The sequence below is a fragment of the Eretmochelys imbricata genome, chromosome 2 (genome assembly GCF_965152235.1).
Source record: "Eretmochelys imbricata isolate rEreImb1 chromosome 2, rEreImb1.hap1, whole genome shotgun sequence".
Classification (NCBI taxonomy): domain Eukaryota; kingdom Metazoa; phylum Chordata; order Testudines; family Cheloniidae; genus Eretmochelys; species Eretmochelys imbricata.
Genome location: NC_135573.1, coordinates 216,425,379 through 216,569,557, shown reverse-complemented (window position 1 = coordinate 216,569,557; position 144,179 = coordinate 216,425,379). Strand labels below are relative to the sequence as shown.

At 41.7% G+C, this 144,179-nt stretch overlaps 1 protein-coding gene across 1 annotated transcript; it reads right to left on the bottom strand.

Moving 5' to 3' along the window:
* Positions 1–37,897: 37,897 nt before the first annotated feature.
* On the bottom strand, positions 37,898–106,760 carry VWDE (von Willebrand factor D and EGF domains). The gene is made up of 31 exons (XM_077809384.1): positions 106,679–106,760; positions 96,883–97,067; positions 89,626–89,857; positions 82,084–82,140; positions 80,442–80,701; positions 79,291–79,380; positions 77,229–77,373; positions 76,257–76,471; positions 75,804–75,877; positions 73,387–73,660; positions 71,369–71,577; positions 65,231–66,219; positions 64,073–64,209; positions 58,685–58,840; positions 58,425–58,529; positions 56,715–56,829; positions 53,899–54,149; positions 53,562–53,781; positions 51,938–52,075; positions 51,126–51,302; positions 48,068–48,742; positions 47,633–47,728; positions 47,454–47,549; positions 46,076–46,171; positions 44,646–44,741; positions 44,179–44,274; positions 42,961–43,056; positions 42,766–42,861; positions 39,372–39,467; positions 38,666–38,769; positions 37,898–37,918 (listed from the first exon to the last, which is right to left on the bottom strand). The coding sequence occupies exons 1-31, from the start codon at positions 106,758–106,760 to the stop codon at positions 37,898–37,900; spliced, it is 5,679 nt and encodes a 1,892-aa protein (XP_077665510.1).
* Between the last annotated feature and the right edge of the window lie 37,419 nt (positions 106,761–144,179).

The window sequence follows — 144,179 nt, the reverse complement described above, 5'->3', positions numbered from 1 at the left end:
CCTGCTAATTTTTGCTCACATTTACAGTCCCATTACCTTCACTGTGATTACCCATATAAACCTAGTAATTAAAGTAAATTACACGCTAGTCCCAATGAAGGTAATGAGATTACTGTTAATATTTGGATTTAATGGGACTAGTTTCCATGGGTATGATGAGCAGGATTTAACTCCTTGTAAATATGGTTCTCAGAAGAAGCTTGTGTCCTTCAAAACAGCAGCAATAGTAACAGACATAATAGGAAGTGACTTTCAGTCTGCAACTGTCATTAGAAATCACACTTGGAACATTCAAAATCCAACTCTCAGAAGCTGGTTAAAGAGGGAAGCAATGGCTGGGATTTTTTTGTGATCCTCCAAATTATCCCATCTTCCCCTTGTAATGCCACCAAAGAGGGCACCGCAAGAAAGAGAGAGCGCAATGGAAAGATGTTTGATTTATAGGACAAAGGAGGAATGTTAAGCCACTTTCTTCCTTGGAATGATATATTGATTGCCATATGCACTAAAGTCATTTTTTAAAGTAAGAGGGTATGTTAAGATGCCATGTCTATTATTGCAGGGCCACAGCTTAGAGTTTTTAGTGGGGAAAAGGAGTAGGATTTTTCTCCCCTACTTTCTGAGCCCCAGTTTCTTTTTAGCTCATAAGTTCATAATAGTATAAACATGATCAGGTTGGCCATAAAAAGCAAAAATTCAGCCACCTCCCTACAAAGAGAAAATCTTAAAATAGCACCCTGACGTCTTTGTTGTCTGAATAGGCCAGTTCTATAATATATTTGTCAAACTTATTTCCCATCTTGTAGCAAAGTATGTATATAAACCTATAGCTGTTTAATACAGACTTTTTGAAAGCATAGCATAAGCTTCCAAGATGTTTAAATAAATATAACAGACAAGTATGGCAAAAATTGTTTTTAGATATATGGCCTTTCAAAGTTTTTGGTGGTAAATATTCTGGATGGTATGTCTGTTGTTAGTTATCACTCCAATGGAATATAATTATTGACTGAAGCTGATATTTATAAATTGACTCTGTTGCCAGTTGGAATAATTCAAAAGAAAGGAAAAAAACCAGGTACTATAATCTGACAGCATTAAATAAATCACATTTGTGTTGTTTCTTTCAATCACTGCTTAGAAAAATTGCTAAGCGTTCTAAAGAAAGTTTGGTGAAAAACTACATTAAAAAACAGAGCGCTTGATTTGGCATTCCTTGCACACTGAACTCCCAGTAAAGTGACATGGGGATTTGGTACTACAGGACTGGGTCCTAAGTTTATGACTCAAATCAGTAAAAACGAAACAATTCAACATACAGCTAATTAGCTAGTACAAACAAGGACGTAGTTTTCTGTCAATAAATATGTGTTAGGTCATCTAACTTTACAATATGCAGGATAGGATTAATATTGTGATAGAGCATCTCCAGCTGCCAAAATTCTCCTACCCAGAGCTGGAATTTCTCTGTGAGTGATTGTATATGATGGTCCCCCATTGCCACTGGACTTGACAAACTTCAGGGGAGGAGAGCAGACAGTCTTTCTGTGGGGAAGTTCTGCCTACTGTGCTTGTGCTAAAATCCAGACTTGACTCATTTTCTCAAAAACCCCATTCTTGCTTGGTAGATAATTTGAAGGAAGGACTTAAAACGGTTCAGGCATATTTTGACCTTTGATGCAGCTGAACAAAAGTACAAAGTCATTCGTTGTTCTGTGTCATGCCCATTCTTCAAGCTGCATTGGCTGCAGAATCAGGATCAGAGAAAAATTGCAGAGGAACATCTTTTACAAGATCTAGTTTGATATGACCCTGCCACAGCCTAGAGATCAAGATTCAACTTCCAAAGCTGGCACTAATTTCTATGGCTTTGATGTTTGGGGATAGCTGCATCTGACACTGAGTTAGGAATTGTTGGGAATTCTTCAATGATTCATCTAATGAACTGCATCAACTGAAAAATTTCAGAGTAGCAGCCGTGTTCATCTGTATTCACAAAAAGAAAAGGAGTACTTGTGGCACCTTAGAGACTAACAAATTTATTTGAGCATAAGCTTTCATGAGCTACAGCTCACTTCACTGGATGCATTCAGTGGAAAATACAGTGGGGAGATTTATATACATAGAGAACATGAAACAATGGGTGTTACCATACACACTGTAACCAGAGTGATCACTTAAGGTGAGCTAATACCAGCAGGAGGGTGGGGAGGGGACCTTTTGTAGTGATAATGAAGGTGGGCCATTTTCAGCAATTGACAAGAACGTCTGAAGAACAGTGGGTGGGGGGGGAATAAACATGGGGAAATAGTTTTACTTTGTGTAATGACTCATCCACTCCCAGTCTCTGTTCAAGCCTAAGTTAATTGTATCCAGTTTGCAAATTAATTCCAATTCAGCAGTCTCTTGTTGGAGTCTGTTTTTGAAGTTTTTTTTGTTGAAGAATTGCAACTTTTAGGTCTGTAATCAAGTGACCAGAGAGATTGAAGTGTTCTCCAACTGGTTTTTTAATGTTATAATTCTTGACATCTGATTTGTGTCCATTTATTTTACGTAGCGACTGTCCAGTTTGACCAATGTACATGGCAGAGGGGCACTGCTGGCACATGATGGCATATATCACATTAGTAGATGTGCAGGTGAACGAGCCTCTGATAGTGTGGCAGATGTGATTAGGTCCTATGATGGTGTCCCCTGAATAGATATGTGGACACAGTTGGCAACGGGCTTTGTTGCAAGGATAGGTTCCTGGGTTAGTGGTTCTGGTGTGTGGTTGCTGGTGAGTATTTGCTTCAGGTTGCGGGGCTGTCTGTAAGCAAGGACTGGCCTGTCTCCCAAGATCTGTGAGAGTGATGGGTCGTCCTTCAGGATAGGTTGTAGATCCTTGATGATGCGTTGGAGAGGTTTTAGTTGGGGGCTGAAGGTGATGGCTAGTGGTGTTCTGTTATTTTCTTGTTGGGCCTGTCCTGTAGTAGGTGACTTCTGGGTACTCTTCTGGCTCTGTCAATCTATTTCTTCACTTCAGCAGGTGGTTATTGTAGTTGTAAGAATGCTTGATAGAGATCTTGTAGGTGTTTGCCTCTGTCTGAGGGGTTGGAGCAAATGCGGTTGTATCGTAGAGCTTGGCTGTAGACAATGGATCGTGTGGTGTGGTCTGGATGAAAGCTGGAGGCATGTAGGTAGGACTAGCTGTCAGTATGTTTCCAGTATAGGGTGGTGTTTATGTGACCATCGCTTATTAGCACCGTAGTGTCCAGGAAGTGGATCTCTTGTGTGGACTGGTCCAGGCTGAGGTTGATGGTGGGATGGAAATTGTTGAAATCATGGTGGAATTCCTCAAGGGCTTCTTTTCCATGGGTCCAGATGATGAAGATGTCATCAGTGTAGAGCAAGTAGAGTAGGGGCATTAGGGGACGAGAGCTGAGGAAGCGTTGTTCTAAGTCAGCCATAAAAATGTTGGCATACTGTGGGGCCATGAGGGTACGCATAGCAGTGCCGCTGATTTGAAGGTATACATTGTCCCCAAATGTGAAATAATTATGGGTGAGGACAAAGTTCAGCTACCAGGTTTGCCGTGACATTATCGGGAATACTGTTCCTGACAGCTTGTAGTCCATCTTTGTGTGGAATGTTGGTGTAGAGGTCTTCAACATCCAAACTGGCCAGGATGGTGTTTTCAGGAAGATCACCGATGGATCTTTTCAACTTAAAGCAGATTTGGAAAGACTATTCAGTAGTGCTGGGCAAATCCTTTAGCCAAGAAGGAACTGGCTTCAGGATTGAGATGTTTGAGATTATGTTTTTGAAGAAAAATTCCCGTTTCATGGAATGATATGTGGATTGCACATAATATCATTATGCACACACCCCCCCATATATATAAAAAAATGGAAAGGAAATTTTACAAATGTATTTACATGAGATTTTTTCATTGTTATTCCATGATTATTTATGTATATGACTAACATTTCATTGTTGCTCTTTTTCTTTCTCTTCCACTATGTGCTTACATCATTTATGTAGTAGTCCATTTATTGACCAGACAATTGCAGTAAATACAGGCATACCTGTGCTTATACTTACACTTTTATTTATTGTGACATTGTGTTCAGGACACCTAGAACTGGGAGCCACTGTGTTACAGCTCTGCTTTAGCAAGAGTGAGCTTTGGTGCTGCCAAGCTACATGAGAGCTCCCTGGTACGCCAGCCTGTCTGCCTTGCTTACAAACTCTTCAACACTCTGTCAGTCTAAATCTTGCTTTGCAGGTAACAATCAGTGAACCCCAGTTTCCAAGTTTCCCAGAAATATCTCCCTACAATATCTAATTCCTCTCATTAGAAACACAAAAATTATGAAGTTCTCTGCCTTCAAGGAGACAGCAGCTAAAGACTCACACTTCACTTTAACACACACAGCAATGTGATGATTATGTAATAAAACAAGAACATGTTCATTAACAAAGAACAGAGATACTAAGCAAGAGAAAAAGAGAGAAGTATGGTTACACAGAGAACAATATAAACATGCTTTCTAGTGACTAAAACTTAATCTTAGAAAGTGCAATCTTTCCCTAGAAGCAGTTTTCTTACTTACTTACTTACTTCACACTAGGAGGTCCAACTTTCACAGGCTCAGAGAATGCTGTACCCTGTTTCCCCTCAGTGACGGACAATGAAGAGTTCTTTTTGCTCCACTTATATTAGCCAAAGTCCATTATCTGCCTCAAGAGCCAGGAAGCCTTCCTGGGGTGCAGATTCTCTGCCCCGGCGTGATTGTTGAACAGTCATCTCCCCTGCTTGTTTAGCTTAATGGCTTTGTTTACCGTAAATGTACTTTCATTGTCCTTTACTGGTAACCAAGCTGGTCAGACAGGTAAATAGACATTCCTTTGTCTAGGGGCAGGCTGTGTTTATGCTGTGCCTCCCAATAATATTTTAAGAACATATTTCCCATACTCGTTTGTAGCTTGTTATGCACAACCTGTACATACATCACACCACTTTTTCAGGACTAGTGTGTCACCAGTTTACATATGATACTTTACCTGACACCTTTGTGATACATATTATTACAACAGTGTATTGGGGCAATGAAGTTATTAGGTCTGATGTGAGTTACAGTATGAGGGGCCCTCTGCCAGGTGACACTCAGGGAAGGTCAGGGTCACACCTATAAATACTTAAATTTTATTTCCACAGCATACTTATACTTTGGTACTTCTGTAATGGTGTAGTTGGCACTTATACTTATAAGCGTTTTGTCAGCACTTACGGTAACACTGGTTAGGTGATGTCTTATAATGTACTTTCATGGTATAAAGGTTGGTTTTCAAATCTTAATATCTTAGCGTTTTTAATTATTCTTTCCTTAATATGAGGAATGGGGCCTATGGTCTAGTCTACGTTATAAATCACCAGCCTGCAACATTTTGTTTAAAAACAAGAAGCCAGATTGAAAGTCATCAGAGGCAAAATGAGTGTCTGATGCTGTTAAGCATCTGGACTTTTCATTACACTTGGTTTTATCATGTGTGTCCAGTCAAGTTTATACAGTCAACATTTTGTTTTGAATTGTCTGAAACGTTTGTTTCTGAGTGGAAATCTTTTATGTCACGTTTCAAGCCAAAATTATTTTTGTACAGCAAAGTCAAGAAGCTCTATAAAACAGGATTTGCTGTACTGTGTAAGGAACATAACCATATTGCAACAATCTAATTAGCCTCAGAGTATACAACATGCATCAAACAAAAGGTCATCTATTCACTTGCATACATCTTGATAAGTTATAACTCAGTTATGAGGTTACTTTGTGTTTATATGGCACCTTTCACTCAAGAAGCTCTGAGCTTTACATATATTAATTAAGCCTCACAATGGCCCTGAGCTGGAGACTTGTTATACACAAAATAAGTAATTCTTGTCTACACTAAACTGGAAATAGCTGTGGTGAGAATACTAGTGTAGATCAGATTCAGATAACTGCTAGTGTTGTTACCACCATGTTGTTTAAAACTGTTCAGAGTAATTTTTAAGTACCACAATGGTAAACAATACCAGTGCCCTGTCTACACTAGTGTCCCCACTGTTGCTTCCACTGGTTGTAGTGTAACCGCATGAGATTTCTCAGGAAAATCCATAGCAGACACAATGAAAGAATCAGCCTGCATTGGGAAGGGTCCATGGTGGTGTTAATTGTAATGTTACAAGCCACATCCACTCAGGTTTTTGCCTGCAGGTTTGACATCTGAACTGGGAAATAGAGTTTCTATTGTGGTGTGGGGAGGATTTTTTTAGGTTTTTTTAGTGGTGTCAGATATATTTAGATTGCTTTAACCCTTATTTTTTAAATTCATGTACATGTGCTGAGAGGTCATAATAAACATTCTTTAGAAAATGTAAAACAAATTAAATACAGTATTGCCAATTTAAATGTTTGAAAAATCGTGAGTCAGGCTCTAAAAAGCAAGATTGGCTTAAAAATAATGATTTTATTTGCCTTCTGTGTTTTGAACTTTTAAGGGTTACATTTATAAGCTTTTTTTCATGGTCACAAGGGTTACATTCATTTTTTTTTTTAAATGTAAACTGAGATTTTAATGTAATTGCAGGACTCCAGGAGCTGGGGCTTTATCAAAAACATCAAATATGATGAGGCTTGAGAAAAAAACACAAGAGTTGGCAACACTGTATATAGTAATTTCACAAATGGCGGTAAGAATCCAAGGTAATGGTTTTTAGAGACTTAGATGATCAGCATCTTGGATGAGTCAGCCAAACAGAAACACACCCTCAAGGGTCCCTGGGGTCAATCTTTAATCTAAAATTCAGACTATAAAAAACAGATTGAGAACAGAAATGGTCCACTAGAGATGGGATATTTAAACAGAAACAAATGACTATGCCACAGATACTGCCTTTTCTGCAATTCTTAACATTTTCCTTATTCTTGGAGTTATTCTATTCCTTAACCTGTTATCCATGTAATTGGTGATTCAGAGGCCTGTTGATCAAACTGGTGGCTAACTAGCAAATCATGTTTTTAGCAGGCCTGTGTATTTGTGGTTCTGGAACTTGTAAAGGCACTAATCTTATATTTTATTGGAGAAGGGTCACTTGAATTCCATTATTGGCAGGCTATGGTATTAATGGCCTCCATTTGATCATGCACAGAAAATATATTTGTGTTAATTTATTTTCATGGTACTAAAGTCAACATTCAGAGGTTGTTTTGTATTTTTGTTGGCAACATGAGTTTTACCTTAAGATTGACCTTCATTACAATAAAAGATATAAAAATTATCATTTTTATCTTTAACTTCCTTGAACCAGCATTCTAGCTTTCTATAGATCCTGCATGTATGTTATTTCAATACGAGTGTGCATATATGTTTGACATTGCACTCCATATGTTTTATGGAAATATGCTAATGAGGGTGAATATAATGCAACTGGAATATGCTTTATGCAAAAGGTCTCTCGTAACATAACATTACAAAGCTTATAATCTACTGGGTGTGTTCATCCTATTTGTATGAATGCATCATTCTTGTATCTGAAATTAGGAATATGAAATATAACTCTGAGGTCCTACTGTAGTTATGCAAAGTGTGGGCCATTAATGGCGGTTTAGAATCTTGGTGGTTCCCATTGACTGGGACAATTGATTGTAAATGGCTATCTTTACTTGTAAGCCTTCCTGTACACATGTGTGCCAGCCAGTGGGTAATGAAGTCTCACAGGACATGTCGCATGATACTGGAATCCATCTTAAATCTGGTGCTTTTCCATTTAGAAGGAAGGGTGGGAACCCAGAGAGAGAGACTATAAAATGGGGTTGAGCAGGACAAAGGGGCAGCCAGTCATGAGAAATCCCCTACTTACTACCTGAGCTAGAGCTAACAAGGACTGTACCAGGAGAAAGAATTGGGCCCAGACTAGGAAGGAGTCTAGTCTGTGAAAAAAGCTTATTAGAACATCTCTGAGGGTGAGATTTACCTGTATTCAGTTTCTTAATGTATTAGGCTTAGACTAGCATGTTTTTCCTTTATTTTGCTTGGTAACGTACTTTGTTCTGTCTGTTATTACTTGAAACCACTTAAATCCTACTTTTTATACTTAATAAAATCACTTTTGTTTATTGATTAACCCAGAGTAAGTGATTAATACCTGGGGGAGCAAACAACTCTGCATATCTCTCTATCAGTGTTATAGAGGGCGGACAATTTATGAGTTTACCCTGTATAAGCTTTATACAAAGTAAAACGGATTTATTTGGGGTTTGGATTCCATTGGGAGCTGGATGTCTGGGTGTTGGAGACAGGAGTACTTGCTGAGCTGTTTTCAGTTAAGTCTTCAGCTTTGGGGCCATGGACCAGATCTGGGTCTGTGTTGCAGCAGGGTAGCTTGTCTGGCTCAACAAGGCAGGGTTCTGGAGTCCCAAGACGGCAGGAAAAATAGGCTCAGAGGTAATTTCAGCATGTCAGGTGACAGTCCCAAGGAGGTCTCTGTGACCAAACCCATCACAATGTTTACATGCAGTTCTGCAGGGCAATGTCTAAGCAGTCAACAATAGAATGAATTTTTCCACAATGATTTATTCACAATTAACTCAAAATAATTTTGTTGTGTACAAGTGTAATAGGATCTGACTCTCTGAGTGTGCTATTTTCAGATCCACTTACTGACCCATTGGCATTAATAGAAATACTCTCACTGACTTCAGTGTGAGTCAGATGAGACATGTTCTAATGATTTGAGTCTGGGATGGGTAATCAGAAAGAGCCAATTTCTAGATCAGGCTCTCATATGGATTCCAAATGTGACCTTAGGCAACTAACTTCTCTCCACCTCATTTCTTCCATCTGTAAAATGGAGATAAAACTTACCCATCTCTCAAGATTGTTGTAAGGATTAATTAGACAATGTAAAGAATTTTGAACTTGAAAAGTGCCACATAAATTCTATGTGTGTTAGTTATTATTTATTTGATTTATTATTTGTGCTAAAGAATGGATGCCTATTTTTCTGTTATGTCAGGTAGGGTTTCAAAAATTAAACCTGATTTAGTAAACAGCAAAAAATAATGGAATATAAAAATCAATTTTTCAAATGAAAATCCTTTGCTATTTGCAAACAGTAAAGAACTGAGGCGAGTACTTTTAGTGCTATGGTCCTGATCAAAATCCAGCATGAATAATTACATTCTACCCTATCTAAATTTCACTTATGTAACCCTTCTGCAAGATGGAGCCAGCAGCAATCAGGGCCGGGTTCAATATCTAAGGGTTCTTTTTCAACAATACAACTCAGAACCGGCTTGAGCCCCCACCCAATAACCTGGGAAAATTACACACCACCCTGGGGCAGCTCTGAGAGGCAATACTTCCCCACTCGCAAGCACAAAGTCTGAGTGTAGAAAAGAAACTTTTAATGGAAGAAGGGAAGTCAGCCAACAACATTTAGGGAAAATGCTACAAGAGGATCATTAATAATAAAACTGTGAGCAGGATGCCCATCCCAGAGTGCGTGGGGCAATGTCTTCTGCCTCATGTTCTTGAGTTCTACAACCAAAAGTTCTTTTGCTGTGCTCCTTGCTGCTCCCTCACCATACCCCACTCACAGTGATTGTCCTTGGTCAGTGAGGACCCAGGGTTCAGAGGCACATCTGTGTGAGTTCACCTCCCATCCAGGGAAGAAGGCACCTGGCTTGCTCTGCCATCCGAGCACTTGCTCTGGCTGTTCACTCTGCCAGCTGCATTTTCTCTCTGGTCGCTGTCCCGCCAGCCATGGTTCCTCTCCATGGCCACCCTGCCAGCCGCTGTTCCTCTCCATGGTCACCCTGGCAGCCGCCATTCCTCTCCACTCGCTGGCCACCATTCCACTTGCTGGTCACCTGCCACCCTGCAGGTCAGTCTCTGGAGGTTTCACCCGGCTCTCAGTGATTTTCCGCTCTTAGACTAGGCAGAAATGCTGTGCCATCACAAGTGATTGTCAACTCTTTTGAGCACTTAAAATAACAAAAGGCTCCTAATAGAACCTATTTAGCTCTATCTTTGAACAGTGGGGAGGAACAGGTTAAACAAGACCAGGGACCCTTAGGGAGAGTCCACTCCTCCTGGCTGGGATACCTGTCCCCACCCCTCTTACTTTTACAGGGCTCTGGCATTCGAGCACCTGGATTAACGAGGTCCTTTCAGCTGAGGGTGACCTCCTCATTTGGGACAGGTTAAGCACAGTTCTGCTCCCTTTTATTCATATAATAAAGACAACAAGATTGATAACAACATTTCACTACCCATGTAACCCAACACCAGCCAAAGTTGATCATGTAAATACAGTTTGCTCCTGAAGTCTCTCCCCTTCCCAGTTAGCTGTCAGGGGAAAACTCATTCAGATCCTGTTTACAATTAGACCTGGTATTCTTCTTCATTTCCTGCCCTAAACTACTGTGCATGTTAAACAGTTGCCATGTTCATCCTAAAGTTGGCAACAGTTCTGTGGCAGACAAAGTGATTCCTATCTGTACAAAGGACAATTCTACGCATACTCAACCATGCCAGCTGTACAGTGGAGTAATTCTAATGAAGACAGTGGAGTTGCTCCTGATTTACATCAGTGTAAGTGAATGGAAAATCTGGCCCAGATTTTTAGATCAAATGTTATTATTAATGTGTGATCTTTACTATATGGTGTGTGTAGATTTAACAAAACAATAGGTATTTACTATCTAATCCTGAAAAACCTTACTCTCACAGGTAGTCTTTACTCTTTTGAGTAATCCCCTTGAATTAAGTGGGATTAATTTTGTGACTAAATACTTTTCACTTGAGTGAATTTATACAGGATTAGGCCCTAGTATTTATCCTGCATTGAACACTGTGGTGTTTGAGTGCTCTACAAAAATCACATCAAGCCCTATTTAATTATTCTTATCATTGTTTATTGTGCCAAACTTCTTTGAGGGGAAAAAGATAAGATTCACCGACCAGAATAAATGATTTATTTGTTAGGGATACAATGGAGAGCCTCCAAGTAGTGAGGAGATTAAAGTATTTTCAGCTGCTTGGCGTGCTCACTTCAGCCGCTTGGCAGGGTGTAGTACAAAGAGAAAAGAAGGAAGAACGATGGGGGGGGTGGGGGGAGGAACCATTTCTCAATTGGGTCCTTATGATTCTATGAGGAGATGAACACTCTGAACTCCCATTCAGATACATGAAAGCTGGAAGTCCTCAGCAGATCATGCCCTGGAGTAGAAGGGATTTAGAGCCTGATGTGTCACCATTTAAGTCAATTCTTGTTATTTAGGGATTAATAACAAGAATTTTAGTTATAAGCTGGGGACGCATCAATTAGAAGTAACGGAGGAGGAGAAGGACCTTGGAGTATTGGTTAATCATAGGATGACTATGAGCCACCAATGTGATACGGCCATGAAAAAAGCTCATGAAATCTTGGGATGCATCAGGAGAGGTGTTTCCAGTAGGGATAAGGAGGTTTTAGTACCGTTATACAAGGCACTGGTGAGACCTCACCTGGAATACTGTGTGCAGTTCTGGTCTCCCTTGTTTAAGAAGGATGAATTCAAACTGGAACAGGTACAGAGAAGGGCTACTAGGATGATACGAGGAATGGAAAACTTGTCTTATGAAAGGAGACTCAAGGAGCTTGGCTTGTTTAGCCTAACTAAAAGAAGGTTGAGGAGAGGTATGATTGCTCTCTATAAATACATGAGAGGGATAAATACTGGAGAGGGAGAGGAATTATTTAAGCTCAGTACCAATGTGGACACAAGAACAAATGGATATAAACTGGTCATTGGGAAGTTTAGACTTGAAATTAGATGAAGGTTTCGAACCATCAGAGGAGTGAAGTTTTGGAATAGCCTTCCAAGGGAAGCAGTGGGGGCAAAAGACCTATCTGGCTTTACGATTAAACTCGATAAGTTTATGGAGGAGATGGTATGATGGGATAACATGGTTTTGGTAATTAAATATTCATGGTAAATAGGCCCAATGGCCTGTGATGGGATATTAGATGGGATGGGATCTGAGTTACCCAGCAAAGAATTTTCTGTCGTATCTGGCTGATGAATCTTGCCCATATGCTCACGGTTTAGCTGATCGCCATATTTGGGGTCGGGAAGGAATTTTCCTCCAGGGCAGATTGGAAGAGGCTCTGGAGGTTTTTCGCCTTCCTCTGTACATGGGTCATGGGTCACTTGCTGGAGGATTCTCTGCTCCTTGAAGTCTTTAAACCACGATTTGAGGACTTCAATAGCTCAGACATAGGTGAGAGGTTTTTCGCAGGAGTGGTGGGTGAAATTCTGTGGCCTGCGTTGTGCAGGAGGTCAGACTAGATGATCATAATGGTCCCTTCTGACCTAAATATCTATGAATCTATCTATGAACAGGAGTTAGTGCTTAGTCCTTGAGAGTTTTGCTTGAATAAGGACTGTGGAATTGGATTCCATTGAAATTACGGGCCCCTAGAGTACTCAGCTGCTCTCAGAAGATTCTCAGGAAATTAAAGGACTCTTTCAGAGCACCAGCACTCCCCCGACACACACTTTCTTTTTTTTCTACAAAGTGTTCCTTAAAATCCTTAAATCTTTCTCAGCTTTCAGGGATGACCTTGCATGCTGAGAATACCAAACGGTGTTGGAAGGCAACCTGCGCATCCAACAACAGGTTTTCAAATGTGCAGTGCTCGGACTGAGGAACCTGACTGAAGTGGCCAGGTTTTCCAACAGTCTCAGCATCCTGCAGAGCAAAGAGAGCTGCTGAGCCCTTCCAAAAATCTGCCAGTTTGTGTATGTGCCAAATGGCAACTGAGTGCTTTTGAATGTCTGACCCTTGGGGCCTGAGTCAAAGCCCAGCACAGCCCTGAGCCCCGCTCATTGGCTTTAATAAGCTTCAGGCCAAGATCTTAGGGAGCATTATATGATCCGACATCTCTTTGGGGGTCAGTGCTACTCCCAATGGCCAGACACAGTGATTTCAGTAGTGTCAGGATCAAGATTTTCTTTTGTATTGCCCCAATATGATGCAATATTATTTTACAACTTTAAAACCAGGTGAAAAGCCATTGTCTTAGTCCCCTCTTGTTCACTGCAGGAGTCTTAGCTTGGTTGTCACCAAATGTTTCTGAAAGATAAGATTAGAGCCTAAAAGAGATTACAGTGTGATGGCTGGATTACTAGCTGTTTGGAGTCACTAGAAAATAACACACATTTCAATCACTGTGTTCACTTATCTCTGAATAATTAAAAACAAACCTTCTGACCTTTGCTGTAATTTATTTCCAGAATTCAAAAGAACTCTTGCAGAGGTTGTGATCAGCTGGACTTAGGCATGCAAAAGCAGAAACAGCCTCACAAGGTGCTGAACTGTTTCCAGGAAGATTTGCTATTGTTATTAGTTTGTATCATTTGCACTGAAGTAGTACTTACAGGACCCAAGCAGAGAATGAGGTCCCATTGGTCTAAGTGTTATACACACACATAATTATGTGAAAGATGTGTAACTAATTGCAGCAATTAATTTTTGCCTTGGAGGTTTAAGTGAATATTTCCTTTTAAAACATTTCTTTATTCTGGAATACACAGCTAACTTACCTTGGAATGTGGCAGGTTTCTAGGCATACACCCAAGTGCTCCTCCACCTGAATTCAGAGGGTTGGAATAGCTGTAGAAATCTACCTCTGCCTGGTTTCTGCAGCTCTGATGGTGTCAGGAAAGCTGGGAGCAGGATGTGCCAACAGTCACAATTCTACCTGTAGTAGGTCTTGATCTCACTGGACCTACTTAGCCAACCTGACAAGAATGTACCAGACTGATTCCATCTAGTAGCTAAAGTAAGTCCTGTCAAACACCATGTGCTTAGGTAGCATATTGGTCCTGCTAGCCAAACACCCAGGACCTGCCTGGAAAGTGACAGTGAGTTATGTTCTGGAATGATATTTCTAGGAGTTACAAAACATGCTATGTATGGTCTCTAGCTGTAATTTATGTGTTAGATAGAGGAATTAATGATAGAGTGTGCAAAAACTAAGTCTGGCCTTGTACACATGTATTACTATGAAGACACAAATGTCTTTGCTCTGCACCTGCACATTGGGGATTAGTATGCACTTACCTTTGCACACAAATATCTGATATGTGTGTGCGCAAATTGTAATTGCAAACGGGCTTGTGAACAATCCCTGATTTCTGCTTACCTAAATCAGCCATACACCTGCTAGAAAATATTTTTCCTTTTTTGTAGCAGAATAACAATGACATTGTTCAGTATATTTCAAATGTCACTCTAGTTCAGTTGGTTTGAAACGTATTCAGACAACAAGCAAAGAAATGATGCTGGCCATAAGTCGTTATTATCTGAAAGCTGTGACATGGTCTTCATCTGGAAAACTGTCATGATCAATTGTGCAAAACTGCACGATTTCCCACTGATTGATGTGCTAAATTGTAGATAGAATAAAGATTAAAGCCTGCTACAAATCATTTGAACATCTACCTACTAGTGTGACTGTGGGTTGATAGAATGAGTAGGTGCTTTAATTCTATTGTAGATTTTATGCATAATCATTTTGTGACTTCCCCATATGGCCCCCCTTTCACATTTTCTGTGAGAGTTTAGCATTTTCTTGTAAACCAGCATTTTGACTGATAGGTAGGAACCACGAGCATGTTTTGTGGCCCCGAGAGCAGATAGAGATTGTGTAGCATTGGCAAAGCCAGATTTTGATACACTTACTGCAGTTGCAGAGTACATAATTTCATAAGAAAACAAGTTGAAGTTAATGATTAAGGTGAGTCGGGATAGCTGAATCTTGCCCTCAATAAATAATGGGGAATGATTATCATTGTTTCAAACCAGGTTCTTCAGGCCCCCTCCATAAAACATCTGCAGTCAAATGTTGGAAGGAGCTTGTCCTCATTTTGCCTGATGAACAGCGCTTTATATGTAAAGCCATTTCTACATCATACAGCTAGAACTGCTCAGGATTTTTTGGACGGAACATTTATTTGTTGCAAAATGATGATTAGTTGAAACCAAGCCAGTCATTGGGAAAGGTTTCTCAGGTCTAGGAAGGAGTTGAGAGAGAGACTCCCAGACCAGCCTCTCACTAGGAACGTAGGAGACCCAAGTTCAAGTCCCTCCTTCCAAAGGTCATGGTCTCATCTCTGCGTGAGTGGGATTTTTTGAAATATCAAATTATCACAGGATGAGCAAACTATTTCCCCCCAGGGCAACATACCACTAATCACTGAGGGCTAAATTATGGCTTCACCACAAACACTGAGCACAGGCAAATTCCAATTCCTTGTCCACCCTCGCTTGGGTAATCTGTGCTAGCCATATACTTAATGTAGATTTCTGCCATCAGCATGTCAGCACAGCTGTGTTGGTCAGGGTGTTGGGAGGGGAGGGAGCTGTAGCTCTGTCCACCCTCCTTCCCTGACCACCCACTTCGCACCTACCTACATAGAAGGGGGAATAGCGGTCTTGTAGAGGCTGCATAATGCTGTTACCCATGATGCTGGTGGCCAGCCCAAATGGAGTAAAAAAGCGTGGCTTGCACTGTGTTACTCCCGTGCGTGGGAGCATTCGATGGGCCAGACTCAGGTCCTGATAAATCCTGTCACAAAAAACTGGTAGTGAAAATATAAGAAACAACAGTACTGTACAATATGCAGCTTTATTTTTATTTTACAATTTGCAAATAAGTATCAAATGTAATTCCTCAGTGCCTGTGTTTTCTTGTCTCCATTCGCCGAGCTGTTCACACAACCCAGTTCAACAGCGCCCGTTAGACATCCTTTTGTGTTTGGTTTTCATTTTTAAGACAAAAAGGTTTTATGGTTCCTTGTTTAAATTAGACCTCTGTGGAGTCTGACACAAGCCCTTTAACATGCAGAAATGCACACGGCAAACTTGGTAAACCCTTAGATTAATTTAGATGCACAAAGATAGTGACTCAGCCTAATCCTTAATACCACAGATAATGGTAAAACAAATTTATTTAATTCAATGAGACACCCAGGCAAGTTTATTTAATACACTCTATGCATCTAATTAGCTCCATAGGCAGGACAGTTGCCATATTTTACTTTAAGGATATTTTCTTTCATGTTAATTCTTTTAAGACCCTCAAAGGAAGCTCAGAGGGAACTGGGAAAAGCCTCTTAATAACCCAGACCATCAGCAATCCTCTTTGGGGGGAGAGGTAGAGATGGGACAGATGATAGCAAATAGATAACAATTTAGAAATGAGGCTCTGCACCTGAATAATAAATAATGTAGGACCAGCCATTAAAACTGAAAAAGAATCACACACGACCGAATTGTTGCAAGGTATGACAGTGTCATAAAGATTGGTGGTGACATGTAAAAAACATAAGGGTATGTTCTGGTGAGCGTATTAAACAGAAGAATGAAAAATAAATTTTATGATGGAGTATAACTAAGATTTTTGGCAAAAGCTTTATTAAGGGCTAGATTATAAAATTATAATCTGCCCTGAGAAAGAGGCAGGAGCAGACCGGAGACAAATGGTGACTCAGAGTTCCATTTCTTCCCCTGTTCTGGGGGGAGGATTAAGTTACTTCACTCCATTTGATGAAGGAAAGTACCCCCACATCTTACTGGCTTAGTCAGCATCTCTGGCCAGTGAATAGGAGATGGAGCCAGACATCCTCTCATTTCCCAGCCTTGTTGCCCACTTACTGACAGGAGGTAATATTACATGTGTAGCCCCTACTCTGCCCACCACAGTTGGAATCTCACCATGAGCAGCCAAGTAAAGGGGGTCTAACTGTGTGGCCAAATAAAGGCTGTGACCGTCTAACTCCCAGGAGTTTGATCATCCCCTTTCTGTGGCATTAATACTACAAAAATGCAGAGGTCTGTACAGCTAGGGATTCACATAGCCACATGCACATTGGAATCCCATAACGATCTATACTGAAGTGGGGTTGCCTGGGTTCAAGTGAGTGGAGAATTTTGCCCATCGTATGCAAAGATATTCGCTTCGCACCTGTAGATTCACCTTGCTCATTCATATGATGTAATATAACACCTGGTTAAAACATTACTTTCCTTATCAACAGGCTAAATCCAATTTTGTTAAGATCGTGTCATACATGCATGTGTATTACTCCGTACACCCAAAAACCCCATTTGGTCAGAATGGAGTTTGCTTGTATCAATTTTTCCACAGGAAATTGGTGCTTTCGTTACTGCAATCAACAGATTGGTTACCTGTTTTAATCTCTTCAAGAAGAAGGGAAAGAACCAATAGCCAGATTTAAAAAGATATTTAGGTGCCTAATGATGCAGCTAGGAAGCTAGTAGGATTTTCAAAAGTGCCCATTCCCATAAGAACCCCAAATGTCCCAGGCTTCCTATGTATAAAGGGGATCAAAGCAGGTTACTAAATCAGAATGTGTTTTCAAAGGAAAAAATATTCTTGTCTTTTTTCCTTAAAGCAATTAAGCCAATTTTTATTTCCAATGAAAATTAATTAAGTTTTCAGATCACGATGCCACTTACTTAAGACAACTGATTAACCTCCATTTCATGACACTCTTTCAGAAGAAAGAGTACCAGAAATAGGATTGCTACAATAAGGGCTCTGTTTAATTTAAATGAGAATTAAACTACAGTAGTGTATAAATTATGCTATCCATCAGAGTACTGTAGAGTACAATTACGAGGTTTTTTCACTCATCTCTAGACAGTTTGTATCAGTGCTTCTACAAGTATTTATCATTTTAGGTGTTTAAAACTTACCTTATAAATTCCTTCTGGGGGTGAATCTTGGCAAAGAACATGTGAATCTGCTCTGGGTAATATTTAAATGATAGAAAATCTTATAGCCCATAAAAGCTATGGAAGTCATAAAAAGAAAGGGACACATTTTCTGATCATCTTTGCTTTCCTGTAACTGAAAAATTGTTCACATCTGAAGTGAAGTTTGTTGACAATTTGCTTGTAATATGGCTCATTAGAAGCAGCACACTCTAATGGCTTGGGGGACAATGTGATTTTTGGCACGTCACTTCCCCTCTTTTGCTTTAGTTTCCATTTGTATAATGGTGATAATTACCTCTGCAAGGCACTTTGGAATTATTATATATGTGGTAAATGTAGTTATTATTAACACCTTTGGATACTTAGGTGCGTGGTGTGCAGAGAAATGAACATAGGAAGTGTTTAGCAAGCTGTCTTCTAGCCTGCTGTCCTAGCCACTGTTTAACAATGACTAACTATCCTGCCCACCTGCTAAAATGATTCAGCTGTGTAAGGCACCCATATGAATGCTAGAAGACAATTGCAGAATGGATCATACAGATCCCCTCCATGTTAAAATATCCTAAATTTTCCTGGTCTAGGAGACAAGTGTCCCCAGGTCACTCCTGAATGGTGAGTATCGTAGTGTTAATAAATACAAATCACACTCACCTCAAACTTCATGTGTTCTCAGTCGGTCATGAATTAGTGAGTTTTTGTATCATCTTTTTAATTCATAATAAAAATCAGATGGTGATTGTTGTTATCTTCATATTGAAGCCCTATGGGCCTCAGTACTGAGGAGAGTAGTTACATGAGGACTGTATGTTTACCGGTACATTCCAAGGGGTTAGTTTTGGATCCTAGTGCAAGGATGTTCAGATGTTTCATATAATTAGGATAGCTCCAGCTCTGATTTGCAAGGTATCTATAGGTATGGGATAAGTACTACTGAGGTAGCAAAACAATATTGTGGTGTAGCAGTTCTCTTCTTATAAAAGGCTCTGTAGATAGAATCACAGAATTTTAGCCATACACATTCAGATGTTCCATTTACTGAAACCAGGTCCCGTAGAATTTATTATGTTGTCCCTGGAACATGTCATTTTCACTCATTTCAGATAATTAACACTTATTTCCAATTTCTTATGGTTGATTTTACATTTAAACCCCACAAATCCAATATATTTGTTTCTTACCTGTTGGTGAAGATACTGTAACATTGAAATCCTCATTACAAACCTGAATGATTTCTATAGGGGATATCTTCCAAGCAAGGGGATAGAGGGTGAAAGCCTTTCTAAATGTTATGGGCCAAATTCAAAGGCATCCACATATTATGGGCCAAATTCTATCCGAGTGTATACTTTGTTCAGCCCCATTAATTTTAATAGTTGCACAGGATGTAATTCTTTGAATAATTTATCCTGTGCACTTCTGAAACAAGCAGAATGCTGTTCAAGCAGCTTCATTATCACTTCTGGTTTATTCACACAAGGTCTCTAGCCCTGAAAAGTTGGCACGGTCCTCAACACGGGAGCCTTCTGCCCTAGGGCTTTTACTGTAAGCCTCTTTCTACCCATTCTTTACCCACGCTAAGTATATTAGTCTTATTCAAACAACACAAAATCTCATTTCATATTGCCAAGGAAGCTGTTTAGCACTCTGTTCTGACTTTCTTAAAACATTTTCCAAATATTCATTAAATCTCAGAGCACCCACATATAGTTACTATTATAACCACTTGATTGATGAAGGCGAGAAATTAAGCATCTTGCCCAAGATCAAACAGTCAGTGTGATCAATGATCTGGAAGAAAAATAAAATCTTTGTTGGTGAAGTTTGCAGATGACACACAAGTTGGTAAAGTGGTAAATAATAAGGACAGGGTCAGTTCTTCAGAATAAGCTGATTTCAACCTTTTACACTTTCAGACTTAATACATAGAGTCCAGACAAAGGAGAATTTGGAGTCACATATTACTAGAATTTCAACAGAAGCTTTTTTGACAGTTTAGGTCAACATATAGGGAGAAAGAAACCAGGAAAATAGAAATAAAGCATGTGATGGCTTCACTGGTCCCTTCTGGTTCTTATGATTTATTTAATATCACAGTCAGCTTTTTAAATACAGATGGATCCCTGTATTCCTCTCCTGTCACTGAATTGCACTATTTTCTCATCTTCTCTAGGCATCTCTTTCACAGGTTCTGTCCAAAGGTAAATGAGCACTTCCCTCCTAATCCCTACCCCGCCTCAATTTTCTTCCCAGATGGCCTTCCTAAAATGCAAAGTGTTTCCTGAGACTTCATCTGAGATAAATATGGTTTATGATGAAAATCTGATGCAGCTGTTGAGGAGAGAGTATCTCTATTCTTCATGCGTTCTGCAGCCTTTTTTGTTGCTGACAGCTAAAAGATGTGCAGCATAAGTCACAAATCAGAAGCCCCATCTTGCATGGTTTGGATTATAGCAGAGTGATTATTCTTTGCAAATAAATTCTCTGATAACATTTAGTCCTTCTCTCTACTATAAAATCATTCAGCAATCCATCCGGATTTTGGTGAATGAATTTATTATTCAGAAACAAATGTCAGATTATGGAGTTTTTCCAATTGTTCATTTTGGCACTTGGCTATCCATTACTGATCACTGTGATTGATTGCCTAAATCACATGCTGTTGTCCCTTTTCTTTGATTGGATGACTGAGAAGTTTAAATTGGAAAAATAACATAGCAAATGCTGAACAGCGAATAACAAATAGTGAATAGCAAATCCTTTTGTTTGCATCCAAATACACTTTGCTGCATGTGAATACAGGTATTCAAATGAAGAACAGCATTCCCTAAAGAGTAATGTGAACAAAACCTCATTCACATGAATATTAATATTTAGCAAATAAAGGACATGAATATGATTGAATCAAGGAGCCATTCATAGCAATTAAACTCTCCAAACACTGTTTTGCAGTATTTGACCACTCCCTCCTATTCACTGGGAGCCCTTTGAGAATCAGATTAATTTTAAAAATGTAAGTGCCTAATTTAAAAAAAGTTATATTAGCATAATTTCACATGGTCTTACACCTTCTCTATTTATGCAGGAAAAATATTAGTTCTACTGCAGTAGCACCCAGACAGGAGTGCATTGGGCTAGACATTATACACACATGCAGTAAAAGAGAATCTTTACCCTGAAGACCTTATAGTTGAATTTGGCACAAGATGCAACAAGTGAGTGTAGCAAACAACAGGAGACAGTGGGGTGGAAGGGGAAGGAAAATGAGGGAACAGTACCGAGATCCCCAATGGGTGTTATCATACACACTGTAAGGAGAGATTTCAGAGTAACAGCCGTGTTAGTCTGTATTCGCAAAAAGAAAAGGAGTACTTGTGGCACCTTAGAGACTAACCAATTTATTTGAGCATGAGCTTTCGTGAGCTACAGCTCACTTCATCAGAGAGTGATCACTTAAGATGAGCTAATACCAGCAGAAGAGTGGGGGTGGGGGTGGGGGGTGAAGAAAACCTTTTGTAGTGATAATCAAGGTGGGCCATTTCCAGCAGCTGACAAGAATGTCTGAGGAACGGGGGCGGGGCAGGGGGATAAACATGGGGAAATAGTTTTACTTTGTGTAATGACCCATCCACTCCCAGTCTCTATTCAAGCCTAAGTTAATTATATCCAGTTTGCAAATTAATTCCAATTCAGCAGTCTCTCGTTGGAGTCTGTTTTTGAAGTCTTTTTGTTGTAATATTGCCACTTTTAGGTCTGTAATCGAGTGACCAGAGAGATTTTACATAGAGACTGTCCAGTTTGCCCAATGTACATGGCAGAGGGGCATTGCTGGCACATGATGACATATGTCACATTGGTAGATGTGCAGGTGACATGCCACTGTGGTTACATTGGGTTGGTACCTTTCTCAGAGCCATGCTTACAAGACGAAGTAAGCAAAATTCATCCTTGGTGTAACCTATCCAATAACGGAGAACTGAGCTTACAGTATGGTTAACTCAGAGAGAGTTCCCCCAAATGCCCTCCTTTATTTACCCCAGTTTTGAGGGATTCAAATAATATGACAGTAGAAACAGATACCACTTGTCTATCCTATCAATTTACTGTAGCAGATACATGTTAACTAACATTTTTTCTATTCTGTCTGGAAGCTAAAGTCAACCTATAGTTTGGAGAAACATCTAGTTAAAGCCATAGCAAATGTAACATTTTTTCATTATAGTAACAAGTATCTTGATATTTACCGCACCTCCTTTCACTGTTGCACGATAGAGTCCAATTTCAACCTCCTCTTACCCCCAACCAGGAAATGCTATGGCTGTCACTAAAGAATCACTTCGTCCACTAGTCCAAGACCATGACGGATCAGGTAAAAAGGCTAAGGAGACAAAGTTACCTTTCCTTTGTATGTCCTTGTGTGGGAGAGAAGAAAATTAACTAATCTCAATGAGTGTCCTTGATGGAGCATGAGACGAAGGGTCTCATTTACCCATTTATCTTTTTGCATAGATAATCTTACCAGAGAAAGCATTCATTCATTCCCTTGAGAATCCTAAGGAGTTTGGTTCCATATTAACAGATAGATGAAGTGTGCCCAACCCAGGGGGCTTGATTCTGTAGGCACCTTACAAGGTGAAGCCCTATATTAGTCTCTTCCTGGAATGCACAAGTTTACTTCAGCAACTATTTCAAACACAGCTACTATAAAGTTATACCACAATAATGTTTATGGGACAATTGCCTTTTTTAGCCAACGCACTAGGAATTGAACTGGGGAACCTCCAGAGTTAGAGGCATGAGCTACTGCAACTTGATCTTAAAAGCCAAGCCCCTGTAGCAGAGGCTGTAATATTTCATATCCTCTGTGGATCAGCACAGCAGGGTACCTTTAACAAATCCTCACTAGTGTGCTATACATGTGACTATGCATACATTATGTCAGTCCTTAGATTCTGATTGACACTCTAGGCGCTATTAATGCTATGTCCACACTGCACTGTAATGCGGACTAAAGATGTGTGAATTGCGTAGCGCACCAAGTTGCCGTACAACTGTCCCATGTGGACGGTGCTGGTGTGAACTAAAAAACACCTAGTTCATGTTAACATAATCCTCTTTCAAATCAGACTATGTTAACATGAACTAGGTACCTTTTGGTTTGTGCCAGCAGAATCCACATGGGACAGCTAGAGTGCAACTCTTTGGTGCAATATGCAATTCACACCTCTGAAGTCTGCACAGTAGTTCAGTGCAGACACTCCCTAATAAAATACATATCATTGAGCCTTCAACGTATTTCAAAGACAAAAACTAAATCTTGTTTAAAACAAAATGGATTGAGGACTGAACCAAATACTGTATAAATACCATTATGCCTTCATACGGAACAAGAAATAAATTCACATCATCCATCTTGGCATACATTGGAGTTGCTTTTAACAAATACTGACTATAAACTGCTACACTCAGAAACCTTTGAGTAATGACTTAGAAATTTTACACACCCAGTCAAATAGTGTAATTTAGGTCTGGAGGTTTTTTTTGCATGGGGGAGATTTTCAAAGGGCACAAATGGCAGTTATATATTTTATATATTTCAATATATATATTTCAATAACCCCATTGAAAATTGATGGGAGTTGGGAGTCTCCATAACTGATAATTTAGTAATTATTATTATTATTATTGTTTTAAGAAGCATTGGCCACTCTTTTAAATCAGATAGGTCATGATATCGGAGTAAATTCCATTATTTCTGCAAGCATGACAAAAATTGAGGGAATATGGGATAAATTGCATTTTACTTTGCAATTTTGATCTCCTCACCTGCATTATGCTCAAGTAATCCAGTCAGAAATATTTCTAACGTTTTTAATCTCTGAAAATACCCTTTAAATAACCTATTCCTATTCAGCAAAGTACTTAAGTATGTGCAGGAAAGGGGATAGGTGGAAAGGCTGCTGCAAACAATTGATCATCAGACAGGCAGTAGTACCCAGAAGCTCTGACTTCCCCAGTTCCAGGGGGAGTGCTCAACTTGTAGCCCATTAAGTCAATTTGCTAGCTGCTATATTGCATAATGTGTTTTCTTCATTGGTTTGAATGATTATATTATTTTCTTGGGTTTTGTTTATGCCTAAGTCCATTGTATGTTATTCATAATAGTTGGCTATAATGCAAGGAACCTACAGGCCTGTATCCTGTATGATTAGCTAGAGCTAGTCAGTATGAGTGTTTGTAACCTTTGGCATAGATAAATGGCCTATTCGTTACACCTCTTGACTTTGGGGAACTGAATGGGGAAGCGAACAAAGAACTGAATATGTTTACCATTGGTCTGGAAAAGACCGCTAACCACAGGGTACACTGCAGAACACGGAAGTCATAAGTTAGGCCAAGGAAAATGGTTTTGGGCATGAGATAATCAATATTAATAAGTATGAATATATGTTATAATATGTTAACCTATAGAGTAAGCGTACCCGAAGATTTATCTAGGTGAGGAAATAAAATGTGGGCATGACAGGTTGGGCCTTGATTAAGGCAATGCCAGAATCTTATAAGAGGGCTCAGGCCATAATAAACTAGCCCATAAACTCAGGTCAATAGACTCCCGCTTTGCCCGAGGCCCCACCCCCACTCCACCCCTTCCCCCAAGCCCCCATCCCCCAACTCTTCCTGCCCTCGCTTCAGCCAGCATCAGACTCTGGTTGCTGTTGTGTTAATACATATACTGTAAGTGTTAGATACATGCTCCTTGTGCTTTAATACAAAGAACAACTCAAAAGAAGAACTTGGCATAGTCCAGGGGGGTGAGGGAGAGAGGAGAGTCTGGCCCAAGGTGTATTATTGTTAGTTATAGGTTGCCCAAAATAGAATACCCTCCCCCAAAATGAATAAGGCCTGATTCTCCCATTGAATTCAATAGGATGCTTACAATTAATTAATTAATTAATTAATGTGCTTAAGTGCTTTACTGAATCAGGGCCTAAGGACTCAATTCTAGAGTTCTGCAAATAATTGATTTTTCACTTTGATGGCTGATCTAAAAAACTCAGAAGAAAAACTCATCTGGGGTCAAACAAAAGATTTCAGTTTTGAGGGGTTTTATGTAAATTGAAGTAAATTTTGAATAAAAAAAATCAAAAATTTAATTTTTGACTGTCAAAATGGTTAGATTTTTTTTTCAGTTTTTGTTGTTGTCGTTGTAGATGGAAACAATTTGGCAAATTCCATATCCATTTGCAAAATGTTTTGGTTGCCTCAAATCTGCATTTTTTTCAGTGAAAAAACCTTTAGGTCAAAAAAATTTGACCCATCTCTACTGTATCCTGTCATCTTTTCTCACACTAAGTAGTTCCTTACTCTACTCTGGTAAATGTAAGGGCAGCAGAATCAAACACTATGCTAATACACATATGAACATTTAAAACAATTGGTAGAAATTCTGTTAATTTTTAAGCAATATATTTAATCTCAATTTTAATAATAAAATCTTGTAACTAAAGAGCACATTGTAAAGCTTAAGAAAATCAAACAGAAATAAAAGCTAATAATTAATTACTGGTGAGATTAAAAATTCAGTCTGTCAGCTTCCTCAGATTTGTGCTACAATGAGAAAGTGAGCTATTAACTCTAATTATCTGCTGGATTTGTTCAGTGCTTGTGGTGGTCTTTTGCATTAAGTTGTAAAGGAGGGTGTCAGACTGGTGGGGAATGCATGGGACAGTGTAGTATCTTTGTGCTCCTGGTTGGACAGGATCAAGATGCCAGGAGGGTAAGTGCCCAGATTTATGTTTCATTTGCACCTGAGGTAACTCAAATGCTAACAGTGCCTGAGGACTGTAAATGTGCTCAGATGGCAGCCTAATTCGAGATCTGTGGGAATGAAATCTTTTGCCAGACCTGTGACTGCAGTCTGCTCAGACTGATTATGATTGGCTGAATGTGTAAGAAGTAGTTGGGAACAACCTCATATGCCATAAAAGCCATTTAATGTGAAGAAACAGACTTTCTCCTGTTTAAAATGGCACCATTGCTTTTCTATTAGGATGATAAAATGGAATTGGATTATACACCCCGTATGCAGTGACTGCAAGAATAATGGAAATGTTCTGAATGAGCTTGAGGTATAACTGCAAAGCCAATAAAAACATCTAAAAAGGAGTAACGGGCTGATAATTATGCAAATGACAGTGCTACAGTAAAAGTGGAGGAGCTGCTCTATAGCTGGTGACATTAATTCAAAGCGAAGTGCTATCAGTTTACTTTGAGCTACAGTGTTGTAGGTCCATTAAGGATTGTATGACTCTACACAGGATGGGTTGCTCATAGAACTTTTAAGTGAACAGTAGCTACAGGAATGCATTTAGATTATTCTTTTTTAAATCTTTACATATATAGGCCAGAACCTCAACTGAGAGAAAACTGGCAAAGCTCTATTATGGACCTACACTGATTTATGCCACCGGAAGATATGACCCTCAATCCTCAATATTTTATATCCCACATCAGGTTACTAGTATCCTCGTTCTATTGATGCCAACATTTATGATGTGTGAGGGAGGAAAGCCCTCCTTTCCCTCTTAATTTTTCTTATGCTCTTAATTAATCCAACATATTTAAAGTGTAGCAAGGAACTTCTTTTTTTTAATCCATTCTTCCTTTTCAGAAATTTTCCTCAGGGGTGTTGGAGTGATGGGGCTTATGTGTCTGTTGGAATCTGCAGCTGTCCAGCTGGATGGCTTGGTGGAACATGGCATTTAAGTAAAATACTCTGATATTTCTTTTTTCAGTATTTTATGTATTTGTTTGAACTACTGTTTTAGTATTCAGAGCATCAATGAAAAAGCCCTGACAAAGCCACAAATGAATGACCCCGTCCTAGTCTGTCAGGGCTACCTTTGTGTCATGGTGCCCCCAGATATCTAAGCAAGGTGGCAAATACATGGCTTGTGTGCTTGGTAAAGGGCTCTAAGTCATTGGTTCAAATCTAAGTTTTGGTTGGTAGTCACCAAAAATTATTATCTAATGCCTTTTGTGGGCCTACATGAAATGTATTTTGTGGTCTCAGATCAGTTCTTAGTCAACAAGTTTCCACATCACAAAGAAACCCACCACTGGTACTAGTTGGCAGTGTCATTAGAGAGGCCAAGGACTTAATGGACATGGGAAATGACACATCCTCTTGCACTAGAGGTGTTTGCTCCTACAGTTTGACAGGTTATTGTTGGGGGACATCCTGTGTTCCTCTTGATCCAAGGGAAAATAAAGGACCGCAGTAAGTAGGGCTGTTAGTCCAATACCATTCCCAAGCACTTATGCCCAGATCCTCAAAGGTATTTAAGCACCTAGCTCCCAAAGGCACCTAGACCTCTGAGGATCTGGGACCTACCTCTGTTGATCCACAATAAGAGCCATTCATCTTTCCAAACAGTGATTCATATAAAGAGGGAAGGCTCATAAAATTTTAATCCACTCAGAGCTGCCCCATATGCTCTGTAACAACATTGCTCTGAGAGGCAGCCACCAGGAGGTACTATATTTGGAGAGCCGATGGTGCAGACTTCCATCCTGCTGGTTCAGAGACCGAAATAATTGCTATCTAGAGACTGTCCTTGAACTCGGTCTTCTGTGTGCTAGCACTCAGTGCTACCCTTTGAGTCTCTGGATTAATCTTCTGGGTTAATCTTTTTGAAATGAATGACGCCCCGTGAAAAAGAACTGTTTATGAAATCCCAGAGTCATATGGGCCCTGGATTCCAAGCACTGCAGAAACACTAATGCAGCTGATATTGTCTAGGAGATCTTACAAATAAATGCTATAATCTACTCACTTATAGGAGGGACACCACCAATCAGATCGCTGATGAAACAATTTATCACTTGTTCTATCTAATGCAGGCAGACAGAGGTACAGAGGTTGCCCTGAGGTTCAAGGGCAGATGAGGGGCATTTTGTGGAGATATTACAAAATGCCTGGTGCCAAAGATTTCAGTTAGTTACAGTCTTGTGGAATAGACAGTGATAGAAAGGATCAAACTCTTCACATTCTGTTGATTTTTTTGAGACTGCATCAGTTGTGGGGCTAGTGATCATTTCAGGAACAGCAGTCACCAAACAACTGTCACTTTGAACTTCACTTCTGGGGCTTGTGCCAACAGCAAATTACAACACCCCCCACCTGGGCTGATGTAGCTGGCACCTTGTGGGGTGGGGCCAATGCACTGTCTGTTCACTGCCTCTCCCTACCCACTTGCTCTGGGAGGCATTCAGGAAGTAGCACCTGCTTACTCCAGTATGCCCAGAGCCAAAGTTCAGGTAGCCCTTGGAGCTATAACAGGAATTCTTGTTCTTCTTATGCCCCCATGCAGGCATATAGCCCAAGTCACAATCCAGCCTTAGAGGGAGAACGGGATTTAAGTTTTATATTTTATCTGCTTATAAGATGGAGAGGACAGAAAAGGAGAAATGGAGTGTGAGTGAAATTAGACACTACATGACTGGATCCCAGTGAGGCACATGAGGGTAGAATTCAAAGACAGTCATTGCTTACAGTACTTCCATTATGTTTTTATTGATATTGTCCCAGTACTATCACTAGGGAACAATTCTGCTACTACAGTGAGACATGCAAGAAAAATTAAACTGTGTTGTATGGTAGATGTACCATATATCTGGTGTCTCATTTCAGCTGTCTGTAAAATGCCTTGTCAACATGGAGGGAAATGTGTAGTGCAAATATGTGCAGATGTCGTTTGCTATACTCTGGTCAACAGTGTACAAAGAAGAGAAATGAATGAGCCATCTTCCTCTGGAGATGGGCTGTGTTGCTTTAATGAGTACGGAAGAGAGGGAGGCGATTTAAAAAAACAACCCCTAATTGGTTTTAAATAGCTTTTATTTCAAGTATTTTAAAGAAAAGCTCTTCTGTATGAAAGGGAAAGTATTTTTAAAATATTCCAGACAAAGCAAATGAATATGTATCCAAGTACTTTTGTGTCCTTTATAAGTAGAATAATTTTGTCAGTGGGTGTAATTGATGTTGAAGTAAATATTTCCTTTGGAATAAAGCATTTACTTACCTTTTTTCTTATTTATTTCTCTTTGATTACCATAAATAGAAGCATTGTCGCTCATGAATAAGCTCCCTACATTAATAGCTAACAATAATAAACATTTGTGTTTTTAAAACCTTTTGTTCATCTTTATGTTCAAAAGTACATTGTAGCTGGAGTGATACTTAGCTTTAATAAGATCATCCAGCCACAAGGGGGCACTCTTCTCTGTGGTAGGAATAGGACATTTATAGAAGATTGGAGTGCTCTGCTATAGCAGTGGTCTCCTGTAAACAGAATGGATCTCACAGTAGGAAATAGTAGAAGGAGGCTGCACTTCCCTGGGAACAGCAGCAAGCTGTAAAGCATGTTGCTGATGTCTTCCTCAATCACTGAGCATTGCTTTGTGTGATTAGCAATACAAATAAAATAATTAGGATCATGATCAGTCATAGTTTAATGCCTATTTTTATAGGGTCAGGATCTGCAATCACCTTCCTAAATTTTAGTTCTGTACAGATAATATGCGAAGCCTCTAGCCATCTTAGGTGCTTACATAGCCTCCATTACCATTGTTGGGGACACTGGGGCATGGCCACTAGGTAACTCGAGGGGATGGAAGACCACGAGTGTCGATGAAGCCCCCTCGCACTAAGTCCAAGTGTCCTTGCCCCCCGCCCCCGGCCTGGAGGCACACACAGCAGTTATGCTGAGGATCTGCAACAATATGTTGCAGAGTCAGACTGCCTGAAACTAAACAAGGCCAAACAGGGCAGATATGGAAGAACAATGCTGAATAAAGCAGCTTTATGTATAGTTTAACAAATGATACAGAGAACAAGGAAACTAGCTGGGAACTGGATTGGCTGGCTATATGGATACTTAGGGCAGCTTGCTATTGGATAAGTATGCTGAAAAAAGGATGTATAAAAGCCTGTGTAACTTCCTGCTCCGGATTCAGGATTTGAGATTCTAGTCTCCCTGTACCTTTTTGAAGCTTCAAATACACTTTTCTGCTTCTCCACCCCGTTGTGATTATTGAGTGAAGCACACCGGATAACGACCTCCCTGCTGTTGTTTTGCCTCTTGGCACGGGGTGCCGGCAACACCATAATACCCAAACCCTTCACAGTCCTTAATATATTTATTTTCACAAAACCCCTGTGAGGTAGGGAAGTGCTGTTATCCCCATTTTGGCACACAGGAAGTCAGTGACAGAGTAGGAAACTGAATCCAAGTCTCCCAAGTCCCAGTCTAGCACCATATCCACTAGACAATCCTTCCTCTCTGAAGAATACCCCCTTATGATAGCAGTATGGGTGGAGGTGTCAGTGTAGCCATTGAAGAGAGAAGCTACTGAGGCTACAGCATGAGGATGGGGAGCAGCACCAGCATTCCACTAAAACAAGTCAACACTGGTCAAAATTTTGTCCAAAATGTTTCACATTTTTTAAAGAACTATTTTCACCATTTTCCAAGTAGCTCTTCCAGTGAGCATGAGTAGGGAAGAGGTGTCCAACCAGAGACATTGACTTTATGTAGGATGACTTCAAATGAGACTTCGGGTTTGCTCCTATCAACCTATGGAAGTGCCTATATATAATCGTGAGCTGCCTCGAGGGTGCTTCAACTTTAACAGATACAGGGTGGCTGGAGTGGAGGAAGTATTTCTCACGCTTTCAGTTGCCACCAAGCTTTATCCAGAGGCAGATGAAAAGCAGGGACACTCTCTCATTTGCTGTCTGCCCCAGGGGTTGGTCTGAGCACACTTTCAGAGCTCTCACATTCTGAGAAAAAGGGCAAATGAAGGACGTTGATAGAATATATGTGGGACAGTTAGTGTATCTGTTACAATTTGCCATCTGTAGACAATTTTGCTCCCCCACTCTGCCACCAGGCCCTCTCTCTTGTGGTCAAATGCAGAAGCCTTCTACTGAGGAGAGATGCACATCATGTGCTGTCTCCTGGAGACTTTACTCATGGTGTTTCTTGGGCTGCAGGGAAGAAGAGAGAGAGAAAGGGACAGAGCATGACTGCAAAAAGGGGTGTTGGCCTTGCAGAGCTAATCCCCGGAACTGCCAGAAGGAGACAGCCACATATGTGACTCACTAGTTTGAAATGATTAAAAGTCAGGCAAACAGTAATGCAGCTGCAAAAGGACTTCACTTCTAATATTGTCAGACCCCAAAAGTATACAGGCAGAGAAAATTCACATAACCCAATCCACAAAGAGCTTAGAAAAGCAGCAGGCAATCAATGGACAAGGCACAATTGTGACTACTAAGTGTTCAAGCAAGAATTCTAAGTAATCTATCTATATTTAAAAGCCATTTTTATGGAGATGGAAGGAATTTGATTTTTAAGTATTTGCCACTGGAATAAGCTTTATTTAAAGTAAAAAACAGAATATTCTGAACTACAAAAAAAATTAGAATATTTTTGGAGTTGTCATTCAAACTGATGGAAGCGTTCCGGACCTACAATACTGAATACAAAACACAATTAGAATATCCTTCGGCTGTTTCTGGGCCATGTCTAAAAGAACTATGACTTAGGCCCTTTAACTTCATGGAACATTTTAGCAAATCAAGTATGATAGGTTTATTTCTGGCTTGACAGCAAAGTTTTTTAACTTGCTGAAAACATGAGTGGTTATTTTTTAAAATATAGCTGGAATGTAGCACCATCTACTGGCTAAAGGGACTTCTACTCTTTCTCGGAATTTGAATTAAATGAATTCTTATTTACTAGTTATATTAGACAGGTTTCAGAGTAGCAGCCGTGTTAGTCTGTATTCGCAAAAAGAAAAAGAGTGCTCGTGGCACCTTAGAGACTAACAAATTTTTTTGTGCATAAGCTTTCGTGAGCTACAGCGAAGTGAGCTGTAGCTCACGAAAGCTTATGCTCAAATAAATTTGTTAGTCTCTAAGGTGCCACAAGTCCTCCTTTTCTTTTTTAGTTATATTAGAGTAACAACTAGAGTCCAGGCAAACTTATAGTAAAAGATAGGTGATCCCCAAAATGTTTCTGAGTATTAGACTATGCCACTCAGAGACAACAGTGCCCAATTTTTGTTGTTCTTTGGAAGATTTAATACATCCACCATTTCCAGGGTATAGATTTCTGGAGATGAATCTATCTTCATATTTCCAACTGTGGAAAGACACTTATGTACACTGCTCCAACACTTTAATCATTTCTGGCCAGGAAAATTCTGTGGCACAGGTTGGCAGCATCGCCTACATTTACTATAGTCTGCTACACCTGTTTTATATAGATGCGCCATGTCCAGTACAATTTGTTGTTTAAGAGTTTGTTCTGGAAAGATTGTAGTGGTATTGAGCTGGCTGTATTTTTGATTTGCTGCCATATTTTTTTCTATTTTTTTCCTGCTAATTAGGTACTTCACTTCCTACTTATTTTTCCCCTCCAGTGTCCGTGGATACAACAAAGAATTAAGCCACTTGTTTTGTATTGCCTCTAAAGTTTTCTTTAATATGAACCTTCTTAATAAAATATTTTTTCCATGTACAGCCTAACTACTGGTACTATTTGAGTGCAGTAACTTAAAGAATGTGCCAGATGATACTAATTACATAAGAAATAGAAAGAATCTAATTGGCCAGAAATGAAATCTTCTGTCCAATATATTTGATATTGTGTCCACCCACATTAATAATTTTTACTGTGAACTGAAACGTTGGATTTTCTCAAACGGGGCTGAATAATGAACTTGAAAAAAAACAAGCTGGTGAGTATCTTAAGTTGTCATGATATACTCCTGGTTGTATTGATTGCAGACCCTTGAGAAAAAAAGAATCCTTTAATGTGCCAAATGGAGCTGTTAAATCACTTTCTATGTTGAGCTATGGTTGTATGTATCACCTCTGTGAAGCAGATCATTTTACAAGTGGCACATGTGAAAAGCTAGGTAGTAGACGTACAAGTCTAGGAAACCTATTGCTTTCCTTCATGAGCTCTTTAGAGTTTTGTGTGAAAAGGTGTCTTTTTTCCTCCAGACAACATTCAAAATATTCTTTCCAAGATAGCAGGAGAAGGCTTCATAGCTAACTTGCCTGTTAAATACAAGAGTTCCGGTTCTGTACTCATCTCTGTAATTTCAATCTGACTAAATAGGGAGCTGGAATCTGCTGTCAGAGTCCAATATCTTGTGGTTCAAAGTGTTTTCAGTATATAAGAAAACCATGTTAAGAAAGTTAGCAGAGACAGTAGGATTCATGGAAGCCTAATTAATTAATTAATTAATTCTAGGCCTCTTTTTCTCTGCTCCTGCCCTTTCTGAGCTACAATTTTTGATCCAAAGGCCATTGAAATAGATGGAAAGCCGCCCACTGAAGTTAGGTTTCAGAGTAACAGCCGTGTTAGTCTGTATTCGCAAAAAGAAAAGGAGTACTTGTGGCACCTTAGAGACTAACCAATTTATTTGAGCATGAGCTTTCGTGAGCTACAGCTCACTTCATCAGATGCATACCGGGGATGCATACCGTGGAAACTGCAGTTTCCACGGTATGCATCTGATGAAGTGAGCTGTAGCTCACGAAAGCTCATGCTCAAATAAATTGGTTAGTCTCTAAGGTGCCACAAGTACTCCTTTTCTTCTTTCCACTGAAGTTAGTGAGTTCTGTGGGCTAAGGGCCATAGTGAGATATTTTACAGGAAAGACTATAATCTTCAGCAAGAGCAGCCACTGACAGTCACTAGAAGATCCACAGTTGTGCCAAATTCTCCTTCACTCCAAGACAGGTCATGTTTGTAGGAGGCCCTGCAGCACACCAAAATACAGATCTGTATGGCTTATTTCAGATTGTATTATGGAACCTTTGGACCACATGTTCAACCCCTCTGACATAAGCCCTTTGTGCTAGTTCTTTATATGCACTTGCTTCCTCATTAACACCTTATTAAACTGCACATCTGTATCATCAGATCATTGTACTGTAGCTTTTAATTCAATTTCTAGTGTATCCTTCACAAGTATAAAACCACCCGGCCTGCTGCACTGAGATTTCATATCAAAGCAATCTATTCACTCATTGCATGAATAATTTCTCCAATTTCTATTAATATTAAAGGAAGTCATGATTGTAAATAATATCAATGGAAAATATACTTTTCTGAGATAGGTTTCAGAGTAGCAGCCGTGTTAGTCTGTATTCGCAAAAAGAAAAGGAGTACTTGAGGCACCTGAGAGACTAACAAATTTATTTGAGCTCTAAGGTGCCACAAGTACTCCTTTTCTTTTTTTCTGAGGTAGTATATTTTAAATGTTTAAATCAAGACAACCTATGAAAATAAATTTTCAGTCTTATAACAAAGTAGTAATACATGTACACAAAGACACTTACAATAAACAAATGTTATTTAATGTACATGATTTACAATCTGGTGAAAAAAAACAACCCACCCCACCATTACAATGCAGTTTTGAAAAATCTTACTTTATGTACACACTAATGATTTTTTCCTTTGTTTCACAATCCAATTTTGGTTGTTGGGTTTAGTGTGCAGAGGCTGGGTGGTGTGGGTGAGGGTGACCAGGGATATGCAGGGGAGTCAGACTCGATAAGCTGGTGGCTCTTTCTAGCCTTAAAACTTTGATACATTCATTGAAAAATATAGTACAGAGTTTTGCTGTTGTTTTTAGATTTTAATTAGTGTACCCCAACTCTGCTGTGTTTTGGTTTGCATAGCTTGCTTTTCAAAAAATTGATGAAGTTAATTATAGTGTGTTAGAGGCACTGAAAATAAGTTGGGAATCCTAAAGACGAGGATTTTATGAACGAGAGTTTTATACAGCATGAACCCATAGCAAGATGTACAGCCTCAGAGTCGCTCGTAAGTGGAGGGATGTGCAAAACAAAAAACCCCTCTAAAACAGTAAATCAGATACAACTCCTTTCTTTTATGTTTTTAAAAAACAATGCTGTAATTAAATGTTATAGGTTTGTTACAAGCTTGATCTATTGGCACTTATATATTTTTAAAAAGTTTTAAAAATCTTAAGGTTGTTTATTCATGGAATATGGAAAAACCCCAGGGGATTGGTTCCAGCAGTTGCCAAAATGGTGGAGGGTGGTAGCATTTGGTCTTTGCTCACACAGATTTCTAAAGAGTAGAAAAGGGAAATAATTCAGTTGAGTAGATTTTAAATATGAGAGAAATTTCTTCCAACATATCTGGATATCTGCCATTTAGATGCTGGGATTTAAGGAAGCTGTTGAAAAGCAGACACAGCAGCTCGCCTGCATCTTAAAATGCTAGTGGGAAATTGAAAAGGCTTTTGAAACACACCACAGTGGGATGCATAGCAATCCACAGGTAGTATGCGGGAAGGAGGCTGACATCTGAGAATGCCAACTTATTTTAGAAAAGAGACTGAACAGGACTATGTAGGAGAAGAAGAATCTACACCGAGAGCTTCTGAACAGCCATAGGGTAGGTGACCCCTCTAACCTGGGAGTCAACATCCTGTGACAGCAGCCCACAAAATGGCAAAATCCTACCAATTCCAAACTGGACTCTGGGAAAGAGCAGACCATACAAATTTGGCATCCCTCAGCAGAATCTGAGGTCATGAAACTTCCTTTTAGTAAACATATAATTAAACACTGAAAACTGAATTGCCTCTCCTAGCTAAGGTGAGATACGCATCATTCAGCAGTGCTCTGCTGGCTGCCCGAGGGACTAAAATGGCTTTTCACTCTTTGCTGGTGGGGACAAAATGTCTAGAACAGCACACGCAGGTTAGAATCTAACCCTGAAAACACTCTGACTGTGGTGGAGGCAGCTGCTCACAATTGCCTGGAATTCTAGGTAGTGGTTGTGGTCTCCAGTATTACTACCGACTTACCATTTGTAATCTGCTGCTCTCAATGGATACACTGCTTTTTCTTTTATTGAAACAGAGTGTGAGTGTGTGCACACACAGTGTCCTCTGCCTCGCCACCCTACACTCTGATCCATTCACTGCACTCTTCACCATTTCCACCCTTTCAAGGCCTAGCATTGAAGACTCTGGACACAAACACTGCCACACCCGCAGGATTTACAGAGCTAGAACACTATCCCCTTGAAAGGTTTCAGGACGCATATATTCCCCACCCTCTCAAATCCCACCTTTATGCAAGGTTAGGGGAGGAACAACAGGAACAACACAGAACAGGAATAATCCTACAACTGGCTCCTTAGTCTAGTCCCAAAGCACCAACAAAAAAAGAAACTGAAAATAGCTATCTCAAACTCTGGCTGATGAATGCAGAATTCAGCGAACCATTAAACTGGCACCATTCTGGATTTGATTTTGGATTAGACACATTCCCTTGTCTGCATAATTGACATCTGGTTTATTTTAGCCCAGCTACTCCTTGCAGGCTACACAGCACAACACAAACCAAGGTAGATCACAGACAAGCCAAATGGAGGAAAATAGTCCCGGTTCCCTCAGCCCTCCGATGCAGAAGACACTCCACTCCAGAAACAAAATCAGAAGACTAAAAAGAATCCAGTGTTTGACAGCTTTCCAGAGGGAGAGCTTGCTGACTTCCTAGAGGGTCTAATGGTGCAGTTGATCAGCATGATGCTGAAATCCTCCAGGTTCATTGCTCTTAAGAGATCTCAGTTTCCATGTAGCTAATGCCAAAGACACTCTAGAATCCAATCTCTTTTCCATTATCAATACTACAGATTTCACATGGACCATCTCCAGACTCTCACTCTCTGCTCATAACACAGTGGGAAGACTCTTCAGCCTATGAGTGTGCTGATATCGAAACCACCTCCTGTCTCATTGTCCTGATCTGGCCACCATTTCATATAGGGAAAGATCAGGGCCTTCACAGGGAAAAAGACTGGAAACTTTTCTTAAGGAAAGCTGACAGTCACTTTTAGATCCTTCAAATTAGCAGAGGAGAGCCTGCAGTCATAGGCTATGCAGAGGCCAGCACTGGGACAGGGCACTATGTGTGGGACAAATGAAAAAAGTCAGAAATAACTTGATGTGGACTATAGCCACGTATGCGAGATAGATACATAAATGTTTCCACAAGGAGGAGTCATCAATTCTTAAATTAAACTCTGTAAAAATGCTTATTTGTGATCATTTTTTTAGAAGATCATGGCTCTTTAGTTACAGTCCTTGTTTTCTAAAAGGGCTGATAGATAACTTGAGGAAAATTGCTGAGTTGAGAAGATCCTTTTACTTTAATATAGTATTTTCACTTATTAACTTTTTAAAGCATTTTCTTGAAAAGCCCATTGTTTACATTTATGGCAATTCCATTATCTCACAGATATTTTGAAATGATGACCAGGAACAGAAGCATAGGTGCAGTCAGATGTAAGCATTGAACTGTTTCAACCTACCCTAACATAACAGTTTTACATTGAATTTAATTAGAAATGGATGTTGAGTGTATCAATAGTCTCGAGACACTATGGCACGTGTGAATGATACAACAGGAACCTAGAGCCTTTTTCACATGTTCATTACAGGCAGGCGATTCTTGAACCAACAGAACTTGCTCTTTAAAATCAATGTGTGAAAACAAACTGCTATATTTCAGGACCTGATCCTGTCAGGTGCTGCCTTCCTGCTGCTAGGAGATGCTTAGATTAGGTCCCAAGAAAGGACATTCACTACAGATCACTGTTCCAGTGACTATTTCTCCAGACATTAGCTGACCAGGGGTTTGGTGTTTGTATCATCTACAATACCTAAAAGTCCAACAGAGAATCAGAGGCCGTGGTTTCTGAGTGTGAGGTAGCAATAAAATGAGGATTTACAACAGATTATTACATTTCTGCTCTTAGTATGTTATTGTTCTACTGCTGTTTAAAAATTAATGTCCTTGGCTTTAAAATCATAATGAATACTTTAAAGGCATGCTTCAGGATATCATTCCCTTTGTTTAAATAAACTTCATTCATTATTGACTTCAAAGCCTCTTTCTAGTTTCATGTGCCTCTTAGTCCATACAACATGGTCTGGTAATCCATGTACTTGATTTTCTTCAACCATGATGTCTCTGTACCTTGGGAAAAATAAAAGATTTTAGTGTACTCAGAACACTCTGTGCTTTCATCATAAACTTTAACAAGCAGTTTCCAATGAATATTTGCCTTCCCAACACACTCAGAAATGGAATATTGAATACTCATCCATTAAGCTTGTTTAGTTTTTTTGAAAAATAAGCTACCTTTCCAAAAATAGAGAGAAGCATAGTTGGAAGCAAATACTCTTTGCAATGGTATATACTGTACTGTTGGTATTAAATAGAAAACATTTATTACTCAGACCAAATCATCTATTTACACAGTCTATACAAAATTTAATAATAGATTAAACCTTTCAAGATGTCCATAAAGGGATCTTTGAATCAAAGTTATTTCATGAGCACTGAATTTTTTATTATCAGGTACTGATATATAAATTAAGCTCCCTTCAAAAACTTGCATTACAGACATTAAAACCCAACAAAGTAACAATACTTCACACAAATAGAGCTTTACATTTTCAAAAAGTTGTATGATTTCTCACACCAACTGATAAATACTTTGGCCCATCCCTAGTAATTAGGAAACAACTCCCACCCCAAATTAGATTCTTTGGTGAAAACAGAACCTGGATTTGAATTACCAATCTTTTTAGTTTTGAAAAACAAAACGTGGCTTTCAAACAATTTACAAAACAAGTTTTTGTGAAACCAAAACCACTGCAGTTTTTCCATTTCTTTTGCCCTCTGTTCCTTTATTATATTGTGTACCCATAATGTAATTACCTGTAGTTTCTTTGCACAGATGACTCCAGTATAACCAGGACGACAAGAGCACACATTAGGCAGCACACACCTACCACCTAAGAGACATTTCTGACTGCACACAGCTGAAATATAAAAAGGTATATGGCTTTAATCTCAAAAACAGAGTAGCTGCTTTTTTAAATAAAATGGCCCCAATATTGGGTTATGCCATGACCTCTGTGTACTCATTCTGCTGACCAGGGGCCATAAGCCCAATAGACCTCTTCACTGAGGAATACCCCCTTGTGTAAGGGGGATTCCTTGGTGCTGTAGGGCCAGCAGAATGTCCCTATGCCACCTCCCTTCACAGCCCTCATGGTAGATACATACTTGGGGCATAATTGAGAGACGGAAGGGGGCATGGCTGGGGCTTGGCCAGAGCATACTGTGATCTGACTGTTCTGGGCTATTGTCATGGCCCCTAAGGGTTGTTGCAGCAGTGTGAGCAGATCACCAAGGACTGCAATGCTCCCTGGCCACCTCCAGCTACTTTGGGCTGCAAAATGGTACATAGCCACCACTACCCTTCATCTCACTTATGCATCGACACTGGGGCCAAAATGCAAAATCAAATGAAGACAGGAGTCATGGGTACGATGTATGTCTGTACAATTAATAGTCATTAACTTTGTTGAAGCAACATCAATGTCCTTTTTTTAAGGGTTAAAAATCATGTCAGACTTACGTGTTTGACACTGAACCCCTTCCCACTGTGGAAGGCAATGACACATGCTTGGTCCAATACATTCTCCGCCGTTCTTACATTTCTGAAGACAAATAGCTTCATACCCCGCCCCCAAAAAAAGATATGTTAAATTCTTTCACTCCAATATTGCCCATAATGTGCAGCGTGCTGACCCCCTTCCCCACACACACCCCGGAAGATGCCAGCTCATCCCTGAGAAGCTCACAATCTAAGGCTACGTCTACGCTATGAGCTAAAGGTGTCATTCCCCTGCTTGTGTACACATCCCCGTGCTAGTTTTTATTGAGCTTGTGTGAGTATAAGTAGCAGTGAAGCCTCAGTAGCCCTGGCAGTGGCAGTGGAGACATGACTGAATCATGTGGAGTACAACGAGCATGAAATTGGTGGGTATGTACTTGGCATAGGTCAGCCATATCTCCGCTGCTGCTAACAGCTAGTGAGACTAGACTGCTACTTATACTCGTGTTGGCTCGATGAGAACTAGTGCGAGTATGTGTACACAAACAGCGGAATCATACCCTTAGTTCGTAGTGAAGGTGTAGCCTAAGAGAGGGCGGGGAAGGAATATAATCAAAGCACAGACCATTTTTAACATACATGGTATTTAATGATTATAAAATAGTATACACTTTAAAAATAAAAACACTTCACATCACCAATATTCATCTCCCTTCAACCTGTCCCTTAGCAGATGGCCAAATTCTAGTAGGCACCCTAGAAGATGAGGGTTTTGAAGGAGGAGAAGTTCAGTGGCTTTACGGATCAGTTCAGGAAGGGTGTTCTACACATAAGGGCCAACATGGAAGGTGCCAAGCCCATTGTGAGGGAAGTGGATAAGTGGACAATCAATTCTGGCATCATTGACAGAGAAGGAGTAATAATGCACCAAGAGATAAAATCTCAAGGTTTTCAAGTGTACAACAGGTTACAGAATTTAAGCCTAACTTTAAAAGATTTTAACAAAGCTTGCCAGGGCTTTATGTAAGCATAAGGGGAAATGTGATAAAGAGTCAAAAACATATAAGGAGAGAGAAACAGAGCAATGAACAGCCTGGAAGGTGAAGACAAGTTCAAGAAGCTTGAACTTGGGGGAGGGAGGGCAACACGGCCAAGGGATGTGAAGATTCATAGATATTTAGGTCAGAAGGGACCATTTTTATGATCATCTAGTCTGACCTCCTGCACAAAGCAGGCCACAGAATTTCACCCACCACTCATGCAAAAAACCTCTTACCTATGTCTGTGCTATTGAAGTCCTCAAATCGTGGTTTAAAGACTTCAAGGAGCAGAGAATCCTCCAGCAAGTGACCCGTGCCCCATACTACAGAGGAAGGTGAAAAACCTCCAGGGCCTCTTCCAATCTGCCCTAGAGGAAAATTCCTTCCCAACCCCAAATATGGCGATCAGCTAAACCCTGAGCATATGGGCAAGATTCATCAGCCAGATACTACAGAAAATTCTTTCCTGGGTAACTCAGATCCAACCCCATCTAATATCCCATCACAGGCCATTGGGCCTATTTACCATGAATATTTAATTACCAAATCCATGTTATCCCATCATACCATCTCCTCCATAAACTTATCGAGTTTAATCTTAAAGCCAGATAGATCTTTTGCCCCCACTGCTTCCCTTGGAAGGCTATTCCAAAACTTCACTCCTCTGATGGTTAGAAACCTTTGTCTAATTTCTAGTCTAAATTTCCTTGTGGCCAGTTTATATCCATTTGTTCTTGTGTCCAATTGGTACTGAGCTTAAATAATTCCTCTCCCTCGCCGGTATTTATCCCTCTGATATATTTACAGAGAGCAATCATATCTCCCTCTAAACCTTCTTTTAGTTAAGCTAAACAAGCCAAGCTCCTTGAGTCTCCTTTCATAAGACAATTTTTCCATTCCTCGTATCATCCTAGTAGCCCTTCTCTGTACCTGTTCCAGTTTGAATTCATCCTTCTTAAACATGGGAGACCAGAACTGCACACAGTATTCCAGGTGAGGTCTCACCAGTGCCTTGTATAACGGTACTAAAACCTCCTTATCCCTACTGAAAATACCTCTCCTGATGCATCCCAAGACCGCATTAGCGGTGAGGTGATCAGATGATCAGAACAATGAGTAAAGAGGATTCTCTTAGCTGCATTTTGAATTAACTGGAAGTGGGACAAGGTGAGTGCCACAGAAGAACAGGTTACAGTTGTAAAGATGTAAGATAATTAGGGTTTAGACAGGAGTTTTAGCTATGTGGACAAAAAGAAAATGTTAGGTTTTTTTAAGAGATGCTTTGTCCAATACAAAAGAACTTTTAGACTAAATTCCCTGCTGACTTGACCCTGTTAAAGTCAAAAGGGTTGTGTAGGTGTAACTAGGGGCTGAATTTGTCCTGATATTTTTAAAAGTCGAAAATATGAAGAGAATTAATATATATATATATATATGGAAGTACAAATATGGGTGTTTAATGATATGTGTTTCTGAAAGAAAATATATTTAGGGCCGGATTTTGCTCTCACACAGTGTAATTCCTATTGACTTAAATGAAGTTCCTCTTGATTTACCCTGCTGTCAATGAAATCAGGATTAACTCCAACGAGAGACTGCTGAATTGGAATTAATTTGCAAACTGGATACAATTAACTTAGGCTTGAATAAAGACCGGAAGTGGATGTGTCATTACACAAAGTAAAACTATTTCCCCATGTTTATCCCCCTCCCCCACTGTTCCTCACACGTTCTTGTCAACTGCTGGAAATGGCCCATCTTGATTATCACTACAAAAGGTCGTCCCCCCACTCTCCTGCTAGTAATAGCTCACCTTAATTGATCACTCTTGTTACAGTGTGTATGGTAACACTCATTGTTTCATGTTCTCTGTGTATATACTATCTCCCCACTGTATTTTCTACTACATGCATCCGATGAAGTGAGCTGTAGCTCACGAAAGCTTATGCTCAAATAAATTTGTTAGTCTCTAAGGTGCCACAAGTACTCCTTTTCTTTTTGTGGATACAGACTAATACGGCTGCTACTCTGAAATCTGAAAAGTCTCTTACAGACAGTTTGGGTGTGAGCACTGGAAACATGGAGCTTTTAACGTCGACAATAATGGAAATAGAAGGGAAAAATATTACATGCTACTCTCGAACAGAAGGTATGTCCTGTTTTCATGGTTTAAACTGAAACCTCCACGGCTTTGGCTCAGTAGTACAGATATCACATCCTGCATTTTGATGTGGGTCTGTAATCAGAGGAAAAAGTGTCCCCCTGTCCCCCTCCAAGCTATCTTCATGTCTTTTTCTGGACAGAACTGTCAGTTACATTATTTAGCCAAATATTTCCTTTAATAAGTTTTAGCATGTTAGTTATAAGATACTTACGTGTATTACATCGTTTTCCTCTCCACCCTGAGGGGCAAGAGCAAATATTTGGCCTCACACATCTGCCTCCATTCATGCACATCGGGTCACAGACACCTTAAATTAAATATCATTTACTGATTAGTGAAAATAATGAACCTGAGAGCATTTCACCAATTGCTTCTGGATCCTGGAAGCATTTTGATGTTGTCTTACTTTTTTCACATCTTCTGCCAGTGTACCCATCAGGACAGGTGCACACATTATTTCTCATGCAGTGGCCACCATTCTTACAGGGAGGGTAGCAAACAGCTAAAAGATACAAATGTGGGAATAAGGCATAGCTTTAAGCATTGTATACTATAGGAAGGAATAGCTTTTTGCTCCTTCTTATATTGCATACTATCCTAACTAAATAGATTGTAACCACTATTAAGATGCACATCTATTAGCAATCTTTCTAGGATATTTGTATTTAGCAAAATCCTGCCCGTCTGGCAGGAGCCATATTGACATGGAGCAGTGCCTATTCTGTAGCAGATACAGGACCCATTCTACAACCATAGGGTAGGATGGCTCAGGGCTCGCAGCTGCACTGCAGGATGCTGTGCATGCTAGTATCCCTGATAGCCAAGGCTACGATTTTGTCATGGAGGTCGCAGAAGTCACGGAATCTGTGACTTCCAAAGAAGTCCATGACTTCAGCCCACAGTGGCAGGGAGCTGCATGGTACCCGCTGCCCGTGGTGGTGGGGGCCCCCCACGGTCTGAGCCACCTTGTGCAATGGAGGCCCCCACAGCTCCTGGCCGCTGTGGACCAGGGAGACCCTGCAGCTCCCGGCTGCTGTGGGTGTCAGGGTGACTCCAGAGCTCCAGGCCACCGTGGGCAGCAGGGGGCTTGAGGGTGGGTGAACTCGCAGCTCCTTGCTGGCCCCCCTGCAGCTTCCAGCCGCCTTGGGCAGCAGGAATCCTGCAGCTGCCCAGCGCTCCCCATTTTCTCATTGATATTTTTAGTAAAAGTCAGGGACAGGTCATGGACTTCCGTGAAGTTTTCTTTATTGTCCGTGACTCGTCTGTGACTTTTACTAAAAATATCCATGACAAAATCTTAGCCTTACTGAAAGCAGTGTGCAGGCTAGCTAGCTAAGGGCCCAGCCATACCCCACAGCCAACAGTCCTTTGTACAATTGTGACTGGCTTTTGTACGGGTGCAAAAGCACAGGGCAAGCAAAGTTCCATGCATCCTCCCTCCTTGGGCGTTCACACAAGGGGCCAGCCACAATCTGGCCAGTATAAACAATGAAATCTTAAGAAAATCTCTGTCTTTCACCTATGTTACTTTACTGAGAGTTTTTAAAATCTTGAGAGTGTCCTTTTAGAGGCAGGCATCTTCCTGTGTCTTCTCAAAAAAGAAAAGTAAGAGAAAAATTATTACCATTCTGACACTGGGCACCAAAGAATCCCTTTGGACAGAGGCAAACATTTGGCTTAGTACAGGAGCCACCATTGAGGCATACGGGGTCACACACCGCTACAGAACAGCAGAAGGAAAAACAAAGCAATGTAAGAACTGCATCGCCACATATGGGTGATGAAATAGCTTGCTTTTACTGCAAGGACAGGGTGTTAATGACTGACATGATTATGATGAATCTAAAAGACAGCGGGTGAAAGAACTGAAATGCCATTCCCTGCAAATTCTGCAGGCTGTGCTAAGAAATGAACGAATAGTTGGAGGCACATGGGGTCGCTAGGCTTCCACAGCAGTAGCAGCAGCTCCTGCCCCCAGCTTGAGCCAAAGGATTCAGAAGTTTGAGCAATGGGAATCCCTTCTGCTTCTGGTAGGCCCCTGAGTGTGGAACTTTTGCAAAGCAGTTCCCTGTGGAGAATAACCAATTTTACCTGTATTGCATGTAGGTCCGTACCAGCCAGCTTTACACTGGCAGACATCTGGAGTGAGACATTCACCACCATTTTCACAGTGTCTGTTGCAAACCACTATAATCCAGAAAATCAGGGAGAAAAAAACCCATAAGGTGAGAAAACAGTACAAAAGAGTTTGTTACAATTTTATATCTATGAGAAACCTCCTTGATTTCTCAGTTCTTCCCCAGATATGAGCATGGATATTGCATTGATACTAATGGGAGTTACACACCAATCCATCGCTTGAAGCTTCATTTAAGATTAAACCTGTCTCAATGCCATATAGGAGCTTGACACCAGATTGGAAGATGTCAAAAAAAGTCCCATTCTGACCAGATGCTCCTGGCCTGGATTTGTCTAATAATCACCTTTCCAAGCAACAAATGGTACAACAACATCAAGTGATGGTTTCCTGAATTAATGCTAACTTCAAGATACTTCACTATGGTCTCCTTCCTTGCTTTTTCATTTCTCAGAGGTCAGATGTAAACCCTGCAGAGACCTGATACTTCTGGTAAGGAGGAGCCTTTTAGGAGTAGTCATGGCTTCAGAGCGCCATAAGTCAGCTCTTCAAGTCACAGTTCCTTCTTCTGGGATCTTATAATCTCAAAAAAAGCAGTAATTATTGACATGGCAATTGAAAACCAAAAGGATCAACAGACTTGAGGATTCCAAGAGCAACAAAGAGAGGAATTTACCTAATCCACAGGCAAATTCACTGGCATGTTGAGGAGGGCAGTAGCCCAGCAGAATTTCTGATTTCTAAGCAAGGACCTTTCAGTGAGTAATGACTTGTGTGCAAATTAACCAAAATACTGGTTTGAACACTTGGAGCATCTAAGGCCAGATACAGCTAATATGAAACACAGTATCTCATTTGGGACTAAACTATTCAAACTGGCCCGCTATAATTCCCACCAAAGGTCTCCATTTTGCATTCCAAGTCAGAGGATGAGTCCATTAATTTGCTGTTATATTCAGTGATCTTACACACCACTGACCTAGCATTTACTAATATCAGCCTCAGAATGAGGACCATCCCAACAGCTTAAGGAAGGGCCATTTAGGAATCCAGAAACAGTAACCAGCTGCCAAAAATTACAGTTGTTCTGGATTATGTCCTAACCTCAACTCTAAATCCATCTCCCTGAGCGACTAACCGTAACAATAATAAATTATTTAGCACACATAAAGTTTCACATCTTCAAAGTGCTGTACAAACATTATTTAATTGATGCTAGTAAGCCGCAGTTCTAGTAGCCTTCAGACAATCATCTTGGATTTTACTATATGCTAACAGCAGATACAGTGCATCAGAAATGTAAAGCATTGTTTGTTTTAATACATCCAAGTGCAGGGGAATAAAAGTTATTATATTCTTGATTTCTACATTTTTGTTTGCTTACTTGTTTCACACCTGGGTCCCACAAAACCATAAGGGCAGGTGCAGAGATTTCTGGCCAAGCATGTGCCTCCATGTTGACACAGTGGTTTACAGTGTGCTGCAGATACAGAATTATGTTGTTCAAGAAGTCAGCTCTAAAAATATCTATTAAAATTGTTTATCTTTTAGCGATAACTAAAGATAACATTTGTATCAGCAAAAATAACTGGAAATAAAATGAAGACCTGTTGATGAAATAACAACAGAGCACCTCCTTCTTTCCACAGTGACGAAGTGTAGAAAGGGCCAAATTCTGCCTGATGAGCACATGCAGCTTGTTATGGGCCAAATTTGCCACAAGTATGAGTGGTCACAGCTCCACTGAAATCAATAGTGGTACACCCATGCATGTCAGCAATTAACTTGGCCCACTGTCTTCAATGGGAGCCATCTGTGCATCTGAGGGCACAGTTTGGCTCAAAGGGACTGGTCTTCATTTTATCAAAAATTACTAAAAGTGCACAGAGGAGAGAGGGACAGGCCTGAGAACCACGTCCAATTTCAAACTAAAATATTAAGCATGGTTTGTGCACTTGGCACTCTGTACTCAGATGGGAGTACAAACGTCCACCATCAATTTTTAGCTTGCTGATTCTTATATTTTAAGGACATGGCAGAATGGGGTTTAAACTTTATATTCTTACAAAAATGATTAATCCCTAATTGTCTGTGTATGCATGTGTGTGTGTGTGTGTGTATATATATATGTAGATATAATATAGCATCCAAATTTATTGATAATGTCATAAATAAAACTGAGAACCAAAATTCTTTTCACCTTTACAGCTCACTAAATTTAGGAACATCTCACCACAAACAATCTTCATGGGAGATTTCAATATTATGAAAGGTACCATATGTTTTACGATGACATGATAAAAGTCTTCAAATATGTAAAAGATTGTTAAAAAGAGGAGGGTGATAAATTGTTCTCCTTAACCACTGAAGACAGGACAAGAAGTAATGGGCTCAGACGGCAGCTGCAGCTTTGGGTTACACATTATGAAAAATTTCCTAACTGTAAGGGTAGTGAAATACTGGAACAAATTACCTAGGGAGACCGGAATCTTCCTCCGGTTTTTAAGAACAGGTTAGACAAACACCTGTCAGGGGATAATACTTAATCCTGCCTCAATTCAGGGGACTGAATTAGATGACTTATCAAGGTCCATTCCAGTCCTACATTTCTATTATTTCATTTCTATGATAGTTCTAGGAGTTGTGTAAAACAACAGACATCCCTCCCCCTGTCAGGATGAATACTCACAGTAGTGACAGTCAATAAGGGGACAACTTTTTTGGACTCTATGATTCTAATTTTAAGGAGACAGACTAATTACCTTCCTCACAGGTTGATCCATTGTATCCTGGGAGACATTCACAGACACTGGGCTTCGTGCATTTCCCATGGTTTTTACAGTCAGGTTGACATACAGCTGTGCAAAATCAACACATGATTTTAGACACTTTCATTCACACATACTAGTTAGATGGGGTAAATTCAATGTACCATACTCACCACTCTGACAGTTATAACCAGAGTAGCCACGTTTGCATTTGCAAATATTGGGTGCCACGCACTCCATGTTTTTACCACATGCATGCCTACATATTGCTGAAAGGCAATAAGAAATAAGAAATGAGTAATAAGGAAAATGACAGCAGCACTTCAGCATAATGAAGTCTTGCCTAACATGATTATATTATAAACACGTTGCATTGAATCAGCTAAGACCCTTGACGTTAAGCATGGAAGCTAATGGACACTGAACAAACATTTTTTTTAAAATGCATTCATAGAACCGAACGTCTTACCATTTTTAATAGTGAAATAATAGACAATTTGAAGCTATTTTCTTATCAGCCATTATACAGTAACACTATCTTTTTTAAAAATTATAAAAATGTCACAGATTCTTCACTGTAAAATATTTAGTATAATGATCAGCAATACCTCTGCAAGCGACACCATCTCCATAATAACCATAAGGACAACGACCGCATTTGAAGCTTCCATCGTGGCTTGGTTCACAGAGAACTCCAGGAAAACAAGGTAAATCAGCACAAGTTAATGCCTTAGGCACGGCTGTTGTATCTGATTCCTGATCTGTGCCAGGCACTTTTGGTGGGACAGTGATTCCAACAAAACCAGACTGTAAAAGACTGTCCTTACGCTTGACCGATGGGTGTTGAACTTTATGACTATTTCCTCCTTTTAATACTCTGCTCATTATGGAGGGTATGTTTGTTTTGCTGCTAAGCAATGTGTCCTTTCTAGTCTCTATAGGATTGTAAGCCTCAGATTGTGTCATTGTCGTCTTATCACGTAATACTGGATTGTTCTTAAAAGATGGCGTTGTCATAGTCTTCATGGCAGAGCTTTCTCCTGTGTTATCTAGCTGGTCACTGATAGCAGTGAAGGTATGGCCAATGTATCTGGTACTCGCAGACTGGTCAAAAGCGGTTATTTGAGAATTAATTCGCTTCCTTGGTGTGTTTGTTTTCACTGTGGAGGTTGAGGGGGTGCTGCTGGCCCTTTGCACAGAAATAAAACTTTTGGCAACATCTTTAGGACTGGGAGTAAAACTTGTGGCATTAGGAACTCTCTCAATGGATGACTGTTGATAACCTACAAAAAATCACAGAAGAAAAAAAGTACAGAAATATTATAAGACATTTTTTGTATGGGGATATCCAGATCCAACAGAATATGTTCTGTGCCTCACAAACCCTGCATCCACACTTGCTAGGCCAGAATAAATACACTCAATAGGATTTAAGCCCAAAGAATGGCCCCTAAGCAGCCAGGATCAGCAAAGCACAGAGCACTCTAGCTATGTCCTCACCCTCCCTGACATGGCCTCTCTGCTGGGAAGGTTAGAACAGAACAGCCCAGCTCTGGCATACAACCAGGGATTCTCCCCCGCACCCACACACAAACACACCAGGGCAATGAGCAACTGTTCTGTTAGGAAAGATTACCAACCTCTTTGTGTTGCTGAGGACTGAGTATCTGGACCAGAGAGTTTAGTTTAAGATAAAGTGATTGCTTGCTATTATAACCCTGCACATATATGTCAAGCCAACCCAAGCCCAGAGTTTAAAAAGCCAAATACAGTTATTATTTTGAAATAGCATAAGCCGTAGGAAATGGTTGCCAGTAATACTCATAAAAATGCCCATATAATTTAAAAGGCATATTGTTTAATGAAAAAGGTGCTATGAAATAAGAGCTGTTTCACATTATTAAAATCCAGAGATTAATGACATCTATATTTTTGCTTGTAATTCAACTATGCTACTACATTATTCCAACTGGTCCGCACCACAAGATTTTGTTGTTATTGTTCCAAGTTATTTGATATTTTTGCAATATAAAACTCTGCCTCCGCACACCAGTTCATCCTTATAATCCATCAGAAACTTTGACAGACAAAAACAAATACAAATATTTCAGCAAGTCCTATTACAAAGCTACGAAGCTGAATATGAATATCAACTTCAGGGAGGCAAAGTCCTGTGTAAGAGCGCATGTTTATCAATAAAGTTTACATCTGGAAAGTAGAGCTGTCACCATATCTTTAGCTTGCAAGTCTTGATATAATATCCATTACTGATTCTCTGCACCAAGACTGATTGTTGGCAAGCATACTGTACACTGGTGTTTTATAATAGACCACTGTACTAGATAATTCCCTCTGATTTAAATTTTTTGCATATTCCAATTTTAATCTTTTCCTCTTTTCACTGTACAGTGATAAATGTTTATTAGGTCCAAATGGGCATTATATAGGTTCCTAGCTGGGCTCACTCAGGGTATGTCTACACTGCAACAAAACATCTGGGGATGGCCCGTGTCAGCTGACTGAGGCTCATGGGGCTCAGGCTGTGTGGTTATAAAATTTAAGTGTAGACATTCAGGCTTGGGTGGGAGGGTTCCAAAGCAGAGGCTCCAGCCTGAGCCCAAATGTCTACATTGCAATTTCATAGCCCTGCAGCCAGAGCCCTGCAAGCTCGAGTCAGCTGATGTGGGCTAGCCGCTGGTGTTTTATTGCAATGCAGATATACCCTACGGGTTTCAGTAGAGTATCATCTGCTGGCTGTGAACTCTTAAAGCCTTTCAATTAAGTGAGATTTCAGTTAATTAAAATTGTCCTGATTAAACATTAAGTAGAGTAAGGAAATCATTTTAAGGTATTACAAGTTGAAGGATTTGTTCATGGATTTAAATAACATAGCCTGGGATGTAGTGTGCGCACATGTGTAAAATGTATAGTCACAGAGGTCCTGAAAACCATTTCTAGTAATTGAATGTTTGAATTTTTCATAATATGCATGGAGATAAAGGGTCAGATCTTGAGCCTCTCTGAAAGTGGCACAAAGTGAATGGAAAGTGACCTTCTCCTACTCCCCTGGCCACCTTCTGTTAGTCCCTCTTGTCCTACAAGGGTCCGAGAGGGCATACAGGGGGCGGAAGGGAGTACAACCAGAGCATCAAACTGAGCTGGCAAAATGGCTTGTATGGGGCCTTTGCAGATGCCACAGCAGTCCAGAGGCAGCTTACACTGGTGGCTGAACTGGCCAGGAAATTTCCTGAGAACGTAGCTTGACAAGGCACAGAGTTGAAACGCCAGGTATAAAAGTTAAAGGAGTTTTTGAGGTTAGAATTTGGAGTTCATTTGCAATACTCCTCACCTATGTATTTCGTTTAAGAATTAAAATGGCACTCAGTATAATACCATAAACCACTGTCTGTTTCCCACAACAGATGTCCCCTCCCTATCCACGTTATCTATTGTATAGCACCAGGCAGGCACACAGACAAAATACAACATGTACACTACCCCTCATTACAGTATCAATCAGGTGACTTTGCTATCCTAAGTGATGTTTTGATGTTGACATTTTAGAATAGGAATAAGAATGCAGCCCAACTAACGAATATATTCGGTTTCCTTTTAATCTTAAAAATTCATGTGAATAACATAAAATTGACTGGTAGCTTTACTTGCCAGATACATTCTCATCAGTATGTGCATCAGCAATTCCATTTTCTTCATGAAAAATGTAATCTTCACCCTCATTCCTTCCCATTTCTTCAGTGTCATCCTCTCTTTCATCATAAACATCTTCAAAGCTTTCCGGAACCAAAAGATGTGAGGGAACATCACTTTTCAATTTTGTTTCAACTGCATATAAAACGTTAGCAGAGTTAAAATGCTAGTAAAATAAAATACCTCAAGATTCTGAAAGGTCAGATGAACGGGATGGGGGGAAAAGGGTTCTCAATAGTTTTTGAAAAAGAACATAACCATAACAAAACTTGAATTATTCAGTAGTTGCAACATTACATAATCTTGCAGGCACGTTGGGAAGTTATTTGTTTGATTTGAACAAATGTAATTAGATTTCTTAAAAAATAATTAGGATATTTGGTCAATAAATGCACATGGTAACAAAACATTGTGTGTTAATGGGAAGTATCCTAGTTCTATAATATTAAATATCTGCAAAATATTTACAATTCCTTTTTCTAAACATCTGAAGAAGCATTTAATAGATAAATGGGCTGGTGAAAACTGGTGTAGTTCCAAAGAATTAAACAGAGCTACTTCGATTTTTACCAGCTGTGTATCTGGTCTAGCTGTCTACTGTCACATAAGGGGAATTATAAACCTAATATCTGACTTAGCAACGATACATTTTGATGAAAAGTATACAAGATACCTGTCAGCACTCTAATATGTTATTGTTTGAAATATGCAACAGACCAAAGACTCCTAATGTAAGGTGATTACTGTATTATAGGGAAAGGTTATTTTACCAAGGCATATCTTCCCATCTCCATGTAGACCTTTTGGGCATGGACCACAAAAATAGGAACCAAAAGTATTGAAGCAAAATACTCCAGGGAAGCAAGGCTTAGATGCACATTCATCAATATCTTCTTGGCAATCTCTACCTAAATTGAAATACAGACTTTTAGAGTATCACTTTACTTAACTTTGGCTGTACATTTAAATAAAGTGGAATTTATGTGGGCAGTGAAATAGAAAACAAATTCCACATATAAGTACCAACTGCACAAATTCTGCAGGTCTGCCATTAAACCGTATTTCCATTAAACAGTGAATATTTTCCTTATTGTAGAATATACATAGAGGGAGGGTTTTGTGGGCTACAATTCAGCAAAGCACTTAAGCATGTGCTTAACTTTAACCATGTCTATGGTCCCAATGAAGTCAAACCCACTATTTATGTGCTTAATGGCAACGCTGAATTGGGGAAGAAAGTGTGAGATCATTTGCTCTTAACAGACATTATCAGCCACAATATTAATCACTTGTTATAATATAGTCAGATTTCAGAGTAGCAGCCGTGTTCGTCTGTATCCGCAAAAAAAGAAAAGGAAGACTTGTGGCACCTTACAGACTAACAAATTTATTTGAGCATAAGCTTCCGTGAGCTGTAGCTCACGAAAGCTTATGCTCAAATAAATTTGTTAGTCTCTAATATAGTCAGAGTGACTCATCATTCTTATAATTAAAAAGCACAAAAATGATTACCTGTGTTGTGTTTGAAATGAATAAAAAATATGAGCACAGATAAACAAGTATATGTTCCAGCATGCTCTGCACGTCCTTTTTAAAGGGAGATAGAATTGGATGGTGATTTCTGAATGGATTCACAGATCTGACTTGGGGGATCCACTGCCAAACTTATAAACCATTCCTCCATTCTGAAGCACAGGGATGCCCATGCTGTGCCCCACAAGCTACAGAGTATACAGACCTCCTGCGTAGAATCCCTGCATCCTGCTCCTTTGCACACTGGAAATGCAGTTGTTCCATTGATTCAGGGACTTCTAGTTAGGCTGCAAGATCTTCCCCTAAATCCTTTGATTTCCTATACCTACTTACGCTCAGCAAGTAACTATACTTGTTTGGGGTCAAATTGTGCCCTCAGTTATACACATGCTGTTTCACTGACTTCAGTGGGCTGGTGCAGGTGTAAATGAGAAAAGAATTTGGCAGAATGCTTTTGTTTCTTTCAAATATCAGAGCAACTGATTCACAGAAGAAAATTTAAACCCAATATATATGATCTTTATTAGGTCAGCCTCTTCAGTCTGCAGTGGCCAGTGAACAACTTATTACAGTCATAAGCATTATGATTTGGCCTTACAGATTGAGTCAGCTGGGGTGAGACTCACAGCTGAATAGTTTTTCTGACAGAATAGTGTCATATAGCCGAGATTATGCACACAGATGCAAGAAAAATATTAAAGTCGCTGAATATAATATAGTACTTGGTATTATATCACAAGAGTATAATACTTTTCTTCATATTATCACAACAAATTAATTTCAATCTATACAAGTAAAGTAAAAACAAGTAAAAAACAATTAAAAGTTGTTATCTACGAAAAAAGAAAAATAATAATTTACCCTGCAGCCCAGGTGTGCATTCACAGTAGTAGCTGTTTATCCCATCAACACATCTGCCAATACCACAGGGATTAGATTTACAATCATCAAAATTCACTTGACAGAGGTCACCTTCAAAACCAGGCAGACAGACACACAGGTATTTTCCACTTCCAGATGGGAAATGTGTATTTGTCACACATGACCCACCATTTAAACAATCACACGATTTCACATTGACCTACAAGACAAGCCCAATAAAAACATATTACTGGTTATGAACTACCAATTAGTTTTGTCACTGGGTATCTTATAGGTTAGGAATTAGTGTGGATTGTTTGACTGTAATATTTATTACCTCTATTATTACTATAGTCTCAGCACTGCAATCATCTGTCAAAGAAAATGTCAATTTCTGTGAACTCTTTGCCACAGCTTTCCATATAAGGAGTCCAGAAGGGGAAAGGCTGGCACCTTGAGGGCCAGAATCCAACGTAAAAAGGATGGCAGAGCCTTCTGGATCTGATGCCATAAACTGGTACACAAAATTTTCCCCATAAAATGTCTGTAGTGTGCCTTGCAAAGTTGGAAGCACAGGAGGCTCATTGTCTGCAACAAAGTAGACATTTTCTCTTTTAAACAACAGTTAAAACATATTTATAAATATGAAAAGGGAAAATTTTCTTCAAAAGAGTCTATTCTGACTTTGATGAATGCAATTAATTCTTCTTAACTTTAATGGTACTTAAATGGCACAGAAAAAAGGCCCTTTTATCATAATTTTAACAAAGCTTATAACCCAATTATTTATTATATAGAAAAAATATTGCAGAAAGCTTATTTTATTTGAATGTACAAAGAACCCCAAACCCCTTGAACCACCTGGACATATACTTTGATTCTCTATAAATATGAACATAAACCTGCACTTGAATTACATTTTGTAAATGAAAGTATCAGACTCCACAAAGCCCAGAAATGGTTTACATTTTCCTTGAGGAATCTATCTATCTATCATGTCTCTTATGGGACAAGAGCAGTGTCACCTCTTGAGCAACTTGAATGAAAAACTCTGCCACTAAGATCCAGATCCACTAACATCAATGGGAGTTCTGCATGCAGACCACTTGCTGAATATGGCTTAACTTGAAGATGATGCTCTTTAACTATGAGATTCTGTTAAAGAACATACACATTTAGAACTACATTTTCAGAAATGAACTCTATTTACGTGATTGCAATTTTGAGCCTGCAGATAGTCGTGTGAATGGGCACAAAAACGGATTTCATGTCCACAGTAAATTTCATGTGAAAATAGTCTGTGATCAAATACCACAGTGATGGGACCCTGCATGTAAAAGATAGTTATTCATCCAACAGCCTGTCTGAAGAAATATATCAGGTAGTTAGAATTCCATTTGCTATCATTTACGTTTACAAAGTTAAAGGCACAAATGTTTGTGGACATTTTTTGTATTGTTGTAAGGCACAATAATATTGGACTATTTGAGGCCCAGCAGAAAACTGGGGCCTTATCTAAATTATTCTTTCCACAATCACATTAGATAAATTACATAGAACTCCTCAGAATAGTTATTTTGTTAAATGTGAAAGAAAATTTAGTTAGAAATTCTATCCTGCACATGCCTATTCTGCAAAACAATAATAATACCCAGTTCTTATATAGTGCTGTTCTTTAGTAGATCTCAAAACAGAATATTCTATTGTCAGAATGCAAGATGCAAAATTAGAGTATATAGTAAGTCAAGCAGGTATGCAGTCCTGACTGAGATCCATAGCCTAGCTGGGCCCTCAGCACACAAAGAACTAAGTGAATCCCATGGAGCAAGGCCACGCATAGCAGCAGCTGTAGAGATCCCATCCCATGAGTCACTGACTCTACCTCCTACTCATATATTGCAGTGGGGAGTAGGGAGGCATGGATCAGCGTTCATGTCGCACTCCCTGTCAGTACCCGGCCCGGGCTGGGGAAGCTAATGAACCAACTAGCGGACCAAATTTGGTGATGAATCCTGGTCATGTGCCAGCTGAGGCATGTTGCGCGCACACTAAGAAGTGGGAGAGTGACATCAGGAATCTAGTGCCAACCTTGACTTTCCAGTGGGAGAGGCAGGTTCTCAATGGCTGAGTGGCAGCAAAGGAGTCAGTGAAAGTGAGGAGTCTGAACTAGATCACTGCACATAAACGGAGACACCTGTTGTCAGGAATGGGTCCGTTGGTACCAAGGAATTTCTCACTGAGACTGTCAGAAGACAGAGAGGGCTTAGCTCCAACTCCCCACCTATTCACCAGCTAATTTCTGGTATACTGTCACTGGGCTCCTCATTTAATCTGGTTCCTCTTCTCCTCCCCCTCCCCCACAAGCAGCTCTAAGGGGATTACTAAAGCCCCAGGGCTGCAGTAGCTGTCATGCTCCATGCACATGATGGGGTGGGAGGGAGAGAGAGAGAGAGGGAGAGAGAGAGAAAGGAGATACGGTCTACAGCAGTTCAGTGAGTGGATAAGGGCACCGCATCTTCATGAGCTCCTAGCCCTCTTCAGCAGCACTGTGGGACTCAGTTTGTATAAATGTATATTAAGACCCTATGAAGTTAGTTTTCTCCTACTTATTTTTTCTTTTAATTGTATCTGAAAACAACCAGTGACTATTCTTTCAACGTGTAATCATTAAGTCGATTTCTATATTGTTAGTGTACATGGTACAGTAGGTGAAGTGTGTCAAACATTTAACAGGTTGCTGTCCCCAAGATCATACTATGCAGAACAAAATGCACAGAGAATGGTGAGAATATATTATTGAATAATGGACTGATTTTCATTAAGTCCTGTGTGTGAAAATAGGCACTCGCCTCCACTTACTGCAAATGTATCAGGTCACCAGAGTTGTGCACGGGTACCAATCTGGTCATGTGCTCACATGTGCAAGTTTGTGCACTAAGAGCCTGATTCAAAGCCCACTGAAGTCAATAGAATCTTTCCCCTGACTTCAATGGGCTTTGAATCACGGTCGTAGTCAGCGCCCATTTCACATGCACCGTTTAACAGAAGTCATAATCAATATTTTGCTTGTATCAACACAATTTTGAAACACCACCACTTCATTAGGTATCAGCCTAATTCCTGTGAGAGGCTCCAGGACAAATTTGAACTTACTTTCAGTAACTGACCAAGTTAACTTTGAGATGTCAGGTCTGCAGAGTAAGCATGGGCTGGTAGGATTTGTATCTCCTTCCCCATAACAGAGGCCATCTATGTTGCATGTTTTCTCCTTAACAGAAATATCAATGTAATTGATTAAATGCTTACGATTTTCTCTTGGTTCTCAAACAATAAATCTTTATGTACTGTAAAATGTCAGAGAAAGAAAATCTACTCTAACTTAACAATTTAATTGAATAAAGTATTCATTTTTGTTTGGGAATGAATTTGAGGGCAACATTTTCAAAGCTACATCATCCCAATATCTAAATCTGCGCTTGTAAATTTTGTGCATGAAAAATCCCCACTGTTACAACCTGGACATCTGATTTATAATATTGTATACACTTCTTGCACTTTCCCCTGATAACTTCCTGATTCTTTGAAGATATCTCAAAATGCATCATTCTATGACAACACTGACATTGTCCATTGCATGCACAGCCTTAAGACTTCTAGGATCAAATTTATCCCTGGTGTAATGTCAGTGAAATGAACAGTTGCACCAGGGATAAATTTGGTCCCTGGTCTTTGTGATGTCACAAGCTAATGTACTATTTTGCTGAAGTGGGAAATACTAAGGTGATGTCACAGAAGGAAAAACTGAATTTTAATAAATTCACTTTATTGATTATCTGAATGCCCCCATCCAAGCCCCATAGCCTGGATGGTGGAGGCTTGCAGCAGATAAACCTGTGCTTCATTCAATTTCACCCTTTTCTGCAGTTGACCATGAATGCCAGGAACACCTTTAGAGCTAGAATATTGTATTTATCTACTTGTCTTAGAAGGGCCTGGTGGTGCATAGCGACATTCTCTCAGAGCAAGCTCAGGGGCACAGGTGGACAGTAGTCCTCACTGGCTTGGTGCAAAGCAGGATTGCTCAGCTTGCTCCCCTCATTGCAAAACTTCTCCGGTGGCTGTTGGTCTGGAGTGAGGGAGCTGCATGGCCTTACTTCCTCCACTCTTGTGGGTGCACCAACAGAGCAGTTTCTGTGCTCAGTTGTGAAAGGCCCATGTGTAGGCTGCACAAGTAGAAAGAAGCTCTTTGTCCCTCCCTTTCCTGCCTGCCTATGGATGGCGCTATCATCATCTGGCTCCTCACCTATGTGCATAATTCCACGGGCATCAATGGGAGCTCCATGCATGGGTCTACAGCAGTTTATGTATCTAATTGGTTTCATGAGTACTATCTGAAGGGACACGATGGATGAAGCTATTTTAGGGCCAATTTGCTCACAAGAACAGACTTACTTTAACTTCAATCGTGCTTTTGTACGACAGATTCTGATACCCGTTTTTATTCATAGTATGTGGTCCCTTACTTCACAAATAGTTGAATTAACTATTTGTGGAATAAAGTACGATTCATTATTCACCATGAATAAGGAAAGGAGTACTTGTGGCACCTTAGAGACTAACCAATTTATTTGAGCATAAGCTTTCGTGAGCTACAGCTCACTTCGTCGGATGCGCAAATGAATAAGGGTATCTGAATCTGACTCTGTCTGAATGAGGCAAGCAGTATTTAACAAATAATAGTCTATGGTGTGAACACATGTATTACACATCTTCCAAGAACTCAGTTGGCCTTTATATTTGTTTCCTAGCTCAAACTAAGATGCAAATATTCAAAATAAGCATAAATAATAATGAAGCACATACCTTTAATGTACATAACCCATTTGCCTGTGGTTCACATGTTTGACAAGCTCCATCAAATAATGTTATTGTTTTAGGATTGCTATAAATGAATCCATCATTAGAAATCTGTAAGATTTTACAATAATAATGCAATAAATTATACCAATATATCCAGCAAAGATTCTAGTACTATTTCACAAATGGCAACATATAAATACCAATTTGCATTTTAATAATAATAATTGTATCTCAAAATTGCTATTTGAAAGGACTGTGGGTACCTTGATTTGCCACCTTGCAATAGGTTTGTCATCAACCTGATCCATGACATCAGATTGCTGACCATCAGTCGGCAGTTGGCAATCGACCGTTCTTGTGTTTTGGAAGGCAGACGGCATAAACACAGGTTCTCCCAGGATCCATTTACTGTCACTGTACTAAATTAAAGGATAGAATGCCTGTTTTTCATATCAATGCATTCTGAAAACATGTTTATAACAGAGAACATGTACAGAACATTATTAAAATACATCTGTCTTTTCTAGGGTTAGTCACACTTTGGAAAGGTGAAGTGCTATGGAAGTGCTAAGTATGATTATTTATTGATGAATTTAGGTCTTAGCTTAGGTCTTCTGTGTCTAATTAAAAGTGCTAATTTGGAACTGAAGGCCCAGATTCATCCCTGCAGTGAGGCCATTTGGTACCACATGTCCAGAAGATAATGGATCTAAAGCTGGAGCAGCTGGCCAGGATCATGCAAGCTTGTGGCGCCGAGCTTCTTTAGTAGTGTAGAGGTGGGAAAGCAGTGCCTAAACCGCCCCTCCTCCCAGTTCCCAGTATGTGGGCAAGGCTGGGGTGAAGGGAATGGGATTGGGTCTTCCCTGAGTCCTAGTTATTATATCAACCCCTCTGGGTTATTGGCTGCCAGCCATTAAGCTCTTCTAAACTTCACCACGGAGCCAACCCACTTTATAGTTGTCCTTGGCTCGAGGAGCCACAAATGCTGTTTAAAGCTACCTTTGTACATCCCTATGCTGAGTAACAGTGTGCGATCCTTGGCCATAGTCAAGGATCTGGCCTTAGAGTCCAATATAATGGAACAGAGATGATAATGCTATAGGGCCTTGTCTTGAAGTCCTTAGTCAGACAAAACTGTTCTTGACATCAGTGGGAGGGTTTTGTGAGTGAGTAATACAGAATTGTACTCATAACTGTGATGCTCGCAGATCAAGTGCCAGCTCATGCCATGGTCCCCATGTCTCCACTGAATGACAAATACACAGCTGGAACCTGTCTGGCTCACCTGTGTGTTGGTATTGCTAAAAGAGGTATTAGAATTATAAGAAGGTTTAGACTTTATAGAATGCTTGTAAGCTGCTGCATGCATTAATTTCACTTATAATATCTGTATCGCATATTATAAGATATTATTTGAGTATTTGCATTGTAAGACTCTGTAACTGTGTAAATCACCAGACAGAAGAGTGAGACATTAACTAGTGTAAAATGCTGATTTCCAACAGAAAGTGTTACATTCTGGCCGCCAAGGAAGGCCCATCAACATCAGATGGACTAGAGTGGAACATTAAAGAGGAAAGAAGACTTTGTTGTTTACTCTCTCCACCTCCATAAAGATGAGGCTTGCAAGTGGATTCCTTCCATCAGCTGAGTTTTCCCCTCAGAGCAGCAGGAGGAAGGGAATAAAAACCCCTAACAAAAGGAACTGTATCTTTACTGTATGCTTGGACTCTGGGAGGCAAGGATTACTAGGCATATGCAAAAGATCCCCAGTGCTTTAGGGTTAGCCCTAAAGGACATATAGACCTTGCTTATTCTAGAAGCTACCGTTACTTTGGAAACTTAAGATTGTAACTCATTTGTGTATGTATGTTTACCTACTTTAAACTTGAAAATAACTCTCGCAGTTCCTTTTCCCATATAATAAATCTTTAGATAGTTTATTACAGGACTGGCTACAAGCACCGTCTTACCTGAGGTAACTGATTGGTCCTTTGGGACTCGGAGTAACCTGAATATTGCTGTGATCCGTGGTATAAGAGACCATCTGTCACAAAGTTAAGCTTACCGAGGTGGCAAGACAGAGGATTACCCAAGGGGACTGTCTGTGACTCCATGTTAAGGTTGTTATAGTGCCTGAGGAGTTTGCACTTCATAATTTGTTGGTGAAATCTAAGTGTACATCTCACAACAAATTTGGGTTTTGTGCCAGGCTTTCTAACTGTCTCCCCTGAGACTGGTAGTCACACTCTTGAGTCACTACAGGACAGCTTGACAATAACTAGATGCATTAGTTGTATGATCAGATGAACCTATCACATAGTTTAATACAAAATAGTTAGACACACTGAAAGAGATGGTTCACAATGTATCCGAATTAATTTGTTTTTACAAAAATATTAAATATTTGTTGGTCTGACACACACAAAAATAACCTCACACAAAATCTCTTTTGCTGTAAAGATGGAAATCTCATCATGGGTCAAATTTAACTTGACTTTTTAAACAGTTAACCTTTTTCCAATATAATTGGACTGTTATTTTGCTAATTGTTTTTTTCCCCATATATGAATTATTTTGGTTCTGATATAAAGATATTCTGTCTTTCTTTCTTGACTTCCTTTTTTAAAAGGAATGTGGCAAGAATGATTAATCTATAATTACACTGAAGGAAAAAAAGCTAATAGAAATAGTAATAAAAGTGCAATTTTGACAGCATTTACCCTGATAACCTTTGAAATCTGAAGCAGACATTTTCCACAGGAGTCTTTTTGTTACCAATCCTGGGAATTCAGAGGTATGAATTTGCTACAGAAACATGTTAATTTTTTTTTAAATTACAAAGCAAGATGTCAGGGGTATTGAGACAAAGTATGTTCCCAGGTCTACGTGCATGTACAATTTCATGCAAATTAGACTGAATCTTACTCTGTATTTTGCTTCTGTGGACTAAACTGTCTCGCCCCCTACCAAACCTGAGTAAATTTCCCCAATGTATCTGTGTAATCATAGACTCACTTGTCATGGTCCCCAAAATCTCCTGCTATGGCACAGATTGCTGCCCTACAGAGCAGTGCCTAGCTGCTCCTGGGAGTGTGGAATACTCCTATGCAAGCTCCCCAGAGTCATCTTTATTTCCACCATGCACCAAACACACTTCCTTCCTGCTCTCTATCAGGATTGACCTCTTGGGGAATAAGGATGGATTTGGCCTTTAACCAGAAGTGAGAAAGTGAAGAACAAGAATTTTTTCCAGGTTTAGCTAAATATTTCTTCATTAATGAGATGCCTGCTAAAATGATTCCTCTAGGTGACGTAGGAGCAAGTAGGTCTGTCCCAAAGCACAGAGGGGCTGGTTCCAATGGACCAATTTTTACACTGTTGCAACTCTGACAACAGGGTAACTCCTAATTTATACCACTGTAATTATACAGGGCAGATAGCCCCGAAAGTAAAAAAAATTCCAATACTTGGTATTCTCAGGACAATACCTCAGATTCCCCATCAAGCCTGATCCTGTACAAATATTAGCAGTGGGGCTCATTTTCTAACTTAGCTCAAGTCAGTGCTAGAAGTGTCAATAAAAGTGATTTACGATAAAGATTTTGTAGCTGGGAACCAAATGTGCTTCCACAGAGAGTGTTATAACGGAAAACCTTGCCATGAGGTGAGAGTGAGACATATCAAACTGTGATAAGCGAACTCTCAATAATTGCCTCACTGGGGGCTTGATCTGAAGGGCTTTTAACCTAATGGAGTGTAAATTTGCTGCTGACTTTCTCATTTTGAACCAACATGTAGATAAGTGGATCCATGTTGTGCTCAAGAAATAGCTATTGCCTGCATTCTATAATCTGTCAAAATAATCATAGCATCTGTAGGAACTAGTTGAGTAAAAGTTTCTTGTCTCAAAAAGGAAAGTTTCCCACTGAATACACTCCAAACAAAATCCCATATAAGTGAAAAGCAATTTTACTTTGGAGCTTTCTCAGTCTCTAATCCAAGATCAAGAGGCCAACTCTTTATTGCAACATGACGACTTCAGGCTTTCCAATATTTATGAGTTAATCAGGTGTCCTGGGCAATTCGAGCATTCTGTCTACCTAAATTCCTCTTGTAATTTCATTAACATGTGTTACACTATGTTGGATCATATTAAAGAAGTTCTGTATTAAAATCACAAATGAGTTTGATTCCCCATAGTTTAAATTCCAGGGTATTACTAATTAAGAGGTCTCTTGGTTTTTGGTACTGTTTCTCTCCCTCTATGTGTGAAACTTGCAAGCTGCTAATTGAGTTAGTGCATTCTAAGACAGAGTCTGTTCTCAAAGCAATTCACACAGAGAGAGACTCAAAGCAATACTCTGTAACAACAGAAACAGCACCCAGAGACTCCCCGCCCTTTTGCTGTATTAACAATTGTGATTAAAACAGAGACAGAGGATGTATGTGGATGGATGCTTGGTGTGGATAATAACTGAATGATCAGGGAGGTGCCAGCCTAAGAATCCAGTGTCCATCGGCTGAAGAAGGCGTCAAGTGGAAATCACCAGAGGACCCCTGGAGGGCAGACTAGAATCCACCCAACAGCCTCAAGAATGGGAGAACCAAAAAACAAGACAACATCTAGCAGCACGGAGCCGTCAGGAATGTGCTATCTGCTGACTGATTCAGCAACAGCATGATGAAGCAATTCCCATAGACTGGCATAGGAAGAAATTCCTATAAAAATGGACTCTAGAAAGTAAGAACTTTGGGGGTCTGAGTCTGCAAACCAACTTCCAGGAGCATCAGATGAGCATCTGACAAGGCCCTGCTCCCTCCTCATGTCCAGGCCACCTGGCCAGTGGCTTGACATGAGCAACTCTAAGGCTGGTAACTATGATAACAACCTTGCAGAACCTGTGTGTGTGTGTGTGTGTGTGTGAATGAATGTGTGAATAAATATGAGATTGAATGGAATGTTATAGCTATAACTAACTGCTTACTATGATTCTTTCTGTAGTCACAATAAATGTGGTATTTTGCCTTTTCCCCTTTAATAAGATCCTGCTGGTTTTTATTTTATTGGTATAACAAACATTCTTAATTTCCTGTCCTAAACTATTATTAAATAGCTGCTGTATTTCACCCAAGAGTGTGGCAAAAATTGCACCTCCATTTTTATAATAGAAACATTTTATTTCAAAATGCCGTTTCAAGCATCAGGCTCCAACCTGGAGAAATTAGAGGTGTCCTTCAGCCAGCTGCCTTGCCCTCCAAATAACGGGACTCTATCCTTCTCTGTAAGAACTTTTCTTTTCAACCACCTGGTCACTACTGAAACTCCCCAACATAGGGCTACCCTTGTACAGATATATTTCTCAGCATGCTTTTCTGATAATTGGCTGCTGTTTCCTCATATATCTCTCTCTCTCAACTGTAAAAATTCCTATTATGTTTTCTATTTCTCTTGCCATTGAGGAGATGGCAGTCTTACAAGGAGTTGAGTGCCTACTGTAAAGTGCTGAGTATATTTGCTCTCAGCTTCCATTGCATGATTGGACCCTGTGTGCATTAATATAAATGCCCTCTATTCTGCCCAGGCAATTAGAAATTAATCCCAGTGCTCTGAAAAGTTCAAATATATTATTACTGTGTAAATGACAAACCTGTAGTTTGATAATTTCACATTTCAGACTGGGTGACTCCCTGAAACCTTGGCCAAAAGCTCTCACAGATGTACAGTCATACTGTCGAACATCACACAATCCATCATTCTCCAGCTCTGTAATTTCTGGAACCTGACCTTTGAAGTAAAGACCAGTAAGTGAAAGTCAACAAATTAACTGATTAACACACATTTAAGCTATGTAAAGCATAACACATCTCTCTGTCTATAACTATACATATCTTAGAAGAAAGAGTAAACAATATTGCCCTGCCTGGTCTGTCTTCAGCATTTCATTTTGTCTGGTTAAAATGTTTAAATGAGAATTCAGATACAATTTTAGAATGACAGAAATCTGTCATACAGCAGATATGGGAAAGAGATATACAAATATGGTACAACATCTTGTAGATCTAAATTAGAGATCCAACCAAAGAAAGAAATTAACTGGAACGTTTTATAAATTTGAAGTTTCAAATTTCCTATTCAGCTCTACTTTTGATATTGAGTAGGGGAGAAAATGTTCATGCTGCCAAGAAGTGGCTGGGCATGTGTCAGGTCTGCTTCTCATTTATAGTAACATACCTTTACACTCCTCTGGCAGTATAAAGTGTAACTGAGAATCAGGCCCTAACATCAGAAATGGTAGAAATGGAAATGGATGGGGGAAAGGAGTCCACAGCCCAAACCTAACTGTTTTCTTTTTGATGTAGATACTCTCCTAAAATAGTTTGCTGTCAGGGAAGCAGCTCCTCCAAAATAAAAAAGTATTCTACTGCCACTTAATGATCAGGGCTCTTAAAGAAGTTAAAAATAGGGAATGGATATGTGTGACAGCTCTCCTTGACAGAAGACAGTGTGTGAAATATGCTACTCTCTTCAGCTAGTAGTCTAGATTGTATATTCAGTGAGAGTTGTCAATATTTTAATTCTGACATGCCAGAAACTGAGTCTGTGGCTTGCCCTTGGGAAACCAGGAGGCAGAACAGATAACACATATAGCTGTTATTGAAATGAAGTTGTGGGATAATGAGTAGGCTCACTGTAGGGAATGATTGTCAGTGTGCAAAAGCAGGGGAGAAAAGCAATAAAATGAGCTGGTCTGGCACAAAACCCAAGAACATTGTATGAGTAAAGCTTCCTGTATAGTTCTACTTACCAGACAACACACTGCAGTCATATGAGCTAAAGCCTTGAAAACAGGCACAGCCCCATTCTACACACTGTCCATTACCACTGCAGAGATTGGGGCATTTTAATGCTAAGAGAAGGTCTTCAATTGACCCCTGAAATCCTTGTGTGTTGTAATTTATTTCTTCCAAAACCCTCTTTTCACATTCATTCTCTAAAAGGGCCATGCCTGCTTCTGACCAGCTGAGATCATCCTTCAGCAATAGATCTTTAAAACACATATCTACTGTATCCTCTATCCGCCTGCCAAGAAGAGCAGTGCAAGATCTGCCTATGCTAGAGTTAGCTATTGTCTGCTTGCATAATGCCAAGGCGTTGGACTCAGTGAGGCCAGAAGGTGTGGGCCAAGAAGGGAAAAATTCTTTGTGTGTGTCAGGGGTATGGTCCTCTGGAAAAAAATAGCTAAACCCTTCCAGGTCCGTTTGGCTGAGACTTTGGAATGGAAATACAGAAAAATATTCATAATAATGCTGGCGCTTCCATCTATTTCTGACAGGCTGTCTTTTGTGGAGATGGCTGTCATACTTCTGTTTATTTCTTCTACTTCCCAAGCTCAATAAGCCTTGTTTTTCTGTTCCAGTGTCTTCCCTTGAATTTGTAGCTGTATGTGGTAGGGTTTGTGTGTGATGTTTGGTTTGATTAACAGATTGGTCTTCTCCGGACAGAAGAGCAGAAGAATCCTTTTCATGTGAAGATGAACGTCTGCTTAAACGCCTGATAAGCTCAACAGAGCTAAAATACTCAGCAGTGACATCCAGTCCTGGTATCAAAGAAAGAAACTTAACATTTTCACTTTCTTTGCAAGATGAAGCAAATTCTCTTTGAGAAATAGAATCCAATTTATTCACCGATTCATATAATCCAGGATCATCAACTGTGCAACTACAGAAGGGTGTTTTCTTGGATGAACTTAAAGAACTTGGTGTTTTGTCAAACAAACTGTCTCCTGGTGAAATTCTATAAAAGAAGGGGAAAAGAAAAATGAATATACTGCAAATTGTTATGTCGCTGAATTGTTTTATTTTAGAAGTCCACAGTGTTGTTTACACCACTGGACCCTAGATTATAGTAGATACTGAATATCACCATATAGCCTTTCAAAATTTTGAGTGACCTAATTAAATTACAAAACCATGAGAATAAATTTTGATAATATGATTAAAATGCATAAATAAATGCGTTGGTTTGTGTGGTACACCTGGTTATATTGTTTAATAGCCTTTTAAGGGCTTGGCTACACTTGCGAGTTAGAGCACATTAAAGGAACCCCAGGTGCTAGCTCACTACCTGTTCACACTGGCAAAACACGTAGAGCACTCTGACTCCGCAGCTAGAGCGCTCCTGGTACTCCCCCTCGGCAAGTGGAATAACTTTTGGTGCGCCCCTGCTGGAGCGCCGCGGCACCAGTGTGGAGGCCCTGGTCTGTTAGTGCGCTTTGATCAGCCTCCAGAAGTGTCCCACAATGCCTGTTTTAACCACTCTGGTATCACTTTGAACTCTACTGCCCTGCCCTCAGGTGACCAACTGTCAGACCCACCCTTTAAATTCTCTGGGAATTTTGAAAATCCCCTTCCTGTTTGTTCAGCCAGGCGTGGAATGCTCTCAGCAAATCTTTCCAGGTGACCATACCTCCACACGCCAGGCAATCCCCGGTATGGAGCAATGGCGAGGTGCAGGACCTCATCAGTGTTTGGGGGAGGAAGCTGTCCAGTCCCAGCTGCGCTCCAGCCGTAGGAATTACGATACCTTCGGGCAGATATCAAGGGACATGATGGCAAGGGGCCATGACCAGGATGCACTGCAGTGCAGGATTAACGTGAAGGAGCTGCGGAATGCCTACTGCAAAACCCGTGAGGCAAACCACTGCTCCAGTGCTGCCCCCGCGACCTGCTGTTTCTACAAAGAGCTGGATCTGATACTTGGGGGCGACCCCACTTCCATTCCAAGGACCACCATGGACACTTCAGAGCCCAGTGCAACAAGGCAGGAGGAGGAGGAGAAGCAAAGCTGGAGTGAGGATGCTGAGGCAGAAGAAGACACCCAGGAATCCCTAGATGCATGCAGCCAGGAGCTGTTCTCAAACCAGGAGGAAGGTAGCCAGTCGTGGCAGCTGGTGCTTGGGGAAGGACAAACACCAGAGGAGGTTCCTGGTAAACGGTTTTTATTTTGGGAAGGAAGTTATTCTGTGCAGGCTCTTGGGGTGAGGAGGGTTAGGGCTGCATGCATGCCTAGATGCGGAATACGGCATTGATGTGCTCTCTCACATCGCGGTAATTGGCCTCAGTGATCTTTGCAAAGGTCTAATCCAGAACTTGGGCAATGCGCTTGCACTGGTTTCTCAGGAGAGCCACTGTGGTCCTTGTTCCAGTAAGGCTAACTTGTCCGCGCCACTGTGCCGTGAGGGGCGAGGGGACCCTTGCTGCACACACAGGCAAGCTGCATATGGGCCAGGGAGGAAGCCGCATTGCAGTAGAAGACCCTCCCTTGCTTCCCAGGTCACCCTCAGCAGTGAGATATCTTCCAGGATGAACTCCTGTTTAAAATGTGGGGACAGTGTTCAGTATAGCGGGCCCCTGCTGTTGTCGGTAGCTACCGGTGTGGTACTCTGCTCTTGTTCGATGATGATAACAGTTGGCTGCATGAGTGTTCCCTCTGTGTGCTGTCCCAGCTCTGCGCAGATAGCTAACACAGCAGACCCCAAGAGAACCTCCCAAAACCACAGACTCTAGTAAGGTACGAAGGAACGTCGGCCAGGTTTATTGTCAAACGAAGCACAGTAATAGTTCCCTATAGACTCTACAGGGCATACTATGAATTTGTGCTCCCTGGCAATGGACACAGCTCAGTCAGTCGCGGGACACTCCACTGCCCCCTAGTTCAAACGAATCTATCCATCATGTTGTCCTTTTGACCCTGTCTTTAAGATGCACCTGCCTGTTCCTTGTTGTATCTGTGGAGTGTTCTGATGCTGTCTTGGCACAAGTTCCTCTCACACAGTTATGTGTGTGTGTGTGCACATGCTTCTAACAACCTTTTCTTGCCAACTTCTGTGAGTGGGACCTGCCTCTGGCTCACAGCCCAGCTTTGCTTAACACTGCCTTGGAGTACTTTGGTTCAGGCTTTACTTTGGTTCAGGCTTCAGGCCTCAGACTGGGCCTCTGATACAAGAATTTATGTTTCAGGGCCTCCCCTTACTACACCTGCTACTGTTGGCTCTCCCCAAGGCACAGAAACCCAGAGGACAGTACAGACGTGAAACAATCAGTCACACTTGACCCTGTGCTTACTCACCATTTTGGGGCTCCCGTGGGTTATGTGCGCTTGCTTTGGGATGGACAAATTATGCTATTGTGTAGACTGTGCTTGTCCTTAAGTATGGGGGAATCATTGCTCTGTCTGGTGTGAACAATGCTGCCTTTGTTAAGTGTTGCATTTTACCTTTACAGATGCAACCTTGAGATCTCAGCCGTCCGTGTTATTACCAGCCGAAAGACTCCAAAAAATCAGAAAGAGGCCATGTAGAAGCAAGGAAGACATGTTGCATGAAGTAATGCAGCATTCAAATAATGAAAATCAAAAAGTGCAGGAGTGGCAGGACAGTGAAAGGAGGATCCGCCAGTAGAATGAGGAGCGCCGGCACAAAAGCGCGGTGCTCCGGCAGCAAAGCATGGATCGGCTGATAAGCATAATGGAGCGCCAAGCGGACTCTATCCAGGCGCTCGTAGCCATGCAGGTGGAGCACTACCGCGCCCGCCCACCCCTGCAGCCCTTGTCCCAAAACTCTTTCCCTTGTGCCCCCCATGTCACCTCCAACCCACTTTCCCCAACATCCAGGTTCTTACCGCCACCAGCTGCCTCCAACATCTGTAGCTTCACCACCCAGCCCTGAAAACTATGACTCTTACCCACTGCACTCAACCCCTATCACCATGCAGTAAACCCATCCTGAACTGCAGCACTCATTGCACTGCACTCCAGACAGGAAGGCTGAGTATGATAACAGGACATACGCAAATCTGTGATTGTACAGTTCCCCAACCCACCCCATTGCCCTTTCTGTTTCCCAAGCAGTTGTGTTTCTTTTCAATAAATCAATTTTCTTTTCAATAAATGGATTTTTTGGCTTTGAAAACATTCTTTATTGTTGCATAAAGTAAAAGATATCTTAGCCCAGGAAAGAAACAGGCATTGCAAATCAGTGTAGCAAACACAGATTCCTACTAACATTGGAACCATTGCACTTCACTCCCGTGCAGGTCACCAGACATTACTGGTGGCTTTCAGCCTCAAATTGCTCCGTCAAGACATCCCTAACCCTTGCAGCCCCGCGCTGGGCCTGTCTAATAGCCCTGCTTTCTGGCTGTTCAGATTCAGCCTTCAGGTGTTGAACCTCCGAGTTCCATGCCTGAGTGAAGCGTTCACCCTTCTCTTCACAAATATTATGGAGGGTACAGCACGCAGATATAACCGCGGGAATGTTGTCATCGGCCAGGTCCAGCTTCCCATACAAAGAGAGCACCAGCGGCCCTTTATATGGCCAAAAGCACACTCCACAGTCATTCTACACTGGCTCAACCTGTTGTTGAACCGCTCCTTGCTGCTGTCAAGGCTCCCTGTGTAGGGTTTCATGAGCCATGGCATTAAAGGGTACGGTGGGTCTCCAAGGATCACAACGGGCATTTTGACTTCCCCTATGTGATCTTCTGGTCTGGGAAAAAAGTCCCAGCTTGCAGCTTCCTGAACAGGCCAGTGTTCTGAAAGATGAATGCGTCATGCACCTTTCCAGACCAGCCTGCATTAATGTCAATGAAATGGCCTGCGTTAATGTCAATGAAATGCCCACAGTGATCCACAAGCACCTGGAGAACCATAGAGAAATACCCCTTCAGATTAACGTACTCAGAAGGTAGGTGGGCTGGTGCCAGAATTGGAATATGCGTGCCATCTATCGCCCCTCAGCAGTTAGGGAAACCCATTTCTGCAAAGCCATCCACAATGTCATGCACGTTACCCAGAATCATGGTTCTTCTGAGCAGGATGCGATTAACGGCCCTGCAAACTCACATCAACACGATTCCAACGGTTGACTTTCCCAATCCAAACTGCTTAGCAACCGATCAGTTGCTGTCTGGAGTTGCCAGCTTCCAGATTGCATAGCCACTCGCTTCTCCACCATCAGGGCAACTCTCAATCTTGTGTCCTTGCGCTGCAGGGTGCGGGCGAGCTCCTCACACAGTCCCATGGAAGTGGCTTTTCTCATCCAAAAGTTCTGCAGCCACTGCTCGTCATCCCAGACTTGTATGACGATGTGACCACTCAGTACTTGTTTCCCGAGCCCAAAAGCGGCGTTCCACGGTGGTGAGCATGTCCGTGAATGCCACAAGCAAACTCGTGTCATATGCGTTACTCAAGTTGATATCGTCGGAGTCCTCAATGTCACTTTGGATCATAACCAAACGTGACGTGCTGGCGAGACTCGTCAGCATACTTCTCGGCAGTTCGGGCTCCATTCCCGCAGACCAAAAGGGAAGACAGAGCGCGCAGGACAAAAAACGTTGAAAGATGGCGCCAAATGTGGATGGAAGCACAGGGATTGCTGGGATGCAAACTGATGCATCACGGGGCGTTGGGACAGGACCCAGAATGCCCCAGCCCTCCAACCCCCTTCCGACAAGCCACAGCGCCAGAATGGGAAGAGGTGCTCTGTGGGATAGCTGCCCATAATGCACCGCTCCCAATGCCGCTGCAAGTGCCGCAAATGTGGCCACGCCAGTGCACTTGCAGCTGTCAGTGTGGACAGACTGTAGCACTTTCCCTATTGTGCTCTCTGAAAGTGGGTTTAACTCAAAGTGCTCTACATCTGCAAGTGTAGCCATGCCCCTAAATGGCAATTAATCCTCAAGCATTAATTTGTCACATCAATAATTAGTGCCATAAAATAATTAAATTTCTATAGTTTCTTTCCGTGATTAAATATCAACCAATAACGCTGGGAAGATTTTGTAATAAGACAAGTTTTCAGAGTATGTAGGGGAAAAGCTGAATTGAAAATTAAGAAATTTCTGCAGGGGATTGATATTTGATTGAAGTAAATGGTTTTTCTTACCTCCACTCATTAATAAAAGTAAGATGAGCATTAGAATTCTTTGGGATTTCGATCCCATTCACAGTGTGGTAGTCATTCTCTGCGTCTCCATCAAATGAGCCGCAAAGTCCTAAAGTGTTCTTATAATCTGAACTGGGCGCCCGGAGTGTCAGACTCATTCCCCATTCACTCACATCAGCACGAATGAAAGCTCCAGAAGAAAATGAGATCTAAAAAGGGATTGATATTACCACAACAAATAGAAACAACTAATTATTAGGTATAAAATATCAGACAACAGGGGAAACAAATAGGGAAGTGCCAGGTATATAGCAGTTAAACTCCTCATCTGACTAACCTTTCCAGAACTATTTTTATATTGCATCTCACAGTCAAACCCTACAAGCCAGTGTGGTAATTTCATGGCCACATAACCTTCATGACTGTCAGATATATTATACATTGTAGTCCTGTAGGACTTCATGGTTGTTAGCAGGGATAAAATGGAGGACCAACTGCTCCAAAAACACAAGGAGCCAGAGATCAGCTAAGCATAGAGAAGATCAAGTCACTCCATGTATGCTGGCACCAGGGAGAGGGGACATACAGGTGCCACCAGAGGATCACCTAACACTGGGGTCACGCTCAACCTTCTAGCTGGCTGTGCTGGCTTTAAGACCAGAATCTGATGGTAGTATGGTGCAAAGTCACCTTCTACACATGAGAAGCTGGACCTAAATGCTCCAGAATAACTCAAGAGAATCTCAGAGTTTTATTATTTTAGTTCAAACATCCCTGCAATCCATTTGAAAAGGAATTATGTGTTTTAAGAGCAAAATCTTCTGGATAGATGTAATAAGATATTTTCATAGATTAATATGGCCAGAAGGGACCATGGTGATCATCTATTCTGACTTCCTGCATAACACAGGCCATAGGACTTCCCTGAATTAATTCCTGTTTGAACTAGAGCATATCATTTAAAAAGCATCCAATCCTGATTTAAAAATTGCCAGTGATGGACAATCCACCACAAGCCTTGGTAAATTTCTCCCAGGGTTAATTATCCACACTGTTCAAAAGTTTTGTCTTATTTCCAGTCTGAACTGGTCTAGCTTCAACTTCCAGATACTGGATTTGAATAGGGACAGTCTTTCAGTAGATAAAGTGACAATGCTTTACCCATAATTATTTTTCTTCAATGCTAAGCAATATTTCTGTCAGTTTAATGTGGAAAATGCTTTATTAGAAAAAAAGTTGATAATTAAATTGCAGCAAGCAGGTAAAGAACATAATCATTCTTCATTAAACTGGTTTATTTCTTCTGTAATCAGAAACAGTGAGGTCTAGGCAAAAGGAAAAATAAGGATGCTTGTACATACATAGAAGAGCAAAAAGTCTTGCATGGTAATTAATAGTACAAGAGATGACTGGCACGGGATTAGTAGCTGAAGCAAGGAGATGGGACTTTACAACTCCTGGTTTTCACTCCCAATTCTGCCCTTGACTCACTGAGTAAATTTGGTCAAACTGGTTAACCTCTCTGTGTCTCAGTTTCCCTAGAATTGGGATAATGATACTTTTCTACCTTATAGAGGTGTATTGATTAATTGATTCATATTTGGGCTCTTCAGATGAAGTATACGAGATAAATGAAAATCTGGCCACTTTTATTTCAGTGTCTAAATGCGGATTTTGCCACCCACATTTAAAATGTTGCTCTTGGTTCTTAATTTACTAAAATTGTCATGCAGCTGGAATATCTAAAATTATAAAGCACTGAGGCCTAAACATTTTCTTTGTAATTCAGGCTTCAAAGGATAATCTCCTCTTGACATGTGTATGTAATTTTCAAGAGCAGCGGTGGGACTCATCCATGTGTTCTGGGAGGATATTTTATCCTTTTGATTCAATGGGATTAGAGTTGTAAGATAGGCTTTATTGTACTGTTTCACTATAGAAGATAACACAGGCTTTGGCAGTATGAATTGGCAGAAATACCTTCCAAAATGAATAACACCACAGCAAATAATATTTACCGTGACTTTTCTTCCTAGATAGGATTCAGTGATCCTGATATTGCTTCCCATTATGTCTCTACTCTTTACAGATAAATGTGGCTGTGACTCATGTAGTTGACCGCTGCACATGTCAAATGCAATTATATCACTTCCTTCTCTGGCAACAAAGCCACAGTTACATGATGCTGGGAAGTGAAGGCTGCCACAGTCCCACTGGCGCACATGAACTTCAAAATCCCGAGATGTACTCTTATAGAGCACAAATGTTCCAGTTTTAAAATTATCGTACAACCTGGGAGCAAAAGAAAAGCATGTGACATCATCTTCATCTTCAAGTATAATAAAAAGCTGCAACATGCTTTGTCAAAAACTTTGCCTCTAAGATACAAATTTCTAATATTTTATTTGCACTGTCTACTGTTTTCCTTACAAAGTGATCTCCATGCTCTAAGTAAGCCAAACATTAAAGTTAAAAATAAATTTAAAAAACCTTTTTTTGTTCTAGAAATCAGCATAATGACTTGTTACATGGAGAGAGCTGTAAATCAAAAATTTAAAGTAAGAGAGATCGGAGTATATTAAAAGTAGACTTCGCTGGAGCTGCAGTGGGAGGTGCAGAACAACATCCGGGAGGGTGGAAGGATGGGCAGGTGGTGTAGAAGTGGGGAGTGAATGTATGTATGGAAAGATAGCCAGGAGGACAAGAGGGTTTTACATCAAAGATTGGCAGTGTCAAGAGAAGCACTTTCAACCTTTTGATATGAGAGAGGCCATAACGTGTCTCTAAAGGGTTAAATGATTTAAACAGGAGGAGCCTAAAGTGTCAGGTGGGGAGTGTTACTGAAGTGTGTAAATACCACGTACAAAAATGGTTTAGAGGATCACAGACTTGGGTAAGGGTCAGTTCAAACTCAACAGCAACAGAACAGCAACGTGCATATTCTTGGAAACACAAAAAATGGTTTAGCTTAAACACAAGTCGTGGCTTTTTTCTCAGGAGGGAATTTTCTGTTCCTACAAGGATAAGCATTCAATTTACTGGTATTAAATTAAACAAATGGAAGATTGTTTGGAAGCTAACAGTATGTCAGGACATATATAGTGTCTGAAATTTAACTACAACATAAATAGTGTTTAATTTTTGCTATATGCACAGTGACCTAGTAGACATAGTGCATATGTGGTTGGGATGGCCATCCTACTGGGTTTGCAAGGCATTAGCTAGTGATTCACTAAAGACAATTGCTGTGTACTTCTTGTTTCCAGCTTGTAAATAAAGAGGTTGCATTGTTTATTCCAAATCATCAGCCTCTCTCTTTTTGGCAGCATGCTTTCAGCAAGAGAATACCATTATAAATCACAAACAAGCCCAATCCTGCAGTATCTCCATGGTTAAATTGCCCACTGAAGAGAAGTGTCCTGTGAAGCTAACTCTCACTGAAGTAGGAATGACAGAATCAAGCTCATTGTTTTGTTTGTTTTTTACTGCTAGTAACATAAGGCCCTCTGTGAAGAACATGCTAATAAAATTTTTGCTCATGTGAGACTATGCTGCAACGCAGTTGGACTCAGGGAAGGAATCTCTAGCCCCAATATACACTGTAGGGCCATCCAGTAGCTGACCCAATCCTGGTAAGAGAAGATGCATTTCTCCCATCCTAAATGGGGTTCACTCTGTGGCTCTATACTATGTGTGGATGAGCATCCTTGTTTGGGGACCACATGTTCCCTTCCAGTCAGCCCTGTTACCCTGACAAGAACCAATGGGAACATTTTTCCTGTGGTGCTCAGGCAGTGCATAGTTTGTCCTGCATGGATTCTCTTCTGCCTTGACCCTCCCCATGCATTGGAAATGCCATAGAAGAGGGAAAAGTACAACAGAACTTGCACTCATTGAGGGCACGGAAGCTGCTCTGTCCCTGTGTGAAAAGGCTTTGTGGTGATGTGTGAAAGGCAGCTAGGCATATGACTGGCTCAAATAGCATTAACCCATACACCACTTTGCTAAGTAAATTATAGGTAGTTGCTAGGAGACTGTGCTGATGGAGTGGCTGTTCACTGTCTCAATCCCTCCCATTCAGCCAATCCTCCTGAAATGTGTGTGTTTTATCGTACACATATATAGAGAGTGAGCAAGAGCGCCTACAGGTAGCCACCATTCCTCCGCTGGCATGCTCCCCAGCCACACTTCACAGGAACAATACAATTTGCCTCACTCTATTGCCATGCAGCAAAGAAAAGCATCTTGCCTTTAGAAATACAAATAATAGAAGCATTACTATGAAGTCCGTACAAACTGAAACATGTTTATCCCTATTGTTTTGGGGATGAATGTGTGGAGGAGACGGGGGAAATGTACAATAAGCAATTTAACAGTGTTGCTAATATAAGTTCATGAAATCACTTATAATTAAAAGTAGCAATCCAATGATTACCTGCCATCAAATGTAATTATATGTGGGTCAGTAAATGAGTAGCAGTAGGCAGAGGGAAGATCCTTTACTGTAATCTTCAAAACAAAGAGATTCACAGTAAGTAACTGTTATCAAGTCAGGCAATAAATTACATAATCTATGTACTAATACTAATATCACATATTAGTTACTGATCTTAAAACACCAGTTTGCTTTATAATCAATCCATTTTCAAATCTCTTTCCAAATTTTATTTTTTACTATTCTCAGTGGTCAAGTTAGCTTTAAAATATTAATATTTTTTAATTCAAAAGACAAATAGTTCCATTCAAATGAAAATGGAAAACTTCTCCATTAGAAATTACAGTGTGATTCAACACAGCCTGACTGAAGCCAGTGGAGGTTCAATATTTTATACCAGCTGAGGTGCTGGCCCTTTCTTTTTTAAAAGATTTTAATGTGATGGTTTTCAACCTGTATGCCTTCTGGGATGTAGCGGTTCCACAGGAAATTGTCACTTAATATAGGTTCCACCATAATCTTGGTAACTCTGTCTCCATCCTGAGCAAAATCTGTCACAGCAGTGAAATGAACAATAACCTGGCTACAGGTTCCATTAATGCAGGGTTTCTGAAGAAGATCCACATCACAGGAAGAAAGAGCCAAGTTTAAACCTAGCTGCTCTTTATCTGTTTTAATGAAAACCAATCATTAGTGACTCATTTAGAGGAAAAAATCAAATCAGAAGGTATTTTGTCCCTTTAGTGTTTGCTTGAGAAACCAATAAAGATTTTGCTGGTACTGTGTAAGTAAACAATGAAACAGTAAGGCCTTCTACTTTCCTGATATTTTGGTAATGCTAAAGCTACCTGGATCTCCATTCACAGATAAGTTATTGGTCTTGGATTCTACATCTATAACCATATACACAAAACCACAGGTCCAGTCCTACAGTCTTTCCCCAAGCAAAACTTTCATGGAAGTCAACAGGAGTTCTGCTCAACTGCAGAAAAAGTATAATAATGGCTAAGAGTAAAGACTGCAGGACTAAGTGCTATAATAAGCAAGAGCAATGCAATGAGTCATGGGGAGAATCTTTCATTCTGAATTTCCTTTGCTTGCACTGGCTGATGTGATAAAATTAGCAATGTGCAAACGCAGGGTCCAGTCCTGTTCCCATTGAAGTTAATGGCAGGGGGGCCGACGGACTGCCTATAGGAGTCAACTGAAAGCCTTCTATTAATTGCAGTGGGTGTTGGATCAGGCTTTTGCTTCCCAAGACCTTGAATGGCAGCAGATTTGACCTTTGACTTTTTTGTGCTAATATATACTATATAACATATCCCATAATTTACAACCACACCAAAAACATCTGAAATCTAAAGAGAAGGTTTAGAAGTACATATTCAAAGTGGTAAACATAATAAAAATTAGGACAATACTTACCTTGATCAATAGTATTTAATTTTAATGAGATTTTGCAGTCATTTTCAAGTTGGCTAAATTTGGGACAAGAAATAGGAATTCTACTTTCTATTGTCAGTCTGTATTCTTTCCCATCTTCTGATATATTGAGTGACTCAGGATGCAGCTGGCATATAAAAAAGCACACTAAGAATGCAAATATTTACTTGAGATGATCTTACTCTGTGAACTACAGCAGTAACACAAAATTGCATTTTCTGTATAACTTTTGAAAAGTTAAAATACAATTTTTACAGCTGTATAAAACAAATATGCTGTCTATAAAGTCGTCTCCTAGTGAAAGCAAAATACTGAAGAAAACAAAACATAATATTTCTCTTAGAACCTGTCTCTGTAAACTAGCAATATAGATCCTTGTATACAGGGGTGAAAGTAATTTAAAGGACTTACCAGTACTCCGGAGTCCTGAGCGGGGGAGCGGGGCCTCAACCGGAAGAGGCGGGGCCTTTAAATACCCCCGCCCTTTAAATCAAGATTTAAAGGCCCTAGGGCTCCAGCTGGGAGCTCTGGGGCCTTTAAATCACCCCTGGAGCTACCAGCTGCAGAGGCAGCTGGGAGCCCCAGGGTGATTTAAAGGGCCCCAGACTCTGGCCACCACTTCCGCAGCGGAACTCCGGGTCCTTTAAATCACCGCGAGAGCCCTGCCGCTGCTACCCCAGGGCTCCAGCTGCGGGGCTCGGGTGGTGCTTTAAAGGGCCCGGGGGCTCCGGCCACTGCGGGAGCCCTGGGGCTTCGGGAGGGTGCTTTAAAGGGCCCAGGGCTCCCCACAGCGGCCGGAGCCCCTGGCTCTTTAAATCACCACCGGAGCCCTGCCGCTGCTACCCTGGGGCTCCAGCAGTGAGGCTCGGGGGGCGCTTTAAAAAAGGGCCCGGGGGCTGCGGCTGCTGCGGGGAGCCCAGGGGACGCTTTAAAGGGCCCGGGGCTCCCCGCAGCGGTTGGAGCCCAGGCCCTTTAAAGCGCGGCTGGAGCCCTGCCACTGCTACCCTGGGCCTCCGGCAGTGGGGCTCGGGGTGGGGTGGCAGGGAGAAGGGGCTTTAAAGGGCCCAGGGCTCCCCGCAGCGGCCGGAGCCCCTGGGCCCTTTAAAGCGCCCCCCTTTAAAGGGCCCTTTAAAGCTCCGAGCCCCGCTGCTGGAGCCCCAGGGTAGCGGCGGCAGTGCTCTGGCCGTGCTTTAAAAGGCCCGGGGCTCCTCCTGCTGTGGGGAGCCCAGGGCCCTTTAAAGCGCCAGCCGGGGGAAGCCGGTCTGGTCTGGCACGGCGTACTGGCTCTTGCCGGTACGCCGTACCGGACCGTATTGGCTTACTTTCACCTCTGCTTGTATAGTACACGTAAGAGAATATGGTTAGGGCTAATTTACAAAGAACGCTTAAATTGAGCTATCAATACAGGATCCAATTGTGCATGCAAAAATTGTGTGGAAAAGAAAATATGTTCACATTTCACAAAGCATACTGCAGAACTTATTAGAACATGGGTCCTGATCCTGCCGAGATTTATGCACGTGCTTAACTTTATACACTGTGAGTAATCCCATTCACAGTGCATAAAGTTACGCATGTATATAAGTCTGTGCAGAATTGTGGCCTTGATTCCTAGCCAGTGGAACAGTCCCTAGGGGGCCATTCTAGCTGGCATCAGTGACTGCAGAGGCATAAAAGTAGCTTAGGAGGCAACTTTGCCTCCCCCACCTCCCATGGAACTTGAGCTCCGCACAGTTGAAGTTTGTTCCTTATTAGTTCACTATCAGTCCATTCGGAGTGTCCGGGGTCATACATTTTCTTGTTGCTTACTTGGTCCCACCTTCTCTTCATTTAGCATCTTTAGCAAGTGTGATTAGTATAAAAAAGCACAAAAGAAATAACAGCATTTGAAGTTGAGTTCTTTCATCATCTACTGATGCCAGAGTTTTTAATAGGCAAATAATCTTTTAGAATATTTGCAATATTGCTACAACTGTAATGAACAACAATAATTAGAAAAGCTTTTGTTGCAAGAGAGTAGAATATTGTTTCCCTTCCAAAATACCTTAATGCCAGCAAAAAATTCACTGCTCTCAACAGGTGGGCTTTGTATATCTGGTTTTTCCAAGAAAAAAGTAGAACTGCTACAGAAGATCTGCAAACAAAGGTAAAACAGGAGTAACAGAACAACAGTTTTTTAAATGGCCATGTGGCCTATGTAGGATTGGTAATTTACCATGACTACTAAGCAACTGGCCTTCTGATTGGCTACTAATGCAAAGTCACTACCGAACAGCCCAGGTAAAATGGTAGGGAAATGTTTTTACATCTTTTATTTTTTGGAGGGGGGTGCTGGAACAATTTATATAGTGGGGATGCTGAAAGCCATTGAACCAAATTGTATACCTTGTGTATGATGGAAACCACTTCAAGCCAGCAGCACCCCCAGCACCCCTAGTTCCAGCACCTATGGGGGGGGGGGTGAGGAGAGAGCATTAACCCTAATTTTAACATTGATGGATAGAAAGCATCTTGTTGTTAACCCCTCTGTTCTTATAAAAAGTACTGGGGGTTCTGCGGGCTTTATCCTGCTCCCACTGAAGTAACAGCATAACTTTAATTGGTTTTAATGATGCAGGACCAAGCCCTTAATGTTCATGAGTCGTCAAGTGTTTCATTTTACATCTAACCAAAAAGACAGATCCTCCAACAACACACTGGCCTGACCACCATATCAGACCCGTGGTTTGTTACTAATTCAGGAGGAGAAGTGCCTCGTGCTGAATCACGAGCACCACTTGCTGCAGCAGCTAGACATTATAGGCTCTTACCTCCATACCGATCCATCCCAAACTCACTTTATTTACAGGATTTTACAAACTCACAGTAGAAGGTAGCAAAGATGCAAGTTCAAGCTAACAGGGGCACAATGCACACTGTACATAGACTGATAGCCCCAAGACCATGATGGCCATAATCACTACTCATGTACCCATGAGGTTTCTGCACTCAGATTGGCATCACTGATTATAAACAACAACTGGAGGCACAGGACTGCTGCCAAGAAAATCTGTACAGAAAGACGTTGGTACCCTGCCTTTAATATTTACTGTTGCTATCTGCTGAGCATATATGAAATGATAGGTTGGTAGATAAAATGGCCACTGAGGACAATAATATATTTACAAATATACGAAAAGATTCTATTAAACGTACCCTGTCTCCGAGTCTGAGGTTTATGCCATCCAGTTCTAACAGTGAGAATGCCTGAACTGTTGTCTCTCGTCTCAGTTCTTCTTTGAAGTCTTCAGAAGCCAGCCTGGACCAAGTTACAATAAATCCCACTGAACTATTTGCAAGAGGAACATCAAAAGTACACCGTAAGTAAACACTGGCTTCAACCAACTCTGCCACAACTTCCAGTGAAGTAGGAGGTGGTGGTGGTGGGGATGGAGATGATGAAGGAGACAGTCTACCTACCACAAAACATAAAATGTACAAATAAAAACAGAACAAAAACATAATTTGTGAATTTCATTCTGAGGAGAATCAATATTGGTTTATGTTGACTGAACTCACATTGAGAAAGTTTTAAATATCAGTTATAAAAGTAAGAATGTTTACTCTTTCCATATATAGACTTCTTTTGCAATTACATTTTACAAAGTCAGTGAAATAAAGAAATCTGGTGAGAATCACAATGAGAAAAAAAAATTCTTTTTGCTCGTTATTAAAATAAGAAAAGTCCTTTTTCAGATATTGATTATTCATAGACTGGAGGGAAGGGTGAAAGAATTAAAGAAGACTTGATATTTTCTTTATAAGAACATTTGGATATCAAAACTACCACAGCTTCTTCAAGAGAGGGGAGGGGAGGAAGGTAAAATGGAGTGAAATAAAAGGCATCAACAAAATCTTGCCAGAGAGCCAAAAGTAACAGGCAAAGCAATTCGACTGGCTGAGAGGAACAACTACTTAGCCTGTAAACAAAACTAGGAATGGTCTAAGCGTAGTGGGACAGTTGTAGGCAGCAGAGTTTGCAAGAAAGTGGTGCTGTTGAGAGCCAGCATTTAGGTATGAAAGGAATCTGCAAATCAAAGTAACTTGTAAATCAACATTATTAACCATGATTATTACTTATTTAGTACTTGTGTATGGAGTCATAATGTGAATCACATTTTACACAGCAATTACAATCTAAGGCCCTGCAACAGATCATATGGAGAGATCTTAGGGCCCCAAGGATTTCCACTGAAAACATTGCCAGATGCACATGTACAATTCCAGATTAATAAAAACATAAATAATAGATTATGACTAAACGGAAATATTTACTGAGGGTACATCTATACTGGAACCCCCTCCACCTCCGCAAAGCAATGGAAAACCCTAAATATGTTGACAGTATTCCTTTCACGGATAGACATTGAGATGTGTATTTGGTATAAGTGCCTGAAAAAGCACTAAAAGTTCAATTTTTATTATAAAACTATTAAACCTGAAAAATAAGTTTAATATTTTAAAGTTCCTTTCAGAATGTCTCAGACCCTGGGCTCCAACCCAAGTGGGAACACCTACACTGCTATTTTTAGACCTGTAGCGAGAGCTCTGTGAGCCCAAGACAGTTGACCCGGGCTCTGAGGCTCACCTCCATAGTTGTTTTGTTTTGCAGTGCAGACATACCCTGAGATACAAGCTGTTTCTTACCTGATTACTAAAGATGCTGTTTTAAATTCTTCTAGGCAAAAGGACAAGACACTTCATTTACCAACAATAAATGTAAAAAATATAACAAAATCTTGAAATTATTAGATCCTGGGTATAAAGAAAATCTTGAAAGTCAAGACAAAATACTTACTATTACAGACACCTTGAGTTTTCACTTCCCCAGGTTCACATCTTTGTGGTTTTGCTTCTGAAACAACAATAAAGAAGTTCCTTAAGTAGTATATCTATAAATAGATTAATTATATACCAGCTCTCTTAAAATATTGCTGCATGTTAAGTAATGATAAATATAATTAAAACACTAATTAAAGGCTAACTCTGGTATCTGCAAATAGATCAATCCTCACTATCAGGATCACATAGGACAGTGATGGGAGTCCGTACAAAACCCTAAGATGGATATATCAAATAAATAGGTTGTGTCAAGGGGCAGGGCATGGAGCATCGACACTGCCCTCCCACACTGGCTAATACAGAGACTGTTTTTCAGCATGTTCCCCTGGATTTTGGCTAGTGACTAACCAGGAGCTAAAGCATGCCCTGAATAGGGATACTTTTCTGAATAAGAGCCTAAATGCTTTATGGATTAATTCAGACCTATGACTTAGCTGAATTCCATGTAAATTAATTTGAAAAATGATCTCTCCTACAGTGGCCTAAGAGATATAGCATTTGTGCAATTGCCATTATGCAATTTGTGCAATATGCAGCAAGAAATTTTTTCCTGACTCTTAACGAGTACAACAGCAGTGGTGCCTTGATTAAACATGAAAATACTTGGACACTTGGAAACATTTTAAAAAGCAGCTAGACACTCATAAGGTAAAAGAGAAAGACTGAGATCCAACCACACTGAAACACTCATGAGTTAGCAAGAATGGGGAGCAGATTATGCTATTCCATAATCCAATGATACAAAGTTTGTATTTGTTTCTCATCTCATCTGGCAATCGCTTTTTGAAAACTGGCATTTTGCAGCTGTTAAATGCTAACGAGGAAGCAGCAGACAAGGCAGCAAGAAAAGCACAAAAGTAAAAAGGACTTTGCTTGTATGATTTCAGTTATTAGGAAGAGGCAGGTATTAGTAATGGGTGATTCGATCATTAGAAACATAGATAGCTGGGTTTGCGATGACCAGGAGAACCGCATGGTGACTTGCCTACCTGGTGTGAAGGTTGCAGATCTCTCGAGACATCTAGATAGACTTATGTGTAGTGCTGGGGAGGAGCCAGTGGTCATAGTAAATATAGGTATCAGTGACATAGGGGGGAGGGATAGGAGAGAGCTCCTGGAGGCCAAAGTTAGGCTGCTAGTAAGAGATTGAAGTCCTGGACCTCCATGGTAGCATTCTCTGAAATCCTTCCAGTTCTACGCACAGGGCCAGTTAGACAGGCAGAACTGCAGGGTCTCAATGCGTGGATGAGATGATGGTGTAGGGAGGAGAAGTTTAGATTTATTAGGAACTGGGGAAACTTTTGGGAAAGGGGGAGCCTATACACGAAGGATGGGCTCCATCTAAACCAAAATGGAACCAGATTGTTGGCACTTAAAATTAAAAAGGTCGAAGAGCAGTTTTTAAACTAAGGGCTGGAGGAAAGCCGACAGGTATGGAGGAGCATGTAGTTCGGACAGAGACATCCCTTACGGGACAATGGAGATTGTCTATGTCCTAGTAAGGAGGAGAGTATAGAAGATGATAAAATACATGTAGGCTCTAATAAGAAACAGTCAAATGAAAAAAAGTCTCATTCAATTACATCATTTAATGGGAAACAGCTAAAAAGTGACAAGTTTTTAAAGTGCTTATATACCAATGCTAGAAGTCTAAATAATAAGATGGGTGAACTAGAGTGCCTAGTATTAAATGAGGATATTGATATAGTACACATCACAGAAACTTGATGGAATAAGTATAATCAATGGGACACAGTAATACTAGGGTACAAAATATATTGGAAGGACAGAACAGGTTGTGCTGGTGGGGGTGTGGCACTACATGTAAAAGAAAGTGTAGAATGAAATGAAGTAAAAATCTTAAATGAACCCAACAGTACCATAAAATCTTTATGGATAGTAATTTCATGCTTCTATAATAAGAATATAGCACTAAGGATATATTACCGACCACCTGACCAGAATAGTGATAGTGATTGCAAAATGCTCAGGGAGATTAGAGAGGCTATTAAAATAAAAAACTCAATAATAATGGGGGATTTCAACTATCCCCATATTGACTGGGTACATATCACCTCAGGAAGGGATGCAGAGATAAAGTTTCTTGATATCTTAAATGACTGCTTCTTGGGGCAGCTAGTCCTGGAACGCACAAAAGGAGAGGCAATTCTTGATTTAGTCTAAGTGGAGAACAGGATCAGGTCCAAGAGCTGGACCGCTTGGTAATAGTGACCATAATATAATTATATTTAACATCCCTGTGGTGGGGAAAACACCACAGCGGCCCAACACTGTAGCATTTAATTTCAGAAAGGGGACTACACAAAAATTAGGAGGTTAGTTAAACAGGAATTAAAAGGTACAACGCCAAAAGTGAAATCCCTGAAATCTGCATGGAAGCTTTTTAAAGACACCATAATAGAGGTTCAAATTAAATGTATACCCCAACTTAAAAAACATAGTAAAAGAACCAAAAAAGAGCCACCATGGCTAAAAAACAAAGTAAAAGAAGCAGTGAGAGGCAAAAAGGCATCCTTTAAAAAGTGGAAGTAAAATCCTAGTGAGGAAAATAGAAGGAGCATAAACTCTCGCAAATGTAAAAATATAATTAGGAAGGCCAAAAAAGAATTTGAGGAACAGCTAGCCAAACACTCAAAAAGTAATACCAAAAAATGTTTAAGTACATCAGAAGCAGGAAGCTTGCTAAACAACCAGTGGGACCACTGGACGATCGAGTTGCTAAAGGAGCACTCAAGAACGACAAGGCCATTGCGGAGAATCTAAATGAATTCTTTGCATCGGTCTTCACAGTTGAGGATGTGAGGGAGGTTCCCAAACCTAAGCCATTCTTTTTAGGTGACAAATCTGAGGAACTGTCCCAGATTGAGGTGTCATTAGAGGAGGTTTTGGAACAAATTGATAAACTAAATAGTAATAAGTCACCAGGACCAGATGTTCTGAAGGAACTCAAATGTGAACTTGCAGGACTACTAACTCAGCTTAAATCAGCTTCTGTACCAAATGACTGGAGGATAACCACAGGCCAGTAAGCCTGACTTCAGTACCGGGCAAACTGGTTGAAACTATAGTAAAGAACAAAATTGTCAGACACACAGATGAACATAATTTGTTGGAGAATAGCCAACATGGCTTTCGCAAAGGAAAATCATGCCTCACCAATCTACTACAATTCTTTGAGGGAGGTCAACAAGCACGGGGACAAGGGGGATCCAGTGGATATAGTATATTAGATTTTCAGAAAGCCTTTGACAAGGTCCCTCACCAAAGGGAGGCTATTAAGCAAAGTAAGTAGTCATGGAATAAAAGGGAAGGTCCTCTCATGGACTGGTAACTGGTTAAAAGATAGGAAACAAAAGGTAGGAATAAATGGTCAATTTTCAGAATGGAGAGAGGTAAATAATGGTGTCCCCCAGGGGTCTGTACTGGGTCCAGTCCTATTTAACCTATTCATAAATGATCTGGAAAAAGGGGTAAACAGTGAGGTGGTAAAATTTGCAGATGATACAAAACTACTCAAGATAGTTAAGTCCCAGGCAGACTGTGAATAGTTATAAAAGGATCTCTCAAAACTGGGTGACTGGGCAACAAAATGGCAGATGAAATTCAGTGTTGATAAATGCAAAGTAATGCACATTGGAAAACATAATCCCAACTATACATATAAATGATGGGGTCTAAATTAGCTGTTACCACTCAAGAAAGAGCTCTTGGAGTCACTGTGGAGAGATCTCTGAAAACATCCACGCAATGTGCAGCAGCAGTCAAAAAAGCAAACAGAATGCTGGGAATAATTAAGAAAGGGATAGATAATAGGACAGAAAATATCACGTTGCCTCTATATAAATCCATGGTACGCCCACATCTTGAATACTGTGTGCAGATATGGTCGCCCACCTCAAAAAAGATATATTGGAATTGGAAAAGGTTCAGAAAAGGGCAACAAAAATGATTAGGGGTATGGAACGGCTTCCGTATGAGGAGAGATTAATAAGAGTGGGACTTTTCAGCTTGGAAAAGAGACAGCTAAGGTGATATATGATTGAGGTCTATAAAATCATGACTGGTGTAGAGAAAGTGGATAAGGAAGTGTTGTTTACTACTTTTCATAACACAAGAACTAGGAGTCACCAAATGAAATTAATAGGCAGCAGGTTTAAAACAAATAAAGGAAGTATTTCTTCACACAATGCACAGTCAACCTTTGGAACTCCTTGCCAGAAGATGTTGTGAAGGCCAAGACCATAACAGGGTTCAAAAAAGAACTAGATAAATTCATGGAGGATAGGTCCACCAATGGCTATTAGCCAGGATGGGCAAGAATGGTGTCCCTAGCCTCTGTTTGCCAGAAGCTGGGAATGACTGACAGCGGATGGATCACTTGATGATTACCTGTTCTGTTCATTCCCTCTGGGGCACCTGGCATTGGCCACTGTCAGAAAACAGGATACTGGGCTAGATGGACCTTTGGTCTGACCCAGTATGGCCGTTCTTATGAAAATATGACAAAATTCAGTCCATGTCTACACAAGAGAGCACAGTGGCACAAGCGTACCGATGCAGCTGCACCGCTGTAAGATCTCCCATTTAGCCACTCTATAGTGATGGGAGAAAGCTCTCCCATCGATGTAATTAAACCACCCCCAACAAGCAGCAGTAGCTATGTCAGCGGGAAACGCTCTTCCGCTGACATAGCACTGTCCACACTGGCTCTTCTGTCGGTGTAACTTACATCACTCAGGGTGTTTTTTCACACCTCTGTGCAGCATAATTTATATGACAAAAGTGCTAGTGTTGACATAGCCCCAGTAAAGCTGCAGAAAGAAGTTCTTGGCTTCAAAACGTGCTTCAGGCTCAGAGCACCCATGCAGCTACCCTTTGCCAGGTACTGCTGTTACTCTCCTATATCAGATTAATAGTGGGAGTTTGAGGCCCATGAAATCCATTGACCAGATCTCTAACTGGTGTCTCACACCCTCTCTCTCCTTTTTTTAGTAGAAGAAACTTTTCTGTTAACAGAGTCATCAGATGTAAATGGAACTTTTCTAATCTATTACGTCATGTCATGAGGTACACTCTCTACTAGGGTGCCTTCTCCTGACGGCTTGGAAATTAGCTCCTTCCAGATCCAACCTCACCTTCCGTTGTTTGCCAGCAGCACCGCTCTCCCTCTCTCTGACTCGGGTGCTCCCTCCTCATAGCTTGCCCCTCCAACAAAGTCACTATGTGTTTTCCCCCATCCAGGGTATCAAAGTCCCAAAGGACAAACCATCCCAGGCAGTCTCCAAATCCGCTGCCCTCAGTGGCTGTCAGGGGAACCCAGACCTGTCCTCTACTCCTGGTTCCAGCTTAGGAACTTGCTAATCAGCAGCCAATATCTGCAAGATCTCACCTTGCTGCCATTTTGCTAATGCCTTTTCCTACTCTGCCTCTCTCAAGCTTCTGCTTCATCACACATCTGGTAACCCTTCCTTCATGGCCTGGATACCCAGGGTTCCTATTCTCCCCCTAGGTTTCCTTCCTTCCCTCACCTATGTCCAGAGAATAGCTATAGACTCCCTCACTGAAGCCCTTTTCTGCTGCCATCTTCTTGGCTTTATACTAGGCTCATCTGTTCCTTTTCTGCTTGGCTCCATCAGCAATCCAGGGTTACTTAGGCCATCTAATTTCCCTCAGTTGTGACCTATACACTTAACTGGCCCCTTCTCAGCCTCATTAACCCTTCCTAGGCTAGTGTGGTGTGAATACCGCATCACAAGTTGTTTATAAAATAATGTGATTTAGTGCATTAGCAGATCTGTATTAATTAAAATAATATATAAGGCAGCGGTTCTCAGCCTGCGACCGCATGCGGCTCAATTAACAGACAGCTGCAGCCCAGCTATGTGCAAAAAAAATTTCAAAATTTGCCACTCTGGTCTGGCAGGGGGCGGGGCTGGCGTCTTGCAGCCTGTACCAGCGCTCCTGCCAGCAGGGGGCTTGTGAGTGCCGCAGTGGGGCAGAGGGCTAGAGAGTGGGTCTGTGGATAGGTTTGTGCGTGTGCAGGCTCTGGGAACTAGGGGTTTGCCCCAGGTTTTAGGTGGGGCTCTGCTCCTGGCCCCGCTTCTCGTGTGCTGGCTGCCGGCCCCACTGGGCACTCCGCTCCTGGCTCGGTGCTGGGGATCCTGGCTGCTACCCAGCCTTGCAGAGCGGGGTCCAGTTCTGGCTCCTGCCCGGCCCCACACAGCAGGATTTGGGGTCCGGCTGCCTGGCCTGTACCAAGGGCTCTACTCCTGGCCCTGCTCTGAACAGGGGCTCTGGGCATAGGGGACTGTGGGTGGTCTTTAGGGTGGAGGGGTGTGGTTCTCAATCTGCGGCTCACAATTAACAGGTTGAGAACCACTGCTATAAGGTAAAATATCTGTACATTTCCATACATGATAGAGTAGACTACTCTGATTTGCTACTAATGCAGTACATTAGCACAAATTCCTAAATTCTAAGAGTTTGATTGGTGAGATTTTTCCCTAGTTATCCAAAATCACTTGAATCAGAGTTTTTGTGAAGATGACATTAAAGACCAAATTTTCAAAGTGGCCTTAACCCCACCTTTAAATTTGCATCTGCAAAAAGACTGTACAAAATTGATAGTACAAATATAGGTCCCAATTTAAGCACATGCTTAAGTGCTTTCCTGAATCAGGACCAGGGGCGGCTCTACCAATTTTGCCACCCCAAGCAGTTGCCGCCGAATTGCCGCTGCCGCAACAGCAGCGGAGCTGCCGCCAAATTGCCGCCGCGGGACATGGACCGCCATCCCATTCTGAATGCCGCCCCAAGCACCTGCTTGGAAAGCTGGTGCCTGGAGCCGGCCCTGATCAGAACCCTCTAGCCCATGTGATGGGGCGCTGTACTGGCATAGGGATCTATGCTAGAAAATCTAATTGCAGAATAAGGATCCTAGCAGACACTTGATCATTTGGGATTAGTTGCAATTCCCTTGGGAACACCAGGTGGTCTTTACAGGTACTCTACAAAGATATTTTTCCAGTTCTTTTACACCCCATTTATACAAATACATTTGTTATTTGTTGGTGTTTCCAACTTTAATTTTTTTTAAATAAAATGTGCATACTCTTCAGAAAGAAAAGTTTAATTATAGCAAGACAAAAAAGGTATTTTACTAGTGGATCAAACCACTAATAACTGATATATGCAAAGTTGAATTTCTTGTATTTTTAAATACCCAATAACTCAACAAAATATATTCATACATATAGTTTTATCTCACCATGGTATCTCAATAAATTATTGATCTACACTATCAATATTACAAGTAAAGGCTACGGGAAAAATTCTAAATGTATGTTTTCACTCAATATGACGCCAAATCAAGCAAGGAACAACACATTAAAATAATGAATGCTATATCAAAAAAATGAGTAAGAGATATTTACTAACACACACAGATTTTGTAAAATGATAGGATGTGCTTCCTCACCTTCTGCACAATACCCCATACATCCTTGGGTGGGCTGCAGCAAATAAACAAAGAATTCTCCACAGTTCCTCACACTGACAGGGATTCGGAAAAGGCAGCAGTCTTTTGTAGTGCTGAAGAAAAACTGCCACGTTGCACAAGCTGTTAATTGTTTGATCTCACCAGGTAGAGGCATGGATTCTGACTCCATCAGAGATAACCAGACAGGGGCTTGCGTTCCACAGTGATTCATCTTTAGCACGAAAAAAAAGCAGTTTAAAATAGTTAATACAGTACCAAGCTGCTCTGGTGTTTAATGCAAGGTTCATATGCTTTTAACTATTTTACTACACCAGCTTTTAGTAAATGGGGAATTCATCTACACATGGGAAATGTGTGTGGTGTTTTTTCATAGTTGAATGCAAATACACAATATACACAAATATTGGGCAAGTCACTTAATCACTCTGTCCCTCGGTTCCCCATCTTTAAAATGGGGGTAATAGTGCTTCCCTACCTCACAGCAGTCTTGTTAGGACAAATTCATTACTGTTAAGAGACACTCTTATATTACGGTGATGAGCGCCATAGAGAAGCCTATACATACATTTTAAGCCCTGCTGTACTTTATCTAACTAATGATTCTACTGGGCATAAATTGCTTTTCTCACCTGTGGGTCCACACAGGTTTCACTCTTGTCAGTCCTACTGCTTAATATACATGTAAGGCTGTTAGGGCAGATTGTGAGATGCTGTGGGCTGCCATACCACACATATGAAGAAGAACCCCTGTGTTCTACATCTGCTCATCAAAAGCAGATGACGTAATTCCTGTGATGTGCAAATGTTTGAGTGATATAGGGACCCATATGCAAGGGGTTGGTTCAGGCTAAAACTGGCTATCAAACAGAGGACATGCTAGTTGAATGAAGAAAGAATTTTGAAGATTTTTTTTGAAGAATTTTTAAGGTCAGCTCTGCCATTGACCTATTGTGATAACTGAGTGTACCAATTTACCCTAATTGTGACTTTAACTGCAAAAAGTGAGTGTAAGTTAATAAGTTATTGTAATAACCTAGAATAACAAATACTGATGGGAAAAGGTGCAAAAGCAAGACAGAAAGGCCTACTGATATAACTCAGGGACTGTGTTAACATCATGTTAACATCATGCTTGGTAAACAAGAGAAGTGGGGAACCAGAAATCAGTGAACCAAAACTGGTGTGGCTGAAACTAGGCCTGACTGGACAAAATAAGGAGTAGATGAGCTATTCGACCCATCAGTCCCTTTTGGGTTCCTTAAAGAAAGAGACTTTGAGAGAAAAACTGGCTACTGGAAAGAGCTTCACTAGCCCCACCTTCTTCACCTTAATCCTGAGTAATGCCTGACAAGACCAGGCCAGAGAGAGGAAGCCAGAGGAAATCTCCAACTTCACTGGCTCCAGATAAACTCCAACCACCACCTGAGACGCAAGACTTTGTCCCTCCCCTCACCCCCATGTGTCCTTTTCCTTCCCTACCGTATTTTGTCTCTTTCCCCTCTCTCTCCTTTTTCCTTCTGTGTTACAAGAGTCTGGCTTAGCTGGGCAAGATTGCATATTCTGGACCACTGCCATAAGTCTGTGACCAAGAAGGCAGCTAAAAGCAGTGCTCTACGCAGCCTGATACTGGTACAAGTTTGCCAGATCTCGGAGTGGCTGATATGACCATGTACTGTGCCCGTGCTTTTTTCAACAGTGAGGTTATAAGTGAGAGTCAACATAAGAGACAGAAGCTACATTTTCTATCTTTACAGTTCTTTCCTCTCCCCCTTTTGAGTCTGTTTGTCTTGTTTTGTCATCTTCAGAAATGGGATTGTTAACAAGATCAACAACTCCAGCCCATCTCAACCAAACTTCTTCTCTTTTCCTCAAAAGGACAATTACTACCACATTTGCAACCAGCTAAGACTGTCCAGCGGGGTTTCCATTCTAAAAACTCTCTCCAGGTAAAGGGAAGGGGAACAAAGTATATAGTTAAGAATAAAGTCTTATTTAATACTGTACATTTCAAGTTCTTTAACTATTTTTCCTTTGGTTTTGTATCTTTAATAAAAGGTTAGAAGGAATGCGTTTGGCATGGTAATAAGCAGACGGAGGTCTCTGTAAGCCAAACGCCAAACCTTCTTTAATACTGTTTAGTGTTAGACAGTGACTGGGTTATGTTAACACCTTTAGCCCATATATTCCATCTAAATTAATACAACAGATCTGCTGTGTGATCTTGTGCAAGACACTTCACCTCTTTGTGCCTGTTTTTTCTTCCACCACTTTGCCTACCTTGTTTATTTATGTTGTGAGCTTGGTAGAGCAGTGATTATCTCTCATTATATGTTTGCACAGTACCTAGAACAATGGGCTCCAATCTCATTTGGGATCTTTAGATTCTAATGTCATACAAATAATAAAAATAGCAACACAAAAATTAAAATGGATAAAAGCAGACAGACAGTATTTTTAAATAATTTGTGAAATACCACCTGTCACATCTCACCACAGAATGGAATTTTTCTGGGAAAATTAGTAAAAAATAAATAAATAAATAAATAAAAAATCACACACACAAACCAGTGTAGTTGCAGTGCGATTCATAGCTTAACAAAGATATTAGTCATGGGCATTGCCATGAGAACAAATCTGGAAGTTATGGAGATGGTTCTAATCCACTAAAGCATGAGACTCCAAATCTTCCCAATCACACGAGAGCAGCGGTTCTCAAACTGTGGGTTGGGACCCCAAAGCGGGTCACGACCCCGTTTTAATGGGGTCACCAGGGCTGGCATTAAACTTGCTGGGGTCTGGGTCCGAAGCCCGAGCCCCACTGTCCAGGGCCGAAGCCCAAGGCCCACTGTCCTGGGCTGAAGCCCAAGCATGAGCCCCACTGCCCAGGGCTGAAGCTGAAGCCCGAGGGCTTCAGCCCTGGGTGTCAGGACTCAGGTTACTGGCCTCCCACCTGGGGCTTTGGCTTTGCTCCCCCCCTCCCACCTGAGGTGGCAGGGCTCAGGCAGGCTCAGGCTTTGGTCCCCCCTTCTGGGGTCATGTAGTTATTTTTGTTTTCAAAAGGGGACTGCAGTGCAATGAAGTTGAGAACCCCTGCACTAGAGCAAAAGAAACTGGAGCATGAGAGTAGCCTAAGCTCTTTGGGGCAGGGATCAACTTTCTGTTCTGTGTTGTACAGCACCTAGCACAAGAGGCCCTGGACTATGACTAGGGCTCCTAGGCGCTATGGCAATGCAAATAATAAATAATAATAGCAATAATAATAAAGGTAATGGTTCTGAGTTTACCAGACTAAGCACTCATGTTAAAAGGTCCCCTCTCTAAATATGGTGTTCTACTGAAAGACATCTGAGAAGAAACACCTTGAGGACATAGGTATATTATTCTCTTTCTCCAGAACATTTATTTTATAATAAAAATGGAAAACCACCTTGCTGCTAAAGAGTTAGTGCAGTGATGTTAAAACCAGCACTTGGAAAAAACTCACATGAAGATCATGGACCTGAAATTCTGAGCTTTGTATGACCTTTGGAGAAGTCTCAGTCTGGTCTTCTCCAGCAGGATCTGGGATCACCTTTTACCTCAGATGACTTCCTGATAGAGTGAACTGTGATGGCCTACAAAGAATTTGTTCTTATACAGACACACTAAGCCTACCACAGAAGATAACGATCACAGAAGGAAGTTTTATCTCTTGAATCTAGGAGGTCATAAGCCCAACATTAACCTACCAGGTGAACAGAGTCCAGTGAGATGAGATTTTGTTTTAAAGAAAGTCTGGAACAGAGCGTTTGGCAGAGTTTGAAACTCTGGCAAAGAGTTCATTGTAGCTCAAATTAAAAGTTTTCTAATAGTCAGAGGGACTCAAAATGAAAGGAATTTTCAAAACAAACTTTCATTTTTTTACTTGAGTTGTTTTATTTTGGCCCACGAGATTAGATATATATATACAGATGTGTTTTTGCCAGTAAGTGTAGAAAAAACAGTTTATAAATGACATGTACTGCTTAGGTAAAGAGCCAGGTTTTTTTCAATTTATCAGTTATGCTCTGACACTCTCTATATTGCATTGTATATGTTTTTAAAATGTGTTTTTTAAAAGAATTAAATATTTGGGTTTAAATTTTCAAATTGGCCTCTGCAAATATGCAAAAAAAATGGATGAATACCTGTTTGTTTGCACAACTATGGCAGTTAGATGTGCAATTACCCAGTCAACGTACTATCACAGGGTTGGAGAGAATTTGGGCCCAACTTCATCTGTGCCTGGTTTACCCCACGCATCATGGGAGTGACAGTCCATAAAGCAAGTGACTGACAGCTAGGCTAGCTAAGAGATAAACTACAGCCCATGCTGTGCGTGGAAAGGGAGCAGGAACAACAGTGTGGTGGGAGGCACTCCAGGAACTAGAGAAAGACCAGTGAGGGCTTCCTGTGGGAATCCAATGTGGAGTGCTAGGAGGAAAACTATGTGCTGGGGAGGCTCCTCCATAATCAATGGGGATTCCCTATGGTGAACAGGTGCTGGAATTAGGTCTGCTGGGGCACCCCCTGGCTTGAAGTGGTTTCCATCATACATAGGGTTTACAAATTGGTTCAGTGGCTCTCAGCATCCCCACTATACAAATTGTTCCACCAACCCTGCTATGGGGAGGAGGTGGGGAAGGAGCCTAGGTAAGTCTTGGCAGAAGGTGACAGAGAACAGGCTAAGAGCCTGGTTACAGAAGGATCCTAGGGAAGAGAAATTGTTGCATAGGTATCTTAATGCCAGATTGGGTAAGTGACCCTATTATACATACCGAAGGTTATTTTTTAGAAATAATTTATTATGGAAATGCTGGCTGTGGCTTCACAGTTAAGTTTGAGTTCCAGTTTGAACTTAGAGCAAGGATTCAACTGCTTTGTAACGTATGAAAAGTAAAGTGCATCCTCCCCTAAACTTACAGTTGTAAAAACAGAATACTTGTACAGAGAATTTACCAGTAATTGATTAGTTTGTATTAAAACTAATCTTAAGATATGTCCTTTAAGAAATTTAGCTTCTGTGTCTTTTCCTTGTTCTGAATGATCTTGTTAATGGAATAATGTAGAAACTTCAAACATTTTACATGGTTAAAATTAATTGAAATGTTGTGCACAAGTTATATTTGAAGAAATTAGGCTCCTGGGATATGGCTACACAGCAGTTAAACACCCACGGCTGGCTTGGGTCAGTTGACTCAGGCTCGCAGGGTTCAGGCTGTGGGACTATAAAATTGCAGGGTAGACATTCAGGCTCAGATGGAGTCTGGGCTTTGGGGCTCTCCCCAGCCGTGGGGTCCCAGAACTTGGGCTCCAGCACAAGCCCAAATGTCTACACTGCAATTTTACAGCCCCGCAGCCTGAGCCCCGTGAGCCCAAGTCAGCTGACATGGGGCAGCTGTGGGTGTTTAATTGCTGTGTAGACATACCCTTAGTGACCATATTTTATAATCACTATGACTACATGGGCTACAGACAGGGTAAGATCAACAGCTCAGAAAAGTCTTAAGTGGGGCCATTGTGATAGCACCACGCCGCCTCCATAGCTAATTTGCAGGTAACAATTCTATTGGTTATAATGAGTTAGTGATAAAAGGAACACAGGACAAATATGTCAAGAGTTCTCATTGGTAGATGACTTGGCTCATCTTTCACTGTTGTTTACAGATTCTGTCAGGGATTCTCAAACTCATTTCACTGTGATTCCCTTCTGACAACAAAAATTACTATGCGACCCCTGGAGGAGGGAACAAAGCCTGAGCCCAACTGAGCCCTGCCGCCCTGGGTGGGGGAAGCCAAACCCAAAGCCCGAGACAAACTGCCCCGGTGGCGGGGGCCAAAGTCGAAGCCCGAGGGCTTCAGTCCCGGGTGGCGGGCCTGTAACCTGAGCCCCGCTGTCCAGGGATGAAGCCCTTGGGCTTTGGCTTCTGCCCTCAGAGGTGGGGCTCGGGCTTCAGCTTCAGCCCCAGGCCATAGCAAGTCTAATGTCAGACCTGGTGACCCCATTAAAATGGGGTCCTGACCCACTTTGGGTCCTGACCCACTGTTTTAAACCATAGTTGTATACTAGCTTGAGCATCAGGGCTTGAAAAGCCCCCCATGACACTGCTGCTCTGGCTCCGCTCTGCACCAAGGCAGCACCGCAGGGGGATCTGAGGCATGAGCACAGGAGTCCAGAGACATCAGGCTCTGAAATGAGCTTCCCCTGCCCTTCCTTTCGTATAACATCGGTCTCTGTAACACAGCCCTCTACACTAATAAATCAATAGCAAATGAAGAGTCAGAATCACTGCTACACTTCAGCTGCTTTGTGCTACTCTTAAAACACAGAGCTATAAATCCCTTTTAATCAGCCAGTCTGCAATGGCTCTTTTATTCTGCATTGGTGTACTAGTGAAGTTTTAAAGTTTTGTTTTAAAGTTGATCCCACATATTTTCAAATCATTAGAAGAAATATCACATAGTAGCATTCTCTTTTCTTGTTTACTATGACAGTTTTAATTAAAAAAAGACCATGGAAATTCCAAGACAAAACTCTTTTAAAATGGAGTTAAGGTTGAGAGTATCTGTCAGTAATTTAAGGATAAAAACATTACAGAGATATTGTAATAATCCCAAAAACAAGCACTGCAAACCTAGGAAATCCAGAGTTAAGGATGACTCTTGTATCTGATGTGATCTTAGGGGTCAGAGGCAAACTAATCTTAGCTCTTTCTCATTTACCTTTATCGGATCAACATTTTATGACTAATATCTTCTCCTAAAGTGTACATTTTAAAATTAGCTCACTAAGAGGGGAATCAAGGGGCTAAAATCATGTATACTGCTTTGAACATTTTTAAGTAAACCACTAGCCTTACATTTGTGTTTTAAAACCTTAATATCCCTAAATAGACTAGCATCAAGAAAGCCCACCTAGTAGTGGCTGTAAATTTCAGCTGGTTAAATGCTAAAAAATGAATTTAATTTGCTCTCCCTGCTGTTCTGTTTTTGGGCAGAGGTACACTAATGATGTGATGTCCCTGCAATTGTGAGTCTCCTACTCTAGTCTGCTTGGCGCTGTACAAGCTTTCAGCTAGCTAGATTGTAACTTCACCTTTTTGTCCTACTAATAAGAATTCTTAATTATTTTCCTTTTGATAGGTATCTATCCTATTATGAAAATTTTAAGAAAAATCATGTGTTAAATCTGAAATACAAAATGCGGTGCACCAATACCTCCACACACTTGGTTGGCATCTCAGCTGGCTTATCAAATATTAGAAAGCGGTACCATCCTGGTGTTAGTGAATGGTCACATATGAGATCTTGAATAGCTGATTGCTGTAGTTGTGATGAATCAAAATCAACGCTTCGGTAAGGACTCTGAAGGATCTGATGTCCACCAGGGTAACATTCAAGAGCTGTGGAAACAAACATAAGATAATATTTAAGATATAATCTGTCTGTCAAATAAATATTATTTAAGGTTTTAAATCCTCTTAACTAGAAAACATGAAAATGCTACAGTATTGCTAGCCAAATTTTATTGCACTTGGGGCCTGATCTGTTGGTTTTTGGGTTGGCAAAAAAGAGGAACAATTAAACATGAAGATATGAAGAAATCTTTATGTGTGAAGGATGGGAACAGTGTGGTGACTAACCCTAAAGAGGTATGGAAAGAACATTTTCAAAGGCTGTAAAATGAGAAGAGAGAGTTGCTAGTGAATGTAACCCTGACAAGTATGGGGAAGTCTCAAAAGGTACTGATCTCTGTAGAGACAGAAACACTGAATAAGATGAAGAATGGTAAAGCAACTGGTGAAGATAAGTCTTGATATGATCAAGACAGTTGGAGATATTGGAGTAAAGTGGATTCAAAGATTACTATATGTTTGCTGGGATCAAGATAGGATACCAGATGGCTTGAGAATGGAATTGATTATGCCTCTTTGCAAGAGTAAGGGAGATACAAACACCAATCGGGGCATCACTCTGTTAAGTCAGTCTCTGAAAGTCACTGAGAGAGCTCTGGAGGCAAGGTTAAGGTGCAATGTAGAGTAAAATATAGGAGAGGAGCAATAAGGCCTTAGGAAGGGATGACAGATGCAATATTTGCAATGAAACAGAAGTTTGAAAGAATGATAAATGAAGAGTGGAACTGCTACATAGCATATATTGATGTTGAGAAAGCATATGATTTGGTTCAATGGGAGCAGATGTAGGAACTATTGAAATGGATGGGAGGGAGGTCTCATGAAGTGGAGAGAAGCTGTACTGAGTGTCAACAGCTAAGGTGCTAACAACATAGGGAATTTCGGAAAATTCTGAGATGACAGTGATATTGAGACAAGGCAGTGTGCGATGTCCACTTCTCTTTATCCTAGTTATGGAGTTAATTAGTAGGAGAACCAAGCCTGTGGAGACAAAGAGAAAACTGATGTATGCTGTTGATCTGGGCCTTTTGGCTGACAGCAAAGAGGAATTGATAAATATGGTATCAGAGCAGACATCTGTGTTTGAAGACCATGGTTTGAAGGTAAACACCCAGAAAACTGAAGTTATGCAAGTAGGGAAGGTGGAAGAAGAGCTGTTGATTGAAGTATCCAGACAAAGCTGAATCAAAAGAAAGAACTGTGTACTTGGGAAGTACATTTAATGCCATCAGGGAGAGATTTGGAGAACTGAAAAGAAGAATTCAGTGTGAATGGATGAAAGCAAAAAACGTAACAGGAGTACTGAGGGACCAGTACCAAACTGAAAGGAAAAATGTATGCTGTGTGTATTCCAAACTGCTCTACGGTTTGGAAACAGTGGGTCTTATGGAGATGGAAGAAAAGAAGATACAGGCTGCTGAAAATAATATACTGAAGAGAATGTCAGGCAAGTGGAGGGTATATGGAGTGTGCATGGAAGAAATTAGAGGGAAGATGAACTTCGAGCTCTCAATGATAGATAGGCTGGCAAGCGTATGTCTGAGGTAGGGTGGTCATTTGATAAGAATGGAAAAAGAACAATCAGCAAAGAAAGCATGGGAGGAAGAGAACAGCAAGAAAGGATGTGGAAGGCCAAGAATAAAATGGAAAGACACTGTCAAGAAATATTTGAAGAGCAAAGGACTGAAACTCCAAGAGGAATTGTGGGCAACTCCAACACAGTGAAAAGAGGAAAAGGAGTTGAGAAGTGAAGTGGGGCCTGATCTATACCCCATAAAAGTCAGCGGGACTATTTCCGTTATCTTCAACAGGCTTTGGATCAGGCCCCAAAACTCTGATCTTGTTAGTGCCAAATTAAGTTATATTTGTCAAATACAGTAAGGGTCTGTTTTCACTACAAAATGAATCATGTGTTAGCACAATTCTTTGCCATGATTAATGGTATCTGTGTTATAATGGCTGTTTTCTTATCTTTGTGGACAGCAAACATGATCTGATAACTATGTTAGTCTTTAAGCCTAGCTCAAAGAATTATGGAGGCCATGGTTATGTAAATACTGCAAAAAGCACTTTTGCTCAAGGTGTTAACTTCATAATTCATTTGTTGTACATGAAACCTTTTAATCTAAAATAGGAGAAGGTGGTCAAGAATATAATAGGAAACTAAAAATCTTACTCCTAAAGGACTCTCCAAAGGTCCCTTGCACTCAATCTATCTTTTCACAGTGTGGTCAACTGAAACTGACATATGACAGCAGAAACCCATACATGACGAGCAAGATTACTCCTAATTGCACAAGAACACCATATATGTGCAGGCAATTCCCACAAACGGGTGTGGAAATGGGTAGACATTTAGTTACATACACAAAAGGCTATCTGACTCACACAATAAATTGTAGGAAGTGTAATTACAACTATGGATGCACAGGCATGGATATATTTTTGCACATCTAAGTGATGTTCTAGCCTCAGAGTCTTAAAACTGCAGTTACTAAAGCCAACAAGAGGCACTCCACCAACAAAATGTGAAGGAAATTTTAACCATAGCTTTTAAAAAGGTGGAAACGTTTCCAGGAAATAAAACAATAAAAGCTTTGAGCTTCTGATCTTGAGACATTGGGATGGCTTTGCTGATCTGTTAAAAGTAAGAAGGTTCTTGTTGATGGAATTTCTACAGATAAAACCATATATAATAAATCTGTGAATGGCTGCTCTTTCTTAAGAAAGGAAGCTAGATTGTGAAAATACCTAAACTTTAAAAATATTAAAACTATATTGCTTATTAAAAATACCAGATTGATACTGCCAGCAATAGATAGTCTCTCTCTACTCACAGAAGAGGTAAAGAATAATCTTTAGGAGTGAAAGGATGGTGCAGACTGCCTTTTGTGAAACTACTAAAAAAGGCACCAGTTGGTGTCAATTGTTAAGGTGTTTCTTCATATATGGACTCATACATTTAATCTTAACACTCACCATACTAGAACCATAAGTCAAGTAGAACTATAAACCAAGCAAATGGAGTGGAGCTGATCTGATATTTGAATACTAGCAGTGTGAACCACAACTGTTTCTTCAATTTTTGTATCTTTATGTGTTGAATCTTTATTTGCAAGTTGTATGATGCAATTAGCTCATATTGATATATATATTCTATGTGAGATATATAGGATAAAAGAATGTATCCATTTAATTCACTGTGGCATTGGTAATAAAAAAATTTCATATCACTGTTCTGATAAACGTACTTGTGAGTAAGCTTCCCAAATCACATAATCCTCTCTTTCTAATGCAGAAGATGTCCTAGTGGAACAAAAGATCTCATCTCTTTCAAGCAGAATATAAGGATCCTGCAGTCTTCCAAAGACTGGTTATTTAATCTGTTATGCCTTTAGGCAACTCAAGCACATACCAATAGCTTTATCTTCCACCATCTAAGTGCAGATGGAAGTGGATGTGATGGACTATGTCACTACTGTGTTTTTTTGCACTGTTTGCAATACCCTGTAGGCTATTCATGTCCATACAGGATGACCTTACGGAGAATTTATCCTTCATCGGAATTTGAGGGAAACCCTTGTGAGAATCAAAGGTCAGTCATGTCTATTATTCAAATGTTCTCTAAACAGGCTTCAACATAAGTAGCTCATGAACCATAATCAGAATTTTCATTCTGTCTTCTATCTTTTATATGTTTCTTCTGCCTACACAATGTGGCAGTGCCTTCAGTGGTTCCCTTTCTGTAACTGAATCTCTTCTCTAACAATTAGTACTAGTTATTTTCTCCATGACTACGTATAGTGTTTGAGTCAAATTACACATCAGACAAACCTTTCATTTTACTGAAATCTTAATTTGATATGCAGATATCATACTGACTATGCATATCACTTCTACCTCTTGGCATAGTGTCAGAGTAATTATAAACTTTTTCCTATCAAAAGGTCACAGGATCATTAATCCTAAAATAAAGATCAGATAATAATGGATATTTTTACTTAGTTCACAGCATTATGCATATGGTTTGTGAATGTGATCCAGCTATTCACATACGCAACTTTTTGCTGTCTTTGGAGATATGCTAACTTTTCCGTATCTCTCATTTTGAAATATTATGTTGCATATTATAACATCTGGTTGCATTCTGGTCCCACTCTGCAATACAGCTGCAAATGACTGTCATGATCAGGGATATTAACTAACTGTTCTTTGTGTGTGCAATGTTTGCGTTGTATAACTGGATACTCTAGGAAACTAGCATATACAATTTTTTGTTTTTAAATTGCACATTGCGAACAACTGTCTTCTGTATTCACTATGCCTGAAATTCACCTTTGCAGCAGGCTGACACAAGGCTTATGCATTAAAAACTAGGGCTGGTTGAAATATTTCAATAAAAATTCTTTTAATGGAAAACTGGGTTTTTCAATTAAACAAATTTGTTAGTGAAAAGAGCTTTCTGATGAAAATGTTTTTATTGAAAAAAATGGGCTGAAAGCTGGAAAATTGGGGGGGGGGGGAGCTTGGCTCAAAGTTTTCCATTTTTTCAATGAAAAGTCAAAATTTTCAGTGGGAATTTTTTTTCTGGCCAGCCCTACTAAAGATCCACTTAAGACTTCTACATATGGCTTACACAGTCATGCACAGCCTAGTGTTGAACCTTTGCCTAGGAATTAGTTTCACTCTAAAGACTTTTAAAGTAATGGTGAGACTTTCAAAAGTGCTCAGCCCATACAACCTTAATTCTGCCCCCTTCTGCTCATGCATTATGGAACCCCAGCTAATTATATAATCAGATCTTTTTTTTATTCCACAGGACTCCTGTCTAATTCAGTACACAGGATGGATGGCGCTCATCGAATGGATATCTATTCAATAGTTGGCTGTTTTTTATCCTCATTATTCAATGTGTGGTTTCAAAACTTATTTACTTCACGTCATCGAAACCCTGCACTGAATATAGACTTATTCATTGCCTCATGGAATTTTCTATGTCAATGAACTCCGTAGAAACAAGAGCAGTAATTGCATGGGCAACTTCAGTTCTGGCATTTTCTGTCTTTAAGTGGCAAAGAGTCCTGTGGCATCTGATAGACTAACAGACATACTGGAGCATAAGCTTTCGTGGGTGAATACCCACTTCGTCAGATAAGCTTATGCTCCAATACGTCTGTTAATCTATAAGGTGCCACAGGACTCTTTGCCGCTTTTACAGATCCAGACTAAAATGGCTACCCCTCTGTCTTTGAGTGTCTGACTTTGCAACATTAACATTCTTTTAACAGAGGTATTGGTGTCTTTTGTATATAATTTCCTACATTTTTCAAAAAGAAAACTGAAAAAACAGAAATTCCATCATGGATCATGAGCAGGGTTGGAACCTTTAAACACACAGCACAGACCTCTGCCACCGGAACTTGCAAATCAACTGATAACAACAATAGGCTGTATTCTCTATGTGGAACAGTCACTAGAAAATAGGGTGACCATATTTCCCAACGAGAAAAACCAGCCACTTGACTGAGGGACCCCCCACCACATGCTGTTGCCCGGGTGCTGGAACCCTGCGGGAGTCCCATCAGGAGGTTGTTACCTAGGTGCTGGAACACTGTGGATGGGTCCCCGCATGCTGGAACACTGCTTCCCCCACTCCAGCCCTGCCTCCCCCTGCTGGGGGCTGGCATCTCCGCTCATCCCTTCTGCACTGCACCCCACTTTTTTGACAAAAGTGGGCATTTGTCCTGTTTGCTCTTGTCAACTGATCAAGTCAGCAAGGACAAACGGGACAAATGCCTCCTTTTGGAAAAGATGTCGGGACAGCCAGGACAGGGCTTAAAAGTGGGACTGTCCCAGCCAAAACAGGATGGAAGGTCACCCTACTAAAAGGGGACTAAACCCACACTTTGCCAGGTAGGTTCACAGCTATTTGTTGATGGTATTGTCAGGCCTGCAGAACCTGAAACTGAACTGAGGATTCTTGAAGGGCATATTCTCTACAAATGAGACTCTTCTGCTGCTCCTCCTACCAGCCACCTAACCTGCTCCTGTCCTCCCTCCCACATTCTTCTCCTTACCTCCGCATCTGTTTCAGGCTGCTTCCCCTTAGTTCTCACTTTCTGCATAAGTCCTAACAGGGGAGCACTGAGAGCACAGGAGAGAGTTTCTCTGCTCCCAATTCCAGTGCCTGGCACCACAGTGCCCCTAGCAGCCAGGAGGTGCAATGAAAGTCCCTTGTTAAAACATGCTCAGTGTGGCTGGTACAGAGTTCTGAAGGGGTGGACCATGCTCAGTACAGACAGAAAATTTGGAGAATTTTGCTGACCAGAAACTAACAAAACTCTCAACTGAGCATGTGCAAACAGTAATTTTCATAGGCTTATAACTCAGTCAAATTTTGATGGATTCTGACAAGGACAGAAAAAGTCACTTTGAGACAGCAAGGTGACACTCCTTCCTTGCCTTCCATGCCAAACTTCAACTGCCTGCTCCAAATCATGGCAACACTAGAGAGACTCAATTAAACAGTTATAAATATTTTTAACGTGGGCCAAACATTTTCCTTTAATCTTGTTCTCAGAAATAGATTAACCTTTTTGCTGAAACTTTCCAAAAAAGTTCTGCCTGAGGCCAACACCTGGCAAATTTCAACCCCAAAAGTTAAAACTGGCAAAGTTATAAGCAACTGAAAACAAGGTCTGATAATGGAAAGTTGTCAGGCAACCTAAACTATAGGCAGCGCTACCAGCACTGCCTATCATGGGGCATATGTAGGAAATGTTTTAATATACAAATGTGCAAATATAGATAGATATTAAAAACAAATTATGACATGCCATTGGAGGAACCTATTTGCAATAGTCATAAAATGACACTCCAGGAAAATAAGAAGTAATCTCAAGAGCTTAATTTGCAATATAATAAAATATGCTATTATGTGAAAATCATCTTTTCCTGACAGAGTGCAGTACAATCAGATACATCAAAAGATTCATCTTTGTTCTCTCTCTCTCTTTTTGGGGGAAGAGGGAGGGACATTTAAAAAATCTTACCATGTTTAGTAAGGCTAAGTACTTTAATAGAAAGTTTACATTTTAACTATTTGGTTTTAAGATAATTAAAGAAATCTTACAGTTAAACTATAAAACTGCACAGTAGAGTAACATCACAGACTTGACTTAAATTTAAAATAAAGAAATCCAAAATTTGGATTGGGAATCTAATTCTCTCTCATAGATGCAAAACAGAAATAATTCAGTTAAAATCACTGGAGCTACACTGGTGTAATTTACAAAATTACAAAAAAAACAATGTCAGGAAAATCAGCTCTTTTTGAGAGAAACTCAAACTCTCCTATTTTGTCTAGGTACTATAGCACATATTTTCTGATGAAAAACAGTACAGTGAGACTCATGGAAAAATATGCAAATATTTGTTAAAATTTGAGTTTCTCTTTCATATTCAACGGGCATTTCCCCAAACACCTGCACACTTTCCCATGCATCCACACCACTATTTAACAGAAGGTTCTGAGCTTCAAGGAAGATTCAATCTCATTGTTTCTCAGTTCTAATATTTATTCTAACATTTTCTTCAGGAATGCTATGCTTCCTGTGCCAAGGCTTACTCATTATAGGCTCGATCCTGCAAGTTGCTGAGCACTCTGGCACTGATCCAGGAAAGTGCTTACAACTGTGCTTGACTTTAAGAACAAGTAGTCCCGTTGGCTATCCTAATGTCTGCGATATATAAAATAGAACTGTTACAGAGCCTTTATCCATCGCAGCACTGTTCGGCAATGGAGATGAAATAATACATATTTCCATAAAATCACTCTTTCAAAAAACTAGAAGTGAGATATATAAAAATAGCAACTGCTCTAGTTTTAATTATGAATTAAATTGTTACAGATGTTAGAACTCTTGCAGCCTATTATGTTGACAATTTGAGTTTTTAACATTCTTAAATATTTATATGACACTTAAAAATGTGTAAACATGTTAACATAATACAGTGTAATGGTTCAGTATATAACATACTATTCTATCAATTCTTTATGTGGATTTTCCCAAAAAAAATACTAAAATAAGAAATGTTTAAGACATCTTATAACTCACAACAATCCTTAATTCTTGGTTTTGCAGAGGTCTCAGGTCAGGGTGTGACAATACATACCACATGTGCTGCAATAGTTAAGGATAATAGGACATGTTTAAGAAAAGAGTGGAGAGAAGTTAAGAATGTTAAACGATTTTAAATTATGCATTTCCTTTCTAGAGGTTGATTGTAATAGCAACATAATACTGAAAAAGAATTTTTCAGAATTTCTCTAGTTCATTAAATTTCCCTCTTCCAGTAAAGTTAGTTATATATAATTACCAGACTGGAAAGTCAATATAAATTTAAGTGGAAACAAAGGAGAAGAGGAGGGACACTACTGACGGGAGTCTTCATGATTTGGAGTGCATGGCTCCCGCTGGAGACTGGTAAAACAGTATTTTTACTCAGGGTCTGATTCAAAGCCTGCTGAAGTAATGGGAGGCTTTATATCAAAATCAATTGGCACTGGATCAGGCTCTTAATGTATATATGTGCTTGAAGAAACTATGGCTAATGGGTCAATTAGGCTCTGCCTACACTACAGACCTTATAGTGGCACAGCTGTACTGCTGCAGCTCCGCCGTTGTAAGATCTCCCGTGTAGCCGATCTATGCCAGCGGGAAAGAGCTCTCCCGCCGGCATAATTAAACCACAAGCAGCAGTATCTATGTTAGAGGGAGAGCATCTCCCACCAACACAGCGCTGTCCACGCTGGCGCTTTGGTTGGTGAAACTTTTGTTAGTCGGGGTGTGTTTTTTCACACCTCTGACAGTCAAAAGTTTTACTGACAAAAGTGCTAGTATAGACAAAGCCTTGGGCATTATTGTAGTCAGAAAATCTACTTGAGTTAAACAGTATTTTCCCCAACACCTTGGTCAGCTTTATTTCAATAGTCAGTGCTTACGCTGCCAGGATAAGGAATGACTATTGCAGAGCAGTTCATTTCCCAGCATTGGAGACATAACACCCCCGCCCCAAGGAAGAACAGGAGCAAGTACCTGCCATCCCTGAACCGGCTGAACAAAGCAGAAGCTGGGTGTTCCTGGCAAAATCTGGCGTTCAGAGAATTGGCAGAAGTCATGGGGAAGTTGAAAATTTCTGGACAAAGTATCAAGTAAAGGGAGGGAGAAGACTAAGCAATTGCTTAGGGCCCTGTGCAGCTCAAGGACCTTCTCCCTCCCTCCCACCCGCTTTTTTATGTGTGAGGGGAGCAAAATGTTCCTGCTTAGGGCCCCCAGTGGTCTATCGCCCCCTCTGAGCAAACAGCTAATGGTACAAGGGATTTGAAAGAACTGGGGAAGCAGCGGAGTGGAGAGTTCCCACCTGAGTGGCCCCAGCCTGGGGGGCGTCAAGGTGGGTCGTCGTCCCCTTAAAGCTGGTCCCGGTCTGTCCATGATTTTGGAGTCTTTGCTTCAGGGATAGCTCCAAGGCTGCTCCCAACCTCCCCCTCGCCCCACCCCCGCACTCGCTACATCCAGCACCCCCGCGCCACCCCTTACCTTGCCGGCAGGGCGCTGCCTTCAGGCCCAGCAGCACCAGCCCAAGCCAGAGGGGCCAGGCTCGCAGCGCCGGGAGTTGCATTGCCCAGAAGGCGGCTACCCTCAGAGGGGTGCTGGGGGCTTCCTCCCTTCAGTCCCCCGCAGCCTCCTGCCCCGGCGCTCAGCAGAGCAGCCTGGCGCCGCTCTAACTCTGTGCCTGCGCCTGGAGGGGCGGGGGCTGCTGGCGCTAAGGTGCCTCCACAAGGCGAAGGCACCGCGAGCCAGCCCGGTCCCGGGACGGCCTCACGCGCCCGCTCCGGCTCCCGGGAAGCAGCAGCCGCAGCCGCCGGAGCTGGCGCGAAGCGGAGCAGGGAGGGGAGCGCGGGGAAGGAGCTGCGGCCGGCAGGGGCTGTGGGGCGCGCTCTCCCGGCGGTCTCTGCTGCTGCTCGCCAGCTTCTCGGCTGACGCGTGGCCTCCGGACACAGGCACTTGTGACGCCGGGGAGCGCCCAGTGCCTGCCGCCGAGCCGCGCTGGGAGCTGTCCGCTCTGGCGTGCCTTCGTTCCCCAGCGCTGCAGCTGGCTTGTGAAATCCCCGAGCTGCGTGGGACACTCCCCAGTTTTGGTTGGTGGGATTCTGTGTTTTCCATCCGACCTTTCCCCTGCCCTGCATGTCAGTTCGGCCAAGGTGTCCGCAGACCGAGAAAATGGGTCCTCCACTTCGCTCCCCACCCTGGGGCGCCCGGTTTCACAGAAGTGGGCCCCCGTTTTTGAATATGTAATGAAATGCAAAAAAAGGCAGTTTCAGCTACCTTTATTGTTAGATTTTGAACACTTCTCTAAAACGCCAGAACGTACAACAGCAAAAGACCCAAACACTGGAGTAACTTTCATAAGCTGCAGTGTTTGAGTTCATTATCTTAGCATCAGAGTTAAAGCATCTCTTTACGGTGACAGATTTTCAAAGAAGGCTGCAAAGCTCCCATATTTGCAAATGGCTTGTAAGTTATTTGTGTCCATTAACAAATTATCCATTCTGCACAGGCATTTAAGTGTTTTTGCTGGCAAATGCAGGAGCACAGCAAGTACATACACTTTTGCAGAATTTCCCTGTTGCCCTCCCCTTTGCAAAGGAAGCCCTAAAATAAATAAATGGCACTGACACCTGTAAGTCTGGAATTGTGATCACTGTATACACAGGTTTCAGAGTAACAGCTGTGTTAGTCTGTATTCTCAAAAAGAAAAGGAGTACTTGTGGCACCTTAGGGACTAACCAATTTATTTGAGCATAAGCTTTCGTGAGCTGTATCCCATGAAGTGAGCTGTAGCTCACGAAAGCTTATGCTCAAATAAATTGGTTAGTCTCTAAGGTGCCACAAGTACTCCTTTTCTTTTCACTGTATACACAGGACACCTAAAACTTAAACAACATATTCCATTCTACTAAACTTCTGCAAAGAAAACTATTATTCTACAGAGACTGTTGTAAGGCAGGCACTGAGGTCTGCTGGGGCTCTGCAGAGAGGTGCTATTTGACCCTAGTGAAATTTTGTATTCAACATTCTGAAATAGTGGAGCAAGAAAACCTTTAAGTGTTAGTGTTAACCTTTTAGCCAGTGTTAGACTCCAGGAGCCTAGGGCAGAAAGCTGAAGCCAGAACCCCGCCATGTGAGGCTGAAGCCAAAGCCAAAGCCAAAGTCCAAGCAACTTGGGCCCCCTGTGGCTCCTGCCCTGCTTGCTACCCACTAGCGCTGGCCCCGGCTTTTAATCTATATGTAGAAAAACAGTTGCTGTGCCACAGGTGGCCTGTGGAGTTTTTATAGCATGTTGGGGGGGCCTCAGAAAGAAAAAGATTGACAGCCCTTACTCTAAGGGATTTTAGTGCAGAATTGGGATCTTTGGTTCTAGATCACATTTCAGTATACAGCACCAGATCAGTATGAACTGAGAATGCTCATTTGTTATATGCATTTATTTATTGAATTCATTCTATGGCTAATTTTACACCATCATAAGAGGTTAAATTTGCTAATGTGGATTCCACTGGCTTTGCTAAAAATTGTAAGGCTTTTGAGTGGCATTTGTTTTTCAAAATGCTTTTAAAATTTTCACAGAGGATTTTTAACACTACCTTGTAAATGTACTCCATGTTGACACTGTTTAACTTTTATAAATAATGACATCTTTAGTGTATTTTGGCTCCTAATTCTCTTTCATGTTTGACCTGTTGTATATACTGTATTTGACTTATGTACTCAAAGACTTCATTATAGTAATCTAATGTAATGTGGCTTGGATAAGCAATACAAGATTTAATCTAAATTGTGGAATACATATGTATAATATTTAGGGGCTGATCTAAAGCCAAATGAAATCAAATGAAGTCTTTTCATTGACTTCAATGGGCTTTGGCTCAAGCCCTTACCATTTTATGGCTCTCAAGTATTTTTCCTATTTGGTACATAATGGCTTGAAACCTAACACATGCAGGTCTATAAATAGTGTATTCAGAATGTACCAGGACATCTGAGTCTGGAAACATAAAACCCTTTGGTTTATGGGATTCTAATTTTTATTTTTTATTAACCTAATGTGATATAGCAGTGACATGTGTAATTGTACCAATCATTTAGGTCTGGTATGCTCCCACACATTCGTGTTTATCTTTGTGTGTGCACTCAAATTGCTTAACTATAATGAACATAAAGTGGAAAAAATATAGGCCGTCGTGATGGTTCTCTGTGTTCCCAGGACCGCAAGTCACTGAGGTACCCCCTGCCTCTAGCAAGAGATAGCGTTACCTGTGATGGCAGCCCTAATGCCACCAGCCTGTTAGCTACTCAAGCAGTCTCCTTTGGTCTGTGCCAGCCTGGATTTTGCCTCACAGGTTAACAATAGGTGCACCCCAGTCCCTGAATCTCTTTGAAACATTCCCCAGGCCCTGTATCCCTTTGAAACATTCTCTTGTAACTTCCAGTCCCTGGGTCTGGCTAGTCAGAGAATTCCCAGATCCTCTGCCACAAAGGAGCTACATACCCCAGTTTATTACTTTTACCTTAAATCATCACCCCTGTGGGTTTGTCATGTTTAAAATAAGACAGCGCTTATGAGCACTTATAATAGAACAAAGATTAATTTAAGTGAAAATAGAGGTTCCACTAGAAACAAGATAGCAATAGCAACAAAAGGTTACAATACAAAACAAAATAATAAAACAAACTAGGGCCTACACTTATTAATAGTTACCTTTCTTATCTAATAAAGTAGGGTCTCCCCAAAGTTTAGTCTGTTGTAGAGCTTGCTGGCTTCACCGGAACCAGGATCCAAACTTTCATGGAAACACTCCTGCTCCACAAGATGTTTCCTCAGTGAATGGATGCAGAAGACCTCTCTCTCCTCTGTGATACAGAAACAATCTTTTGTCCTTGTTCAGAGACAGGGTGATCCCATGGTTGTTGTAAAGTCACTTTTTAACCTCCTAGTAGTTTTGATTGTTTGCAGTTGTCTCTGATGGTTTTCATTGATAGTCTTGGGATACAGTAAAGCTACACAAATGAGCCTTGCATTACATCACTGGCTAACCAGGAATGGGTGACAACTCCCTCCTTAAATGGGCCAGCACCAAGGCATATTATTCCTGGTGACTAACTTCTACTCCAAGACCATAAAGCATACTTTCCATATAGTTATGTTATTCCTTAAATATTACCTGTACATACATCTCTCAGTGACTGAGTCTTGATAAGCTATGAGTTTTCGGTAGATACCTTACTGCAGGGATCAGCAACCTTTGGCCTGCGGTCCGCCAGAGTAAGTCCCCTGGTGGGCCAGACCGGTTTGTTTATCTGCTGCATCCTCAGGTTCGGCCAGTCGCAGCTCCCACTGGCCCGTGCCACTTCCCGCAGCCCCCATTGGCTTGGAACAGCGAACCGTGGCCAGTGGGAGCTGCGATCGGCCAAACCTGCAGACGCGGCAGATAAACAAACCAGCCCAGCCTGCCAGAGGGCTTACCCTGGCAGGCCGCGGGCCAAAGGTTGCCGATCCCTGCCTTACTTTTAGCCCTTATGGGTTTGGTGTAGTGGGTTTGACATGTTTAAAATAAGAGTTGTTTGCACAGAACAAGGGACCCTTTGCCAAGGGATCTATGTGTCACACCTCAGTCTGTAATCATTACTCACATGGGCCCTGATACAGCAAAGCACTTTAGCATGTACTTAAGTCTTAATGATTTCAGTGGGACTTAAATATGTGGTTAAAGTTAAGCATGTGGTTAAACATTCTCTTCCTGAATAGGGATGATTTCCAGAATCAGGGCCATACATTTCAGTAAGGCTGCTCATGGGAGTAAAGATTTGGCCCAATAGCCTTGATCTTGCAAACTCTTGTGTATATGCTTAATGTTATGCTCATGAGTAATCCCATTGACTTGACTGCTAAGCACGTGTGTTTGCAGCATTGAGGCCTATATTTGTCCTTGTCACTTTGATAAATGTCAAAGAAAATCAGCTGTTACCGAATAAAATCTCTTGGCTTCATTCAAAATTAACTAAATTGTGCATTCCAGTATTTTATTTCTGCTCAAATACCTAGGAGAAAAAGGTATTCTGTTATAAAATACTTATGTTACTCACACTGAAATGATGAACAAACAACATTTGATCATCAAATTCAGAATTTTTTCTGTTAATATCATAAGCCTTGATCCTACAAAAATTTCTGCATGTGCTTAATTTTAAGGATGCGAGTTGTCCTACTGAACTCAGTGGGATTACTCATGCTTAAAGTTAATCATGTATAAGATTTTTTTCAAGATTGGAACCTTTAGTGGTTTTTTAAAACTGGATCCAATTGAAAAAAAATATTATAACCAAAAATAATTTCCACAACAAGCATTTCTCAGGTTTAGCTTCTCAAGAAAATCCAGGAGAAGAGAATGGTTTGGCTTCACTTTTTTCATGAAAACTAAGATTCATACCATTTAATAAACTTACTAATCAGCCTTCTTTGTTGCTAAAAGTGACCCACAAAAATCCCATTGTCAACAATATTAATTACAAGTAGAAAAATCCAGCAACATATTTTGGTTCTTATTCAATGGCTCCTTCCAGGTGACTTTTTAAGGCTTGTCTTTCTTCTATTCTCAGTAAGTGTCACTCAGGAGTATCTTGGCCTTCTCATCTTCCTTTTGGTAGCACGGCTTTGACTATGATGGCTTGCTGCTCTACCTCTCCCCCTTCAGCTGGCTTTGCATCTCTTATTGATATCACTTACTGGATTGTTCTATCACCAGTGGAAACTTAACAAAGCACGGGTCTAAGTGCAGAATGAAGGGAGTGGTCCCCCCCAGTTTCCTCTGACGGACTGGGTTCTGGCCACTGCTGGGTGTAGTACAATGTAGGCTTACCAGACTAGCCATTAGATGAATGAATGCTGTGAAATCAAATGAAAATCAAATGAAATCAAATGAAAACTCTGATGTCCTTGCAGAATAACATATTGATAAATAATAATTATTCATAGCAACAATCATAATCATTGGCGTTTGTGACCAATCTGTTAGACCTCATATTCAAACCTGAGGGTGAAAGTTTGGCAGTTATCATACTGTTTTCTTGTTGGCCTAGAGATAGTGCCCTGGTCTTAGAAGCTGGAGGTCCTGGCTTCAGGTCCTGGGCATGCACTGGCTACGGGGAATACATAGGTGTCCTTAAATTTTTCTATGACGTCCAGTAAGGAGTTTGCTATTGCTACTGGGTTTTTTTTTAATATGGAAGGCACTTAGATACTATGGTGACAAGTGACAGCATAAAATCCTGAGACAGAGCATGCTAAATGTAACGATATGCTAAAGCAGGAGTTCCACAGATGGAAGGCTTGCAGGATCAGATCCATTCAGTTGATTAGGAGTTCAAGTGATAAATACTCAAATCCAATGTAGAAGATCCCAGTCCAGATTTTATTCTGTTAAAACTTTTTTAAGTCAGTGGGATTGTTATCTGAGTAAATAAATGAGTAAAATTTCAGGATTTGACTCTAATAATACTTAGAATGTGTGTAGTGCTTTTCCTACTCCAGTTGAAATTGGTGGGAGTTTGTCTAATCAGAAGTAGAACTGTAGAAGCAGATGTACTCTAAATGGCCAGTGCTCAGCTGGTGTTAGTTGAATTGAGTTACACCAGTTGAGGACTGGGTCCAGAGTTTCTGTTTTTATGCAAATATTACTAATAAAAATTATGGCATTAAAACAGAAAACAGATTACAGAGAAGCGGAACATATTCTGATCAGATTTTTCAGTTTACCATCAGACACTGGTAAGCCTTTAAGCAAGAATTTAAAGGAACGTATATTCTCCCTATATCTCACCAATGGAAAAATAAGTTTTCTCTGTGTTTCCTAGACAGAATACAATTGTTTATTTTTCTTAGATTGAATATAGACTTCTGACTGCAGACAGCACTTTTCTTTTAGCAAAGTACAGGATGCATAGCTCTTTTTGGCACGTCGTTTGGGGGTGTTGGAATGATATTCTAATGTTTTGTTAACGCTCTGTCTTTAGCTGTTGGGGGGTCTGAGTATTTAGGTTAAAGAAATGGTGTTCTTTAAAGTGTTTAAGAGAAAAGAGTATGACTTTAAAAGGACACACATTGGTTTACACGAGAATGTAGAATTTAGCACAGACTTCATTAATCTGAAGTGTTTATTGTAAACAAAATGCTCCCCAGGTGTCCTACAGAAATGCACAAAGTAACATGGTTAGGTTTTCGTATTTTTTAAAAAATCAAATATGAAAATTAGCTGTTACGTTTTTTCTGAACTACACCAAGTTTGAAATTCATTACATCATAATGTCCCTACAACTTGCCTCTGTTAAAACAAATTCATATAAATTTCAGTTATTTTGCATTACAGTAATGTCCAGAAGCCCCAGTCAGTACTGAAGGTCCCATTGTACTAGATTCTGTAAAAAAGAACAGTAAGAGACAGTCCTTGAGTTCAGTGGGACTACACAAGTATAGTTATGCAGGTCCCAAAGTACAGCAGAATCAGGCTCATTATAGTACGGAGTAATTTAATTTTTTAAACTATAAAATAAATACCAGTATTCCTTAAACCTCTGTATTGGGTTTCTTCAGGATTATTCTATGAAAAGAGCCAACATTGTTCTGTTTGCTATCTGTTTGCTATTCAATTCTGGTTGTTGTTGTTGTTATGTATTTTTATTGTGATAGCCTCTTAGGGTATAGCTACACAGCAACTAAACACCAGCAGCTGTCCTGTGGCTCGGACTGCGGGGTTGTGTTATTGCTGTATGTAGACTTCCCGGCATAGGGTGGAGCCTGGACTTTAACTCACAAGATCGTAGGGCCCAGGCTCCAGCCCGAGCCTGGATGTCAACACAACAATGACACGGCCCTGCAGCTCGAGCCTGGCCAGCCATGGTGTCTAGTTTCTGTGTAGACATATACTTAGGTCCTAATCAGGGATGAGGGCTCCATTGTCTTAGGCCCTTTACAAACACATACCTTAGACTGGTTTCAGAGTAACAGCCGTGTTTCTTTTTGCGGATACCTTAGACTGTAAGCTCTTGTTATGTCTACGCTGCAGCTGGGAGCATGCTTTCCGGCTCAGATAGACAGACCTAGCTCAGCTCAAGCTAATGTGCTAGAAATAACAGTGTAGCCTGGCAGAGCAGGGGCAGGTATATGTACGTACCCATGGGGGTCTGGGCAGGTTTGTACTCAGCTGGCTAGCCCAAGCTGTTGCCTGTGCTACCCCCAGCTACATTACTACTTTTAGTGCACTAGTTCAAGAAGAGGTAATGCTTGTCTGTCTCCCCAAAATGGGAAGCATATTCCCAGCTGCAGAATAGATGTACTCTAAGTATAAGAGCAGAGACAGCACAAGATAACAATGAGGCGAGGTATTTAGTGTTCACAGCCCACCCGCTGCTTAATCATTGTCAGACGTGCAACAGTAGCCTTAAATTCTTATGAATCTAACCTCTTCCTTGACTAAGGCCCCCAGTCCTGCAAACATGCTGTGATACAGCATGGCCACAGGGCAGCAGGAGAGTACTTTTTTTTTTTTTTGAAGCAGAAAAGAATTTTATTTGTGTAACATTTACAAGGAATCACCAAAAAGGATAAAGCAAAACTATGCAACAAAACAAAGGCAAACACAAGGTATAACACAGCAACCTTCAGGAGGGAGAAATGTTCAGGGTAGCCTGGGCCCAGAGCGGGGGCGCTTCCTGGACACTCGTGGTCTTCCACCCTCCTGAGTTACCTGGTGGCCTGGAGTGGGGGGGCTTCCTCAACACTCATGGTCTTCCACCCCCTCGAGTTACCTAGTGCCACGCCCAGTGTCACCGATTATTCCTCTCCTGAGAGTGCCCGACAAGATGGGCATGGCTGCGGGGTGGGCGGTTTGGGGGTGGGAGGGATGTACACCACGTGTGATAGGACCCCTCCTAGGTGACAGTGATGATGGTATCCACAGTGGCAACAGCTGGGGCTGGGGTCTCTCGCTCTTCCCCTCAATCAAAGGGTCAGACGGAGGGAACCAGACGGGGTCACCGAGCAGAGAACCTCGGACAGCGCCCACCGCTCCTCGAAGGCGTCAAGGGAGTCAGTGGACGCCGCCCAGAGGAACTCCGCCTGGATATGTGAATGTACTGAGGATCGGAAAACGGCCCTATCATCGCAGGATGCTTCATTAGCCAACCTCCCCTCTCTGGTTTTATAAATGGCTGTTTTAGCTAGGGCTAGGAGGAGGTTAACCAGGAGATCTCACGATTTTGTGGGGCCACGGATGGGGAGTATGTAGATAAAAAGGTGAGGGGAAAAGTGTAGCCAAAAGTTTAATAAAATATTCGTGAGGAGCCGGAAAAGGGGCTGCAGCCTGGCACACTCTAAATATACGTGCGCCAGGGTTTTCCTCACGTTGCAAAAAGGGCAAGTATCCAGGATGGGGGTGAACCGTGTCAAAAACACGGCCATGCTCACAGCTCCATGAAGGAGCCGCCAACTAATGTCCCCGACGGGCCTCGGGACCAAGGTGGAATACAGGCTGGCCCACCGGGGTTGCTCACCCTCCAAAGGTGGCAGGAGGTCCCGCCACTTTGTATCGGGGCGGGACACCAGGGTGTGAGCGTGGAGGGTGTGAAGCGTGAGTGTGTATAGATATTTCTGTGGCGCGATTTGGAAGCTGACCGGCTGCAGTTCATGCAGCTGGCTCGCAGTGAAAGGGTGAGGGGTTTGTTGGGATCTACGGGGTAGGGGCCCAATTGAAAGGTCCGGCGGGCCTGGGGTAGAGGGTGGGCGGGGTGCGCCCTCGCGCAGGGCTCGGTTGAGATAAGCCTGAGCAGCGGGCGTCAAGGCGGCCTTCACCTCCTGAAGTACGCGCCGGGGGGTACGAGGTCTGGAGAGCCCCATGCGCCGAGCGAGCGTCAGGGGATCCAGCCAGTCTCCCTGGTCGTAGTCCAGGAGGTCTCCGACTCTCATGACTTCCGCCAGGATCAAACTCTGGCACACCGAGCGGGACTCCGCCGCCTGCACACGGAGCTGGGGGTTGTGTAGCAGGGGCTCCGCAAGGAGATCTGCTCCCACGGTGGCCGCCACGGACCTGGTCGTTGAAAACAGTTTCCAGGTCTGGAGGAGGTCCTGGTAGAAGACCGGCAGCCCGGAGAGGTCTCGCAGAAAACCCCTCGGACAAAGATAAAAGAGCTGCCGTCAAATCGGAGCCCTTAGAAGCGGCGCAGGAAGACGTGCGCCAATATGCTCCACGTTGAACTACCTGCCCCCCTCGTTTTCTCCAGGCCGTAGAAGAAACGGGAGCTGCGATCCATCTCCCAAAGGAGGCGGATGCGGGATCGAACAAAGGCACCTCGGGCCCGATGGTCCTCGAGGGACCGGAGCTCCTCCCGCTTCTCCCGTCACGCTCCGCAGAGGAACGGGTCCTCGGGGCTGGCGGCCAGACGCCTCTCCATCTCTAAGACCTCCCGTTCCAACTGCTCTATCACTGCATTTCTCCGTCGGCTGGTGCCCCGGGTGTAGTCACGGCAGAAGAGCTTGGCGTGCACCTTCCCTAGATCCCACCATCACCGCGCCGAGGGAAAGGCACGCCGCTGCTCTCGCCAGGCCAGCCAAAACTCCCGGAAGGACGTCACGAAGCCCTCATCCTCCAACAGGCTGTTGTTAAAGTGCCAATAGGCCGGCCCCGGCCTCTCTGCATGGAGGGAGGCTGTTATGGTGGCTAGATGATGGTCAGAAAATGGGGCCGGCCGAATTTTGGAGGAGTGGGCCTGCGAAAGATGGAAACGGGATAAATAAATACGGTCCAACCGAGAGTGGTGTGACCGATGGGCCTCCACCCGGACAAAGGTGAACGTGGAAGTGTCATCTGCGTGGTGGTCACGCCAGACGTCTACTAGGGAGTGATGTTCGACTATTTCTCGGAGAATGTTTGCAGTGGCCGGGCTCAGCTCGGCCCCTGAGCGGTCCTGTTCCTCGAGGGTGGTGTTAAAGTCTCCTCCCAGGACTAAGCACTCGTGAGAATCTAGGGTGCTGAGGAAGTCGGACACCCGCTGATAGAATTGCGGCCACTTTGGGCTCGTTGTTGGGGCATAGATGTTAACGAGGTTGACCACGAGCCCCTCCATATGGACTCGGAGATGTAGCAGGTGGCCCAGCACGGCCTCAGTGACCCCTAGCACCTCGGGCCGTAGGTTGGGGGAGAACAGGGTCGCCACTCCAGCTTGTCGAATCGTGAAGTGGCTGAAGTAGACCCCGTCCCCCCACTCCAGCCGCCAGCTGTCCTCGGCGGTCGGATCCGTATGGGTCTCCTGCAGGAAAACCACAGAGTACCCCCCTTCCCGAAGGTAAGAGAGCATCTGGGACCTGCGGAGAGCCATCCTACAGCCCCCGGTGTTCAAAGTTGCAATAATGAGGGGCGTCATGCGGAGGGCTGGGGGGAGGGTGGGGGTTCCTTATTGGTGGGGGTGTTCGCAGCCCCCGGCGGGTCGCACAACAATCCGTGACCCATCCCATAAGTGAGTAAGTCGTCACGGAAGCTGCGGGCCTGCCCGTAGGCCGCGGCACCTTGCCTTCCTTTCCCTTTACCCTCCTTTATAAGGGCCCTTGTGGCCTGGAGGATTTGATCAAAGTCCCCCCATAGCTGGAGAGCTAGCTGTACCCTGTTGCGGGAGCCACGGATGTCTTCTAAAAACTCTCGCAACGCTTTTCGCAGCTCATGAGGGGGTGGGGTTGCGATTTCCAGGTTATTCCCTGGTGGGGCTCTTGGTGCAGCCTCGTGGTCCGCTGAGGCGGGCAGGCAGGGTGCAGACCACCGACGGGGCGTCTGACAGGCTAAAGTTATTAGGTTCATCTCAAGCCTTGGGGTAGAAGAGGGTGGCGGAGGGAAAATTGCAGCTCCTAATGGGTCGCTGCAGGAAAATGCAAAGGCTGCTCCTTGGGGGGAATCCGCAAAAAACGGGAAAGAAATAACCCCAGGGGCGGCAATAGCATTGCAGGAGGAGGTGGATTGGGCAGGGACAGGGGTGGGGGTGGGGGCGGGGGCAGAGGCAAGGCTCTGGGCTTCGGGAGGCAAGCAGCTGAGAGATGGTGCCTCCTGAACAGATTCGGGGGTTAAAGGGGTGGGGAGGGGGCTCCCAGTGATGCTAGGCGCAGGCTCTGTGGTGGATTTGGCAGCCACGGCATCAGGTGGTGGACTACCTTCTGCAGGGTGCTCGCCCGGGAAGGTGGTTAGGGGGAGGGAGCATGGGGAAAGGAGGACTGGGGTAAGGTTGCCCAGCTCGAGGCCAGCCGGCAGTAAGTCATTCTCTCCCTGGGTGACCAGGGTCAAACCTAGGGCCTCGATCTCCTCATATATGGAGGAGAGGTCGTCTTCTGCCATCCCGGGGGTCTCCCCTCTGGCGCCCGCTACAACGGTCGCTTCGGGGTTCGCGGGGGGGTTGGGTGATATTCGGGCAGAAGGGGCTTCTTCAGGGGTCTCGGAGGGGAGGGTCTCCCGTGGAGGGGAGATTCTACCTTCCAGTGCTATTTTGTCTTCCCCTCCTGACACCGGCGGATGGATCTCTCTCATGGGCATAGCGGAAGGCTCAGTGTCAGTGCCTCCCTTCCTGGTCTCCCAGGAGGCTTCCGCATCGGATGGGTGCAGCGGAGCTCGTGCCTTCCGCTTGCCTCGCTTTCCCTGGATTAGGGTCCAGCCCTCCATGGCATCGTCTGGGGGCTGGTTAGCAGGGGTCGTGTCGGGAGGCAGAGGCGATGGTTCAGAGGCTTGGGGGGGTAATGGTGAGGCAGCATGAGGGGGGCGGTTCTCCTTGGGGCGGACCCTCTCCTATGCCCGGTAATATCTTTGCTGCACCCTCCTCCATAGGCTCTGCTGGATTGTTAACAGCAAGGGCGGGGCTCCCTTGCTCGTCTGGGCGTTGTAGGGGAGGTGTCTCTTGGGCCCGGGCAGGAGCAGCGGTGGATCGAGCAGGAGGAGAGGTGGTTTCAGATCTCGGGCAGCCAGGGGCATCGGCAACGACGGAGCCGATGTCCTGCCGGGTCTCGGGGGTCTCGGGTGCCCCTCCCCGCTGGGCCAACGGGCAGTCACTTCGGTTGTGCCCCACTGATCGGCAGAGGTAGCACCAGGCCTCTCCTGTGGAATAGTAGACCCGATAGCGGACTCCCTGGTAGGGGACTAGGAAGGACCCCTCGAGCGCCTCTCTGTCATGCGCCGCCGGTGGCGGTAGAAGCTGCACTTGCCGGCGGAATGAAAGGACGTGACGGAGGGTGGGGTCCTTGCAGCCCAACGGGAGAGGGCTGATGACAGAAATGGGTTTCCCCAGGGTGGAGAGAGCGGGTAACAGGGCGGCATTGGGTAAAAAAGGAGGGACGAAGGTCAGGACTAGGCGGACGCCCAGGTCTTCTAGCGGCTCCAGGGGGACAAACGCCCCCCCCAACCGCCAGGCCCTTCTCCACCGTCTCCTGGGCGGCAGCCTCCGATGCTAAGAAAAAGACGACCTTCCCGTACATTTTGGAGGCCGCCACAATAGCCGTGGGTCCTACCACCCTCGCCAACACCTGCACGTATGTCTCCACGTGGGGCGAGGTGGGCACCAGGAGGCAACAGACGCCATGCTTCCTGGTCATGGTGGGAAAGGGGCCTCGGCCGCTATTGATGGTAGCGGAGGCGGTGGGTGGGCGAGATGACGAGGCGGCAGGCACCGGGGAGGGCTGCCACCACCCGGGCATACGCCCTGGGGGCCAGGGGAGGGACGCTCGCAGAGCTGGTGGAGGGAGCAGCGGGGAGGGATGCCATGGTCGATGACGAGGCAACAGCGGTGGGGGCAGCCTCTGCCATGGAGGGCTTGGTGGCTGTGGCAGGGCCCTTCCCCTTCTTCGCACCCTGGCCTTTCCGGCTAACCGGGGCAGCTTTCCTAGAATCTGGGCGGGCGGTGGGTGTAGCAGCAGCAATAGTCGCCCTGGTGCCTCCGGCTGCCGATGCCCCAGCGGGGGCGGTGGCAGGTGTTTTGGCCGCAGTGGTGCGGGGGGAGGCTTGGGGGTTGAGCAGGGGGGGAGGTGGGGGAGGGGCAACTGAGGTTATTAGAGGGGCCTTACCCCTCTCATTCCCCGCCATCGTGAGCAGGGAGAGACGGGGAGACACCAGAAGGAGGACGGGGGAGGGGGAAACAGATTAACCACTTCTCCCTGTTGGGCTGCAGGCAGGGGCGGGGGGCAAATGGGTCTGACTGGACAGGGGAAGGAAACAGGAGTTGGGGTCAGGTAGTAGGGGCAAACTGTGGGGTGGGCAGTCCGGAGGTGGTGGTGGGGAATGCGGACCCACACGCGTTTGTCCAAAGAGTCTTGTTTGGTCGGTTGTTGTGTCTGGTCCCGATGATGGAATTCAGGACAAGCAATTGAGGCTAGAGGCAGATGGCAGGTTGCCAGCAGGGACGGACGGCGGGGGGGCCATGACGGCTGTAGTAGTGTTGGGGGGGGCACCGATGGATCGGGGGGCAGCTCCGTGCCACACCCCCTGTGTCCCTACAAACGCAGTTAAGACACAGTCAAACTCCCCCCACACGAGAGTACAGTTCAAAAGTTACTCAGTCTTACGGCCCCCACCACGATGATTTGTAGCTTCCCTGGGCGATGTCTCTGTCAGCTGTCTTCTCTCCCGGTCTTTGTGGAGCATTCCAAAAATGCCAAGCAGATAAGAAGACGATTAATTGCGGATCCACAAACGAACAGCAAAACGGTTAGGTCTGGGGGCGTCCACTACCCTCCTCTGGGGAGCGGGTCAGCAGTCCTCCCCCCCTCCTCCGGGGGTTGCAGCTGAAGCAATAGCAGCATCCGAGGGCAGGTGTCGGGGGGCTGGCAGCAAGCTGGCAGCTGACCAGCACTCGAACGGCAGCAAAAAACAGCAAAAAACCCCCCAAAAACCCGAAGAAAAAGCGTCTGGCCCGGTCAGGGGGAGGAACTAAAGCAGGGGCAAAAAGCAAGGAAAGCCCAGGCCAGAGGGCAGCAGAAGAGTGTTAGAACGGAGCCTTCTTCCCGGTAGAGGGAAGAAAGTTTGCTATAGACTAATTAAAGCACACCTGAAGCCAATTAAAGCACCAGAAGCCAATTAGAGCACCTGAAGCCATTCACATGATAAAAACCCCCTGCTTCAATCAGACCAGGAGGAGTTGGAGCAGAGGAGAGTTTAGAGAAGTGCTGTGGCTGGCTAGAAGACCGAGACCCTAGATAAAGAGATACCCGGCTTGTGCAGAGAGAGGGGGCAGGAAGCCCCACAAGCTGAAGAGCAGGAGAGGGAAGTAGACCAGGGGAAGGAAGCACTAGTTCAAGTGGTTTACCACTATCCCTAGGGCTCCTGGGCTGGGACCTGGAGTAGAGGGCGGGCCCGGGTCCCTCCCTCTCCACTACCTTTCTCTGGGTTACTAGTGGGACAGTAGATACCCTAGTTCTGGGGCAGGAAACTGAGCCCTTAACCCCCCCAAGAAGAGGAAGCGTGGGACCCATCATAATCATACCATCAATTTGCCACAATGCGCAGACTTGGATTATTCACATGCTTAAAATCAGTGGGCCTGTTCATGTTTAAGATTAAGCAGGTGCACAAGTGTTTGCATGGGTGGGGTTTTACTACTTTAGAGATGAAAAGCTAAAAATGTAACTATAAAGAAAAGACATGGGGGTCAGCCTGGAAAATTCAAGCTAATACATACAAATCATCTCAAATATGGACATTCTATGGGAGGAAAAATACCTATAAATCAGTATTGCCACAAAGAAAAAGCAGCAAGTGAACCATTTATAGTGCTTATGGTCCTGATCCAGTACTCACTGGACTAAATGTGTCTTTGACTTCCATGGCATTGAATTAGATTCTAGGGCCCTGATCCTGCAAAGATTTATGCATGTGCCTAACTTAATACATGTGTGACCCAGTGAAGTCAATGAGACTAGTCAAGTACTTAAAGTTAAGGACATGAATAAGCGTTTGGAGCATTGGATGCATTCCCTCTTTCTCTGTTGGTAAATGTCTAACAGCTTACAATTTTCTCAGCTTTATACTTCATTCAAAATTACTCACAGAATTTGTGACTAAATATTGGATTCCCATTTCTGTTGCAGGTATTTTAAGCACATTTTAAAATTTGTAAATGTGTCGATGCCAGGAACGTTCCTTCCAGCAAACTATTTATTAGAGAATCTGCAGAAATTGTACATGAACACATTCAAAGTCAAATCTTATAAACACTTGAAGAAATACCTGCAAAAAATATATTTGCAGTATTTACACCTCTCTACCTACAAATGATTATGCAGTTGATTAGATATGGCATGCAATGTGACATGATGGCAAAAAAAGCCAATGCAATTTTTGGAGTGTGCACAGATATATTCCCTCTCATGAAGGTCATCATTCTTCCCTTGTACAACGTTGGTGACCATGAACCTACAGCATGTACAGGTGTAAGTATCTTGGAATCAGTAAATTAGAGGGAATTCAGAGAACAACAAAAATGATTAAGGAACTATAGCGATTGTTTTACAGGGAAATATTTAAAGAACTAAAAAAAGTCAATCCCTGTAGATAGAGAGCCTGATCTTCCCATTTATTTTGTTAGGAATTGGTTGAGGGCCCTGATTTAGCTTTTTTTTCTCTTCTTCTTCTTCTTCTTTTTTTCTTTTGTTCATGTGTGCACTTGTGTCTCCTACTGAAGTTAATAAATTCAGGGTTTGCAGAAAAGCTGGATCGAAGCCTGCATTCGTGAAGAGTCTAAGCACCAAAGAAGTAAAGAAGTGGTTTATTGTGGAGTTTATTCAAAGATCAGAGGGCCCAATTCTGAAATTGGATTCTAAAACAGTGTGGAAGCATGAGACTGCAGGATTTGGCTAATCGGGAGTAATATGAACACAACGAGAAAGGGAGAATTGCAATGAATATCAGGGGAAATACCCTGACAGTGAGGTCTATTAAACTGTGGGGAAAGTCTCCCTAGGGAAGTGGTGGAAGCCTTGTTGCTGGAATCATTTAACAGTAGGCTGGGAAGAACACTCAAGAATTTAATGCAGGGAACTTCCTTCTTTGGCAGGATGACCTTATAGGTTGTTTCCATCTCAGATTTCAACGATTATCTTTCATGATATGGGAAAGAATTTATTTTTACAAAGCTAGTTTTCTTCAAAGGGGATTCAATCTTTGGCTGAATTATAAATGTTTGGAACTGATACGGATTATGTTCCTGGGATTAAGAATAATGTGATTCCAAGTGCAATCATTTCGAGCTGCAGTACAGGTTATAAAATGCCTTTTAAAACTGTGAATGTCCAGCTGGTGAATTTATGTACTTATATTGTAATCCAAGGTTTTCAGTCTAGCACTGTTTTTAAGGCAGATAGTTCAGAATTTAAATAAAATGCACGAATACAGTAACAAATTTTATCATGAGGTTCTTGAGCTCCATAATTATCATCAGTGGCCTATATTAGTCAGATCCTCAAATATAGCTGTTGCGTGATATAACATCAGAGCTGCTGTACAGAGCTGTCTTTTGATTGAATTGCCTAGAAAACTAGGGCCTGCTACTGCTGCTTCTCCAGCTGAAGTCTATGGTCTGGTTTGTAGCTCTGACATGTGTCTCTGTAGGTGTTACTGAACTTCTACTCTTCTGTTTTTATATAATTTGAGTTCAGATAATTCTTTGAAGAAAATTCCTCATTTTGTCTGGAAAATCAAACCTGGTTGATATCCATCTATTGTGGGCAAGACCTCCAGGACTCTGATTTTCACTTTTGGTGTGAAGTAGAGTATGTTCACACCACTAGAGGATAGTGGGTGAGTGGTTATTTTGTGCAGCGGTGCCCATATACTGTAGAAAGGGTTTTCATGGTGGTTCTGCATAAGCCAGCACAGAGGGTAGTGGGCCAAGAGCAGCCTGGGGTAGGCCTCACAGGACACACAATTTCTTGGATGCAATGGCACCAGCACCCACCCCTACATGAGGTGCAGAGAGGCTGAGGTTGCTACTCCAACCCAAGGGATGGATGAGGGAAGGAGTGCTGCATTTAAACCCCATACCCTGACTGGGTTTAGAGAATGGTTTTCACCTTCTAAACCACTTGCACTTTCACACATAGCTTGATTACTTTGTCTTTATTCTGCAGAAGTGAAGTTCCTTCTCAGCAAGATCAGTCCTCTGGTTATCAAGAGTTTTCTGATTTGTAAGAGGGTGTGCAGTTCCTGTGAAGACAGGCCTCAAATCCTTCTGTGCTGGGCTTGTAGAATTGTCAATCCCAGGGCTGTTTGGGGTTACAGACATAGCAAGGAACACTGGAGAGGAATTCTGTGGAATACTGAAAGCAGTCTGAGGGGCTTTTGAAGAAGTCAGGGAAAGGGCTTGGGAAGATGCTGGAACATTGGATGGATGGTTGGGTAAGATATCTCGATAAAGGGATGAATATTAAGAGAACCAGCTGCTGAGAGGGGAATTAAGGGACTATGGCAGAGAAACATTTTGAAAAGGAATGACTCTGATTTTTTTTTTTTTTTTTTTGGTTTAAAAAAATTAACTGAATTCTTGGCTGGGTGGGGGTGGAGAGAAATTTCTCTGCTCTTCCCCAGTGCCTTTTTCAGTGGTAAAATGTAAAGAGGATGGAAGCATGGGGGAGGGGGAAGTGAAGTAATTTAAATTTGCACACATTTTTTATTTTCAAAAGGCCCCTATTTTTAAAAACAGCTGTAATTGCTTCTGGGTTGACTCTGCCACCCCTTACTCATGCTGAATACTGTATTAGTCCACAAATTGTTCTACTCAGTGGGATGGCTGGTGGAGACAGGTACATGAGTAAGGATGGGGAAAAGCTGGACCTCTGTTTTGTACAGCGCTTTTCACTCTCAGTTCATAATATTCTTAATAATCAGACTATTAACATTTTAGAAACAGAAAATACTGTCAACCTCTGAGCAGTCCAGGAGAGTTAGGACAGAGGGGGTGGATTATTTCCTTGCTGGGGAAGAAATAAGTAGGCTTCAGTTCATAATATTCCATCTTTATTTACAACTTTGACAAAGCACTAGAGTTCCATCTCAAATGTCTCTGTGTTCCAGCACTTCATCCAAGCTGCTTGTCTCACACAAACAGTCTCCAGAGTCCAGACATTGCTATGTTTCTGCCTTAACCCCAGGAATATTTCAGTCTTTTGTGTTGAAGTGTTCAGTCAGAAACCACTCAGCCAGGCAGTTTGTGTCACTAAAAAACACCTGGGGCTTGGAGTCACTAGGTCTGTATCTATGGTCTGGACAAAGGAAAACTATTTTAACCTATTACAATTCAATAGGAACGTTTGCTTTTGAGAAATGAGATGAACCAGTGTGTTAATAATTAGCTAACTTCCCTGCTCCAGTGCCTCAAGCCATGAGGCACTACCTTAACCTGTTTGGACACCTTGAGCTCGTCTGCAATGGCCCTTACGTTTACCTTTCTTTGGGGAGGCTTGTCTCTGGTGTTTGTTTTTTTTTATAGCATTAACAACTGCTGGCTGTTTTACAGAAAGGTATGAAGACCTGTCTCAAAGAAATTCTGATCTAATCAAATACTGCATACATATGGGGAGAAGGATATTTAAATATAGTTATTGATTTAATGCTTTTTCTATATTAGCTATGATAGTCTATTGAAAATTCCGATACACAAAGATGGCCACACTGACCCCCCTTGGTACAACAACTCCATTGATTTCGTGTTCTGCTCTTGAGAATTCCCTCCCAATTTTGCAGACCTGGAGAGCCTCAGATATGAGGTTCAAATGCCAGGCTAATAGCTTCTTCTGTTGCATACCAAGGAAAAATGTTTGGATGAACACCTGAAATTTTTTGGTGCTTTAACAGGTCAAAGCTGTGAACCTTTCGTGGTTCCCCTATCACTAAGGCCTTATGGTTAAAGAAACAAGCCTTTCAGTCTTATTCCCAAACAGGCTTCCTGTATGATCTTAAATAAACTTAATGTATCAGTGTTAATACAGTGCTTTGAGCTGCTGTGATGTAAGGACCCATAGGATTGTTAAATGTCCTTATCAATAACAGGGCAAGCCTCTTATATATCAGTATTCAACTGTGTCTCCAATTCGTCTTTTGAGCCTAACCTAGAAAAATATGAAACAGAACAAATGTATCCTTCTCTTGCTAATCTCCTGTTATGCCTGTTGGTCTTTAGCCCTGTTCAGCTTTCAATTCCCATGCTGTACAGTTCAAGGACCACCCATGGGTTTGGGGAATGCTTTGAGCAACTCATTGCTGAAATGTCAGCTGAAATCAGTGTAAAGGACACCAGGATATCTGCAAGAAGTAGAGCTGAACTAAACAGTGTTCTGAATGGTAGCTGAGAACACAGATTGGAGATTATGGTTGAGGAGGGGAAAGAGAGGAAAATGTTTATTATAATAGACCCGAATTCTGCTATATGCAGTGTTGCTATAGTCATGTTGGTTCCACGGTGTTAACTGCTTATGTTAAAAAATCTGTTCCACCTTTTATTTAGTTGTGACACTCTTTGAGTACATTTCCCAGACCTAAAGAAGAGCTCTGTACAGGCTCAAAAGCTTCTCTCTCTCACCAATATAAGTTGGTCCAGTAAAAGATATTTCACACCCGCCTTGTCTCTCCAAATTCTGCTGTCAGTTAGATCAGCGTAACCCCTTTGAAGTCTATGACTTTGTACTCGTGTCAGCTGGCCCACAGGGAAGGATGTACGAAAAGGATGGGCACATTCCCTAGGAAGGGTAAAGGAAAGTTTAGCTTTTCATTAATTCAAACAGAATGGTGCCTTTTTGAATGAGAAAGCTGCAGGAGGAAGGAAACAGGAAAGGAGGATGAAATGGAACTACTGGTGATATTATTACCATCTTGTATTCAGCTGATCAGTTCTGCAGGGAAAATCTGACAGCAGCTCTGGGTTTTGAAATCTTTGGTTTAGTATAACTATAATAATGAGCTGATCTTGTCAGTTACAAGAGGTCAAGCAAATTAGAGCCACAAGAAGATGCTGAGTTCACTTTCAATAACTGAAAGTAAATCTGTTGTCAGCCTTCATCCACTGTATTTTGTGTTGATATAAATGTTCCTTTGTCTAGTGCATGTGTTTTTATGCATATAAATATTTTTCTTTTGACAGAAATAACATAAAACCTGCCTATCCCAGAGTCTACAGTCATCAGTTAAAAATACAGTCCTCAGGAATAAAATCAAAATGGAAACAAATATTACCTACGTAGAGGTACTGGCCAGAAAGAAAAACAGTGTACAACAAAATCACCCACACCTTCTACATTCCCCACATGCCTGTTAAAATTTAGTTTTGCAATATGCCCTGAAACTCAAAAAAGATCAACATATATAGACTCTTTTGGATTAAGTGTGTGGGCAGTGAATTCCAAAGCCATCAGCCTTATGGAGAATGCTAGCAACTCCTTCCCTATATACCAAGGACACTTCAGCTCCAGCATCCCTACTGATCTCACCTTTTGCAGTAGGGCATGAGGAAAGAGGCAGTCTCTCAAGTAGACAAGTCCCAGCCATTTTAGGGCTTTGTAGTCAACACCAACCCCTTAAACTTCACCCAAAAGCCAACAGGTAGGATAAATCCCAGAGGACTTAAGTCACGAACTCATGGAAATACACCAGGCTGCGGCATCCCTATACTATTATTATTTGTATTACTGTAGCACCTACGAGCCGTTGTCGTGGACTAGGACCCCATGGAGCTAGATGCTATATAAACAGTAGCAAAAAGATGATCAGCTTTAGTTTTTGAATGGATTTAAGGTCTAGGCCAACCTAGACATGACAAAGGCCTGGATCACAGTAGGAAGAACCACATCTGTTCAGAATGATCACATTCTAGTAGTCAGATGAAGGGAGGAGAAGCTGTCCTGGTCACTGCTGCTGTTTGATTTTCTAGAAGCAGGTGAGAGTCTAATAACCCCAAATTGCAAATGCTGATGATAAATGATGAATATAGAACCACAGGAAATCAATATAATCAGCCAAATCATTCTGTTGCTTCTTTCAACTCCGCTATTATTACCTTAGTCTTATCTGGATTGAGTCTTCAGATATTCCCTGCCACCTGCAGATACGTAGTCAAAATCTGCTCAGTTTTATCTGTGAAGTAATCTGATATTTCTTCACACCAGGAGGGACTCACAACCAAGTGGAGAAGATGTAGGTTAACCAGACTGTCCATCATCCATAACAAATCTGCTGATTGAGACTTTGGAGATGTTATGGTGGCAAAGACAAGTTTCTTTGCTTTATGAGCAGTTGAAGTATAGGAAATTTAAAAAAATCTGACAATCTATAATTTTCAGTGTAAAACTTCCTCTGCTAGCACTCTGTCTTGGGTGCCTGGGGGCCACCTCATTCATATTTGAGGGGAAAAGTCCATTTTTAAATGGCCATCAGCCCTCTGATAGTGGTCTGATGACACAATAGTCTGTCTTGGAGACCTCTGGAAAACCTCAGGTTCCATTAGCCTTCAAAGGCCTGCACCCTGACATCTCAAATAGCAGGAGGTAATGCTGGTCTGTAATCCTGAACTATGCCAGACCCAGAATGTGGCCAGCTGCATGAGATGAGCATGCACTTGCCTGGAATAATACCACGGGTCATATGGTGGCCACAAAATCCTGACTTGTTAGAATCCTCATTTACTTACATGTTAAAATATCCAAAGTCCATCAGGCTTGATGACTACAAAATCACTGCAATGAAGAGCTTCATCAGTTCATGCAAGGACTTTGCGGGTGCAACAGTGCAATCTACATACCAGCACTAGTGCCGTTTTAACTGTGTCTTGGGACCCATAGGAAGTGGACTCAGTGTGAGACCTAGTTTTGGGGCAGGGGACCTCCTACAGTTTAGGATGGATATAAACAACACAGCCACACCACTCTTTATGTTGAAAGCAAGTTTCTTATGTCTTCTCAGCATGCTCTCTTTTGATGTCAGAACTAATGCACTGTACTACATGATTATCATTGGGCCTATTCTCTTAGGCCCAAATCTTGGCTCCATCTTAGTAAGTGGAAGAGTGTGACCAGCTTTGTATCAGTCTGACTGATCCTGGGGGTGATGGTCTGATGAGGAAGAGGGACTCACTGTGTGGCTGGGAACACTGGAACTTCTTAGAAGAAGATGCAGTTCTTGGCATGATGAGTATCTCATTGCCACTGCCCCTGCCAAATTCCTTCCTTCTGCAGATTCCGTCTCTCTTCTTCACACACAAAACCTGTGGATGGAAAAAACCCTTCATGACATTAACGGTGCTACAGTGGCATGGCTACAGCTACACCTCTGTCGTGTAGACACTTATTACAGCGATGGTAGGGTTTTTTCTGTTGCTTGAGAGGCGGTAGCTAATCTAGATAGAAGAACTCTTCCATTGATTTAGCAGTGTCTGTACTGGGGCTTAGGTCAACTTAACTGTGTCTCTCAGGTGTGAATTTTTCACACCCCTGAGTGACATCGCTAGATCAACCTAAGTTTTAGGTGTAGACCAGCTCTTAGTTTTGTGCCTTTGAGGATAATCTTTAGGCCATCAGCATTTTGTCAGTGTCCACTGGGGTTTGGGTTTTGACAGTCATCTTTTTTGTGTGTTTTGTTTCATAAAAGATTGTTAAATTTGGGTTATACAATCTTTCTTGTAAATCATTTTTAAACTGTTTAGCTCTTCCTGTTTCACTTGGTGTTACATAGGGCTTAAAAAAGACTTATCAGTAATATAGTCTGTATCATTTTAAGACCCTGATTCTGCAATTTAATCATGTGCTTAACTTTAGAAGTCCCATTGACTTCTAATCAATCTCCATTAGGGCTGCTTCTAACATTCCAGACTTCTGAGAAGTTTTCAGTCTGCTGATTTCAAAAATAAATTTAAAAAGCCAAAGAGGAACATTCCCTTTTCTTCACTATATGTTGAATTCCCTCCCCACCAAATGAATTAGACTGGTCAGAGATGCAGCTCAACCAATATCCCTCATGAACTATCTGTGTGAATAAACTATGTAGACACACTCTAACCTTGGCATATGCACATGTATCTTCCAGATAAATAGAAAACATAATGGCATAGGCTGGTCTAAATATTTTACTGGTAAGGTTTTGGATGAAGCTATGAACAAGTTATATAAATCATCCCAAACAGGTCTTCATATGGTCTTTATACCGCACTGCATTCTGTCATGTTATAAAGGCTATTTTTGAAATACCTTGTAGAGATTAAAATAAAATATATCTATCCTGCTGCCTGAGTTTGTGGGTGAATAGTTGTGAGGAGGAAGGCATGGTACAGCTCAGGAGGGATATGTGTGATCTTTCTTTCTCTCTACCTGCAGTAAAAGGGGTATTGGTCCTGTCTTAAGGTGCAAACTAAAGTAGCCATAAGGCTACTTAATTGCATATGTTGGTGATAACCTACAAGGACTTCTACTAAGTCTGGCTACAAGGGAGTGGTACAGGAGCTACTATCCCACCTGTAAAAGCGGCAAAGAGTCTTGTGGCACCTTATAGACTAACAGATGTATTGGAGCATAAGCTTTTGTGGCATTCTCTCATGCTGACAGTAATAATTTAAGCTGTATTTACAGCTGCTTTGCACTGGTTAACTGCACCACAGCAGCTGCAGGTGAGGGAGCACCAGGTGTAAGTTGTTTAGAAAATGGTTGGAAGTGGCAAAGTAGTGAAACTTTTACCAATTTGGCTGAATATGCAAAGTGAATGTAATTGCCATATTAGGGTAATTTTGTGATGATCAAATTCAGTCCTGGGAGCTCCAACTCCCTTTGAAGTCAATTAACAGTGTTTTTCGGACCTACTTTACCACCATTTTATATCACTGACCAATTAGTATATCTGGGTGTTAGGCTCAACACCCTCCCCCACAAAAAAAGCTGTGTGGCATATACTGTAGGGCATGTGACAATGTTATAACCCAAAAAGACAAAAGCAAAATAACTGTCTGCAATATTCTACTTTCCCTATAGTCATTGGATGCTGCCACAGGAAATCCTCCAGGGGAGGGATTCCAAAGGAAATTATTGTTCTCTCCTTCAGTTATCATACAGAAAATCCTGGCTTCACTGCAACAGCTAAGACACTGAAGGATTAATCACTAAGAGGGGAAGACCTCTGATGATGAGGCACGTGTGTATGTGTTAGAAAGGAGAGGCCACTGCTTCACAGGTAATTTTCTGTTTTAATTTTGGTGTTTGGACATATACTTTCCCTCACTCTGTATCTGAATCTTGTAGACGTAATCCCAGAAGTTGCCTATCATCTGTAGAGTGCTGTGTTTCACGTGGTGGTTGATTACACATTACAGGGATCATCAGAACGCTCCTTTTTGCTGTGCTATTCTTTTTGATTTCTGGGAGCCCTAGGAAACTAGTATTGTGGGGACAGCTATGCAAGGTTTGAAGGGAACAGAATCCACCCTCCAACCCATAGGCAGCTGCCCAGCCCTTCTGAGGCCACTGTTCCAGCCCTTTTAAAATCAGAGCTGGAGGACGCAAGCAACTCCTTAAAGGGAAAAACTATTTTAAAAAAATATTTTTATCAGTTTCTTTTAAAGGATGCAATGTCTTTTCTAAGAAATTCAACATTTTGATTACAAGACCAGGCACCAGTTAATCACATTAATTATAGATGACAATATCTCAGCCTCCAAAAGGTATAATAATCCTAACAGCAGGTTCCAGGAGAGTTGGTTCATGCAAAGTTAGTCTCTTAGATGACAAGGTAATTTTTCTGTCAATCAGTGCTGCTCTTTGTTACATTTTGGCCAGTACCAAATTCACCTTACCAGATGACTAAAGTCATGCTTTGTTTGAAAATCTTGGCAAGCAGCCTATTTATTACCTGGCTATCTGATTACTTAGCACTGTTGAGGAGCCATGAATTCATGTTATGAATCCACAAAAGTAATGAGAATCTACATTTAGATTTTCCACTGAGTGTAGCAATAATGTGTGTGTTTTATAACGCAACTATGCACCATGCTACAATATTCTTCCTCTTTTTTTTTAATTGACATTATTTGTAGTGCAATAGTTAGATGAAGGTCCTGTGCATCCTACATTTGATAGGATATTCATCATGTTTAAATGTTCATGTTGTGGCTTACGCAATTGTAAGCTGGTTTCCTTCATGGGGTTTTCTTCTGAGAACTGCACAGGGAAGAGGGGGTATCCGCAGCCTGAGTGTCCTCTGTATATGGATCTTGGGGTATAACATCAAATCCTAAAGTTCTCACTTAGACAAACCTACCATTGGTTTTGGTGGGAGTTCTATCTAAGTAAAGGTAGAGCAAAGTGAACAGGCCCTTGGAAAGCAAACTGCAGTATATGCCTCTAACTCAGATTCATGAACTATTATTTCCCCTCTCCAGTGGCTGAGGTAAACAAACTTTACATATAAAGCCTGATTTTTGACTCATTCCAGTCAATGGCAAAAATCCCATCTTCAATAGGAGCAGCACAGGGCTTACAATTTATATTGGGCTTAATCAATAGGGGCAAATTAAATAACTACAACTTCCACTGACTCTCTTATAACCTAACATAGCTATGGCTGGTCAAAACATCTCTCTGGATTTAGCCAAACTACTTGCTTTTTACATCAGAATGGTCTAATCCTAGACCAACAGACAGATTTTATACCTTCCAACTAACGTCAGCATGGAGAACTCACCATTTCATGTTCTCATGACATTTTTGTGACCATTTGTAACCTACAGGCTGTAACCAAGTCAATTACCGAATAGAAATTGTCAAAACTATTTAAGGAAACATTTCTCAGCTGCTCAGGAATTGGTTGTTTTGTCAGTAGTTTAGTACGGAGACATGCTATCCTGACTTTGTAAGACTAATATGGAGCCACTTTGTATTATAATCACTTGGCGCTGCGAATACAATGAAGGCATTCCATACTATTAGTATAACTCTGCAGGACTATGGCTATGGGTTTGTGTGTGTGTATTTCTGTGATGGTTCTGTATAACAGGACTCCCACAAAAGTCTCACTATAAACTTTAAAATCCATAAAGACTAGATGAGATGGTTGAAAGCTGTTGGGACCCATTTGTTCTAGAAAATATACAAACATCTGTTTCTAAAGCTTTTCCATCAAGGATTTTTTCATCCACGCTTTCCAAAAAATATCTGGGCACTTGCCATTACTCACAGCAGTATGATAATGAAATAAAAGCAGTGTTTTGTTGTTGATATTGATTAGATCAGGTTTTCCTTTCATTAACTTATTGGTTTCTGTGTTTTCTTTCCTGAAATGGCAAGGATAAGGGGAACTAATACTTGTTTCCTCCCATGGCTAGAAAGGTAGTTGCCTATACAAATATTTATAACCTAACATGCATAGGGTCAGATTCTGCCACTTACTTGGGTTGAATAGTACCATTATGCCCATGTCCTGCAAAAACTTAAGCACATACTTAATTTTATGCACTACAAGCACTCCCGTTGACTTAAAGTTAAGCATGTATGTAAATCTTCATAAAGTCTGTACCATATTTCGCAGGCAGTCCCATTCATTACAATGGAACCACTCATGGAGTAAAGTACTACTATAAGCCTGGAATTTTCAAAAGAGCCTAAGTAATTTAGGAGCACCAGTTTCACTGACTTTTTTTTGCAAATTCCACCCCAAGTAAATAAGGGTGTCAAAATCTGGCCCTTGGATACTAATAATCTTTGGAGAAAGATGGGAGTCAAAATAGCATCTTTAAACTTTTTTTTTAAATGGCAAACATCATTTCAGACTACTCAAATTAAAAAAGGATGCTGATAAATTGGAAAGGGTTCAGAGAAGAGGCATGAGAATGATTAAAGGATTGGAAAACATGCCATATAGCGATAGAGCGTCTCTAGGAGACCAATTTTAACAAACAGAAGGTTAAGGGGTGACTTGATTGCAATCTGTAAGTACCTACATGGGGACCAAATGTTTAATAATGGGCTCTTCAATTGTGGAGAAAGGTATAATGTGAAAGTTGAAGCTAAACAAATTCAGACTGGAAATAAGGCATACATTTCTGCTAGTAAAAGTAATTAATCATTACAATAATATACCATAGATCTTGGTGCATTCTCCCTCACTGACCATTTTTAAATCAAGATTGGATTTTTTTTCTCTAAAATTATTTTGGGGGTGTTCTATGGCCTGTGTTATATAAGAGGTCAGACTAAATGATTACAATGGTCCCTTCTGGCCTTGGAATCTATGAACTGTGTCAACAAAAGAGGCTCTCGGTTTAAATCTGTATTTGCTGGTTTAAAATACAGGTATTTAAATCTTTCCTTCTTAGGAATATCTTTGCTTTGTGAGGCTTTCCTAAATACAGATCTGGGCAATGGAAAAGATTGAGCCACCAGATTTCTTCACCACTGTAAGGTTATTTTCTGTCCATATAAATCTAAAAGCTTAAGGTGCTGACCCCCTACAATTCCAGTAGACTTCAGTAGAAATTTAGGATGCTCAATATCTGTGAAAATTAATCTCTAGAATGTAATCTAAGCAAAAATAGATTAATCTAATCTTTTAGCCAGTTTAGGTGATGACATTTTAAAATTCTACAATAACATTACACAGACTTTCTAAGGCTCCTCCTAAGTAGGAGGAGGAAGTGGTGCAGAAGTTGCATAGAATGCTACCTCTGTTTAAAGGGGCATGTGGGTTCTTGTAAAGGATGCCATTTAAAACAACAGCAGTAATGATAGTCTTCAGACAATAATGAAGGCTTTGAAATTACTCTGTTTTCCCTACCACGGCAAATGCAGAATTTTGCTTCCAGGCATCGGCTTTCCTGGCCATCCTTCTTTTCTCTCATGGAGATGGCTGGCTTAGCGGCAGTTTCTCTTTCCAGCAGTAATGAAAATAGCATGTTAACGAAGGACTGCAATAAAGGATTTTGCAAATGGATGATTCTATCTTTTGAATTAAACAATGAGCAGCTGTGTAGCTTCTTATCTTGTCCATTCAACTCTTATTACTCAAAATGAAGTATAATGTCCTACTTTCAGCTCTGATTTTTGTGTGTGTGACAGAACTGTCTGTGATAAACATACTGGTGGTGGAATATTGTGTTCAGCCTTCAATAGCAATATATACAACATAGTGGATAAGTTTCAGAGTAACAGCCGTGTTAGTCTGTATTCGCAAAAAGAAAAGGAGTACTTGTGGCACCTTAGAGACTAACCAATTTATTTGAGCATGAGCTTTCGTGAGCTACAGCTCACTTCATCAGATGCATACCGTGGAAACTGCAGCAGACTCTATATATACACAGAGAATATGAAACAATACCTCCTCCCACCCCACTGTCCTGCTGGAGGAGGAGGAGGTATTGTTTCATATTCTCTGTGTATATATAGAGTCTGCTGCAGTTTCCACGGTATGCATCTGATGAAGTGAGCTGTAGCTCACGAAAGCTCATGCTCAAATAAATTCGTTAGTCTCTAAGGTGCCACAAGTACTCCTTTTCTTATAGTGGATAAGAAATATTATTGATGCAAAAGGAGGCTGTGTCTTCTATTGATCTTGGGCTTTCGCCTTTTCTGATTCCATTACACACCTGTAAAATAGAACTCTAATGTGGATGTGTCAGAATTTAATTTATAGTCCTGGTGCTCTTGATTTGAATACTTCAGCAAATATAAATACCAAAAGATCAATGCTCTGTTATTGGTCTGATACATCAGTCAATGTAAAACAAGAAAGGCAAAGTCTGGCATTCAGTCCTTTCCAAAGCCATTTCTTTGGGAAGGGAGGGGAGCCTCAAAATAGTGAGTTACGGATGAAGGACCCAATTCTCCCTTTGGCTATGTACACACAACTAGCCAAACTTAATGGGAGTTACACTGAAGTATCTGCTGGCAGCTCTGGCCCCTGAGCATTCACCTTAACTCTCATAATATTTGGCTTGTTTTTTCCTCTTTAGAAAGTAGCTTCCTTTTAAAAATTATCTGATGCCCAAGAATTTATTTTTGAGGCCTAGTGTAATCCTCTTTACCTGTTTGTGAATGAAATAAGGTTGACAACAAATCTTCAAAAAATTTAAAGGAAACTTACTTAACCTCTTGATCTACCTATAAATATGGCATTCTATAAGTCTTTTTTATTATTATTAATAATAATAATAATAATAATGCTGGTGAAGATGACTTGCTGGTGAAGAAACCTTTTTTTCTACAGCAAAATGAAAATGTTTGCAGAAAGTTCCTGCTTTCCTCAAATTTTTGTTCTTATAATAATAATTAATCAATAAAAAGAGAAATTCTAGTTGCCAAAAAAGAGAATTTTCACTTTTCAGCCAAACTTTTGCTTTTTAATGAAGTCAAGATTTTCCACTGAATTTCAGTTTGTAACTTTTTTTCATTTCTGTCTAAATCTTCTACTGTGGGAAGGGAGAGATTCCAATTTCTCAGCAACTGTAAACATTATGCATTATTAAAGGTGTAAGGAGATTAAAACTGATCCAGTTCTGCTCCAGCTGAAATCAATGCTAAATCTCCTGCTGGTTCAGTGGGAACAGCACTGGGCACAATAAGTATAATTCTGCTTGCTTTATTCTTGTGCGTCTTCCCTTTGGTATCAGTCAGATTACTCATACGCTCCAGGTGAATAGGATTTGGTCCATTATCTTGTTTAAGAAAAAATCTGTTTAGGATCCAATCTTGCATTCCTTATGTACTATAAAGTCCCATTGATTTGGATGAGGGTACACAAGTTTTGGCCCTAAATTTCCTTTAAACTCATTGATTTATGATATGCAACAGATTGTTCTGCAGTGTTGATACAACATTATTCCAGTAAGACCAGTCTTGTTCCCATTGATTTTGGTGCTGGCAGGATCATGCCAATATGACAAATATGTTAATGTGGGAAGCAGAGACTGTCATAGAATCATAATCAGGATTGGAAGGGACCTCAGGAGGTCATCTAGTCCAACCCCCTGCTCAAAGCAGGACCAATCCCCAACTAAATCATCAACTATGAAAAACATTCCGGGGATCATGGTGGATAATCAACTGAATATGAGCTCCCAGTGCAAGGCTGTGGCCAAAAGGGCTAATGCAATCCTTGGATGAACAAACGGGAGAATCTTAAGTACAGAGAGGTTATTTTACCTCTGTATTTGGCACTTGTGTGACTGCTGTAGGAATATTCTGTCCAGTGCTGGGGTCTGCAATTCAAGAAGGATGTTGATAAATTGGAGAGGGTTCAGAAAAAGACATGAGAATGATTAAAGGGTTAGAAAACAGACCCAAATTGCTCAATCTATTTAACTTAACAAAGAGAAGACTCAGGGGTGATTTGATTAGTCTATTACTATTTACATAGGGAGAAAATATTTAATAGGCTCCTCAATCTAGCAGAGAAAGGTATAACATGATCCAGTGACGGGAAGTTGAAGCTCGACAAATTTAGACAGGAAATAAAAGTGTATATCTTTAACATTGAGCGTAATTAACCACAACTTTACATGGGTTGTGGGGGATTCTCTGTCACTGGCATTTTAAAATCAATATTAGATAAATTCCTAGAGCAGATATTTTAGGAAAATATTTTGAGGAAAATTATATGGCCTACTATACAGAAGGTCAAACTAGATTATAACAATGGTCTCTTCTGGGTTTGGAGTCTCTAAATCTCTTAAAATGTTACATGCATAGGATTACTGTCTACAATCTGCATTATTTACACCTCTTTTTGTTTGTTTCTTGGGGTAAATAGTTTTATACAATTCATCATGGATAAGGAACTGAGCCTACCAAGACTTACATATGTGAGTAAATGTATACATATGAGTAATACAGCTGAACTCAGTAAGACTAATCAAGTACATGAAGTTAAGTGCATAAGGGGTTGCAGGATCATGACCTACGTGTATGTACGTAATTATAGTGTATAATGTTTAGGTTCCTATTTATTTGAAAATCTTTAACAGATACTCCTGAGCTATTATATGCTAGTCTATGGATGTGTAACTAATTCTTTGTAAATGGTTTGTTAATCTAGGTGTCCACAAGAGTCAGTATTTAGAGACATTTTAAACACACAGTATTTCCTGATGAGATTTTAATGCCCTTCTGTATCATCATATGTAGCCTTTTAGGAATTTGCTTTATTTACCCAGTTGACTGTAAGGCTCTGCATGTGTTTAGTAATAAATATCCAAAAAATTATATGAAGCACAAAACATTCAAACTCTTTTTTTCCAGTTGATGTGGAGGTTCTTTTCTATTCTGAGGTTTCGAACTGCTGCTCATCATCCAAGTATCTGAGCATCTTTCATGTAAGATCAGTAGTCCTAGCACAGTGTAATAGAATTCTTGAAATCTATGGCACTTCTCCCTTTCCAGGATCAGGACTCTGCTTAGGGTATGTTTTTTTTGATAAGGGTAAACCAAGGTGTCATAACCGTACAGCTAAGGGTAGCCTAGAATTCCTCCTTACCTGTAAGGGGTTAAGAAGCTCAAATAACCTGGTTGGCACCTGACCAAAAGGACCAATGGGGGGGGGGGTGGAGGCTTTGTTTGAGTGTGTTCTCTTGGGGAAGCAGAGAAGCATCAGGTCAGAAAACTCCTTCTCCTATAAACCAATCCTGAACCAGTCTCTAATATTACAAAAATAGTAAGTAAAGCCAAGGAAGGCAAGTTAGATTATTTTTTTTTTCTTTTAGCTTGTGAATTTTCCCTTTGCTAGAGGGAGGTTTATTCCTGTTTTTTGTAACTTTGAACTAAGGCTAGAGGGAGTTCCTCTGTGTTTGTGAATCTTTTGTTACCCTATAAAGTTATCTACCATCCTGATTTTACAGAGGTGATTCTTTTACCTTTTCTTAAAAGAAGAATTTTATTTGAAGAACCTGATTGATTTCTCTTTTGTCCTAAAACCCAGGGGTTTGGGTCTGTGATCACTTTGTAACCAATTGGTTAGGATATTATTCTCAAGCCTCCCCGGGAAAGGGAGTGTAAGGGGTTGGGGGATATTTTGGGGGAATAGGAACGCCAAGTGGTCCTCTCCCTGATTCTTTGTTGAATCACTTGGTGGTGGCAGCGTACCCTCCAAGGGCAAAGAATTTGTGTCTTGGAAGTTTTAACCTGAGCTGGTAGAAATAAGCTTAGGAGGTCTTTCATGTGGGTCCCCACATCTGTACCCTAGAGTTCAGAGTGGGGAGGGAACCCTGACAAGGGCAAATCAAGAGGCAGGCAGGCTCAGTTACCAGGAGATCAGCAGCTGGCTGTAGGGGCAGGTATTGCATGGGAAGCAATCTGAAGAGAAACCACTTGCAAGGACAACTTCCTGTTCCTGGACTTTGATCCCTACCCTCTATTTAACCCATCAGGACCCCCAGGGTTCCACCAATCAGATCCCAGGACTGGAGTCCTCTGCTAGAGTTCAGCTGCTATTCTAGCAGCTAGTAGCAGCCCATTGGGTAGCCCGTTGGGACAGCCTACTTCTTAGGAGACCTGTGGGCCAGGGTTTGAGACCTGTGGTCCCTGATATCCTTGCCCCCTGCTGCCTCCAGCAGAGGGGCTATCTTGCAAATAAGGAAAGGTGTGGCCAGAGTGCTCTGGCCATCCAATGCACTGTCCATTGGAGACTATTGCCTGCCGACAAACATCAGAGCTACTCTTGGACTACTCTAGCATGTTTTGGGAAGTGAATTAGAAACTTAGAACCATATCCCTGATGTGCGCATACTTATGTACATGCACACACTACACCAAGCGAAAACTCAGCATAGAAAAGAGCCTGATCTGCTATTCTCTCCTCAAAACAAATTTGCACTACAGAATCACCTCTGCTGAAAAACAGGTTCATATTTTGCTTGAATTTGGCCCCTTTTTTTGCTGTATAAAGGGGCTGCTTTCACATTAAGTGCTCGTTTTTTCTGAGTTTTTAGAGACTTTTGGAGGAAAATTATGAAAAAAGACGGTTTTGCCACACATAATTAAATGTGAAAATTATCAATTTGAGTACTTTCCATTTGCTGAACATATATTGCACCCCTCTAATTGTGCAAGTTAGAGGCAATTTGTATGGAGATTTCTTGATAAAGTATAGTCTTAAAACTCCTGCACTTGTACATTTCCAAGTTTAGCTTGACCGTTTCAAAGGAATTGTATTAAATTACACAGCCAAAATAAAACATGCACAAAGATGAAAGACAGACCTTGTAAAGGGCATTGATTAAACATGACAAGTCCTAATAAGTAAGGCTGTGATCTGGTCACAGAAGTCTTGGAATCTGTGACTTCAGCCAGCACTGTGTGGGAGCCGCAGGGTCCCCTGTGGAGGCAGGGAGCTGCGGGGTACCCCCGCTGCTCCTGGCCACCAGGGGCAGCAAGGCGTATCCGCTCCTCCTGGCCACCATGCCCCACCCCATGCCGCATTGGGCTACAACAGGCCAGAGCGGCTGCTGCCTTGTGCAGCCGCTCTGGCCTGTTGTAGCCCATCAGGGAGGGCCTGTTAGAGAGCCAATCAGGGCCAGTATTACAGCCAGCCAATCAGGGCTAGGCTATATAAAGGCTGCCCAGGAAGGGAGCAGGCAGTCTTTCCCAGGTCTTCAGAGGATGAAGGTCTGTCTCCTGTGTGAGGAGACTGGCACCAGGGACAGCACAGTGCTGGGAAGGCGGGGGGAGCAGAAGGGAACTCCTGCCCGGGGGCTGTGGGCCCTGAGAAAAAGGCCCTAGCCAGTGCAAAGGGGCCGAAGGGGAAACGGCCCAGGGAGAGAGACAGTCAAAGGGAGAGAAGGAGGGCAGGCAGGAAGGCTGCTGCCAAAGGGGCCCTGGGTCAGGACCCAGAGTAGAGGGCAGGCCTGGGTCCCCCCCCTTGCACTTCCACCTGGACGTTTGGAGTGGCCATCACGGACTGCACCAGACCCCTGCCAAAAGGGTTAGACTTTGGGGTGTGGTTGGCCATTGTGGCTGGAAGGAAGAGAAGGACTGCTGATAACACCAAACCAAAGGGGGTGAGACCGGAGCAGTGGGTACTGCTGGAGGGCAGTGTCATGTAGAGGACACCGCAAGCTGGGAGCAACACAGGTCGAGACGCCAATCTAGGGCAAGAGATGGATGGGACACCACCAGCATAGGGCGCTCCGCATGAACTGAGCTAAATCCCAGAGTGAACTGCAGGAGGCGCTGTGGTGGTGAGGCCCAACCCCGTCACAAGTGGTGGAGAATGTGGGCACTAGCGGTCCTCTCGTTCACCTGCACATCTATCAATGTGATATATGCCATCATGTGCCAGCAATGCCCCTCTGCCATGTACATTGGCCAAACCGGACAGTCTCTATGTAAAAGACTAAATGGACACAAATCAGATGTCAAGAATTATAACATGCAAAAACCAGTCGGAGAACACTTCAATCTCTCTGGTCACTCGATTACAGACCTAAAAGTCTCAATTCTTCAACAAAAAATCTTCAAAAACAGACTCCAATGAGAGACTGATGAATTGGAATTAATTTGCAAACTGGATACAATTAACTTAGGCTTGAATAAAGACTGGATGTGTCATTACACAAAGTAAAACTATTTCCCCATGTTTATTTCCCCACCCCCGACACAGTTCCTTTCACGTTCTTGTCAACTGCTGGAAATGGCACACCTTGATTATCACTACGAAAGGTGTTTGTTTGTTTTTTCTCTCCTGCGGGTAATAGCGGACCTTACCTGATAGCTCTCGTTACAGTGTGTATGGTAACACCCATTGTTTCATGTTCTCTGTGTATATAAAATCTCCCCACTGTATTTTCTACTGCATGCATCCGATGAAGTGAGATGTAGCTCATGAAAGCTTGTGCTCAAATTTGTTAGTATCTTAGTGTAGAAGTTATCCCCTTCCATATGTAGAAGTATATGGAAGAGGAAAAATTAAGCCACAAAACCCCACTGCATGCTTCTCCTTCCTGAGACCCACCGGTGAATGGGCTGCCAATGGGCTCAAAAAAATTCGTGCTGGCCAGATGTCCATAAGAAATACCAGGGTGAATCATGGATTTTCTGAATAAACACAAATAAACATGCTGTTCTCCTCCAAGATCAGCCCTCCCCCTCTCCACCCGGAAATGGAAATACACTGATGTATCACTTCCTAGGACTTAAATGGTGCCCAGGCTTTGCACTGGCCTTCTGCTCAAGCGTGAAATTTACCCATAAGGTCTGACTTCCAGACATTCAATGTACTAGGGCAAATTCTGCCATTGGACATGCTTGCATAGCCCCAGATGAGATGTATGGAAGCCACAGACATACACCTGATTTATGAGGACAAAATTTGGCCCAAGTGGACATTGAAATAACATGAGAGATATAAGGTGGATGAGATGATATATTTTATTGGACCAACTTCTGGTGGTGAGAGAGACAAGCTTTCTACCTTACACAGAGCTCCTCTTCAGGTCTGGGATATGTACTCAGGATCTTAGCTAAATACAAGGTGGAACTGATTGTTTGTTTACCATAAGAAATTAATACATATTTAAAGGGACCATTCAAGGTGAAGTGGCCAGTTAATACCTCTCCAGTCATAGAGGGGAAAGGAGAAGGGTAAAAAAGCTGGTAGGGGGTTAGTAGGTTATAGGTTTGTTGTATAAGCCATAAATCCAGTGTCTCCACTTAATCCATGATTTTTCGTGTCTAGCAAAGTTATGAATTCAAGCTCTCAGGCCTGTCTTTGGAAGGTGTTGTGCAGGATGAGGACTGAGAGGTCTAATACAGAATGATCCATTTGCAAAAAATATTCACTCACAGGCGATATGATGTTTGTCTTTTATCATTTTCCTGTGAGAGTTCATTTGAGAGCGTAGTGATTGTCTGGTTTCACGCACATAGTTGTTGTTGGGACATTTAGTGCACTGGATGAGGTACACCACATGTTGTGATAGGCATGTGTAGGACCCATCAGTCTTGAAAGGTGTGTTGTGGGGATTATTGTAACAGTGGAGATATGTCTGCAGGTTTTGCCTTTGTTGTTTTGGCAGGCTCTGATGCTACTTTGAGTTGGTGTGTCCTGGTCTGTGGGGAGCTTACTTCTGCTTTTGAGGTTGGAGAGGTTAGGGGGTTGTTTGAAGGCCAGAAGTAGTAGTTCAGGAAATATTTCAGTTAGGATGTGGTGCCCATTGAGTATGGGTTGCAATTTTTTAGATACCCCAAATAGGTTCTGTTGTGGTGTGTTGACTGACAATTAGGGCTTTATGGTTGGACAGGGTTTTATTTCCATATTGAAACTCAGATTCTCCTGATCTGTTCAGGTGGCCCATTCCATGATATAATCTACTTCTCTAGTGGAGTCTCCTGCTTTGGTGAGGGTGGTTTAAGTGTGTTGAGGTGTGTATCCTGGATTGTCTCCTCAGAGCATGTGCTGTGGTATCTGAGTGGCTGGCTGTAAATATCAGATTTCTTGGTGTGGCTATTGGATCTGTGAAGGTAGAGGTGGTGATCTGTGGCCTTCTTGTGTATAGTTGTCTATAGGGTTTCATTGCTGAAGCTGATAGTGTGGCCGTGTTCTAGAAAGAGTTTAATGGAGGGGTGGTGGTTGTTGAAGTTGTGGTGGAAATCTGAGGGAGTTTAGGTCATCTGTCCAGAGGATGAAAATAATACATTGATGTAGATCAGTGCTTTCATGGTGCATTTATCCAGAAATTCTTCTCTGTGGTGGCCTATGAAGAGATTGACATATTGGGGGGTCATCCTAGTACCTATGGTTGTTCCTGTGACTTGAACAAAATGTTGTTGTTGAATGTAAAGTTATTATGAGGTGAGGATGAAATGGATGTGAGTTTGATGTGTTTGGGGTGGATATCTGAGGGCTGTCCATTGTCTTGTAGATATTTGAGGCAGGCAACGATGCCATCATTGTGAGGGATGTGGGAGTATAGCGAGGTGACATCTGTAATGGCAAGGATGGGGTTCTGAGGGAGGCTATTAATG

What these genes read in the sequence shown, in the direction of transcription:
- VWDE (XM_077809384.1), bottom strand. Translation starts at nt 106,760, where the DNA reads ATGCAACTCCCGGCGCTGCGAGCCTGGCCCCTCTGGCTTGGGCTGGTG. An exon ending in TGCCAACCAAGTGTGTGGAG is followed by an intron (nt 89,858 to 96,882) that starts GTATTGGTGCAC and finishes TTCGTGCTAAAG; the next exon opens with ATGAATCACTGTGGAACGCA. An exon ending in AACTCAAGGTGTCTGTAATA is followed by an intron (nt 80,702 to 82,083) that starts GTAAGTATTTTG and finishes GTTTTGTGGTAG; the next exon opens with GTAGACTGTCTCCTTCATCA.